The sequence below is a fragment of the Anarhichas minor genome, unplaced genomic scaffold (genome assembly GCF_050575085.1).
Source record: "Anarhichas minor isolate MPS153535 unplaced genomic scaffold, ASM5057508v1 ptg000087l, whole genome shotgun sequence".
NCBI lineage: Eukaryota > Metazoa > Chordata > Actinopteri > Perciformes > Anarhichadidae > Anarhichas > Anarhichas minor.
This window is the reverse complement of record NW_027466533.1, coordinates 4,360,422-4,504,600: the sequence shown is the minus strand read 5'-3', so window position 1 is coordinate 4,504,600 and position 144,179 is coordinate 4,360,422. Positions and strand designations below refer to the sequence as shown.

The window sequence follows — 144,179 nt, the reverse complement described above, 5'->3', positions numbered from 1 at the left end:
GAACATGCATGTCACAGATGAGCAGAGTTCATGGTGTATTCAGAAACCTACATTTGGTTCCAGTTGGCATAACATTGTGTAATGGATGAAGGATTTCTTTCAAAGAGCAGCTCACAGAGAAGACAACCGACTCAGTTAATATCCACAGAATCTCCCACATGTTTGCACTGCTGCAATGGCACGGCTAACAAGCACCATGCCATCATTTTCTCTTAGTGTTAAGTGCCACTGCAGAAACCACAGTAATGGTATCATGCTACAGATCCCCTTCAAGTGGATGTGGTATGGAGGTACAACTGGAGCTCCACACGTGTATGTTCTCATTGTGTGACTTAACTTTTACCGTGAAAGGTAAACAGTTGCAGTTCTCCTATCACTTCCTGTAACTGTAACCTGATGTCATCTGAACTCACCTGTTACGTTTATAGTACTACCCAATGACCCATGACATCATCTTATCAACAAAACCTCAACTCTGTTTCTTTGCACTGAAGAACCACAGAGTTCTACTCCCAGCTTTGGTAGCTGTGGGGCTCAACGCCACTCAACAACATTCATGTCATTTTGTGTTACGTTTCCAAAATATGTACAAAGGATGTTATGGACACAATTTCTTTACAGTGTATATTTTACAGTATAGATTTGACAGTGTTTTGACTGACTCATATATTCAGCCGTATTCAGCCTGAGTGAGGCAGCTTGAGGCCGCAGCGGGGAGGGCGTGGCCGACAGGGACCCTGTTGGCTTGATGTTAGTTGTGCTTCACACAGACGCAATGTCTTGCATGCAAACTAACCGTCCTCTATAACTGGCGCTATTATCCTACACAGATCATATTGTACCTTGAATTGGCCTTAAACATGTCAAATGAGCTCAAACCTGAAGCTCCCGCTCCATGCTCTTTTGTTCTGTCCATGTGTGTTCATGCTCGCGGAACATACGGAGGCAGAACAAACACATTCTTTCAAAGTTCACACGAACACACACTTCATATTTTTCCCTTTAATTTAAACATTTATCTAGATAACATCTTGTGTGTTTTACTTTTATTATGTTAAATGTTTCTTTATCTGTATGTTGATCTGTGAAATGTTTTTGGTTGTACAAAGCAAAGCATCACAATCACAACATACCTGCCTGTTGTGAGCTATTGCTTAATTAGCCTTTTTAAGGCCCTTTAAACTGGTCAAGTGACAGCATGCAGGACTTTTGGCTTTCACACCGAACTCTAAAGCTCACTCATCCTCACATCATGAAAGGGCCTCAGTCCAGAGACAAAGCTGGGTTCTGCTCTGTCAGCCGTGATCATGTAATGGCCTCTCCGAGGACTCTCTGAAGGCCACAGGTGCCAGGGTCTCCGGTAGTTCACCCCCACACATGGTGCTTTGGTCTCTGGGACTCTGGGATACAGGATCAAAGGGCCTTGGCAGCTGTGGTTGAGGGACAGTGCGAGGGTGTGATGGAGCCAGCGGCTCCGCGCCGACATTATCCAGGTGGGGTCACGCACCAGTGCGCAAGGAGACAGGGACAAGCACACCTGCATGCTCTGGGTTCATCGTTTTGGTTTCTCTCCTGGAGACATGCAGAGGGGAAGAAGAAGTTGGACATACTTTCACATTTGAATATTATGATTACAAGCAATGACTTCGGTCAATTTGTATTGAACTGCAGAGATACGTACAGTCCATAAAAGTAGATGGGAACCACTGATGTGCAATTTAGTGTTGGTGATAGAGAATAAGCTTTTATTGTGGTTCAGGCAGAGTAACTTGGGTAAACTGGGACACATCACAAGTTGTAAATTGTGTAAAATATTCATCATCTAACACTCTGCTAACAGCACGCATTCTGTCCAAGTGGGTTCATCAGAAACAAGACAAAAAAGTTTGTGACTGGCTATTTCTGTCTATTATCTAACCTGCTAGCTCGTAAATGTTACTGGAATATGAATGGAAAGACTTAACAGAAAATATGTTAATGATTATGACTTTGCACAGATGCATCCTTGGCGATGGTGGTGATGTTGAGTTTACATGAGGCCACAGTCCTAATCCACTAGGTTATTTCAACTGGAAAGAGATGTCACTATTGTATGTCCATCACAGACAGCTTTTAACCAGGTAGTGGCCAGGTGGAGCAATGCGCAGGACGCCGGCCATTACGTAAAGGAAAAAGGAAAGGACATCTGGTAGCCAGACAAGTTCTGCACAGGCATTAAAACAATTTAGCCCAAGATCAGAAGCTATGTTTTTGCACGATTTCAGTTCATATCTTTTAGGCCTTAGCTTGCCACACTTATGCAAAGCTTATCCAGCCTGAACCTGAAGCTTAATGCAACAAAGCAGCCTAAACCTAAACCTGGTCTGTAACATGAAACTTTGTTGGGACATGTTGGCTTCCGGTGATGAAACTCTAAGCCTGTTTACAGAGTCCACAACACAGCATATTCCAAATCAGTGGTTCACAACCTGTGGGTCAGGACCACTTAAAGGTCACCGGACCCTTTTAATGACAAAAATCTATACTGAAATTGTTTTACTAAATAACTAACACTTTCAACTTTAAGTACTCCAAATGAGACGAATCTCAGAACAGCTTGAACCGCTCTAAGCCTAGATTATACTCCAAAAGGGATGCGTGCATGGACAGTTCTGGTAGCATAGTTCTGTTAGTTATACACATGCCCAGTGGATCACTATTGCAGTGCAGATGTCTCTACAGAGCCTAAGAGTACACTCTCTGATGGCAAATGTGGAAAGTATAACTTTGGCTTAATGCTGTAACCTGTAAAAAGTGGTCTCCAGTAGGAGCTTCATTTTAAGGGGAACACAAGTTCAAAGGTTTGGGAACCGCTGTTCTAGGTGATGCAACAAGCCAGTGTTAAAACAGGCTTATCGTTATTGGTAATGTTTTTACTACGTCAAATAGAAGGAACATTGGAGAACATATAAGAAGTGTTCAGTGAGGGACCACTGGACACACACATGTATGGTATACTGATAGGTTGCTCATTGTCCACCATGTTTGTTGTTGTTTGCTCTTAGTTACAAAATGTGCTACTGTCAGAATGAAGGACTGTATTTGCTCATGACATACAGATTCTTGTGCAGGACTTCTTGGCTTCACTAAGGTTTAGGTGAAAAAACAACATGTGTTATGTTAATTACGTAACATAAAATAAATCAACCTTGAGTTTTGGTTTCACACGAACAGCAGGCTCCTGGATGAAAGTCATGTGTTTTTTTGACCCAACCATCCAGCCAGACCTCCTTCCTAAGTGGACTTGGACTTTGTCACTCTGAATACTACATCCTCCTTTGCCCTAATATTGCTGTGAATGGTTAAACATTGGAGTTAGTTGAAAGCCGAATGCATCTGGTACAGAAGCGAAAGGGTGACTTGTGCGTCGGTATCAGACGCCGAGGGGCATTAGAAAGCATCTGTATTTGACAACATGGGAATGACGGGTTGGTATTTGAATAAAAAGTGAGTATAGAAAAAGATTGGTTGAATTGTATTTAATACCATCAACGAGGGCGTTTTTTTTTCTCTACTCAGATTTCAAAATATACAAAAAAATCCTGATATGAACTTTCCGTCTAAACACGGTCTTATACACATAAACACACATACATGGTCCTGAAATGATTAATGGACAAGACCCAACCTCCCATCCATCTTTCTCCCTCTCTCCCCCTCTCTCTGTCTCTCTATCTCTCTCTCTCCATGGCTCATCTGTGTCCTGTGGCCGACCTCTCCTCCCCTTGGCCCTGTCTTGAGACCCTGTGCTCATGTCTTTTCACAGTCTATAGACAGGAAGTCACAATGATCTATGTTTGTGTAAGTGTGTCTACGTTGTATGTGTGTGTGTTATAGAGTTTCACCATGAGGAGTTGTGTTCGGGAATAACTCTGAATTGCAGCCTCTTTCAAAAAGCCAGCATGACGGTAACTGGAGCATAGAAACCTAAAATGAGACATTTGTTGCTTGTGCTCAGCTGCACTTTTACTGTGGTGCACTCCTTGAAAAGTGACAGATTGAGTCATTACCAGCAACAGACAAGTTGTCTCTCCCGGTGGTTCGGCCGTTGTAAACATAATTCTAGGAATGACACATCGATATTTTTAATGCACCAAATAAGCTCCACTTTGAGATCTTATTTGATGATATTGCTTCAATGTGGCTGACAGTGAAGAAAGGGCTGTCACTCGTGTAAGGTGTAAGGTTCATTTGAACTCAAAGCCTTTTCTTAAACTACATTTTGTGACGTTCTGTTCAGTTGCTGCCTCACTTCACTAGCCGTGTTTCCATTCAATTTTTAAGCAAACTTTTGAAATGTCGTGAAAAAAAAGAAAGATGTGAATAAGCGCGTTTCCTTCAACTTGTTTGGAGCAAATAAACTCAGCTACAGCGAAGTTTTGTCAGAGGTTGGCGCTAAAGGCTACGCAAGGCTGTAATCCACCAGTAAACAGAGTGGAAGACGAAGCAAAGACGAGCACTCCCTCATTACGGGAATATCCAGGAAAACACCAACGGCAGAAAGGGCTGATCAGTCATGTGATTTGAATGTTCGCTTAATCAGAATTTGTTTTAATCTAGTATGGCTATTTGCTTGCGACTTTTCTTACGTGATACTTTAAAAATTACTTGAATGGAAACATGACTACTGACAAGCTAACGTTACTATACGGGAGTTACACTCTATCTACTTTTTTCACCTATGGCGTTGAATCCAAAATGCCTCCACACACTTCTTATCTCATGATTATTCATTAGGCACAGCTCCCCAGCGTTCTGCATTTTGCGTTAGCTAAGCGAATAAGTTGCGTGTATAAGACATCTGGTGGTTTATGCTGACACAGCATGTATTTTAGGAACACTCCTTGCTGGTGTATAGTTCCCGTTGGGATGTAGGTTTTGTATTTGTAACAGATTATTACAGTTAAAATATTTCCCATTTTCAACATTTTATTTTTGAGTAGAACAATGCAAGGATTGTGTGCCATACAGTCAGCGTGTCGTGTTGTAAAGGGTGGAGACAGGCTGCAGGTGCATGAAGTAAATAAATGCAGGAAATGAGGAGTGCTAACTGACTTAAATTACCCCCTTTTTTTTAACATAGAGACATCACTTCTTTCCTGCTTTAGAAAAACACATGTGTCAAAGTGTGGGTCATTCTGCTTCTACATTAAACATTATGAAAGACAAACACCATGAACAAAAACAGCTGTCTCAATGTCTCTTTAGCCTCTGGAGCCTGGGGCAGTAAGGAGTCAATAGTTACCTCATCTGTGGCTCAGAAATGTTATTATTGTCAAAGCCTGTTCGACCTGATTTCTACTGGTGCTTACCATCCATTTGTAATTCAGAATAATGTATTTTTTAATATCCTTGCGGGGAAGCATAAGGAGAAAAAGTACAACGGCAAATTAATTAAATCTGGAACATTCCAGATTTTAATCATGGACTTGAGAGGTAACAGAATGGAGGGAAAAGCTTAACAGTGATGTTCTGTCCGTGCCCACATGAATAGAATGAGAGAAATGCATGTGTTTCATTTACTGGAAAGCTCCTTCTTCCAGAGGTTCAAAGGAAAAGCTGAGGCATTTTAAATTAGACACGGGGCCTTGTACTTCTTGACTAGTTTTATCAGTAATTACATTACTCATCTCTAAATCACACTCTCATCATGCTTAATCAGGCAAAAATTGGACACATGCAAAAAAATAATTAAGGTGCCCTTTTCCATTAAAGAAATTAATTTATAAGTACAGGAGACATGTTCTACGTGTTTCTCTCCTCACTGGAGACACATGAGCGCCACTCATTTCTAGCAATTTTGGGCATTTTTCTTCCACTCAATCATTAAGAACTTACTTTTGTCACAATGTAAGAGGCTCTTTGGTGACCACGCACAAGTTCTGTCAAACTGTTAATCAACAAAAAAGGAAATGCAAAAGTTATTTTGTGCTGAAGTGTACACACTGAATTTGGAGATTTGAACGTACATACACTTTATCTCAATCATTGATTTTCTACATGCCCTTTCACAAGCTCCAGAGCAGAATTTTGTCTCAGGCCCGAGCCCTTAGTTTATCAATCAAATTCAGTATCCCCACCCTGACTTGTGCCAATGTGTCCATACTCTCAGGTTCTGCTCTCAACACTCTTGGAAGAACAGAACGGTGAGAAACTACAAAGTAAAACGGAAAGGTGAGTGATGAGAGTGCTTCAGAAAGTAGATATTTAATTGACTTTATCCAGTTTCTGACACTCCAAGGCCCTGGAGCTGTTGAGCTGTTAGGACTAAATGTGTCTATCCTCTCCTTGTGCTGCTGGTATCTAGCATTAAACTTCTTCTTTCTAACAAATTCCCTTTGAACATGGACGTCAAACCTCATTCTGCACATGTCCACAATACCGCCAACACCCCGAACTTTAACGATTGTCAGATGTCACTGTTTTATTTGAACTCTGGTAAGTGGACATTGATTATCTGTAAAGACTGTGGAGCTGAAATTGGTTTTCCTTTTGGGTCATTGGAAAATTACTATGAAATAATTATTTGTATTTGTTTGCGTGTGTGTGTGTGCGTGTGCGTGTTTATAAATATCTAAAGTCAATAACTTATTAAATATAATTTATAATTTGTTTTACTATTCTGTTAATATTAACTTCTTTATTGGATACTTATGATGATCATCATCAGCTTTACAATTTTGTAGAAAAGGTAAGAATTGATCAGGGCTGTCTTTTGAATCTCCATGTTTGAGAGCAGCAGGATTATGATTACCTGCTGTCTGGCACACTGATTTTGAATATGTGTGTAGGGCCTATGCTATAGATCATATCTCAGTACAGTATGAGTAATAATAATGTGAGCAGCAATACCTCAAGAGCAAATTGAAGTTGACCAGTCTTGTGTACTTACATATTCACAGGGGTTGCTGTCTTTGGCCCTGCCGCTGTAATAATTGCCCATTACTCACAAAGCAGCATTCTGGTGGCTGCTTTGAAACATGGAGAGTTGATGGTAACACCAGCAGAGATGTTGGTGACTGTGCCTCGCCTGCACTACATTTCTCATACCTATCATGTTAACCTGATTTTGCCATTTAATACAGGATATATTTGGGATTTGCACATTGTGTTGTCTTGCACTCTTGAGATTTGCATTCGTCCCACTTTGTATTACAACCAGTGTTCATTTCAACAGATTTAGTCTTAAGTCATTAGACAGAAATGCATATTAGTTACACATTTTAATCATTTTTCAACACGGTTTCAGTGAGTTTAACTTTGTGACTGTTGGGTTTAGATAAAGTGTGTTTACGATGCTCCACTACTTGAGCAGCTGATCTTGTACCCACCCGACCCGATCCCACCGGCCAACTAGCAAGAATATGCACAACCTGAACCAGACCCACAAACCACCGACTTCATGCATTATTTAGGACTGAGACGGACTCAGTGCCGCCACCGCAACATGCAGTGTGTGTGTGTGTGTGTGTGTGTGAGAGACAGAGAGAAAGTGATGGAGAGAGGGGGAAAATAATGTGGAAGGTGACGAAAATAAAGAGAGATTTTGTTTAAATTGTTAATTTTTAAACTACATTTTGGTCTCGTCTTTTTTTGTCAATGATTTTACATGCCTGTGCCGCCTCGTCATTGTCTTGGTTTAGTGATGGAAAGAATAGGTAGTTGATGAACATATTTGTAATAGTTTTAGTTGACAAAATGAAGGCTGATTAGAACTGCTGCACAGCCATTTTCATCGGGATGAATATAATGTTATTACTTATCACATTTATAACAACCGCTGCCAGCCGGTGGACTTCTGTTTTCTACTTCACTCCCTTCATGTATTCATGTTACACATATCGTAATGTCAGTTAGATGGTAATCAGCATGAGGAATAAGAAAAACTCATTTGGTAATAATAATCAAGCCCTAGAGTGATCGATTAAACCCGAGACATGACTAGAAGCGGTTTCCTCTGTAACAGGTATCAATCCCTAGGACTAGCATTCAGCAGGCGGTCTGTAAATACACCAGAGGACAAGAGTGCAACGCTGTTTCCATGGCAATGGGTAGAAAGCTAAAGTCAGCCTGTCGGAGCACACTTCCTGGGCAGAGCGACAATTACAGTGGCTGTCAGAGCATCAAGGGCTATTATAAAGCCTTCTCTGTAACCCTTGGGTATGGTTTTGTCTTCGTTTCACTGTAAGAAAAAGAAAAGTAGGACAGAAAAACGAAACAGTGTTTCAATTATCAGCTTTTTGTCCATCTAATTGTCTTTCTTTTTTACAAGCAGCATTAATATCTTTCATCTCAGGAACACAGCCTCAATACGAGGGGTTTCATCATCTTCTCTTTGTTTTGCTTTTAATTAGCAGACCTTTATCCTCACACACTGAGGTTGGAAGAGCACAGTAGTCTATTAATTCAACCCTGACATTAATTCTTCCACTCGCCTCTGCCCTCAAAGCCCCCGAATCCCTCATTATTCACCTCTCACTTTGAGCAGCAGCGGGTACAGCATTGCTCCAAAGCTAGCAGAGGAGGAGGAGGGGGGGGGGGGGGGGGGTATTGACATGTCTAGAAATCTATGAGCCTGGTTTATTCACATACATTTATCTTGGCTGTCAAAGGAATTTCAACTTCCTTCCTCATTTTTTTTTTTTATGAACTGAGACTGTATTTTCAGATGTAAACTTACATTTCATCTGATTGTCTGGAGGCCCCACACAGATTCTAATAACCGATGTGGGAGCGAGTCCAGCGAGAGCAGGCCACCACAAAAGAACCATTTGACTAGTCACTGCTGGGCCCCAGGACGACAGGTAATTTCACAGAGTATTGCCAGATAAACGGCTGTTGTTTTAGCGGGGCACATTATCAAGTGCTGCAGTCTTCTCCCTCGGTAAATTACACCTTCTTATCGCTCCGTATCTGCGTTCCTCTGAGTGGGGGGATTTTGGGGCTCTGATGGGAGCATGCATAAGCTACCTTTCCTGCCTTAAGGCGATCATCTCTCTCAACTTTGTGTGCGTGATAAGGCTCAACTGGAATCACATGTAGTCATTCATTTTTGTTATCAAATATGATGTGCTTTTTTCGATGAAATATTAAAGGTTAATATTTACATTTGATTCCAGACGATTTATTACAACTGCATTTGCATGAATCACAGTCCCTGTAACATCCTACATCAGGGGTCACTAATAGGAGGGCCGCGGTCAATAGATAATTGAGAATGATTTTACTTTGACAGATAAACTTCCCAACTCGAGTGAGATTTACACACACAGGAGAGACGGGGTGAGAGGCCGAGTAGTCGTAGAACTAGCATTACGTGAGTCAGAGAAGTTATTTCACATGACGTGACTCTAAAAAGAGGAATGTGGTCAGCGAGACCAGAGAGACCAGAGTCTTTTCCCAAGAATGGACAGACTATTATACTTCCATTCTTCCCACAGACAGTTCATATGTTCAGAGACCGTGGCGACAAGTGGTTTTAATAACCACAGATAAGTTCCATGTACACAAATTTCTCTTTTTAGAAGATGAGAATATAATATCGTGTCTTTTTTGGTTGACATCACTTCACACCTGAATGAACTAAATGTAAAGCTGCAGGACAAATACAGCCATAAAGTGTTTTCTTGTTTGACTTTCTATTGTTGTAGTTCTGCTACTTGAGCTTCCTATTTCTGATTCTAACTGATTCACTTCTTCATTGAATTAAAACCAGTATTTGCCTGATTATTGAGGGTATATTGTGAACCTTTATATACTGTGATATAGATTTTACATTGAGCAACTTGATATTTTCATTGGCCTTCTTACAAAACCTCCAGCTGGTAAAGTCTTGATGTTGATAGCCCGGTGACACATGGTGGTCTTACTCTCCTGTAGCCACAGAGTGTCATTGATAGAAGCCGTGTAAAAGCATGCAGTCTGCCACACATTCTCTGTCACCTGTGCTGTTCCCATTTGTCGATGCCTGCAGCCTCCTGTCAACATCACCATTACGATGAAACTCAGTTTGGTGCTGGGGAAACGAGTGACGAGTGAAAGAACCAGAGGCGGCCGGGGAGGAGATCCCGAGCCACATTCTGAATCAGACCCCCATCCTCTGGGAACTAACTTCTTGTGGACTCAGCTCGGCACCTCCAGAGGCCCCGGACCCCGGCGCTGACAGATATCCAGGTGGTTGACCGTGAGGGAGGAAGGGCCCATTAGCAGATGGACCACGGACCCTGAAGCCGACAGGGTTAGTGGGAGACGCAGCGCAGCTGAAGGGGGCGACGGGGGCTGTCACCATCACCATGACGGCCCAGAATGGACCCCTATCCCCATGCTAATTACTATGAAACCATTTTCCATTTACTGTGTCTGTGTCAAGTTGCATTTCACTATATATTTGAATGAAGTTTAATTTGGAGACATGAATAGGGCTCAACATATAGATGCCGGCTCTTGCTTTATGTGGCTTTCACAGGGTCTCTTTTGTTGAATGCTCCCTGTTTCTGTGTGAAACCATAGAGGGTCACACAATGCTATGCTACATATAGCTACAGGCAGTCCTGCTATACTCATTCCTTGACAATATTCTCTTCTTTCTAACAGCTTTATGCATGAAAATAAACAAAACATTATCTCCAAAAAAATATAAATACATTGGCATAAACTTGTTTAAAGTAACTTAATCTCACATAAATAGCAGAAACACCAAAAGTAAGTAAAGTAAAGAAGGGAAAGAATCCCTGAACAACAAGAGGAAGTAAAGCTAGTGAAGTGCAACTGTCTATAAAAAATGCTAACTTCCTTTGAAAATAACATTTTGTATAGAAAGTGTACAAATTCAACATGAAACATGTTTACTAACATGAATTAGCAACAGAATATGAGACAAAAGAAAACGTGGAAATATTGCACCGGATATGTTCTTATATACCCTTCAAAATAAAAGTCCCCACTATGTCCACATTTGATCTTACATTGATTTATACTGTTCATAACTTTTTCTAGAAACAGAAAACACAGCTAGACCAGCACACAAGTTCCTCAATGTCACAACAAGTACTTTGTGAATGCAATTTAGAGCAGAGTCAGCTATGACGTCACGTTTTACTGTCCTCCACATTGCTTTTGCATGTAGTGACTGAATCTTTTCAAGATTGTAATGATTTTGCGATTACATTTACATACAAGACCACACACAGCTGGAGCACAACAGCATTTCTCTTTTTACTGACTCGTTAGTGTTGTTTAGCAGTAACAGGTCACAGAGTCTCGACTGAAGGTAAACATGTTTGACAGCAGCACCTCCCATCAGTAACATGATACCAGCAACACAGAGGGTCTCCAAAGCCCCTAAATCTCTCTGTGGATGACGTCTTTTCACACCTGCGGGCCATGAGCAGCAACACCATGGCAGCAATCCATCCACTCGTCCCCCTGGCCAGGGTGACGATCTAAGGGGTCGGGGGAAGCCATCACTCAGCTCAGGTCAGGTCTCCTGGGACGGGACAACTTGAGCTGCTTGGTTCTTCCCCCAAAGGATGTTGGGCTCCTCCAGTTCAGCTGATGATTTAAGCACCTGCCGCTATACTGTGGGGAGATAAGAGCTCGTTTTAAACAGCCAATCACAAGGATGCTATGATACAGACCTGTGTCAGGCAGCGTTTGCTAACCACTCTGTGTGTACTATAAGCGGCTCGGTGAAGATTTGCTGCCTGATAGAAACACAATGTCCATGGTTCAATTCCAGCCAGGGACCATAGTTTGTTACCCAAAGACCCACAGCCCTCCTTCTCTCTCCCCACACTTCCTGTCTGTCTTCACTGTCAAATAATAATAATGAACTATTACTTCCATATGGCTGTGTCAATGGTACACTTTAACCTTTCTTTCTAGTCATGTGTCTAGTAATATTGTCATTGCTATTGGTTGTGTATGACTCTGCATTACAGTCGAGTTGAAAGGCTGCAACAGAAATCAGAGACCAGAAGAGTTAAAAAGTAATAAATAGGCATATTTATTTAATGTGTCATGTATGGATGTGTGAAATGTCTGCGGTGAACAAAACCAAAACAGCAGTCGTCTCATTTCAACCTCTCGGTTTTATGCATCCGCCGACCATTCAAGTGTCTGTCCACAATGTCATCGCTTCAGCATCATGTTAGACATTTGTGTGAAATTGTCATAATTAGCATATGAATTCTTGAATTGTGGCCAAACGTGTTTTGTGTGGTCACAGTGTCCTTTGCCAACCAAATCCAGTTCATCCTTGACTCCAATGGACGTTTGTGCCAAATTCAAAGACATTCCCTTGAGGCGTCTCTGAGATATGGTGGTCATGAGGATGAGACAGACAGGCAGACAGACGTAATGCCCGAGGCCGTGGCGGAGGCATACAAACTCATAAATTACTTCCTGAAAGGAAATTTTTGCGAAAGTATGCTTCATCTTACTGTGTCTGAAAACAAGATATGCCATAGACCATTTGGAAACCAAAACGTCAACTTATAAGCCCTAGAGGTCGGTGCTTTTCATTCACTGTTGCACAGCTACAAAGTAGAAAACCCTGGATACGCTGATGAAGACTTTGTTTTATAAAAAAAAACAATAGATTCATGGTTCATCCAGACAAATATTCTGATGCACTCTGATACAAGTGTATTCTCTTGGCTCAAATAGTTCTGGTAAAACACACACATTCATATCCGAGCTAAGCCCTGCATCTCATTCCCAAAGCGGTTTAGAGGATTCAATTTAAATAGCCAGGATTTTCATCTGACTGTTTGTGGGAACAAAAAGCTGGTGTTAAGGTGCAGGGCATTTTTAAGATAAAAATCTTCCCTCACAAATTACCCCCCCAGGCCGGTTGCCATGGCAATAAGATTAAGTTATATTCTTTTAGCATCAACATGAAAAGAAAACAAACAGTAAAAAGAACCCTCATCAGATATGGCTCCCCAGACTTGGCTGTTTTTCATTATCACCCAAGTGCTCAACAAAAGCTTAAAGAATCCAAAGGTCCCCCTATTGCATAAAAAGGACGTACAAAAGACCTGCCAAACAACGAAGTACAGATACAGAACAAAACTGCACTTCATTTTGCCTCTAATTACACTAATGGAAGTCCCTTTGTAGGCCTCAGTGCTTCCAAACCGTGGAGCTAAAAGAGGATAGGCACTCTGCTAAAGGCCCCATTGTGCGGGGTAAGACCCAGGCTTAGACAGAGAGGGAGACGGGACCAGCTGTAATTAGTTTAGCTCCCTCTCTGCTTCACAACTTGCCAGGAGAGGGCATTTGCCCAATGAAAGGTGTCTCCACAGGACTCTCCGTCTAAAATAAGGGTGGATCATCTACTATGGAAGGGGTAAGGGATCCCTAACCTCCGATCTGACATGCTGTGACTAAATTGGACAAGGGGGAGTCGCACAATATAGACGGTCAGATGAGTGAAGGGACCTAATTATGAAGCAGTAAGGGAGGATTGTGAGGTATCCACTCGGCCGCTGAGACCAGAAATAAAGGTCACAAATCCATCAAAGAGAAACCTGGCTGTACTCACAACTACTGCATGGAAAAATAATTATATAATAATGAGCACAGCGGAACGGATAAATGGGATTACCCACATTAAGGCAAGTCAGTGTCACAGGCATTCTCAATCAAGAATGGTACACAAAATCACCTTTAAGTACTTCAATGTGATTTCCGCAGCCACGTGACACACATTGCATTATTCCAAGAGGGAAATCTCGCTCATCTGGCGCTTAAATAGGCTCACACAAACCATAAACATATCTGTGATTACTGTTACAATATACAATGCTGACTGCCGTCCATACGGAATGGAACAGAGTGCGTATCGTGGGAAATATAAGAAATCCTGCCACAGTTTTCCTGTGTTTGTCTTAACCCTGCCTACCAGTTGTTTTCCATTTAGGTTTTTTTTTTCTCTCCTGCTGTGGATGTTGTCTTTGGGTGGTGGGTTGTTCACACCTCAGTGAGCAGCCTCAATAGTACCCAACCCAAAGTCGGCCATTTTTCCCAGCCTTTTGCCCTGATTGAATGGATGCCCTCTCCCCTCATTTACCCTCTCCGAAAGAAAAGGGGCTAAATAATCTCCCCTTGCTTTAATCAGGGGAGCTCAGGAGGATTGTACAGAATCAGGGGGTTTGTGCCTTTGTGCTGGCCTTGACCGTCTTGGCATTTTCTGGCAAGGTCCACCACCCGGGGCCTTTTTAATTTGTTCTCTATTGACTCTGTGTTAATTGGGTTGCGGTGAGATGCATCCAGATTTCAACCCTGAGTTCAGTCATCTTAAACCTTCATTGTGTTTTCCACACATCTCACAAAGGATACACAGCATGCCGCAATGCAAGGAGAGGGGAGGAGTGGGAGAGCGGAAGGAGGCGAGATATTGGAAGAAAAGGATTCAGGATTTGAACTGTATGTTTGAGAAAGGGTGAGATTTCTCAGCTTTTAATCAACACTGTCTTGCTGTTGGTGGTATGTGACTTGATCTCAAAGGTTAGCAGGACAACAAGTAACTTCTATCTATCTATCTGACCTCTGACATTCCCATTTTATCTGTCTTTCATCTGTATGTATGCATAATTGTCCTGATAAGGACAAATGTAAAGAAAGCTGTTGCCAAAATACACACTGATGCATTCTAATAGGAATACCATCCAATTGGCCAGACCACATCTGGAGGTCGTCTAGATCGCATTGTGATTGGATCTCAAGCTGGCAATCAAAAAACTACAGACAACCTGTTCCTCCTTAACAAAGGGAAGAAAAGTTCATCGAGCAGCATTCCTTTGGGAGACTATCAAGCGGCCACTTGGACGTGAAAGATGAGGATCACGTGACTGAGGGGGAAGCCAAGCAAGCAGTATTGTAAGGGACATCTCCATTGGCTCGAATTCATTCATTTTGTATCATAGTGGCCCAAAAATTCGACAGTCTCACGGCAGTTGGTGAGGTAGTCACGGAATGCATCTACTGGTTCTGTGTACATGGACACACATTTTCAAAAGCGGTGAATAAATCAAAGGCACTTTAAAAAATAATATATCTAATCATTGTAAATTGGCACAGGGCTTCAAAACAGTTTTAAATCCTGCTCTTTGGTCTTTGCTTATTTACCATCATTTTTAGTAACGTCATCAAACAAAAGCATTTTTGATGTGCTTGTGAACACAAACAATGAAATTACATATGGCGGTCTGGCAGGGATGGTGAACGTAGTGTTAAAAGACTCAACAGACTTGAAGAAACTCAGTAGCCTAGCATCATCAATGCTACAAACAACGCTTAATGCAACAATTTAACAGAAACAAAGAGAACATGTTATGTTGTGTGCACAGAAATGTGCAGTCCTTTAAAATAATGTGGCCCCCACTTTTTAAAATGTAACATCAGGACAAAGATATAATGTATGTTATTAAGTAACGTTAGCCTAGTTAGCAAGGCTAAGTAGCCTATGGATTGTTTTGGCTGTCTCGACTGTCACGTGATCTAACAATCATCAATAAAGAGTAACAGTGGACATGGCTGCCTAATGCTGTCTTTGTCTCTGTAGGTGGTGGTGTAAGGTTAGGGGGGGTCGGGGTGTGGGGGCTGACTGATACAAAGGAAGCGTCCGGTAAGAGTAAAAGTGTGTAATCATTTGTTACATCCCTGTAGACCAACTAGCCAGACGTGAAGAAGTCAACAGCGAAAAGAATCACGAAATCCCAGCAATTCCAGAATGCACTCCGAGGAATCTCATTAAGGAGCTCCACAGGTCGATGGCGCAGACTCACTCTGCTGTTTTTCTTACAGAGCAGTCCATGGAGGATTTAACTGGATAATGGTATTGGTTTCTCATCAGCGCGGGAGCAGGAAGACCACAGTGAGCTGTGAGGACGGCTTCCCTCTCCCTCTGCCCTGTTCGCCGCTTCTTGACTGAGTAATTATTCCTTAAGCCCACCTACCCAGGCAACAAAAATAGAATTGATTCCCCATTATGTGAAGCATCGCTCCTGCTGGGGAGGTCCTGTCAGGGTGACTAGGCAGCAAGCAGACATGTCTAACCCGGGAGCCTGCGACTGGCTGTGAGCTGCCGCGTGGCGCTATCGATGTGATCCTGTGCTTCATTTCCTGAAACAAAGCAGACGCACTGTTGTTTCACCTTTCTGCCCCCGAAGAGTCGCTCAACCACGGTCAGAAAAGGCAGAGAGAGAGGGGCCAGCCCACACACCCACACACTGCTGTGTTTATTGACCTGAAAGAGTGTGAGTTTTTAAAAAGGTCTCTGCACTGATACAATGTCCGAATTATGTTTGACTGTGGTGGGGCTGATTGGAAATCATTCAGTCTGATGTCATAGGTTAAAGATGATACCAAGTTGTTCTTTCTTGAGGTGATATTGAAATGTGAGAGCAGTGCATGAGTGTCTAAACCACATGGTATTAAACTTGTTGTTTTCCAAGCACAGGTAGGTAAGCTTCTGCTATACATACATTTATTCATGTATTTTAACAGATATATGTGGATATTTCTTTATTCTACCATTGGCTGTTATAACCATCTGACACCACACCATTTTGTGCCAAGTCCTACGTATATCCACTGTGACCTCACAACCCTGTCAACCCATGCCGGTGTGGTTCTGCTTGGTCACATGGTCAACTGGTGCCAAACCAAAACCACATCTTGTGCTAAACAAATGTGCCCGTGGTAGCAACTAGAGTGAAAACTCTGTTTTTAAAAGTCTCACTGTTCTCAGCTCTCAAAGACAAGACGTGGACATGTTTGGTGCCATCATGTCATTTCGAATATTTTAGGGAGGTTTGGTACGAGCACAAACAGCTACAGTGAGCCGTTAACAGGCTCAACCAGCAGACCTGCAACCAACATGCCATCAACGCAAATGCCTTTTACCTGGCTGTGGTGTCCTGTGGGAGAGCATTAGCCAGCCCGGCTTTAAGGCGAGACACTACAGGCAAATAAATAGTTTTTTCAATGCACTGGTCAATTTTGAGATTTTGGGCTATTTTGTCCTCATTTAGACTTGTGGAAAAAAACATCCAAAATACAAACTTAGGTGTTTATTTTACTACGTTGTCTATTTGCGTCATTAGATTTCTCCTAAATTCAACAAAAATGACCATGAGATAATGCCTCACATCCATATTTAAACATAACATTTAGCATCACATTAGCCTGTAGTGTCTTCAAAATTACTCAGGGGTTTGTTCATATATCATTCAAAGCCAGATCTATGCAACATTTTATTGCTAAAAACATGGAGAAAATGGATTTTTATAGTTGTTGACATTATTTTCATGGAGTAACACAAAGAGATATCCAAAAGTCCCTCCGTAAAAATATTTGACTCTTACGTGTCAACGAAAGAAGAAACTGGCTTTCAGATTTAAATTCTGAAAATGTATGTAAATTAGTGCATGCCTCATTTGCATATTTAAACGTAACTTTTCAAATAATCAACTACAAAAAGTAATTGTCTTTATGTAAGAAATCAACTGGGGGAGTTTAATGGTGATAGATATTCGTTATGTTTTCACCCTATTCACTGGGTGATCACAGTTGGTCAAGGTTCAGCATTGACACGTGCAAAGTTATCCAGCATGTGATTGGCTGCCGAGCAACCAATCAGGATTGGGACTGCAGGTAAAGGGCTTGTCACTGTTGAAAAAGGGAAAAGAAATACATGGATGGAAGACGTGTTACAGTTCTTTGTCTTTTTTGGGGATTGTTTATCATTACATTACAGTCATTTAGCAGACGCTTTTATCCAAAGCGACTTACAATTCAGATTCTATCACACCGTAGGCACAGCTACGGGAGCAATTTGGGGTTAAGTGTCTTGCTCAAGGACACATCTAGATGCGACTAGCGGAGCCGGAGCCTCTGATTGAAGGACGGCCCTGCTCTCCACTGAGCCACGGTCCCCCTATCACCGGCCTAGCCCAGATAATGGAAAGTATTGAGAAGAATATGGGACTCTCCACCAGTCAGTCTTGTGGATGAGATGCTAAATGCATCTCACTCAGCCCCTCTACATCTAACTGGATGATTTCTCCATTTGTACAACAATGACTTTGTCACCTTGAAGACCAAAGGATTTGCAAATGAGGGAAAAACATAAAACAAAGACTATGAAGTGCAAACTAATGTTTGTGCATTTCTTTTTGTGAGTCCTGTCAGCTCAGTTTGTGTCTCACAAGCTCTTTTATCAGCGTGAATGCCCGCATTCAAATTCTGAAGTTTCAGCAAGTGTATTGATGTGGGTTTCAAAATGACATATATAGCAGAATGTCAAACTTTAACTTTTATTTGATTCACTAGATTTGGTGTGGTGTTTATATGGCATAAGTTGTATTGCCCCTTTGTAAGCCCATGGCCTTTGCTGCTGCTGTGAATCACTGCACAATCGCCACGCACAAATGCTGATATCCAAATGTCATAGGCTGCAGTCAGTTGATAGCAAAAAGTATTATCATTGCACATTAGGAATGCAACATGTGTAGGCCAAAGAAGGTCATAAGAACTTGAAAAACTCTGTTGTTTACCAAAAAACTTCTTGCCGTCCCCCCTCGGGGCACTGAGAGTGAGCACTTGTGAAGGTTTCTAATCAATAACTCCCTGTCTCTGCAGCATCACATTATCCAGCTGATAGAAAAGCTGAAGGCTTGGCTTTTATTTCAGAGAAAGACTTTTTGTTTTGTTTTGAAGCATTTGTGTTTGGTTTATGATAATGGAGACAGCATTCACCAGCATGCCTCTTCTCAACACCTTCCTATTTCAGACCCCGTTAGCCATGATGCTCTGAGGTTTATCACTAAAAGCACTGCCGGTGCCCGTCATTGTGTTCTGTATGGTGGACTTGGCTGGCTCTTTAGACTCGCTCTTAGATACACAGAGTTTCACCCCGCTCTCCCTCACCAATAGAAACAAGCTCCTGAAAATCACCAACATATCTTCTGAAATAATTGACCTCCCCACTCCAACCCGCAAGCTCTCGCAGAGCACCGACCACAGCACACAACCCCTGCCTCCCCGTCTACCCATGCTTCACCTTCCTCTCCTCTAGCCGCAGATAGACAACTACTCAGCAGAAAAATAAAGCACTCTGGGAGGAGTGTTGTGCCCTCAGCCATTACTGCCCTAAACAGCTTACATTACATTACAGTACAGTCATTTAGCAGACGCTTTTATCCAAAGCGACTTACAATACAGATTCTATCACATTTCTACACCGTAGGCAGAGCTACGGGAACAATTTTGACACATCGACAAGCAGAGCCGGAGGCGGGGATCGGACCGCCGATCCTCTGATTGAAGGACGGCCCTGCTCTCCATCCACTTAGCCACAGTCGCCCCCAGACCTGCGACGTGTTGCTTTGTTTTTACCTTGTTTCTGAGTGTCACTTGTTCACAGTGTTTGATTGTGTGTAGACCGTGAAAGAAAAATTCCTCTGTAGAGGACAAAAAAAAACAAATCTGAATTCGTAATAATCTTTTAAATAATTGTTTTTTAAATTTGTATTTACAGATTTATTAATAGGCTGATATTCAAACCAAACTAGACTATATTTCATCATGTATTGGGTAAAACCAAACAGTTCTGTGTAAACTCAGACATTCCCCCCCCCTTCCTGAGATGAAATGGTCCAATAGGCACCACCTGTAAGAAGAATCAATACATTTTTGGTTTTGGTCCTCTCATGGGATGACAACAAGAAAAATATGGAGCTGAATCCCCCTCCATTCTTTATAGTAAATGATACCAACTACTGGGCAAACTGGGAGACACATACTGTATATCTGGTAAACTACAAATGGCTTCCTCCAGTACATGTCTGTGTTGTCAAGCCGCCTTAATCACTGGAACATTTGTAACATCAAAGTTTTGCCACAATTTCAGTCAGTCAGTCAAATCCGGCCTCGCTCTCTCGTTGCTGATTGCTGTGGGATGGACTCAGTGTTCCCTTTGCTAAACTCTGCTTTCATCCTATTTTGCAGTCACACTGTCCTCCTAAGCAGGTGCCAATCACAGCAGGCTGACTCGCCCAGGGCCCCAAGCGGCCGGAACTCATTAGAAAAAGCTGGGCATGTTTTGGTGCCGGCACAGCCCGTATTCACCCAGAACCCAATGTGAGACATTCCTTGGGGCGGGAAGAGGTTAATCAGCAGGGCAAAAACAATGAGCTCAAGTCCTGCAGGTAGGGAAGGGGGAGGAGGAGGAGGAGGGCAGATGATACTCGCTGTCCGAGGGTGTACGAAGGACGGCATGGTGGGTCGACTGTGAAATGAGGAAATGCATCAGGAAATGCACAAGGACAGGGAGGATGCTACACAGCAGATTTCTGTTATGCGTGCTGAGTCCCAGCATATCAAGTCAAAGACATGGAGGAGGTTAATATTTAACATGTGTTACAAGTGAAAGCAGTGGTGTAAGGTTGTTACGACCGGCCCCAGTGCACGCTATTTAGTAGCACACACACAAACACACACACACACACACACACACACACACCTTGTCACATGATAAAATAGAGACTTGAAACTGGACAACATCAACATACATACAACAAACATTTTACCCAGAAATCCTCATTGCATATCTACAGTATATATGAAAACAAATTGGGAAAGGAATTTTTCCTTTAATTTATTATTTTTTGTAGCTTATTTATGATTATAGTTTATGTAGAAAAAGGATATAATGTTGTTACAGATTGCTACTGACTGTCACCCCTCCCCCAAAATAAGAAAAGCAAACCATGACAAAGAGGGGTTTTGTCTTTTTAAGGGTTTTGTACACTTATATTTATTGAGTTTTGTTTCTCAAAATAAGTGTACATCCGAGTCAGCAATCTGACTCACCTTCAAGGACTACTTCCCTCTACAGCCCCCTACCCAGACCAATGGGGCCCACTGCAACCACATTGGCTAAACTACCTGTGCCTCAGTGTTTTAGTATGAAGGCCCAGTTCTACGCTGGCCATAGCTCGTTTTGTGTTCCTAGGCTATCATTGGACAAGGGAATTCAGTGAAGCAAGCTCTTGAATGTTTGGCTGCTGAGTTGCAGCTGCATTGAGCAGAAATGCACAAATGAAGCCACCTTTGCGAGTATAGAAATCAATATGCCCTCTAAAAAAAAATTGTACAAACGAAATTGACTGGAAACCCAAGGAAATTGAGGCAACATGTTTTAGTTACGCTTTGTTTTCTTGTTCCCTTTTAGATCGTTTTTACCTCACCCCGTTTCTAACGGGAAGCTCCATCCATGTAACGTGGGAGCAGATCTAAAATATGATGGATTGTGGCTAGCTTGCACAGTTGGATTATGCACACCACGGCCCATTTTAACCGCTAATGGTGCGGCCTAGTGTCGGTGCGAGGCCAGTCCTGCTGTAAGACTCAGCGGTTAGCTTTTTATGAGACACTCGGTGGACAAGCCCTTGGCCCCCGGCCCATGCCAGGCTCACATTTTCCTGGCACTGCCACACACACACACACACACGCACACGGCCCATGGGACACAAATACAGACTGGCAAACATAGCAATGAAGAGGAATGAGTCTGGGACTAATCTACACATTTTCCTGGATGACTCTGGGGAAGATAATTAAAAGAGATAACGTTAGCTGAGGAAATTAGAGATAAATTGAATGTCAGTAAATATCTTGCTCCCACTCTCCCCTCAAGAATCTCAAAAATCCTGTTGATAGCACCCTTCTCTACGTCTCTGTCGTCGTGCCGCAGCTACTGGACACACTCATTAGCATATCTGGGAATTTTCCCTTGTTAACATGCACCAGTCTTATTCGTTTGTGCCTCGGTTATCAGCCGGCACCATATGCTGTGTAGGTGGTAGCGAAGAGTCTAGACAGATCCTTTGGCACCTGTATCTACTGGTGCCTTGAGACGCTCCTCTTAGTTTGACTGCTTCACGACATGAGTTCATTCATCCACTCTATGTTTGATAACCCTCCCCTCTGGACCTGTCGTATGTGTGTGTGTGTGTGTGTGCGTCTGAAAAGGCCAATGATGCAAATTCTCCTCTACAGGCATTTGGCAAAAGTGTGCACTACATTCACTTGTGTTCAGGGTTCCTTTTATCTCATCTCTTTTGAGGCTGAATGCGTTCTAGTCCACCGCTCCACCTGTACAACTATATCTCTGCTGCTCTGTGGTTGCAAGTGAATTTGACATAGGGACACGGTTACACTCTATTTCTCTGACTGTATGTCCTTCTGGCTCAACTTCTCTGTTCTGTATTTCTACAGTACAATGCAGATAGAGACAGAGATATTTACCCCAACCCCCGTAGTTACTGATGCCTGTTGAGCTTCCCACTCCACTGCGCAGTTTTCAAAGATACCAGTGACAGATTTACAATTTGTGATCATTTCTGAGACAATGGGTCCTTAACGTCAGACAGAACTAGACTAAAGCAGGCGTCGCTTCTTTTTTGAAAATGCGAAGCCTGAAATGACTTTGAGATGTTATCAGCTGTGGATAGCTAGCTAACTATCGCTCAGTGTTTTTAATGTTTCCTAAATATGCAGTTAATGGCTACATATGACTATGCAGAAAAGACTGAGGCTAAAGCTAACAGGTCCCAGGAAAATAACTCAGCAGCTGATGATCCATTTAGAAAACATTGGAATAAAGGAGCAGTGTTGTGTTCCAGCTGAGATCAATTAGCCCAAGTCCTTTAGTGAAGTAAGATCAGAGAAAAAGTCTGTTTTTCTTTCTAACATAATACCCCATCCATCCATCCATCCATTTTCCACCGCTTATCCGGGGTCGGGTCGCGGTGGCAGCAGGCCAAGCAGGCCGACCCAGACCTCCCTCTCACCGGCAACATGTTCCAGCTCATTCTGGGGGATCCCGAGGCGTTCCCAGGCCAGCTGGGAGATGTAATCTCTCCAGCGTGTTCTGGGTCTTCCCCGGGGTCTCTTCCCAGTTGGACGTGCCTGGAAAACCTCCAGTGGGAGGCGTCCAGGAGGCATCCTAATTAGATGCCCGAACCACCTCAGCTGACTCCTTTCGACGCGAAGGAGTAGCGGCTCGACTCCAAGCTCCCTCCTGATGACCGAGAACCATGGCCTCAGATTTGGAGGTGCTAACTCTCATCCCCGCCGCTTCACACTCGGCTGCAAACCGCCCCAGTGAATGCTGGAGGTCATGATCCGAGGAGGCTAACAGGACCACATCATCTGCAAACAGCAGAGAGGCGATCCCGAGACCCCCGAAACTGACGTTCTCCGCCCTCAGGCTGCGCCTAGATATCCTGTCCATGAAAATCACGAACAGGACCGGTGACAAAGGGCAGCCCTGGCGGAGGCCAACACCCACCGGGAACGTGTCTGACTTATTGCCGAGAATGCGGACACAGCTCCTACTGCAGTCGTACAGAGACCGGATCGCCCGTTGTAACGGGTCCGGCACCCCATACTCCCGCAGCACCCCCCACAAGACCCCCGAGGGACCCGGTCAAAAGCCTTCTCCAAGTCCACAAAGCACATGTAGACTGGTTGGGCAAACTCCCAGAGCCCCTCCAGTAGTCTTGCGAGGGTAAAGAGCTGGTCCACTGTTCCACGGCCGGGACAGAATCCGCACTGCTCCTCTTGAATCTGAGGTTCGACAAGCGGTCGGAGCCTCCTTTCCAGCACCCTGGCATAAGCCTTCCCCGGGAGGCTGAGTAGTGTGATACCCCGGTAATTCGAGCACTCTCCGGTCCCCCTTTTTGAAGATGGGAACCACCACCCCGGTCTGCCATTCCATGGGCACTGATCCCGACCCCCATGCGACATTGAAGAGGCATGTCAGCCAGGACGACCTCTGCCAGGGATATGGGTGAGCCTCCCCTAGGTCCTCAGGCGCTGCCTCCTCTGCAGAGGTCCCCTCATGTTAAATACAGTTTAGAAATAGAGTAAATGTCAGACAACCAACACAAAAGCTGCATCATTTATTACACATGTATTTTGGGCCATGCTAGTGGCATGACCCAAGAGACGACAATGTCCGTCTGTCAGTTGGTCAGTTGATCCACCGCGTTGGTCCAGGTTGAAATATCTCAAAAACTACAGGATGGACTCATGTCCGCTAGAGGATGTACCCTAAAGACTCTGGTGATCCCTTTCTCTAGCGCCACCATGTGGTTTTTAATTGGTGAAATGTTTCAACAGCTATTGGATGGATTTCCATTATATACACACATTCATGTTTTTATTGTATATACTAAGTTAGTATCTCTATAAAACCCACTGTTAAACCTTTTCTTTCACTGAGCATTTTATGGTTTTGGATAGTCAATAAGACAGAACCTCCAAAGTCTTTGGATGCAAAGAATCAGAACTTCAGTGCCGTGCACACTGCTTTGGACTGTTGAGCTATCCAAAGCATGGCCTGCTGTGCGTAGTTACAGTAACTTAGAGAACGGTCAGTTAGCAAATGTCAGTTATGTCGTCATTTCCCCTTCTTGTATTTATAGGATGATTTAGTGGAATAGTTTGGTCCAAAAGTTCTGTCACTGATCCTAATGTCAGTTGGCTCACCGTTCCATTATAACGCCCTCATAAATCTTTGAATTTAACACAGACATCATTTCATAGTTCATAAATATGTATCCAATGACAACTGGATTTCTCCAATTCATCCTGCCAAATGGTGGCCCTGCCCTGTGGGTTCCCACAGTGACCTCATTATGTTCCATATTTATTGATTTGGTTCCCTTTTACTGTGGTAAGTTTTCCTAAAAACCTCAATGGAGCTTTGACTAACATGTGGATCAATATTTACTGACTGAATGACGAAGCTAATCCTTTGAAAGCACGAGTCAAAGAAACAGCAGACAGAGCATGGACGCTTTGGAATACTTGTGGTTGGATCCATGATCCCGTTAATTTGTCAAAATGTTGTCCTACAGCTAGTACAAGACTTCTTTATTCAAAGCAGAGTTAATGTGATTTTCCTCAGTGATTACATGACCACCCTTCCCGGTCTGTAGGGGGGAGCAGTTGGAGCTCACCCACCAGCAGCAGAGAAGTTACCAACGTGACATCAGATCTCACCTGCAGGGGCAGATTTCAGATAGCGGGGACGGGTTGCACCGGACAGGCTGCTTGGACGCAGGCCAGCCACACAAGCTGTGAAAAGGTCCTGCGGCCTCCCTCACATTTCGCTAGCGTTAGATTTGTTCTAGCTCCTCTTTGCTTCCCCCGCCATCTGTGGTCTTAATGAAGCCGTCGAGAAGCTGTCATTCCCTCATGGGTGGCTGTGCCTCACAGCACGATGGCCAACATTTAGCCAACAGGGACTCAGCAAAGCCTTGAGCTGCGGCGTAAAGTATCAGAATTGCTGTGTAAATGACTCTCAGCGCACCAGACATCATCGCATTTCAGCAATTTTTTTACCTGCGTTGATACAAGACGGTTAAAATAAAGACCAAAGACGCATCTTCGCTCGTGCTCATTCTGGGGAGAATCAACTCACGAGGATGTATGAACTGAATGAGGAATGACGAATCTCAGCATGCCATGAAGCCTTGGACCAGAGTGAGATGGAAGTCGTGAGGAACAAAAGAGAAAGTCCTACTGTTGGTGGCGGAGGAGTCATGGCAACAGCAGACCGCTGGGAAGTTGCTGAATGACAGAAGGGATTTTGATTCTTGTTCAGATGGTGTCTCACATGGCTACGGCGGAACCGGAGGCTTTGTGGCGCTCTGTGTATCCACACCCTCCTGTTTATTCACTGCCAACGTCCAGTGTTTTACAGGCAGAGTGGTCCCTCCCTCTGTCTAAAGGTAATTCACCAAACACAATCCGGAGCTGGTGGGAAGGGGAGGGGATGGGATCTGGGTTCATCAGTCATACATTTAGTTCTTTGGAGTTCTTTTATAACAACCACAATGCTGCGGTTGTTTTAAAACAACACGCACTGCAATGTCATGAGCAAAATGAAACCAATCTTTCACTGAGCGTACAGGATTAGGGTGATTTTCCAGCAGAGTTGCAATCTTTATAAAATATAGAAGTGGTGTCTGAAAAAGATGTTGAAACATTTTACCACACTGGAAACCAACCTGTAGAAAACCTATCTGAACCAGATGTACATAAGGTGTAGGGGGTCCCCGACTAAGAAGGTACACAGTCCAATCTGATTGGTTGACTGATTTTTTTTTTCCTGCGCATAAATCTTTATCTGTTTTAGCTTCATGTATCTGCAGAAAAATAGAAGAGAGAAACTTTGTTGGTTGAGGTACATGTGACTATCGCTAACTGTCTCAGAATAATAATAATAGACAGCCCTGTTTGTTGTGTGTGTAGGTGTGTGTGTACGTGTGTGTTTGTGTGTAGGTGCTGCCCTAGTTTTGAAGCAAAGTGGGGATCGATGGACAGACGGACACGGTTTCTTAGCCTGCTTGCTTTTCATAGTAGCAGATAGAACTTTACCTCTATTGTATCAATCCAAAGAGAGAATGGAAAGGACAGAGAAGTGAAAGGACAGTCAGAGAGAGAGAGAGAGACAAGCCATAAACAGCTGATTTTAGAGAATCGTTTATGAATTCAAAATATATCTAGCGCTCTGATAGTGCAACATTCTTACGTGACTTTTATGATAAATAAATGTATTCTTTGATTTTGTAACAGCAGCCTCATGTTGTTATTTAACCTTTCTGATGCTTTCGCCATGCTGCTGCTCTAAAGTTATTTTCAATTTTTTAACAGTGGTATTAATGGCTGATATTTATTCTAAAGTAGGCTTTATATCAATAGTTATAGGGTCAAACCAGGCAGCAACCCCCAATTTTGAAAAGTGAAGCCAAAGTGGAAGTGTCTTAAACTTGCTTTCTTTCTAATGTCCATCAGGGGGCGACTCCTCTGATTCTATAGAAGTCTATGAGAAAATGACTATAAACCATAAAGCAGGGTTTGCTTTATGTCGAGTTCACTGTGACTGACAGGTCACTACTGCTACCAGAGCTGTATACATCGCTACATCACTCCTCATCAGTGCAAATATGGTCACTTCCTTTCATCGGGTGCAAAAAACAAGATGCAGACGGCCACAATGCCGAACTCAAGTCTTCAAAACTACAGTCCACTAACCAATAGGTGACGTCACAACGACTCCGTCTACTTCTGATCTGCAGTCTACGGGTAAAACCAAGCAATTATATATAAAATCAGACATTTAGCACCCCCATATAACCAGAAGATCCAATGTTTTAAAACCACATTTATCCGCCACTGCGACGGTTCTACTCTGGCAAATCTGGCGCCGTAGATCGAATCGTTGAATAGTTGACAATTCGGGGTCACCTCAAACAAGTTGTTTGTTTGTTTTTTTAAGAGCGACCCAATCCAAGAGAGGCCTCACGACAGACGGACCCGATCTGAAAAAACCCAAGATAATTAGATGCCATCTGAAAGTTTGAGTAACAGCCTGTATTGTATGTCTCTGCATGTTTTGGGTAAAAATAAACTTAACTCTTAATTTCCGTTCTTATTCAGTTTCATCTCTTGTGACCATAATTATGACACTAATGTCATAATCACCCGTAGGCTGTAGCTCTGCTATGAAGGGGAGTTTAGAAGGAATAGATTTAGATACAAGTTCAGAGTCTCTGAGGGGAGACTGTTAACCATGAGAAAGTGTTGCGGGTGTCACTCTTTTTTTTTCCACCGGAGCCTGTTGTCGGTGCCAAATGGGGGATGAGTATGCAGTCCCAAGAGCCAAAGGTTGTTCTGGACTATGAAGAGTGTGGCCATGCTGACGTTAGCCAGCGCCCCCCTTTTAAAGAGGAGAAGGGTAGCGACGGCCAAAAGAGGGAGCCGGCCAAAGCCGGCAGCACATCTCAGCGGCTGTGGGCCATTCTCATCTGCAGGCTGCTAAGCCTGGACAAACACCCACAACCGCAGAGGCTTGGAGCGCATCGCTGCTCAGTCCCTTTCATTTAACCGATCACTCTTTCATTTATCCAACTCCGGCCTCTCTCTTTCACTCAGACACATCTGTCTCTGTCAGTTTCTCCCTCCACCTTTTGGCTCCCGCTCTATCCGTCTTCTGCCTTCACGCTTTTTTTGGCTCCCCCACTTGTCGATCTGCTAAACCTGTTTAGTACTGCTAAAAGGGCAAACAAATGTGGCGCAATGAAATAACAAAGGGAACAAGAGTGTCGTGGGTGAAGATGAAACGGCTCTATTTATGAGTGCAGGACAAATAAACATGGCTCTGAAGGGTGAGCCTACGTCTGCCGCAGAGTAGTGACGGGACGGGGCCCCAGAAAGCAGCGCTTTTCTGTTTAATAAAGCTGGAGGAAAATCCATTTCCCTCCCATAGCTGAGGCCTTCATGAGCAAAGAACATTACGGTTGGCAATGTTTCTGCCTACTGTGCCTAAGGCGCTAATGTTTTTAAATCTGTATCCAGGGTAGACTTAGCTTAGACGTCATAATTTACACGTTAGCAGGTCGCAAAAATAACCTTCCACTGCCGGCCATTAAAGAAAATATCCATCCTCAAAGCCTTTACCGCTGTAAAGTAAATGTCCAGGTATCGTTTGACAGAATAGGTCTTTTCTTACACAAATAGCTGGCACACTGGAGGTTGATGTCGACAGTAATGTCAGGTTTTACCATTAGAATCAAAGGGCTTCTTTCTCGACAAGGCAGAGGCAGAGATACCACTTCCTCCCCTCTGTCAGTGTCTTCAATAGACCAGAATGCAATGCAGCCAGAAGAAATGCTGCTCCATTACGAGCTACGTCGCTGCTGCCCCCTCCTCCTTAGAGCACAGCCAGGCATCTCCTCTGAAGACTGTTGAAAGGCATAATAACCATATTTGTAATGTGGCATGCATTGTATTGTTGCTAAGGTTACCTATAAACACAGGATCAGAGCAGTGGTTATAGCATGTGTGAGCTGTCCTAAAGAAGTGGATGCAACAGGGAACGGCTCAAAGTGATTGGCAACGAGTCAGTGGATTATCATCTCTGCGTGGATGTGACCACCGGGTCGTCCCACATGTAGGTCATGTCACAACGACTGAGCCATCTCCATTGGCTCACGGACGCCATGATATGCAGTTGGAATCTAATATTAAAGGCATAAATTCTGTTTGTTTTAATGATTTTAAAATGGATTTATTTGGTCTCATTTATTGAATTTTTAACACGTGTATATTTTTTCAATAACGCATAAAATGAAGTTGTGACTCATGAAACGTATATCTCTTCTAAATGACTGGTTTACATATTCAAGATAACATAATGAGATGTGGAAATGGAAAAAAAATTGTCAGAAACTTTCGTTCACACACAAATTCGCTCTTCTTACATTTTCTAGATAAGGCCTGCTGTGAATTGTGAATTGCGATGTTTTCTCATTTCTAAAGAATACTGCACTATGACCTTCATAAGTAAACAAGACCATCAGCGAGAAGATTGTCTGTTTCTATATACTTATTCTTAATGCTCATCATTGCTGCCATCAAATCAGATTCTGGTGAAATCTGACGAAATCATGCAGGTTCACCAGAAACTCCTGAAGCTCAGACTCCAGCGGTCCTCCACACTGAGGACAGACCCAGATCCGGTTTTGCCGCAGACTTCAGTCGGAGCTCCGGCAGGCTGTGGAGATCATATTGTTGGGTCCGTTAGAAGGAAGGGAGGCCCAGGAGAACCGGAACCAGGACTCAGCGGAGCAGACTGTCAAAACCTGCTGGAGTCAAATCAGAGGTTCTCTCAAGGGAATCTGGTGCTTGCAAACTTTACTACTTTGGTCCAAAGGGAGTGCCAAAATCAACACAAAATCAAATCCTCGTAGTAGCTTTGGACATAGATAAAACACATTAATTGGCCTATTCTTCCACGTCGCCCTGCTTCCAGTGTTTATGCTAAGTTAGGTTTAACATGTAATGACATGAGATTGGTATCAATCTTCTCTGTTAATTTCAGAAGCATAGCAAATTATTCCATCACTATAATGTTCAATCCTGATTATCTTACACTCCCATCCTCTACCTTTCATTCCACCTTTATTCTCTTCTGTGTCATCGCCGCCTGTAGCTCGGTATACCAGCACAGATCTCAGGAGATAATGCACACAGCCACAGGACGGATTTATTCCAACATGGCTGGTAGGTGTACAGGGCCAAAAGGATCCTCATCACCTCCCAGAGCACCGCTGTCCTCTGGAGCGATGAGGACAAAGAAGGGGAACGAGGAGGCCCCGGTGGCACGCTGAGAGGGAGCAGATCTTTCCCACCAGCTCTTTCTCCCTCATTATACACCTCCCTCACTTTGTCTCGTCACCTCCTCCGTCGCTTTCTTCCCCTCTCTCTCTCTCTCTCTCTCTCTCTCTCTCTCTCTCACACACACACACAAACACACACACATAGAGATCAGTCATCCGTACAGGTTCCAACACCCACTCAGGGGGGTTGTGGATGGGTTCTTGCCTGACACTGAAGAGAGCTCTCACTATTACAATGTTATTTTTGGAGCACCTTTGTCTGGTCGTCATTAGAGTATCTGCTTGTAATACTTTCCACTGTAGCATCACAGGATATATATAAAGTAAATATATATATAGAAAGTTCTGTACAAGAAGGTTGCCATCCTTATTACAACGTTAAATTGTTCACATGAGTTTCACTGAGTAGAAGTCATTAACAGTCTTCCACCAATCATCAACAATAAACTTAACTAATTCCGAGACGAAGGAACAAGTACCAGCCAATCAGAGGGAGAGCAGCACGGATCTTCAAGGAATGCGGGTGGGGGGGAATAATCAACCAAACTACTGTAAATAGCGTAGTAACGGCTGTGAAGGAGGTCATTTGACTTGCAGATGAGCGGGCACTTCAACATTTTCAGAAAACTCTCTTGCACGTGTTTCACTAGGTTGCCATTGTTAAGCTGCCCCTGAGCTGAAAACAACGCCACTACAGCTGACATGTTACATGACAAGCAGACTTATAGAACTACTACTACTGGCTCTGGTCTTTGCAATTAACAAAGCCCGGAGTCATGTTCTGCAATGATATCTGGGATCAGTGTTGTATTGTGGTGCAGTTGATATGATGAAGAGAAGCACAAAAGAGATTTCCAAAGTCAGAATTTAAAGCACAATCTTCTTATAACAGAACAAACTTGTTTACGTTAACGTGATCTGTACTCCCCCCCTGTATTTATGTTGATTTTACAGCATAATAGCTAAAATGACATTTGTATTTGTATGAGTGAAAGTATTTATTAAACAAAGACTGTCTGCAGCTTTGTTGATTCTTTCATAAAACCTTGTAACAGAAATGAGCCAGTGAAGCACCTGCAACATCCAAGTTGGAATTCTAATACTATATTTTGGTGAAAGCATTAATTTTCAAAGCAGTAGCTCTGCTGACAAATCTGAGGAATCCCTCTTCAGGAAATAGGTCAACATTAATCCCAGATCTTTACAACCATTTTTGGCAGACAACCACAAATTGAGGTCAGAAAATTCATGTGGCTGCCACATTTGAAATACATGAACAATGTTGTTTAACCCTGTCCTGTAGTGGTGCTAGTGTATATTTTCTGTACGGGACACGACAGGCAAAAACATTGTTTTTCATGCACTGGTCAAAATACACATTTAGGTGTTTACTTTACTACTTTGTCTATTTGCATCTGTATTTTCCTAAATTCACCTAAAAGTTACCATTAGATAATTCCTCATTTGCATATTTTAACAACATTTCAGAGAACTTGTAATACAAAAAGTAATTATCTTAATGTAAGTAATCAGCTGAGGAGGTTTCATGGAGATACCTGTTCGTTCTTTTCTTTCACCCTGTTCATCTGTAGTGTTTTCAGCCTGAATTTTCTCAAAATAATTTCACACTCTGAGTCATAAATCTCCACTTGAGTAGTTCTTACATACACAGCAAACTTTCCAGTTTCATTCCTATATTTACAGTATATTCTGAAGGTTTGTTCATAAATCATTCACAGCCTGATTTATACAACATTTTGTCACTAAAAACATAAAATCGTTTTTTTATGTTTGACAGTGTCGTCTGATGACACAAAATTCCCTCTTTAAAAACCTTTGACTGTAATATGTCGACATCATGAAACAACACTTTTGAACCTGGTTCATCCAATGTTCAGATTTATGTTCTGGAAATGTATGAAAATGAGTACATATTGACTGAGATAATATCTCATTTGCAAATTGAAATGGCGCGGCATTAGCTCAGTCAAGGTTTAATTTCACTGTGTACAATTCTACATTAAACATCACATTTCGGAAACTTTTAATACAAAAGAAAAATGCTCATAATGTAAGTAATCAATTGTGGACGTTTCATGGCGATATGTGTTAGTTAATGTTTGACCATATTAACACGGGGTTTCTTTCACTTCTCAGGTCAAAGACCGAGCTGCTTTTGCTGCAACAGCTTCACACAATGGGTCGCTTTAGCATCGGCTTGAATGCAACTGATAAACTGTTGATTTCTGTTTTATTCTTTTCATTTGAAAATAATGCTAAGCAATTTTTAAAATCAAGTATGCGTGGTGAAGGTTTATTTTTTCCCCAAGTCCCACTTGTCTCTTGACCCAAATGTTGGAAACGCGTACAAACCTCAGCCTGCCTCGGGCTCTGTAATTCAAACTTCAAATTTCAAAAGTGAACAGGAAAAACATAGCTGAGAAGACATGGCTGGAGATACATAATAAAGAAATTGTAATAATAAAAACTGGGATGAGCCCGAGTAATAAGCATCGGGTGTACCTCCCATGTCTGGCATCTCCGGGGAACTCTTGCAGAGCAACAGATGGTAAACTCTGAGTGACTCGGCCGCGGCTCGTTCATGCATGGTCCTCTACTGTCACCTGCTGGTCACATGCAGCGGGGAGGATTCCACTTGGACATCCAAATAATAGACAAAGAATTACCTTATTTGCCATCGTGTGAAAGGCTAAATGAAAACTACCATTGTGAAGCATCCGTCTCACCCTCCAACAGGTTCAGGAAAGGCTTCATGAATCAATCCAGCTCAATAAGTGAAGTTCAGACTTCCATTGTGAGCGCTGATGAAGAGATCTCCACACAGACTCTAATGATAAACACATGTGAATCTTCCCACTATCTGGGCCAATTATAGACAGCAGACACTACACAATCTATCATAGCCCCCCCCCCCCCCCCCCGATACAAAAGGAGTAGGAATAGTTACACGGAATGTGAAGAGGTGAGAGCAGATGGATTATGAACTATAAATGTACAACAAATGAACCGAGCAGGAGGCTCAGGACTGCCAGACCCGCTCTATCAATCAGCGCTCTAACAAGACAGTGGGCAGCATGCTGACGTCTCAAAGAGAAAGACTCGCAGGCGGTAAAAACTCCATCCGCTCGGCCTCTCTGTGGGCTTGTTTGTGTGTGGCTTTGTGAGGTTATCACCTCATCGTGTGTTTTATGTTCTCCGTCTCAGATCTCTCTTTCTTTTAGCGATGGTGGTTGTTGCAGGTTGATACTCCTTTGTTCAGAGATAAATGTCTTCATAGCTCTTGAACTGGTTTCCGTGAAAATTTGGTCCAGGGTTGTTTGGTGGTCCCATGTCTTCTCCTCTAGCGTCACCATCAGGTGTCAAAATGTCATCCGTTGCTTTAGTTGATGACAAAAAATACCTGCAAAACTAAATCTGGTCATCCACATTAGCCTGTTTAGGAAACCTTAGCGTGCTAAAATGCTACAGCAGCGGTAGACAACCACAGGCATGAGGTAGCAATGGCACACGAGCGATAATGTTGAAGTGCCCTCTCATCTAAAGACTGCTTTTTCTTTTTAAATGTTGCCTTTATGGATGGAATAAAATTACAGATCCGTTGGAGATTAAAATTTTGATGTGGTGTCATCATTAAAATAATGTTAACCTTATTAATGTTGATACGGCACAAGGATTATTAAGAATGATTAAAAATGGCACTTGATAGTTTTTGACCCCTGGTCTAAAGTAAGCTAATAACAGAATGCTACATTGTCACTGTGAACATGTTAGCATGTTTCTTCTTTTTCTCTTTACATTTAGCATACAGCCTCACACATCTATCCTCAGTCAGACGGAATGTAGTTATTGCATATCGCAGGTGGGAGTGATGTGTGTTCACCTCTACTGCAGCAATTGTTTGTGATGTCCTCATTGGTGAGACAGACACCTTTTAAAAAGTCTTTGCGCACGCAGAGTTTTATGTTCAAGTGTGTTCAAGACCAACAAAATCAATGGAAAGACACGAATGGACCTAAACTGGCTCTGGCCGGCACGAACTGAGGCAAAAACATGACCCGATGAGGAGGGAGGGAAAACAATTCCCTCTCGTCCAGCTTTATGAGTCCACTTCATAAATCCACAGACACAAGAGCAAAGAGTGAAGGAAACGTTTTTTAGACCAGTTGGCTGAGCTGTCTTGGAAAAACTACACAGTGGTGTTCCGAGGCAGCAGCCCCGTCTCCTTAAAATTGCGTTCCCATACAGTTTGTTGTCTGGGAAGGTCATTTTGCAGGACACAGGGTTGTAGCTACAGCTAACGTCTGTAATGTCGGTGGGATGGTTGTTTGGTGTGAATACACAATTCACTTCAGAAACAGTCGGGAGGCTTTCCTCTCGTTCTGTGTCTACCTTCCCTCACCTCTCCCTCTCTGATCACACCTCTCCTCGCTCTGTTTCCCTCTATGTCTAAATACAGACGATGTGTCCTCATTGTCCCCATCGTCCAGCCGGGGCCCCCACCTGCCATCGGCACCACACAGACGGAGCTCAGGGGCCCAAGGGGGGAGTGGGGGGGGTCTGGGTGAAGCGTCACAAGCAGCCGTGTCCAATAAACACATTGTGAGTGCAGGCTGTGCTGTCAGAGTCCAGCGAGTCACAATGAGCCGACAGCGTGAACGCCGGCCGCAGTGAAGCCACGGGAGAACGGTGCCCCGCCGTCAGGGCCCCGAGACTTTCTATAGGGCCAGAGGGAACAGAGGGACGGAGACAGAGGGGCAGGGGGAGGAAGGGTGAAGGGCGATTTGGAGGACAGTGCACCCCCCTCCTCACCCTACTGTCCTCTCAAAGAGTCACAGAGGTGTGGAAGAGTGAACAATGAGCCTGTTAGTCCGAGCCCACACAGTCAGACACAGAAACCTTCTCCGCTACAGATACTAAATAGCAGAATAGCTAGTCTGTAAGAGCTGCTCAACAGTGTCTGTATGCATTGGTCAGAGCAAATGAAATACAAACACATGCTACATAAATCCTATATGTATCTTTTAGAAATTCATCTAGATTTTCTGCACTTAAAACGCAAACAGAGAGAACAGAGAGGACAGAGAGGACAGAGAGGACAGAGAGGACAGAAGCAGTGTGTCACTTCCGTTAGCTGCATTCATTTTACATGAAGAACTTTAACAAGATGTTTTTTTTGCTCTGGACTTTCTGTAGTGTTAACACAGTGCTGCTAACAAGTGTAGATGTTAGAGACATATGTTAACTTAACCAAATAAATACAATGCTATTCCTGTCAGACACTGAAACACGTATGACTTTAAATTGAGGTGTTACACGATCTAAAACCGCCTCCTGAAAACATGAACCTTTCTTGTGTTTTCAGCGTCGGGTTTAATTACCGTTATTTATACAAAGATGAAGAAAATCATTTCCCGGTGTTGTTAACTCCTTCCTGCTCAGGCTGAGGAGATAACGGGACAGAATAAAACGTCCAACGTTAAATGACTCTAATGGTTCAGTCATTAGTACAAAAGATAAACATGTGTGTATCTGGTTGTATAAGCCTGTATACATATAACTACAACTCCCAAGGTGCAGCTTGACCAGAAACATCCATCACAGAGCTAAACATTCTGTTAAGTGTGCAACTAACAGCGGGTGTGATACAGTGTTAAGAAATGATTAAACACTCTGCAGCCTAAATTAATTCAGTTTCTGAGTGTGGGTCAGTTGCAGCTCTGATTCACATCTCTGACCGGTCCCTTCCACGTAGCAACAGCAGCTGAGGCTCATGGGAATTATAGTATTTAGACTTGTCTGCCATGGCAAAGTGAGAGGACGTTGAAATAATTCAAACTGGCGGTCAGAATATGAACTCTTGTGATTGATACATTATCAGTGTCATTGAAGACGTCATTGAAAGGAAAACACAACCAGCTACATACAAAAACTGCACATTAGGCAACTGATGTTTCATGACAGCATTAAAGGACAGACTCACATGTTTCACTCGGCTGATTCTCTTCTCTAGAGGCCAAGAGGAAATCCCTTCCTCGTGTTCATAATGTCAATGAAGGAGACGGGGGACATTCTTTGTTTGTTCAAGTTCAGCTGAAGCTAAAGTGAGTTAGTTGAGTTAATCAAGTGAAGTGGGCATTTTCCATAAGTCACAGGAAATGGACATGTATAGATCGACTTGAAAATATGTGAGCCTGTCCTTTGAATTGGATCCTACGCTAAGCTAATGTTAATTCTTCTTCATCTTTGTACGAACTGAAGGTGAAATTGAAGTGGAACTTTCCACTCTCTGTCTGGCTCTCTTTGTTAAAAGTAAACCGATTTGCTTTTCTGTCAGAAAAGAAAACGATGTACCTCAATTCAAGTATCAAGGTCAGTGCAAAAAACCTGTTCTTTGGCCATAGATTGAGCTCACCTAATGCAGACACATGCGCTGAAGCGTATGCAGCCCTGCATGGACAGGCACTCTCGTGCACGCCTCCACACATGCACTCCCCTTCCTTCTCAGCTTCCTCCTCGCTCAGCTTTTATGAGGAGAGCAGTGTGAAACGGACACAGCCATTATCTGTCCTGTCCTGCCCCTCCCCTTCCCGCCCCCTGCCCATCTCTCACACAACAGGGACAGGGTCTCCTTCAGAATGAAAGGACTGCAGCCGCTTTGTTAAAGATCCTCGTTTAAGGTCACTGGTCGGGTTGTGAAGGCATGCAAATACCAGCATGAGTTCAGAGCGGAACTGGTCTCGGAGCAGTGGTTAGGCATGCTGTTCTGGGAGTTTTTGTGAATAGGACTCTCAGGCCTTGTCCACAGTACGCGGGCATTTTTGTAAACATAGCTATGCGTTTGGCCTTTCGTCAACATCCGAATGATGTTTAAGTCACAGAAAACAGAGCTTTTGTAAACCTGTGGCCAGGGTGATGATTTTCACAAACTCAGTTTCAGTGTTGATGTGTAGACATCGAAAGTTTTTGGTTTGCAAAATCATTAATGAGGCCACATGTCGAGCAACGGCGGCATGCATACATCTATGAACGGCGGACGTTCTCAAATAACCTGCGAACAGGACTTTTTAGTTGTTACTACACATAAATGTAGTTACTCTTCCATTAGACTGGGGAACGGGGTCAGAATGTGCTACAGAGGTTGCAACGTCGCTGGTACGTGTTTTTAAGTGTCCCAACCTGCCCACCGGCCTTGACCAACATGATCTCACAGAAACCTCTTACGCAACACAATTACGTGTCGGCACCACACCACGGCATCACATCGATGCAATTAATTTGTGTGTCCACCACGAAAAGGATCATAATTGACTTTTCATTGTTCCTGTGATGCCAATACGTTTTAACACATTACAAGTCAACCGACGTATTCATGTATCTCTGTCACACCAGGTTGCTTTGACAGAGCTTCAGTTGTGTTTTTTGCATTTTCATATTGATGGAGATTTTGTGTGAGCAGGTTCTTTTTTTAGGTACGAAGAGGGTAAAAGTGTGTTTACAAAAATACTGTGTACGTGTGGACCAGACCGTAGAATCTATACATTTTCTTGCCGTTCCGCAATTATTTTGTCTTCACCGTTCTTATTTGTATATTCTTTATAATAAGATCCCTTGCACTTTTTGTCTCCATTAACCATAACACTCCTCCCTCCATTCACTTTGTAGTCATGGCTGACAATGACCTCCCATTGGTGAAAGAGACATTATTTTTAGTTATGTGTAAATGGTGTCTCAGCTTTCATTATTTTTATGTTCTGCTATTGTCTGGGGTCAACTATGTATCTTCCTTAGACAATTGCAGCCGAGTGGAAACCTTCCCGCCTGCGGTCGTGTCACCTCCCAAGGCTCCAGTGTTATAACTCAGAGAGCCTCTGCAGAGGGCCTTGCTTTGCTGCATCACCTTCATTAACCACCGTGCTGGAAGCTTCTCTGTCATCCCTGGTTCAATGACTCGCCTCTCAACACCGGCTTAGCTTCCCCCAAGTTTATTTTTCCACTTATCTGTTGCGAGGACGGAGGGAGGCCGAGACAGAAGGAGAGAAAGGGGAGATACTCGGAGGGAGGGCCGCGTTTTTTAATCTGTTATTCCCTTGTATTGGCACGGGCGTCTCCAGTGTGGGGATTAAGAATCCAGACAGTGATGGAGCTCGGTGTTGACCTCGAGGGCGGCTGAGGACTGGAGGAGGAGAGAGGAGAAACAAAATAAATCATCTCCGTGGAATGAAAGAGAGAAAGACGGCAGACACAGAAAGGCGGTGGAGGATTGTGTGTGTGTGTGTGTGTGTGTGTGTGTGTGTGTGTGTGTGTGTGTGTGTGTGTGTGTGTGTGTGTGTGTGTGTGTGTGTGACGGACGAAGAGAAACGATAGAGAGCAGAGAATGAGGCGAAGAACCGATACAGAGAAGAGAAAGTGAGGTGCTGGCAGCGGTAATGGTCTCGTTGAGGGCGGGAGCAGTCTAAATCCTGAATCATGACCCTAGAAATCTAAAGGTTACCTCACAGAGTTGCACAATACCGCTCCGTGCCCGTACCGCCGTGCTTTCACACCTCATTTCCACATGGATGAATTCATCAGATGGATAAACAAATTCAAGAGCCAATGCCATATTTTTCAGCATGCAGTTTTCCTATTTATTATTACATTTGTTTTACAGCAGCAGAGTACAGAGCTACAGTGTTGCTTCTGAGGGAATGGTGTCCTGTAGTTTTTAATTGGTCTCGGGTGCATTTTCATATGACCCAGTAAGAGGAAGATCATGTGTGCGCTTGTTGTTTCAGATGTTATTTATTGTTGGAGCGTGTAAACATCAGTTAGACTCTGTTTCCCCTCGAGCTGTGACACAGTGGAGCTTCGAAATGAACTGAAAGAAGCTGATTTTCTAAAATGGGCCAGGAATCTAAACAATTAGGACAGCAATCATTAAAGAAAAGAAGTTGTAGCATTTATGACTCTGTCTCACCCTGAAGTGCCCGTTTTAAGAATAGCTAAACGCTTTTGCCCCCCAAGTTCTAATGAGATCAGACAACATGTTGTATGAACTACTTCTTTTTAAGCGTATAACCTGACAGGTAATGTTGGTATTTTGCTCCAGCAACAAACCTACATGTAACTACTTTTTGCATCTTTTTCTTCATTTTTCTCACTGTCTCAATGAGTCTTTTTGATAAGCGTTTAAAAACAGACTTACACAAGTCTCCAGGGTATGAGTCCTGTGTTTGACCTGATCATCCGCCCTAACCTCCTCCCCACACAGGTTTTTGATTAAGTATTTGTGAAACATCAAAAACAAATGTAACATTGCATTTTTAAGAGGACAGGCTGCAGTAACATGTGCTGCTGTGATTGTTTGTTTATTCTGTACTAACACAAGGTAAACACTTTTTCTTTTCTGCTCCATTGCCTGTTGAGATGTATGAGGTGCTGGCTCCTCTGTGATCCTCCTGCCACCTAAGGATGCCTGAGTCAAACTTTCTCTGCATAGATGCACATAAACATGTATACATGTATCTTTGCAGCACTATAATTTCACCCTGAACAGACATCTACATGTCTTCCCCGATTGGAACACTGCTACTGAATCAATAGCAATCGGAAGAAAAAGAGAGATCGCTTCGAACACCAAATACTCCAAATTCTTGATCTGTGTTGGTCCCCTCATTGTGTATCTGTAGACCTCACAGCATCATCCCGGAGCCTCTGCACTCTGACATCTTCAGTGTTTTGTTTCCCTGCATTTCCTTCCTGGGGCTTTATTTGTGAGGATTGTTTCCTGGCTCAAGGTCACTCCTCCTCATTCAACCCCCTCTCGTCTGCGTATCGATGCCAGTAGAGCCGTGGCTCTTGGCCGCTAAAGCTGAATCGATATCCCTGAGCGCTCGGCGCTTGTGCTCTAATATCCTCCAAACACCACCTGCCAAAATATTTATGCTGTATTCATGGGAGATGCTTAGAGAGAGACACGGAAGAACAAGGAAAGACACAGCCGGCGGCCTGGTAGGATCTTAAGTAGAACATCGGGCAGCTCTCGTGATGTATGGTTTAATTAATGCAATTCTTATTAAAAGTTGCAGAGTCAGTACAACTCAGTTTTTTTTCAGTCTCAGCTCCAGTTTGGTGAGGAGGCTGAATATTATTGATGTGCTGGGCAATTCACCTCATTTGGAACAGGGCCGTTTTTCTTTTTTCACAAGCGGCCATTCTTCTGATTGTTCTGTTTACTTAACAGAGACAGAGAGAGTAATGAGAGTGGGAAAGCTGGAGGGAGCAAGCTCGGGCGTGATTAAATGATACATTTTCTAGAAACAGAGTTGTCCATTTGTCCACCCACTGACCACTGAGGATGTCTGAGCCTGACGGCTTGCAGCCTGGGCCAGATGGGCAGACGGAACAAATACAGCCCCGTGTTAATCTCCAGTTGTCTATCTGCCCTGTGTGTGTTTGTATGAGGCGCATTGATGGTTTCACCTCTTGACTCGATAAACTCCTCTGTACTTCATCCCCCTGGACAAACAAAAGCTTTGGTATTTGGCTTTTGGTATTCTGGCAGCGCACGCCCCATTGTGTCCCTGTCACGGCGCGGCGGGAGGTATCGGAGGCTGAGCGGGAGGGGCTGGGGGGGGGGGGGGGGCGCCTGGGCCAGGCCTCGGTGGTTAACATGTAAATGAACGGTTTAATGGGTCTGAAAAGGTCACCTGGGTCAAGCTCTGTGATGATTCAGTGTCAGATTAGAGCGCCATCAGTGTGTGTGGGTGTTTGTGGGTGGCTGCTCAGCGTTGCAGCTGGACTTGTTCCTCACGATACATTGTCAAAAACACCACAAAGACTCTTAGGGGGCTGCTGCATGGTGCCTTAAAGCCCTGCAAACGTTGTCTGTCGTTCATCAATCAAGCTCAATGAGAGAACTGCAACAGACAGAGAGGAAAAAAACCAACAAGGGATTGGACAGAAACAGACAGCGAATGAGGAGCCAAAAAACAAATGATGATGGTGATGATGATGATGATGATGATGATGATGATGATGATGGCGAGAGGCTGGCTTGATAGTGTGGGGGGGGCAGGTTGTTTGAGGACAATCAATTGTGTATGATATCTTTCTTTTTATTTTATTGATATGCACCCTGGGGAGGTAAAGGCCACCACGGCCCGCGCCATAGACGTCTACTTGGTGGACAATTGATCGGTCTGGCATTTGATCCTCTGGCTCACGGTGAAGGATGGGGCGATGGAGTCATGAGAGCACCCATGGCCTCCCTCCCCTCTGTTCCCTGTCCGTCCCTCTTATCCCCCGCCCTCCTCCCTGCTCCTTCTATCATTTATCTGTCCCTTCTGCTGCTGTACATCCCTCACTGTCTTGTTTCCCACTCAAGTGCCTCCTAAAAAAGACCGGCTGAGGCGTAGGCTCTTAAAGGTTTCGTCCACGGATTCTCTGGTGCTAAAAGCCTTATAAATGGCTGACGGCTAAAAACGTCCACCTATTAAGCGCCCCATCATCTCGTCTTCATCTCCCTGTGCAATAATGAAGTGTTTAAGTAATGCAGCCGCCAGCCTTTAATGTGCTGAGTAATCCAAGGAGCACAGAACTACTCCTCCTTTTATTCTTATTTCAGTTGAAGCTATTTAATTAACCGCCGAACACATGCGTAACACTCATTTAACGATGCACAAGCCACACGCAATACAGGAGACGGGAAAGACGGACAGAGACAGAGGGAATAAATCAGTTACATATTAAATGTTCTACTTTAATAAGGCACTCAATTCATATGGTATTCTCTTAAATGAGTGATGAATGAAAAGAGGCGCGGGCATTACCACACAGCACATGAGAATATAAGAGACCCCACCGCAGAAGGACAGGGAGAATATGAGAGCTGTAATTGGATACCGTGTGAATTAATTTGTTCGGTGAACTTCCTATGAATCACATCAGGTCATAAAAGCCAGATGGAGCTGAGGGAGGATTGGCACAAGGTGTTGAAGGCAGATATTTAACCAGCATGCGGTGCAGAGCGGTGCTTTCACAGGTCTGCACTGCCACCATGTGGAAAGAAAAGGGATGCCAAGCTGTGGGCGAGCCTTGAGTGGATCACTGTCATTCATTTTGAAGTGCTGATAGCTAAAAGTGAGAGAACCCCAAAGTGTGCCAAATATTCTATACCTCTCAAATAAAAATTGCTTTTCAAACCATCAATCAAAGCTGGATAAATATTAGAAGTGATCTCTTGTCCCCGTAGGGAGGAATGTGGAGAGCAACTACTGCGAGGAGGAGACTAACCACTTTGTGCTCATGAACCTGTGAAACCTGACCACCTTCCTGACTATTGATGAAAGTCCATTTCCTACTGGGAGACTCAGTGCGAAAGAATGCAGAGTGGGAGAGAAGCCTGGAGTCACTCTTATCACTGCCACCTCCTCCAACCAAATTTATGAAGACGTTTCTTTGGCGTGTTCTACGTGAACGTCAGTATTATAATCCTCAATAATCCCCACCAAGAGGGTGATGGAGGATGTATGTGACAGCTAGAACTGTACCTTCCCCCGTGGACGGGAGACGTTTTCCCCCCAAGAGCAGGAATGTTGCCATGTGTTTCACCGGCCATACATCAATGTGAAGAATGTCGCTGGATCTAAAAGAGGATTCACGCTCATTAATTACGTCCCGATCGCCAATGCAATATTAGAATAGCACAGGGATAGAGATGTAATTGCAAAACCCTTGTTTTAGGGTGTCATTTCATCGTCTGTTACTCTCAAGGTCTCACACTTTTGATTTATCTCCCAAGAAAACCGGATGTTGAGATGTAACAAAGAGTGCCAACATTTTTAAAATAATGGTTTCCATCTTATTTCTGTAGTTGTCTCAAATTTGACTGCAAAAATGATATAAATGAAAACATGATTTTAGTAGCAAACATCCAAAAAGTATTTTGTTTCTCTTTTAAATGTGTATATTTTTCATTTAAGCGGAGGCAGAGGAGAGATTATATGAACCAGTAACATAATTATTAGCTGGAATCATTGTGCATACCCACTTGTCTGCAACATAATTAAGTAGGCACAACAGTAGTTTCCAAGCAGTAAGAGCAGGAAGTGAAAGTACTGCTACTGCTGCTGTTTATAAAAAGACCAACAAATACAGTATATACAAATAAATAAAATATATAAAGTATTATAAAATACTTTTTATGTTTCTGTCCAGTTTTTACTTTGTGTATATTATAAAGAAATGTATTTTTCTTTTATTTCAGTTGTTTTTTAAAATTAAGTATCCGAATAGTTTATCAAATAAAACAACAAGAACAACGGAACTTTTAATTTTCATTGTTTTAGTCGGACTTATTTGAGCGCTGCACGCAACATGGAGGACAGTGAAAACAATTCTTAACAGTCAGTGTAGCAGTTACAGCCAAACCAGGGTTTATTAATTCATTTTTAAGCAATGAACATATTGGAAGTTCGGTAAGTCGTGAAATGAACCCGCATTTGGACGTTTTATAACATAACGTAATGTTAATGCTGTGCTAGCTTGCTAGCACTAGCTACCAGTCTTCTTCAGCTGGTGAGGGACAACATCCGGTTGACAGCAAATGTCACACATTTATGAGCAACGTATTCGGTAGGCACCGAGCAGGCTAACGTTACTTCGTTTATAAATGGGTGGTGTTTTTTTATGAAGGAACTTAAAGTCTGCGTTGTATTTTTAAAACGTATAATTTAACATTCGCTCGTGAGTATGTCTCGTGTCCTTTTACATTTGTGATGTCCTCGTGATATCAGCAGATGTGTGGTCAGAAAGTGACCCAAAGCTAGTTCACACTTGTATTGAAGTATCGACAGGCCTTTGGCTTGTGGAGTACCCATGCAAACTTTACATTCTGACAATAATGAAATCAACTTCTAGCTGAGAAGGGCTGACAGCAGATCATCAACTCAAATTAAAGCTGAAACATTTGTTAGATGAGGCTGCACTTCCATGACAGTTTTGAGTGATAATCACACTGTCCTTTTCCCAGCTGCAGGCTGCTCTGAGAACTGCAGAGGAAGATGTTTTGTCTCCGGCTGTCCCCGTGGCTTCAGCCTGGGACACAGCTTTGCTCCGTCTCCTGGCAGAGTGTCCATAAACTCGCCTCGCTTCAGAAAGCTACAGCGCTTTCCCAAAAGAAAGTGCAAAGCTTACTTTACCCCTTTAGTGCACTGGAGGTTTACCTGGACAGGTAGTGTGTTTTAATATATAGTATATATATATATAATATAATTCAAGAGGGCACATGTCTTTGTAGATGTATTCTTTCAGAGCCTGAAGTGGATTTTTTTGTTCAGGTCCGTGGACAGGACACAGTTCCAGCTCTTTCATCCCAGTTTGGAGGACATGGTTAAAGCAGAGAAGCTCTTCTACTCGTCTCCGTCTCATAAGATTGATTACCACATCTCTGCAGAGAGGATGGACCATGTACCTGCACTGAAACCGCCTGAGGTTAGCGGGCAGCCCCAGTCACACTGTTATTAATAACTGTGCTGCCAAAATGTCATGACTAAGGCTGTCTTGGCTCTGCGTTAATAACATGCTGATCCCTTCGTTCATTTGGATGAGGTCAGTGTGACGGTGCAGCAGAGCTGCCAACGCAGACAGCTGAACCGCACGGTCGTCTGGGTAAAGACAAGTTGAATCTTGCTCAATTCTTGCTGTGAAGTAATCTGTCAAGATGCTGCTTTGACCAAGCACATGCATGCAAGCGCACGTTCCCGGTAGATTTCTTTGTAACATGAACACGTATTCCTGCTGTTTACCTCGCGCACGAGAGTAATTGCTGCTGTGATCATTTCCCAGAGTTGTAAAATCCTCCCTCCATAGTTTGCTGATAATCTTTCAAACTCATGGATTTGACCAATCACTGGTAACCTGTAGCAACACGCCCCCGTCAACCCATGTGCTATTTCTAATGCAGGGCTGCTTTTGGGTCTGATTACCTGCTGAGGGGCTGCTGGTATTAACAGGTAGCTAGAGATGGCACACATTGGTGTACGGTACAATTTACACCATATCTGATCCTATGGCGGCGGACGTGGTCATACTGGGGCCGACAATGGAACACAGTGAAGACCGTGCCTCAGCTCTCACACATGTTCCCTTTCATTTTATACCGTTTGCTGTAAATACATTTCCAAAAGAACGCTTCTGGGCATTTTCAAATCAGATTGTACAGCAACGCTGTGAAGGAAATGGAATTGATGACCTCTGTAAAGATCATAAGTGGAGTTGTTCATTTTTAAAGTGGCCGCTTGTTCCGTCGTGAGCAGAACTCCTTGTGGGTGTTGTGTCACAGTCAGATTGACCTCAGAAATACAGATTCATCTTTACTGACCTTATGTCGCTAATGCACCAAAGTCTCCATCCTTAAAGCTGCTAAATTTGAAATTCAGAGCATATTTAATGCCTCCACACGACTGTCAACACGGAAGAGCCCATGAATCCATTCAAGTCATTTAACCGACCCAGGCCTGCCTCCGACTCACCGTGAACTTGTTTGTTCAACTTCTAAGCCCGTGGTTGTTCACCCTTCCTCGACCCAACACACCCACGACTCAGCCCTTGAAAGATGTAGCCCAATGTCTCTTTACCCTTCTGCAGCCTCATACATAATCAAGCAGGAGTTGACACTTGATAATAAATGAGCAGATTTATAACCTTCTGGACAGAGGTGATGACCGGAGGGCTCAGACTTGAACATGGTGTTGACGGGACAGCGCGGTCTCTTTGGCATGCCGAGTTAGTCACCGCTCTGTCAGAGGATGATGTATGTGAGGCTCACTGGCAGCGTGAGCCTCCATCCATCTGTCGAGTGTGTGAGAGATGGATGAGCCGGAGTCGTGTCCTGTGGGACTTGGTACTGCAGCAGCAAAGTGGTAGCAGCCAATCGTAGCGGCCCGTAACACTCGGAGCAGGTGTGCTGGCTGAAGTGTTCACTGAATGAGGAAAACCTGAAGTAAAATACTCGAGCACAAACTCTACCAGACTGTTACATCTCTACCATTATGAACACAGCAGCAGTGACTGTTACAGGATTAAGGAACTTGTGTTTATTCTCAGGTCTGCTTCATCGGCAGAAGCAACGTGGGCAAGTCGTCTCTCATCAAAGCTCTGTTCTCCCTGACTCCGGAGCTAGAGGTCCGAGTCTCCAAAACTCCAGTGAGTAGTCCCAGCCCACACACAGCATGCGTGTTTCAGCTCAGGGTCCAGCATGTGTAGTTCATGTGAGGTAACATTGTGTAGAGTTAGATTGGTGCTGGTCTGCTTTTTATTTTGAAGTTAAACCCGTTTTAACACATGGACAGAACCTCATCACCTGATAATGGGTCCTTAGCATCACAAACTGCCTCGTATTAATGATCTGAACACATTGTAGGGCGTGTTTATTGTTTATTTAGTTTTATTTAAATGCTCAATCACAAGAGACAACATACTTCTGATTGTTTACATCCTTTCTACAGTTTTACAATATCTTTCTTTATTAATATAAGAGAAGAAGTAAATTTCTGATATTTGTATCTACTCTCTAACTATTCTCATTTAACTATTGTTAATCATAATATTGCATTACGTTCTATATGTAAATGAAATAAGCAAAGTGAGATAAAGAGATACAGAGTTGTCTGTCTCTCTGTGCCCGTCCTCCTCAGGGTCACACAAAGAAGATGAACTTCTTCAGAGTGGGCAAAGCTTTCACCATCGTCGACATGCCAGGCTACGGACACAGAGCACCCACAGACTTTGTGGACATGGTGGAGCCGTATCTGCACACCAGGAAGAAGTAAGACATGTACTCCAGTCCAGTCCTGTTGGTATACTAGAGTCACAGGTTTGAGCACAAACGGAGACAATAAGTAGCCCTCACACACACACACACACACACATGGTCGATGTCTGGAGGGCCAAAGTAAGACCCTCACAGACCATCTGTCTCCAAATAAGTACGAGTAGCGTCCCATACATGAACGAGTATCTAGGTGTGGGAAAGTAATGCTCATGATTTGCTCTTTATTGACTGTAGTTTCACATTCTTTGGTTGAAATATTTTGGATTTAACTATTTACAAAGGAAAGGATGCAGAATTACAAATAATGAGTTCTACCAAAACACTAGAAACACTGTACTCAGGAGGTATCAACACTACTCAACAACGTGCTGCCGGGCCGACACGTTATAGAACGTTATAGAACGTTGAGTTTGTTCGTCACAAAAGGAAAATATTCAGGTATGATTATTATTCACGCTGTTTATAAGAACGTCTCTTAACCTTCAGAAAGAAGAAAGCACGAGGCAGAATGTTCAGAGACATGTTCTGCAGAAGCACCTTAACAAAGACGTTGGTGTCCTCTTTTTAGTGAGCCGTGTACACACAACCAAGATTCATTTACACCGCTGACTTTCAAATTCTAAATCAATTGAATTCTTTTTTTCTACGTGTATTCATTCAGTTTGAACGCAGTGTTTCTGCACAGTTGCAGATAAAGATTAGGCGAATGATGAGCGCCAAATTTGACACAATCATATCATCTGCTCTTGTGTTTACACACACACACACACACACACACACACACACACACACACACGGAGCAGAGCAGAGGACACAGGTGAAGTGAAGATAACGTTGTCGGTACCAGATACCAACAGACTCTGTCGTGAATAATATTCCACTGTTTGTAGAGTTAGATTCCAGTGGTGGCTGCGTAGGTTTCTTTCCAACTCGTGTGATCCAAACATTTCCAATAACTCCAGAGCGTCACGTCCTAAAGTCCTAAAGAGAAAACCTCTGGTGGTCCAAAACAAGACTGACTTATTTCATCTAGAGAAGCACGTTTGTCATATTGAGGATTTCTTTGGGTGATGACATACACAGTAAAATATAACTACAGACCTCAGTAGAATCTATCAACGTTAACATAAACCATATTCCCTACCACCCGTACACACAGAGTCCAGACAAAGCCTTCGACATCAGCGTGGCTTCTCAGAGTGTGTGTGTGTGTGTGTGTGTGTGTGTCTGCGCTCTGCCTCCTCGGGTACGAGTGAATCAGGTTCTTAGAACTGGGACCTAATAGAAAGCCAATATTAACATTTCTAGTACCAATGCAATGAGATTGACCTCTTGTGTTGATAATAATAATGTCCTCTACTGTTTGGCCTCTACTGCTATATTTACTGCATTTCTCCACTCTAGTGGTGAGAAACTGAGCGATAGTGTTTGTGGATGACAGCAGTCAGCCTCTCAGGAGAAATGATTTGTATGCCGATATATCCTGCATGCGTATGACTCTGACAAAGTCATATTTGTTATATTAGACCATGCCACAGATAGTTTCCTTCTGGGTTGGTACTACCAGTGGGTGGTGACCTGGTCCACCAGGTGGTACTGTGTAATCATTCAGAATGTGTTTGTGATGATGAAGCAAACACTTAGACGGATGATCTGAGTCTTAATGAATGCTATTCATCCATGGCGGCCTAGGAAGTTTGCTGTGACTTCCGCTTTGTTGTGCACCTGGAGATCTGTTAGTTCAACGTTTGTGTTGTTATTTCTCTGAATGGGGGAAACTCATCAGTCACATCCATTAACCTGCTCTTTGCTACATGTATCTTCTGTCAGTCTGGTTAGGACGTTCCTGCTGGTCGACGGCAGTGTCGGTCTTCAGAAGGCTGACATGATCGCCCTGGAGATGTGTGAGGAGATGAGACGCCCATACGTGGTAGGACACACACTGTCTTCTTAAGAAATACTAACACAGTCTGGTGTGTGTTTGCATGTTGCGATACGCAAATCAGAATCTCTTCCACCCCCGTTGTGAGTGAGGACACGCAGTACCTGCCTGAATAAACCTAAAGAAACCTGCATCCGCTGTGCCACTGTGACTATAGCTTACGTTAGCCACCTGTGTGTTCACTGTGACACTCACCGGGCTGTACGGTCCTTGTACACTGTGATCGTTTGTTTATCCGATTAAATCCAAAGTGTCAGAAACGACAAAGCGACCTGCACCTTTGTCTTGTCCTCTCCGCCGCCAGTAGAGCGGTCAGCATTCTGCAGCTCTGGAAGTCAGCAGCTCAGATTCCTGCCGCACAAACCAAAGAGCTGGGAGTCACAGCGGGCCCCTGTGTGCCGGGGCCCTGGCTCAACTGGAGCTAACTGAAGAGCAGCCTCCCAACGGAGGGTGCTCGTTCTTTTCTCGTTTCTGCCGCGTTGGATTTAATCCAATTAACAAACCATCAAAACACACACAGACCATGGATGTAATATTGACACGCCTGGAGACAGCTCTACGTCTTCATCTCACTACGCCTCTCGAGGTACGAGTGGTATTACAAGACTGGATGGACCGGGGCTAGCTGGTTAGCATGCTCATCTCAGTAGATACACTGTTCACATTGTGTTGATAATGTCTCGGGACCAGATCGTACGTCTTGCGCCTTTAAATCTTGAGGAACAGCAGATTGCATGTTGTTCATGATGGAAATGTTCACCAGTATTTGGTGAAGCTGGTGAGCGTTGACGCTAACCAGCTTCTCCCCCTCCTCTTCACATTTTACTCATTCTTCTTTCAAATCTTCATCATTAAGTCCACAGTGAGTTAATGCTGAACGCTCTCGCTCAGCTATTTAAGAACTGCTGTTCCCTCTGAAATGCCACCGCTGAGGCCTTCTAATGAAGCACTCTGCAGTCAATTATTCATGCTCTCCGGTTATTAAACACTTTGACCATTAGTAAGGCTGTGACAGTACCACTTTTAACAAAGACGAACTCTCACTGCTGAAAGGCAAAGGAAGCATGAAGGAATGGCCTGAAAGAGTCACCTTCATACCTGAAACACACTTTGAAGACAGTTGCACTCAGTAGAGTATTCATCTACATTTTGCAGACTAGTCCAAAGACAGGTTTGTAATCCCACAGACTCTCCTCTCACCTTTGGGAAGCAAGACACAAGAACTTCTTGGGTCTTGGGGAGCATCAGTGTTTGTGGATGGGCCAACTTTAACCTACACTGTACATGTACTGCCACTAGATCATATGCATCAGCTCAGATGAAAACGTATATCAGGAATGCTACTGGACCGACGACAGGAACAACTCCTGTAAGTTGTTGATCAGTTGTGGCCTCTACCAGCCGGTGGAGAGGAGTCAGTCAGCAGTCAGTGACGGTATGAAAGAGTCAATCGAATGTTTTTCACCGCAATTACCACGTTAGCTCCTTGAACATACATGAGCACAGGGAATATAAGACTGATGGATCCGGTAGTTTGCTTGATTAACCGTGGACAGACGGACGGATGCACACATACTCAGCGAACACATAATCTCCCAGGTTTGCGCCTGGTGGAGATACAAGTTTTTTCGTTTTCGTTGTGATGATATGGGATGAGATGCAGTAAAGCATGAACAGCGGCTCAGTCGGTTGTAATGTAGTGACTGTAGTGGATGACTGCTTAGAATTTAGTGAACCAATGAAATCTGTGCATTCAGCATTCAGTCATCTTCTACCAGAAGGGTTCAGAGCTCCTACACTGAAACCTGTGGGAATAGAAATGGGGAGTTTACATCCCTGAAAACACAGACTCCACCGTGGAGTAATCTCAGCTGTGGAGTGGTTGATCCATCAATCACAATGCTCCCTGTTGTAACTTTGAATGATTTGCTGACACGTCTAGTCTCTCTCCATTGTTCTTATTTTCCATGCCGGTAGAGTTGTAATGTGCCAAACATTTTGTTGTGCAGTTGGTGGTGACTAAGATCGACAAATGTGGGTACGGAACACTGCTGACAAACCTGATGGATCTTCAGGAGGTGGTCAAAACACAAACCACGAGCTGCTTCCCCCAGCCTCTCCTGGTCAGGTGAGTGTCACGCTCTCTTTGACTGCTTAAAGAGCAAGGCTGATCATATCTCATGTGTCTTAGCATTAACAAAGCTCATCAAACATCAACCATGAGTTAATCCTACAAACATTGATCCTTCATCATAAAACATTTACAAAGTAGATTTCTTTGAAGTCTTTCCATCCAGAATTGTTGATTCCTAGCTTCCAGTCTTCTTCTTCGTTGGTGCATTGCAGCATCTCTTTGTGTGCTACTGCCTCCTAGTTTAGTGGAATAGTGTGAAGCGTTGGCTGGACTGTGCATTGCTTCACTGCTCATGCACGAGAAGAATGAAAAACTCAGAGGAAAAAAAGGTCCATCGTGCTACTTGGGATCTAAATTATTCAATTAATGAAAATATCGAAATCGCAATATGGCCTTCTGCAATCTTCACATCTTAGGAGGAGCAATATTTATTCTATGTGTCTCAAAATACTATTTCAGATGAAGTATCGCGGTGCTGCAAGGACGTCCTGACCGACCCATCTCTTTCTACAGACTTTCACACTGTTTTCACCAGAATCATATTGATGTGTTTATTAGTGAAAATGAGAATAATAATCTAAAAATCAATGGTTTTCATGTAGATCTTTTTTTCAAAGGTGTTACGCCCTTATTAAAACTCAACACTTCTGCTGACTTTGGGGGAATTTCACAGTTATAACAAAATGCAAAGAATGTGTTGGATGTAGTTGAACGTGCACTTTGCAACTTGAAAATCTGCTTTTCTCTTTGCATGAAAACAATAAGGACGAGAACTACAGCGCCCTCCACAATCATTGGCACCCTGAGTGAATATGAGCAAAACTGTCTTTGCTGTTTATCCTCTTGGTCTTTCACTCAAAATATTCACAAAAATCTTCATTGAAGTAAAATTATTGAAAGAAAAAAAAAAAAGTTAAATAAATATTTTTCTCCAAAACATGTGTGCCACAATTCTTGGCACCCCTAGAAAATGTCACGATTAAAATCTAACTGAAGTATAATTCCAGTCATATTTTACATTTTTAAGTTCACCTGTTTGATTAGGAACTCTTAAGTGGTCAACCATGACTTCCTGTTTCACTGGGGTATACATATGAGGTGACACAGGCCAAATTCCCTTAGTCATTCATCACTGAGGGAAAGACCCGAGAACACAGTGACGATGTGCGACGAAAAGTTGTTGAGCTGCACAAATCAGGAAAAGGATATAAGAAAATCTCTAAACAGTTGAAAATACCCATTTCCACTACCAGGGCAATAATTAAGAAGTATAAAGCGACGGGAGATGTTAAGAATCAGCTGGAAGAGGACGTGTGTGTACATTGATCCCACGCACCGTGAGGAGGATGGTTCGACTGGCAAAAGAATCTCCAAGGATCACAGCTGGAGAACTGCAGAGGTTAGTTGAGTCTTGGGGTCAGAAAGTCTCCAAAACGACCATCAGACGCCACCTACATCACCACAAGTTGTTTGGGAGGGTTGCCAGAAAAAAGCCTCTGCTGTCAATCAACAACAAACTAAAGCGCCTACAGTTTGCCAAACGTCACTTGGACTTTCAATGGGACCGGGTTATATGGTCAGATGAGACCAAAATAGAGCTTTTTGGCAACAAACATCAAAGGTGGGTTTGGCGTAGACAGAAGATAGCCATACAGAGAAGCACCTCATACCTACTGTGAAGTGTGGTGGTGGATCTTTGATGTTGTGGGGCTGTTTTTCTTCCAAAGGCCCTGGACATCTTGTTAGGATACATGGTATCATGGACTCCATAAAATACCAGCAGATATTGAATGAAAACCTAACAGCCTCTGCCAGACTTCCAGCAGGACAATGATCCGAAGCACACCTCAAAATCGACACAAAAATGGTTCACCGACCACAGAATAAAGGTTTTGCCATGGCCATCACAGTCCCCCGACCTAAACCCATAGAAGATCTGTGGGATGAGCTGAAGACGAGAGTCCACAAGCATCAACCTTGGAATCTGAAGGATCTGGAGAGATTCTGCATGGAGGAATGGTCTCAGATCCAGTGCCATGTGTTCACCAACCTCATCACGCATTATAGGAGAAGACTCAGAGCTGTTATCTTGGCAAAGGGAGGCTGCACAAAATATTAAATGAAGGGGTGCCAATAATTGTGGCACATATATTTTTCAGAAAACTATTTGTTTCATGATAAGAATTGAATGTTTCTTTCAATTATGTTACTTCAGTTAAAGGTTAGATTTCTGTGAATATTTTGAATGAAAGATCATGAGGATAAACAACAAAGACATTTTTTCGCATCTCGTTTTGCTCATTTTTGCTAAACGGGGCCAATAACTCTGGAGGGAACTGTGCATGTCACAAAAGAATCACTTTGCACTTTGGACGCAGAGATCAATCTCGACTTGATCAACAGCACAAGTGTTGAGCGTAATAACTGAGCATTGTTATTGCTGTTTTACATGTCTGTCTCTGTCTCTCTTTGTAACAGCTCCCTCCAGTTCTGGGGGATCTACCTCCTGAGGTGCTTCATTGCTCATGTAACCGGGAGCATCAAGCTAACGGACACCTCTCAGAGCTGAGCTCAGCCTGGCTGGATCCACGCACACCCACAATGCAACTGCTTCAGAGGCTTTTATTTTCTAATAAAATGTCAAACACTCCTTTGTTGGTCTGGCTGGTTGTCCTTTTACTGTTTAATATTACGGATTAGATTTCTCTTTCCAGATGAACCACACCGTTCCAGTTCATCTCAAAGGTGTTGGATGGAGCTCTGTGCAGACCAGTCAACCTCCACACCCAACTGGGAAAAGCTTTTCTTTATGAAGCTTTGTGCACGGGACCGTTGTCCTGTTGGGTCAGGAGCAGGTGTCCCCCACAGTGCAAGAAGCACAGCACCGTCTATATCAGCATTGCAGGTTTTAGCATTAAGATTTCACTTCACAGGAATTAAAGGACGAAGTCCCAATTATGAAAAACAAACTAAAGAGACGACTCAACAGAAGCATGTGGACCGGAAGAATGACAGACGTTTGGACCTGAATTTACCAAAAGTCAGCGGTTGATAATGTCTTAGTTGCATATTTAAATATTTCAGAAAACCTGTAGTTCAAAAAATAGTTATTATAATAATTTAAATAATAATATAAATGATTCATAATGCATATCTTTACAGGCTGTTTTTCTAAAAATGACTTCTTCCCGTACTTTGAGACACTAGTCTCCAGTTCATAGCTCTTCATACCGGCTCATTCCTATCGATAGTCTGAAGATCTCACAGAGGGGTTTGTTCATCTATAATCCACAGCCTGGTTTATAGAACATGTTACTCCAGTAAACATGGCAGAACATTGGTCTGGCTGTTGACAGTATTTTCTGATTCATGCAGTCATAGAAATATAATTATATCCAAAATTCCCTGTTTGAAGAAACATCAAGTCTAATATGTTAACAAATGAAACAAGAATTTCAAAATGAAGTCATACATGATAAGTCATTTGAATACGTGTCCTAGTGCCGTGTGGAATTATTACCATGACTGCAAGATTACTGTACATGTCGTTCTACATTTTAAAGACAAAACATTTCATTAACGGAGAAAACACCGTTAGTTGCAGCCCTATAATAAATAATTACTGTATGTCTTATATTGTATTTATCTTCATGTAAAGGTTCATATATCTTCCCAGAAGTTATTTTTCATTTTTTCCTCCTACAAATGTCCAGCAGCAGTGCGACCGGTGCACTTACCCCTGCAGTGCAGAACCTGTTCAGGTTCAGGGGAAGATCTTGGTTTGGGTTAAAATAAGTACATTTGTTACATAAAGTGAGTGTTTGTAAGGAGCTTAGCATGTGATGTTAGGTAAGTACGAGAGTTACGCAACTACAGGTTCAAATAAGGTGAAAGTCCTGTGTTTCTTTGACACATCCATCCTCTGACCTCCCTCCTCTATAGACTTTGTCGCTTTGTGTGCTACGCCATCTGACTCCCTTAGAGGCAGCAGCGCCTCTAGTCCTGGCTCACCATTACAAGCGTTTTATACCACTTAAAGTGAAGCCTGATCTATTTGACAGTAGAAATGACAAAATAATGTCTGTTAAAGTCTACGTCCTTAAGCTTTTCAATTTTAAACAACCTCTTTTGAACTGGCCTCTTTCATTATTTATCCTCTTTCATCAAAAGCTGTTAAATAAACCGTGTTCTAATTCTGTACATTCATTGTTGGTGTGCAGATAATAGTGATACAAACTATTCACACCCATTGAACCTCTTCCCTGCTTATTCTTCTACATTAGAGTTAGAGGATGCTTTTTTGACACAAACATAAAACATAGAATTCTTAATGTTAAATAAATCATGCATTATGTTACGACTCACCAAAATGATCACACATTTTTTTAGAAGTCACAGAAATGTGTTGTTTTAAATTAAGAAAGAAAGAAAGTTGTGGACAGTTGTCTTTTACTTTGAAAATAAAAAGCAAAAGTTTCAAAATAGCTTGAAACTCAAAATGGACATTTTCCAGAATTCTGCTGAGCCGCAAACTGTTACACTCTGGGTTTGAGTTGCTCAAGTTGGTTTAACTAACGAGGTATAAACGAGATGGGAAACATAAGTCTGCAAAGAACAATGCAAGAAGACTACATACCAGATCAGCAGATATGCAGTCATAAACTTTTTATAGAAGCTGGTTGACAAGAGGTCAGGGTCACACGCTGGAATTCTCATTGTAGTGAGTCAGTGGGACAGTTTCCCACTTCCTTATTTACTGCAGAGCAGGTACCTGAACCTATCAGATTAGATTGTTATCTGCAATCAGATCACCTAAGATAATGGCCTTGACGTGACACAAACCTTCGCACACTCATTCACACTCCAACAGCAGAAAGATACTTAAAATTTACTGCATCCTGCATGAAGAACAAGTCAGATGTAGAGAAAACGATAAAAGCTGATGGGACAGATAAAGATAAAGATAAAGACATGATAAGACTCCCTCTGAAGGGCTACCATAAGTCTTTCACTGATCTTTACTCATACTCATTTAGACATACAGAAAGAATAATACCCTACACACCCCTTTATTGTTCATGAGATGTGGACAAGAATGTGAATCATAAAGAGGAAACCATGGATGGATTACTGAACACGTCTACCGGGCATAGGCTCAGGGGCCCAGGGTGACAGGGGCCCCCTGGCCTTCACCTATAAAATGTCACTCAAAGAGACACATACCAACCAGGAAGAGACTCACAAGGAACAGAAAGAAAGATAAAACGAAAACAAAGAGACACAAAACAACCTCAAAGAGACACTAAGTGTCTAGAAAGAGACACAAAGAGACACAAAACAACCTCAAAGAGACACTAAGTGTCTAGAAAGACACAAAGAGACACAAAACAACCTCAAAGAGACACTAAATGTCTAGAAAGAGACACAAAGAGACACAAAACAACCTCAAAGGGATTTTTTATGTCTTAGAAAAAAAAGTCTGGAGAAGTTATGTGTGCTTAATGTCAGACACCAGATACACACTGAATTCATGAATCAACACAATGCATTATTGCATCAGTGGTGTCCTAACCCTTTCCTGCTGTGTAACCTTCTGAAGGATGAGAAGTATGTCTTTCTACCAAAGCCTTGAGATGTAAGTGAGAAAAAGAAATTCTTCCATTTTCTAATTCTGAACTAACTGGTTTTCTCTGTTGTGTTTGTGACATTTGAACGGTTGAAAAAAAAATATCTTTAAAAATTGTAATCAGTGAAACAAATGGGGAAAAAGTTCTGCCAGGTGAAAAAAAGGATTTGCTTAAGAATTACTAAGTTACTTTTTTCCATCTGTTTAAACTGGTGAAAAATAAGTTTTGGTGTTTCTTTTTCTTTGTCAAGACATTTTTTTAAGTGTTGTTAACCTGTTTTGGCCACAAGAGGCTGAATTGCACCACTTCCCCATGTTGCAAACTTAAATGCAAATTACACTTTGCCCAAAATGCCAATGTCTTAACACATAAAAGACACAATGTTGGTGGACAAACAATGTCAATGATTGATACATTGCAGCAAATACTTTAAAACGGTTAATAGTTTAACGTTTTTGACAGTCAAACTGTATGCTGCCTCACTTTAGTGGCAATCGAACGTTACTGGAAAGCAGGTGCATTTTACAAAGTCAGCATATAGCCTCAGCTTCATGCATGACTTTTGACTTTTGATGTCAAATCCAAAACGCTTCAAATTTGGATTAAAAAGTGATATCCCAAAAAGATTGAACAATATATGAACAGACTGGATATTTTAAAAATGCAGGTTAGCCATGTTTAAATCATTTGTTAACCAAAAGACAACCTCTGCCCAAAAAGGCCCCAACCATAGACCACATTGGCCTAATGAGTGCCAAATTACATGCAGCAGTAACAGTACCACAAATACCAGTTTCAACATCCAGAACAAAGTCCTGTAAGTGTGAAGTTAAAGGACAACTTTACTTTTAACTTTACGGTTAAGCATTGCCCCCCCCAGACGGAGGCAGACACAGACTCCTCAGTAGGACTCTGGGACGGTCAGAGCAACACAATTAATAACAGAATAACAGTTTATTTCATGTCCTGCCGCAAACATGTGCTCGCAAATTTGAGTAGTTAATGGGAACTGTCGTGCACCTTTTGACTTCATAGGCAAACGTAAGTACTTTAAAGCCACAGGGAATGAGCGTCAGCCGTAGAACACGGTGATGTGTATTTTAGCACACTTCAACTTTTTTATTATTTGCACACTTGGCATTTGCAACATGTTGACGTAAAGTGCCTATCAAATATATTTTGCTCCTTCTTGGATCTTTTTATGTTTTATTGCTTTACAATCTTGAATCAGGGTGAATATAACAATTAACATGAATATAGCAGCAAACAACTATTGTATGGATATAGTGGAGTAATGTCTCTCTCTCTCTCTCTCTCTCTCTCTCTCTCTCTCTCTCTAAGCAAATAAGCAACGGCTGGTAAATCACATGGGCAACAGTTGCTATTAAGTGTCTTCCATCTCAGCCATTGAACTCAGTCGATGCCTCTCACGCAGACATATTTACAGCTGTGCACTGATTGACCTTCCTGTATGAGAGATATCTCTGGGGCAATGCACTATTGTTCTATAACCATGTTGCAAACGTTTTGAAATGCTCCTTATACTTACATTTTGTCAGGAAAATGATGGCCTTAATATTGTGTTACAGTACACATTGTCATTTATTTTGTGTTCCATATTTAACTTGGATTTAGATCAATTGAGTATTTTTTTCTATTAACATGTAAGACTCTTTTCTATTAAACAATGTCATAGCACCTTTATTACATCCCCTGTGTGATTTAATGTTTGATAAGTATTAAATAAATGGTTAGAGTTAGGCCAAGAGGGGTTATTTTTATGGGCACTGTGCAAAGAATACCTTGTACCTACAGGGTGTGCCTGTCTTTGAGGACTGCAAGCATCCTCCCTCCTTACTGTCTTTGTAGGATGATGATGCTGCATAGCAAAGCTGCCCAATAAAGTTTAAAGAGACCAAAGGGCAGGGAGAGTTGGAACCATGCCGCAATGAGATTTCATATTACAGAATGATTCTCTTTTTATATGCATGTGCTTCTGAACAACGACCCCATAAAAACATTAACTATTGGTTAATTTTTTATTTTTTTTCAGGTGATTTTCCCTCCCAATTGCATCTGGCTGCAGCAGGGCAGGCATAAAGAGCCGTGAGCTGGATGGTTCTTGTCACTGTCGCCTCCATCTTCTTGGATATCGGAGGAGGAGAAACTTGAGTCAGTCTCGTGGAATCTAAGAATTACCAGCTCTCATCCTGTATTCTCTTTTCTTTTTTGAGCCACTGTTTTCTCTTCTTCTCCTATTACATTGTCCACAATGTCGATATTCATGGCGGCGACTGCGGTTCCCTCTGGCTGCGACCCTCTTTCCACCGTGTGTTCGGGCACAAACTGCCTTGTTCCTCCCAGTAACTTCAATGAGATGCTGGGCTTGGTGTTGAGCATAGTGCTCACCATAATGCTCGCCATGGTCATGTTCTCCATGGGCTGCACTGTGGATGCCAAAAAGCTGTGGGGGCACATCAGAAGACCCTGGGGCATTAGCATTGGTTTCCTCTGCCAGTTCGGCATCATGCCTTTCACAGCCTTCGCCTTGTCACTGGCCTTCAATGTGCTCCCTGTGCAGGCTGTCGTCATCATCATCATGGGCTGCTGTCCTGGAGGCTCTGGCTCCAACATTATCTGCTACTGGCTGGATGGAGACATGGACCTAAGGTAAGAAACCAGCTGGGCAAACTGACTGGTTGGCAGGCTCATTGGATGATGATAGTTAACAGTGTGTGGTTTGGATGACTGGACGCTGTCAAGCTATTTGAAAAATCTGTCCACCTGACGCACAAGATAGTTTTCTTATGAATGGACTGGTAAAAAGTCTGGTGGGAAAAATGATTCTTGATCTGTTTAAAAGGAATACTTTCCAGCACACCAGTGTAACTATGTTTCTAGAGTAGGGAGGCCTTTCTCCCACTATGTGGCAGCAAAAAGTAGAGTTTTTACTGATCACAAGTTGAAATATTTCCATTATTATTAGGGTTGTAACAAAATATAGATACATATGCGCATATGAGATACTGTATTGATTCTTAAAAATACTGTATTGATTATTAATGAATAGTTCGCTTGGAAAGATTAGTAGAGAAGGCAGAGTTCACATAAAAAAGGATTGACTCCGATTTTTTGCATATGGTGTTGTGTTCTTCATACCATTTTTCCTAAAATTGGATTTAAAAATCCAATCCAAAATCACCATTTACCGCCTTAATTACAGTTTCTCAATATATTTAATCGTAACCCCTGTATCTGTATCCTATTCTTTTTTAAATTAGAATTCACAGTGTTAACCTCTGCTACCGTGCACTGGGCTACACAGTGCAGTACAAAGTGACGCCAAGGGGTCTGACAAAGTGCCCGTATGTGTTGGAATGAGAAAATGTTGCCTACACCGTGTACTAACTATTGTATATTTCTGACTTTATAAATGGATTAGTGATAGGATAACATTTAGGTCCCAGGGCCCCCTGTATTGTCCTGTCAAGGTAGCGTACTGTGTACAATATGGGTTTAAGACTGGGCCCAAATTAATCCCCATGAGCAAATCCCCAAAGTGGAATATTAGGTTAATAAGAAGGCTGTTACAGCAACAGTTGCATATTTCATTGAAAAATAGTGTGTTATTAAAGAAGCGTGTTTGACAAACATACTGTTGATATTCTCTCTCCTCAGTATCAGCATGACCGCTTGTTCCTCTATCCTGGCCTTGGGGATGATGCCTCTATGCCTGCTCATTTACACCTCCACCTGGACTTCTACCAGCACCATCCAGATCCCATATGACAGTATTGGTAAGTATGCAACTTATGCTTGATTACATTATTATATTATTATTATTATTATATATTGTATTATATGATTATATAAACATACATAGATAAATTGTAGACATGGTTTATTTTAGGGACCTTCTGTTTTATTATAGTCGTGTACTAACCAAAGCCCTTCACAGGTTTATTGTAACCCTATATTTATTTGATGATATGGATTCTGTGTATACTCAGGTATCACTCTGGTGGCCCTTATTGTCCCAATTGGTCTGGGAATATATGTCAAACGCAGGTGGCCCAAGTTGGCAAAAAAGATCCTCAAGGTAGGATTCTATGTGCATGTTTTAAGTGAGTGACATATGAATATCACTCCAATATGTTTTTTTATCATGGTATTTGTTGTGAGAAATACATACATGGCTTTATTCAAATACAATCCCTTGACTGTCTGTGTTTTTGCTGTGCACAGATAGGATCCTTTCTCGGCTTTGGTCTTATTCTCATCATAGCTGTGGTTGGAGGTGTTCTCTACCAGTCCTCCTGGACCATTGCCCCCTCCCTATGGATTATTGGAACCATCTACCCCTTTATTGGTTTCGGCCTGGGGTTCCTCTTGGCCCGCTTCACGGGTCAACCCTGGAACAGGTAGGGTGACAGCATAGCACATGTATAGCATAGCTTAATTCAGCTTAATTCAGTTTCATTTATAAATCATATAACATCAACATCAACAAACATATTGATGATGAATTTAATTAATGAACTGACTTATCATTCCCTGCTTTGTTCAGATGTCGAACCATAGCATTGGAGACGGGTTTCCAGAACTCCCAGCTGTGCAGCACCATTGTCCAGCTGTCCTTCAGCCCTGCCGAGTTGGACGTCATGTTTTCGTTCCCCCTCATCTACAGCATCTTCCAGCTGGTGATGGCAGTCCTATCTGTGGGAGGTGAGCGTTAAGCAGGCAGATACGGACTCAGCAATCTCGGAACCCAACGGCTATCTGTCAGATGAGCCTCTGGGGACAAGGTTCCATACTTCTGGAGTTCTGATGTAGGCAGCAGATATCTGGGCCAACACTTCCTTTTCCGTGCCCTGCTCATTGGATTAGCAGTTGGATTAGCAAATTGAGTTTGAGTTTGAAGATGTCTTGTACGACCAGTTGTTTTAAGAGTAGCCACTTTACAAGGGCTGCTTAGTGGTAGAGCAGGGCCGTCCTTCCATCTGAGGACCAGCAGTTCGATCTCTGGCTCCGCTAGTCCATGTGGATGTGTCCTTGGGCAAGGCACTTAAACACAAATTGCTCCCAAATTGGTGAATGAATGATTAGTTAGTCCTGATGAGCAGGTGGCACCTTGCGTGGTAGTCCCTGCCATCAGTGTGTGAATGGGTGAATGATGACATGCAGTGTAAAAGCACTTTGAGTGGTCGGAAAACTAGAAAAGTGCTGTACAAGTATTAACCATTTACAAGCTAATTGTAAACCAATATAAAATGAAATCATCATCAGAGGATAGCTGGTGGGTTCCCAGATTACATTTAAACAAATTCCAATCCATTCCTTTCAATTTAAGCCTGCTCAAACGTGATTGGTTAATGATACTCGGACTACAAATGGAAACCAGAACGCTTCCGATATTAAAATCTCATTCCGTTGCCTACAAACCGACAGTGAATATAATATTAAAAAGTACATTTTCTTTAGTGTATAATCACCTTAAAACAAGAACCATTGTGTTTTCTTTAGGTAAGAATGAGCCGTTTATATCTACATGGGGTCCAAGGGTCTCAATGACTATGCTGATGAGATGTCTGTCTGCTTTTCTGAATCAAAAATACATTTCATGAATAAGTTTCATATCAACCTCGTAATACACCTGCATAAACGCGTAGTTAACGTTGTGAAACAATTGCTAAGGTTTAGGCAACAAAACTACTTGGTTAAGGTTAGAAAAAGATCATTTTTTGTGTTCAAATAATAAAGTAAGAAGGTAACCTAACAACCGTGCAAAACGCGCTCTCAGTGGACATTCATACTTCTTATACTCATTATTTTACCATGCAACTTTCAACAACGGTAGATCTGGCAATAACTGTTATAATGAGAACAGGACAAGCCCTAGATGACAGACAAATTGTCCAGAGAAAAGGCTTATTCGTTGAAGTCCAGTTCATTTTTTGAAGTGCTTTTTTAAAAGTATGTCAAAATGACTGATCACATTTCTGAATCCATGTTTTCTTTCCTTTACAGCCTACCAGGTATATAAAAAAAGGTGTGGCCATGGCTCAGCTGATGCAGACACTGAGGCTCCGTCCCTGGAAGCTGGTGACGGTGAATCAGGAACAAAGAAGGGACACGCTGTGGGGAACAGCGCCTTTGAGTTTGATGACAATGGCATCAGCGAAGAGAAGGGCAAGGACGTCAGAAAGATCACCCAGCTGTGAGCTTACAGACCTGAAAATCACAGACTTTGGACTTTCAGTATGAACATCCAGCACCCCAGCATTACTCAAGACAGCAGCCATGAGTTAACAGTGTGAACACACACTGCACTCTGTCGGCTGGAGGCGTGCACTACAGGTCCTGTTCTGATCTACTTTAAAAACCTTTGACAAGAGCAGGGTTGCCCAAATGTCCTCCCTAGTATTGCAAACAATTAGACAACTAACACAAAGCTTTATATAAAGTTGAAGGCCCTCCTTTCCCTTAATATATTCATATATAATTTGAACCAACTTTCACTCTGTGTGTTCTGTCAGAAAGCCTGTTGGGCCCATGTACCTTGATCAACGCATTTACTGACGTCTTCTATACATGTAATTCAGACTAAATATGGAATGCTGTTTATGTGGATTACCACATGTCCATATGCAGATATTTACTGTAGTTTGCGCTGGATGGTGGAATATACAACTGAATACAAATGTATCGTGTTGTTGTGACATTCAACATTTATCTGATGAGACACAGTTGTGTCAAATGAGGAGAAATGTGTGCACTGTTGAGAGCCAATGTTTCACTGGGGTCAAACCATCTCACAGAGCTTAATGCTCTTACATTTTTAATATTCTTTATTATCCTTATTCTCATTCTGATGTAGCAGGTGAAATCAGTGGTTTCTACAGACTTGGGCCCTGATGCAACCTAGTGTCATGTGTTCTCTGCTCTTTCAGTTCCTCCCAGTTCTTCTACACCTCTTTTATGGGGCACAGCTGATTTGGGGAATTTTTGAAGTATGTAAGCCTGTGGTTTTACATATCTATTTATGAAACATATTCACATCTAATTTATTTGTCCTCTGTATTGTGCAAATGTGAAAAAAATCAGAATTTCCTGGATTAAAGTATTTTACGAAAACGTCTTTTCTTTCCTGTTATGTTTAAGAACTCTGCCTTCTGAAATGACGTGTTTATCCAAAAACTTACATTTTTGTTAATTTTGTTGTAATAATTAATGTTTTGATGTGAATATGACTACTAGTATTGAACTCAATAAACATATTACAGTTTTTCTCACTTCGGCAAATTTTTTGAAACATCACAAAATGCATGTCTGCAAAAGGTAGAAACTCACCTTAAATCATTCCATTCATGATTCAAAGCCTAGTTATGTGTCAGTAAATGGCATCAAAATGACATTTTGTCTTGTCATCATGTGAGCCAAAATGATTTTTTCAACATGGCAGGCAACCAACCCTAAACATGTTTTCAGGGTTCCCACTCTTTTCAAGAAATCCTGTTTCAAGACCTCACCAGGACATCTTCCAGTTGGACGATGCAGGACAGCCAGCTTGCTCACAGTCATGGACAGACATGGCAATGTTTGTGGATGACACCATTTGTTTTCGTTCAGGAGATCATTTAAAAGTTTCAGCAGAAACCGTTACTTAAAGATAGTTTTATAAAAATGTGTTATCCTAAATTTGAACAAACTGCGGTAGCTCAGTAGCTCAGTAGCTCTTTGCCGTACTTAACACCATGTCATAGATATTATGGAACATGACTGACAGATTTTGATAATTGTATGGCTAATTTAGCTTGTGATGGCTCAGACGATGAAAGAATGTTTGGAAGTTGTGACAGTTTCACTCAGAATCAACTCATCAGTTTTGATCAGAGAGCAAGTGGTTTTTGTACAAACTGGAGACAACTGTACTCTTGTACAACAAACTGTTCAGGGTTTTGAAAAAATAAAATCTTGAGAAGAAGTGAACTGTAATATTTATAACTTGGCTTTTCTATTGCACCTGTTCATTTGATGTAGAAGTGATAGTTAGGAGGTTATACCATTGTTAAAAACATATATGAGAATATTCAATATCCAATGACGCTGACCCGTATGCCTTTCTGAACTGCTTCATGGAGATTTTATTCTTGTACCGTAATAATGTGGTAAAATGTTAACATTTATAGGCCACATGGTCCCAGTACAAGGTGAGAAACATATTGCTTTTCAACCATAAAATAATCACATTTCTTACAGTTGTCCAAAGTCCAAGCTGTGACAGCAAAAGCAGTCCACAGTCACAAAACTAGCACAATAGCCGTGCTGTCATGTGACAATGAACGTGTCCAGCTGTCCCTGACATAACTGTAACCTCTGTGATTCAGTGATGAGCCACAGATCTCCTCCACAGTGCGCACAACCAACACCCTTCCGTTCACCAACTGGCTCCTCCTCCTGATGAGTGCACTGGAGCTGCCTTCACTTACTGATGGAAATACTGGGATTTCTCACGCTCCCTCGTAACCGTGATTGAAAAAAAGCATGTATCTCCAGATTTTCATACTACTATGAATAAAGTAAACATTGTAAGCATGTATTTTATTGATTTAAGGAACTGGTGAAAAGATTTTTGTCTCATTATGAACACAGGACATGTTTTTTCTGAACAGTGTCTCTTAACGTCCCTGTACCCCCACCACGGTGCACCCCCACCCACCATGGTGTACCCCCACCCACCACGGTGCACCCCCACAGGTGTTTTTGCCTAATGAGACACCTCGCTGCGACTAGTGCTGCCTTCAAATGGGGTCCTGTTTCAGAAGAGTCCATATGAACGACATCCACATATTGAACAGTGACTGTGTTCACCTGGTGCCTGCCATGCTGACTCTGCATTGAAGCGGCCATGGTTTCATGATCATTTTCTTTCCTTGAAGTGACAACAACACACACTTCTTTTTGAAGTATCTGCAATATATCATATTGGGTTAAAACAATAACTGAGATAGCCTACTTTAGTAGATTGGATATCTTTTTTTATTTCTATGTTTTTTTCGTGTTTTAAAAATGTATGTTTTCAATGATCTTGAAGTTTAAACAGTTGATAATTAAGAGTAGCGTAGCTGTCAGGCTCAATTGTGAATTATAAAAATAAATCGTTGTGGCAGTAGCACGATACTGTATATTTTATATTAATCAGGTTATAAATTGAGCTATTATATTCTATGTGAATAACACCTCCAGTTATGTGTGTCTTCGTTAACCTCAGCAACAAGCAGCTGATTAGCTTTACAAGCTACAGAGGAAGCACATCGGCTAATCCTGGCACATTAACAATAAGTGACTGCATTTGTAACATCCCTGAAATAAATGTAAATAATTAAACTCGGTAAGATAAATTATTTTTATTAATTTTTTTACCAGTGCTGAGTCTCAAACGAATGAGCCTTAAAACCCTTAAAGTTGCCATGTGTTAGCAAACATATAAATAACCTCAATAACTGGCACATTCCTCAGGAGATAAGGTGCCAAGAATATATCTTGCGCACATTAGTAATTGTTACCACTTATTAATACTTCTTACAATCGAAATTACTTCATTATCTAACTTCGTACTTACTTGCTTAGTCCCATTGCTAATAATACAAGCGCATTAGTCTCACTTATGCATCAGAGACATCAGACATCAGACTCCAGAGTCTTATCTCATTGTCATCCTGTCTGTGAATGTCATTGTAAGTATTTCTATTTGGAAAACACTTTAAAATATGGTTAATTTTGTATCTTTCCAGTATTGCAATGTTATGTCCCACCAAGCACCTCAATAGAGCTCCTCACTGGAGTCCATGTTCACTTCCTGTGAGCTGACGCAACTCACATTGACTGCAAAAGGAATGAAAGACGGCTTCAATTTATTCCCATATATTTGTCCTCAAAACATGGAGGCCTTAAATTAGTTTCACTTTGCAGCTACAAGTTGAAAAAACAATTGTCATATTTTCACAAACAAATGCTCCTTTTCCGGTCCGTAATTTATAAACATCAGAGATTACATTTTAACAGAAACTGTTTCCTACTGAATACGACAATCTGCTGCATACCTTCTAAATATTTGACTTTAGATAAAGGTAAGGAATTTATCCATCCAAATGTTTCTACAAACATGTAAGATGGAGATTGATGTGAACTGCTCATTTTGTCAGCTGGCTCCAGACCCCAGTAAATCAATATTATATGATTAATTTGAATTTATTATTATTATAGTCGCAGTTTACGAGGAGACCCTGAATGCAGCAAAAGACCGTTCACAGAGAGACAACAAGCAGACCGTGAGAAGCAGTCAGGACCTCGTAAGTAACTAATTATTCATTACAGCAAGTTTCTTCATACATGAAATGCCCGTCACGCTATTTCATGAGGATAAAAACAATTAGTCACTGACACATAGACTGTCCTGTCTTATCTGCATCGAATAACGTTACTGTCGGCAAGGAAGCTCTAAAAAAGTTCATCTCCTTGTTTCCTCTTCTTCAACTGTTACCGTTATTACCGCTTTGACCTGTCAGAAAGGGCCACTGACAGAAGTGACCACTATCACGTAGTAACTTACATAACGTTACATTTGATCGAGCAAACGCGTGATGTGTTTGGTGTTCCTCTGTGGAAACTGAGCCGCAATTTAACGGCTCACATTCCTCCTCACGTGATTGGTACGCCGCCGACTAACAGCGAAGTAACAGTCCTAACGCAAGATGTCGAAACGGAACCGTTCAACTCAAGTAAGCTAACGTGATCAAGTTAACTGTGAGTTAAGTTAACGTTCGCGTAAATGTTTCTGAGAGGAAAGCTCCTCGTGCTTAAAGGGCCACATTAGGTGTAAACGTGCTGTAATATCTCAGCAAACACGAACATCCTTGTGATATTTTAGAAATAAGAACATTAAAGTATGACCATATCATTTAGAGTAAGTAGACGCATGTTTGTTTGTACGCTAGCTGACGCTAGCTAGCTACTTCCCCTGGTGTGGTAACGTTAACGTTAGTTCAGTTGAGATGAACCGCCTCGTCTTCATGCTGCAACATGACTTCTCAGCGGCTCGTCTGGAGTTATTGCCTCAGACTCGCACGATGACACATCCCGCTGCAGTCACTGACACCCCGACCGGTCCTCATCATTCACAGCAGCCACACGCAGGCAGGGAGTGTCGGTGCAGCATCGCTGCAGACTGTGCGGTGGAGTGAGTACCACAGACAGATGAAACAGCCCAAAGGCTTGTGGTGAAGAAGTGAATAGCGTCATGCTAGTAGCCAAATAAAAGTGCAAAGTAATAAAAGATAGCAAAGCTTTACTTCTAAATGAACCCAGCCTCTCTTCCCAAGCATCCCAATCAAACTGTACGGTGATGAGTGCTGCTATCTAAAGTATTCAGTGCTGATCAGTTCCTTTATGAAAGTCACTGACAGATATGTGAGGTATCAGGGCACACAACCGCTTCTTCAACATTAGGATTGTTGTACAATGATGTTTATTCAATACAGTTGATCGCCAGGTTTTACATGAAATATATCATAAATACACAGAGTGTTGACACTTTATCCACTTCATGCGCAGAAAGAGCAGAAATGACCTACAATATAATTATAAACGTAATATATTTCAATAAAACAACAAACTACGTCCCTCCTCCGTGACTGAGCTCGATGTATATTTGATATTCTGGACGTATTCAATCCTTTCTTCTCTTGCCAGTATTTATTTTAAGTGGAACATTAAACCAAATAGCTGTACAGAAAAGTGATTTTGTTTGTCTTCCTGACCACATGGCTGTGTACATAGTCACAATCAGGTGTTTAACCAAGGCAGTGGTGGGCGTGTCATGTCAGAGAGGAGAACTTCACAGCAGCTCAAGGCTCCGTGTCGCTGCAGCAGCTCACTCCCTCGCTCACAGATCCTGTAGAGTGGAAAATCACAAAGAGATAAAATATTCAATCTTCATGAATATTGTAAAAGGCTGTTGAGGTGAGTCGTGGGTTTTGTCAATGAATGTTTCCATTTCTTCCTCAGACAGACGAGTCGATCCTCGTAAATCACTTGTTGCTTTTTCTTTTTTAAGGTCAAATGCAACAACACAGAGCAACTTCCTGGACAGCAATGTATCCCTGAGTTTAGTTACAGTTGGGTTGTTCAGTGCTTTAGTCGTTCATCATCAACATTTAGATGGTTTCAGTTTGTCCTTGTGGAACAATGTAGTACATACTGTATTATTCTAGATCAATATCATTTTAAAGATCAAGAAAATAATCCAAATTATAATAATCATGCCATGTGTGCATGTGGCGTTATGTACCCTGTGCTCTGTCAGTGCCATGGGTCAAATAACATATCCACAGCCTTTAATGGTTCATATTTTTCAAAGAAATAAACGTATCTCCATAAGATTTAATGAAACAGAACCCCAAAATGTAATTACTTTATTTCTGTGTAGTTTAGTTTGTTATTAAAAGCTGCAGTGCAAAACATAAAGTCACCTTGTCGGAGCCCAAATGTGTATTCAGCCTGTGTTGTTCAGGGATCGGCACACGGCTGTGCTTCTACATCATTTACTTGTTGACTTGTACGGCAGGACGTCCTGCTTTAGTTGTTCCCGTACAGAAATAGTTTGTCAGTCTTTCAGTTTATTAAACAGCATAAAAGGCATCAGGACACGTCACAGTCAAGAGCCTAGTCATCCTTTGTGGGGCTGATCTGATACCGGTGCATTGAAAACTATTCTATTCGACAGCTGTATATAATACTACTTACCCTGTGTGCATGTGACATGATTGCTATCATTGTTGTCTGGCCTGGCTCAGGTTAAATGCCTCGTAAAACACGAGCACATACAGAGGACGAGCGCTGCAGGACTTTCTTTGTTATCTAGTTGGACAGATTTTCTGGAGCTGATGATAGATGATAGCTGACGAGTGAGCCGTCTCGCTTCTTTCTTATCTCTGGTGAGAGTTACACATGTGCGGTAGCGATGGGGCAGGATCTAGAGATTGGGTGATAATAATAATAATAATACATTTTATTTGTATAGCGCTTTAAAAGGTACGCAAAGCTGCTTTACAGGAGGTCTAAAGGTATGAAGGGGCTAGGCTGTGGAGGGCTTTGTGATGAGTCAACTGGATTCTTTGTGTATGGGGAGCCAGTGGAGGTTCTGAAGGACTGGGGTGATGTGATCTCTGGTGGAGTGGGAGAGCAGACGGGCAGCTGAGTTCTGGATGTATTGTAGTCTGTTGATGGTTTTGGATGATGAGCCGTACAGGATGCTGTTACAGTAGTGCAGTCGAGAGGTGATGAAAGTGACACGTGTTGTTGTTGTTCCTGTGTAATGTAAATGAGCTGATAAATGATATGATAGCGTGATATCGCTATCGGTGCACAGACTCGTGTACTCGCTGATACCGGATCTAGCATTTTGGGCTTTAAATACTGCTATCGTATCGGAAGAACTCTAGTTTTTAGTGCCGCAAAAGCTCCCGACAGGCCGTGGTACGTTGTGAAGCAGAGAGACGACAACACTCGTATCTGTGATATGATCACAACGTGTCACAGACTGAAGGAAGTAGTCGTCATAGCAGTGGTTTGTGGGTATTATGTCACAGATATGAACCAAGCGGCAACCTCCCATTCTGAAAAGTGAAGCCAATGCAGAAGTACCTTAAAGCTGCATTCTCTCTAGTGTCCACCAGGGGGCGACTCCTCTGGTTGTATAGAAGTCTATGAGAAAATGACTCTACTTCTCTCTTGATTTATTACCTCAGTAAACATTGTAAACATGAGTTTATGGTCTCAATCTCTAGTTTCAAGTCTTCTTCAATACAGCATGATGTTCATTTAGTACATTCTGGTCCATTTAGAGTCACACAGACCATAAAGCAGGGTATGCTTTAGGGCGGGGCTACACGGTGATTGACAGGTCTCTGCGTCTCTATGTCACTCCTCCGCAGTCCAAATATGGTCACTTCCGCTCACTGGTGGCAAAAAAACAAGATGGCGACGGCCATAATCCAAGATTGTGACGGCCAAAATGCCGAACTCAAGACCGCAGTCCACAAACCAATGTTTCTGTTTCACACAGTCTCTGCTGTGAACCAATCAGATTGCTTGATTTTAGCTACCCGTTTTATAAAATCAATAATTAAATGTAACTTCTCTTCAAGACCATTGTATCCTTAACTAATTATGTCAAATTATTATTTATATTTAATGTAGCTGAGGTTAGTCCCAGTGTTGATCTGGGGACCAACTTAAATATATAAATTTAGATATGAATGCTAAATAAAAGATGATGGAAAACATTCTGCTAATTTACTTGGTGACCCTAACAAAACCCCCTGCGACCCACCTGGGGGGCTAATCTAACTGACTGCCACAAGTGTTGTCAGTAAATTCCATCACCTAAGTGGTCTAATAAAACAAAGAAGAATCCACCTGACTATAGTTAGAGGGAGCCAAGTGCACAAGAAACGACTCGAGAGCTTGTCCCAGAGCCTCTAGTGTAGCAGCAGCCATGTGCTCTGTGAGACCGAGTCCCAGCTGAACACTCACAGGAGCCGAGCTCCCTACAACCATAACAACCATAACAACCAGCTAACCTGCTCACACACAATGGCTCGTCGTGCCATATTCAGAAGTTCTCCTGGAAGTTCACCAAAGTTCAACTCCACGTGATGCCAAGATTCATGCTGACCTGCTGCGCGTTCATGTATCGTAACATCAACTCACCTGGCACCAAAAGCCAACGTGCTTCTGGTAACACAGCGCCACTTGGATTTATAACTGATATAATTACTTCGGTTCCTGTTCTATTTTCTCAGCATAATGGTGCTTCATAGAGAGCTGAACTGTACCCATGAGTTTAGTTTACTGACAGATGAACAGGTCAAGCTAATGGTGGCCCATTGGGAAGCTACTTTAACGCTCTGTTGTGCACTATTTGAATTCAAACAGGTGGTTACAGTTGGGATACTGAATTTTCTTACACATTCCAATGAATAATCCCATAAGACTCATACACTACATGATGGAAGTAAAACACCTAGTTGTGAAAGTGCTGTGGTACATTTCATACAATAGTATCATTGCTAAACACTTAAATGTGGCTTCTTTTAGAAAATGGTCCAGGGCCAGCTATGAGTCAAAGCAGTCCCTGCCTGTGGACCCGGCTCCCCCAGAGCAGCCGGTCCCCGGGTGACCGCTACAAGCACGCCTGCTGCAGCCACGATGGGAGCGTCTACATCCTGGGAGGAAGAGACAGCGGCGGTCTGAGGGACTTCTGGAGGTACAGCGTGGGTAAGGGCCACATACACAGCTGCTGTTCCCTTTATAGTGCTTTACTCTATAGCCACACAGAAAGAACACAACAATGTCATACAAATCATTTTAGGTGGAAACTAATCTAATTGTGTGCAATGTTTTAGTTTGTAACGATTGGACAGAGTTGAACTGCACCAGTGAAGCTGCACCAGAAGAACTAGAGGAACATGCTATGGTGGCTCATGAGGTACAAACTCTTTTTAACTGTAAATGGCGTCAAAGGAATAAAATGATCATATTTAGCTTCTATCTCTGCTTATGTGAACGATGTGTGTAACGACAGTGATGGTTGCAGGGCTTCCTGTACGTGTTTGGAGGAATGCTGGACTCTGCCTACACAAGGCGGAGATGTCCCCTCTGGGTGTTTGACGTTGGTGAGTCTCTCTGTGTTTCACTACATGCGTGATGCAACTTACGTTTGCAATCGCCTGCAAATACGAAACGTGTTGCTGCATGTCGATCGCCGTCCCACGCCTCCGAGCCCCAGAGAACATATTCAGCACTAACACTTCATCAGTGTTGGGGAGACTTTTGCATTTTTCTGGAAATAAACATTTTTTGTTTGAACAAAGAGGTTAAAATCAACTGTAACAACAGAACTATTCATATTACGCTGACAAATACTAATCATGTAAAAAAGAGTATTAGTGAGTTAAAATGCCCTATTTACACAACTGTGTGTGTGTGTGTGTGTGTGTGAGCGTGTGTATTTGTATCATTTGTTTTTATAGTTTTCATGTATCTGCATGTCTTGTACTTGCACTCATCTGTTTGTGCAGTTAGTATTCCCACTGTGTGTATGTGTTTGTGTTAAAATAACACGATGTCCTGCTCACCACCACATTATACATCTTAAATCCCCATAAGTGCTGCATGTCCAGCTGTAAGAAGACAATGTATGAACCATATTTCACTTTGGTGCAGAACATTTCCACAACATAAATCTAAACATTGGATAAAGCCAGGTTCAACATTTTGGATTTTCAGTATTTGAGATGGAGATTTTGGATTTTGGATCTCTTTTTATCACTCCATAAATCAGAAAATACTGTCACCACCCATATCAAATAGTAATAAAGTAATACAATGTATTGTATGAATGATATAGGAACAAACCCCTCAGAGTCTGAGATATAACTCATTTAGAGAAAACAACCTTTAAAGATATAGATTATAAAATACAGACACTACATGCAAATATGGTAAAATATATGACTTTCCCAGATAATAACTTACATTAATTAAAGTTTAAATATATAAATGAGGCATTATCTAATGGCAACTTTTGGTAAATTTAGGGGAAATCTATGTTTTCACCTTAAGTTGAAAAGCTGACATGGGGAGTGTATATTCATAGATTGTGTTGTATGTTGACGGGGCAGAGGTCACATCTCTTCTGCTTGTTGGACGGCCTTTCCACCAAACCTTGATCATTTTTGTTCGCACCAAATATAATTGTGTATATAAGACATACAAACCTGGTAAGGTGAGGTGTCCATACATCTCAATCGACTGTGCGACATTAACTGACCATCATTACGTAATACATAATTCATTTGTAGCTTGTTTTTGAACCTGAGCTCTACTTTATTTTTCCTTCGTTGTGTTTGTTTCAGCAAAGCTGAAGTGGGTGCACTGCCAGGGGAAGCCGAGCCCTCAGGTACACAGACTGTGACCGTGATTACAAGTAGCAGCACAATACGAAGACAGGTGTTTCAGTCTGCGTTCTGACTGACAATTAAATACATAACAAAGTAAAAGAAGTGCATGTGTTGCACTTGTAGACAGATATTAGAGAATGTACTGAAGGTAGTTGGTGAACAACAGCAACACGCCTGCTGTCGGGTACAGAAGGTCTCTGCTGGTCTGCTCACAGAACGTCTGAATGTTCTCATCACACATGATAACATGATCAGAAAGAAAGGCATCGAACTGTTGAACAAAGATCCAGAGTCATTTCATGTTTATCTACACAAAGGTCACAGACATGTTTGTATGAACTTCAAATGTTCAGTGCATTACTTAGAAATATCACCAGCATCAATTGTACAAAGATATAATCATTACAAGTTTGGAGGCAATTCAAGTGGCAAGTCAGGGATTTCTTAGCTCAGGTTGTCTTGAAGGCAGCAGGATGTGTTCAGGTGTACCCTGTGCACACCGACAGACCCAAACAGCCCCGAGAACCACATCAGATCTAAAGAAGAGAAATATAGAAACATTAAGTCAGAATGAATTATGAAGAGTAAAGGTGAGCGTAGTGTTGCTAGTGAGTATAGAACCCTGGGGTTTCTTAGTAAATAGATAACTCTCATAGTATATTTGTGTGTTCATGTGTTCAGACCCAAATGCCAACCAACAGAAAAGCCCACAGTGCTGTGGTGGTGGGCTCTGCCCTGCTGCTGTACGGAGGCTTCGTAGACATGAAAGGATCCTCGCAGGACTTCTGGAGTTTGGACTTCGGTGAGTTTAAAGTTGCTTTTATTCCCATTTTTAAAAAAAGCAACTACTGAGTTCACAAATGGGTTGTGCAGCGTTTAAACACAAGAGTGTAAAAGTTCTTAAAGGGTGGAAAGCTACCAGGTCAGTGCTCCTCTGCTACTGGTTTTTAAATGAGGTACCCTATTTTCCGCACTATAAAGCGCACCGGATTATAAGGCGCACCTTCAATGAATGGCCTATTTTAGAACTGTTTTTATATATAGGGCGCACCGGATTATAAGGCGCATAGAATAGAATAGCGTCGTAAGCGTGTCTCTTGAAAGGTGCCATTTTGGGGTCTTTATACACACAAGTGGTGTTGGACTAGGAGTAAGCACAGTACCGGTGTTTACCGCGGTGCGGCTTTGTAGTTTACCAGTCGTACTGAAACATTTTGACAGAGCGCCGTGTACAACCAGTATGGATCAACCAATTAACCAATTGATCCATATATAAGGCGCTCCGGATTACAAGGCGCACTGTCGTTTTTTGAGAAAATTAAAGGCTTTTAAGTGCGCCTTATAGTGCGGAAAATACGGTAATATGCAGATATTTAGTGCAAAACCATCAGCGCTGAGAGCCACGCGCAATGACATCAGTAGTGTCTCTGAAGCACACAGAGGTGTCATGCCCCATCTCATCTTGGCAGCATTGAATGAGATTGTTTCTTTTGTCCTCCGCTTCGAATCACGCCATCTTTGACAGACCGGGACATTCTGTCCCAAACACGGGTTCCCTCTGTCACAGTCAAATTCCCTGCCGGAGGTTTTGAGGTCTCTGAACCTCATCGGTCAGGATCCGTAGCTCGCCGAATGAATATGTAATTTTTCTTTTTCTCTCTCCATTGCTCTGCCTACTGTGTTCTTGGCACAAACATTTGTACTTTGTCACCCTTGCCCTGCATCAGACGCAGGGCAAGGGTCTGTTGCACACACTGTACAAATAATAACGAGTGGAGGGCCTCTTTAATCGTCAAAGCATTTCTGAAGAGAACACCCCTGGGCTGTGTGTTCAGTATCGTGACAGCATCATGTTGGGACTAACCCTATGACCAGTATGTGCATTCATTGTAGATCCCTGTGTGTGTTTCTATGCATGACAGATACCATGGCTTGGTCCCTGCTGAGTGGTTCTCAGCAGGGCTCATTAGGCCCAGGCCCCAGACACAGCCACTCAGCTGTGGCCAACCAGAGCTGCATGTACCTGTTTGGGGGCTTGAAAGGCTTGCGGGAGCAGAAGGACTTCTGGAAGTGGAATTCCAGCAGCCACACGTGGAGCTCCCTCAAAAACAAGTGAGACTTTCCTCTGTCAGTTTGTCTTGTCGGGTCCACAGCTGACGGCGCTACTCGATGTTAAGCGACATGCGTCGACTCGCCGGCGCCAACAGCTGTTTGATATTTACTCCTGAGATTGACCCACCCGGGCCTCCGTAGCTTCTCAACGTGATGCTGCATTGCACTTAAAGAGCTGTAATGCTCTCCTGTAATTACATTATCGTTCCTTGTAATGCAGTAGTATAAAGTATCACTGATTTACAGTAATCACATCCAAATTACTAGCCGGCTAATACTTACTGTTACTGTTCAGACCCTTATATAGTCTAACATGGAGGCACTATGTTTATTGTTATGTACCAATCACCAAGCCAAATTCCTTGTATGTGCAAATGTACTCGGCAATAAACCCATTCTGATATCATGAGACGACCTTTTATATTTGTATTATTATGAGTGACATGGTTACATCCAGGTCAGAAACGTCACATGCAGGTTCAGGCAAAGACCACATCTCACTTGATCCTGTTGTAGTACTGAGGAGGCTGAACAGCCGGGGAACACGAGGAGAGGACATGTAGTGGTAGTAGTAGTAGTAGTATGGATATAGTAGAAGAGAGAGCCAACAGATAGAGTTAGGTATGGGATCACTTTCCTTTGCTTTCCATTCAAAAAGAATATCGCTAACACTTCATCAGAAGGAAACAAATCATAAACTCAACTAATGGATGAATTAATGCAGGATGTGTCAAGAAAGCAAACGAAGGAGAGACACTGCAGGTCCTTCCTTGCTGCCGCTGTCAGACTGCACAACCAACAGCGCTCCTAATAGACCACACAAACCGTATGAAACACGGAAAACGACTCATTCATTCATGTGCAATATCAATATCAATGTACGTATGTGCAAAAACAAACTATATTTTTAGCTTTTTTTGCGATTTACTGATTTATTATACCTTTACTCTTTGACTATTTATTGCACTTGTTTTGTTTTTATTCATTTGTTTTTTCTACTGATGTCTCTTGTTGCACTGTCCACTTTGTCCCCACTGTGGGACTAATACAGGATTATTTTATCTCTTATCTTATGTCACTACAGTGAAAGAATGTTCATTCACTGTTATTTTGTACGTTTAATGATATGCAACCAAACAGCTGGATTCCAGTCACATAGAAGTTCATTTGCTCGGCCTCTCTTCTTAAAGCACAGCTGCACCTCCTCTCTTAAAGCACAGCTGCACCTCCTCTCTTAAAGCACAGCTGCACCTCCTCTCTTAAAGCACAGCTGCACCTCCTCTCTTAAAGCACAGCTTCACCTCCTCTCTTAAAGCACAGCTTCACCTCCTCTCTTAAAGCACAGCTTCACCTCCTCTCTTAAAGCACAGCTGCACCTCCTCTCTTAAAGCACAGCTGCACCTCCTCTCATAGAAATGTGAGGCTGTTGTTTTCACAGTATTTGTTGTACGTGTTTAGTGTAATCTGAGGATTTCTACCCCAGCACTGTCTCAGCTGGAGGTTGCACACATAGAAAGACAGAAGAGCAGCGCACACACATACATTGTTAGTGTTCCTTCCTGCTGACACGACCTCTGCTTGTTTTCCTCAGGTCCGGTCCCTCCAGGCTCATGGGACACTCAGCTGTGGCCTACAAGGACAGTATGCTTATTTTTGGTGGAGGCGAGAGCCAGAACTCTCCAAAGAACTGCCTATGGAGGTACAACTTCACCACGCAGAGCTGGGGGAAGGTTGCCACACTCCCGGGCTCCAACCCCCCAGACAAGATCCACCACTGCTGTGCTGGGCTGGGTCCCAGCTACAAGTCCAACACCAGCAGCCCCTGCTCCAGCTCAGGACTCCAACCGGGGCTGCTGGGAGGGAAGCTGAGGCCCTTCAAGAACAAGTGCTTCCCTGACCCACTCACGTTTTTAGGCTCAGATGGAGCTATAGAGCTGGAGACGTTCAGCGCAGACAGGTGCTACGAAAGCAAAACACTCGCACTGTCCTCCAGTCTGGACAGCAGCACAGAGGACTTGATGGGGACAGACGCACAGCGGATTGGAAACTGTTTGACCTTTGAGAACAAGGCTTTCAGGACCCAGTGGAGCCCCACAGAGGACAACCTGCTGGACGAGGAGGCCGAAGACGTCGCCCAGCATCTGCCCGATCTGCTGCTGGTGCTGGGGGGAAGACCCTGCAGCGGACACAGTCCTATTTCCATCTGGCAAATGACTCTGACTGACCCCTAACAGCCCGACAAACCTTACATACATCTTCTCTCTGAGAGAAATATAAGAGGGAAAAACATCAGTGTTAGATTATCACTTTGAGTGTTTACTGACATTCTGTTATTACATACTACTATTTTTATAATACTGTTACTTTTGTTGTGAATTGTAATGTTGTGAATGTATAAATTTCCTTTTTGCAATACTCAAATAAATTATCAGGAAATGTCATTAAGAAAAGCTATTCAATTATTACACTTGTTATGAACAATGATCTCAATAGTCGTGTGATTGTGAACAAGATACACACATGAAGATCAAACAGGAAACACCAGGATCATGCACCACATATTCTCTTACATCAACTGTTCTGCTGTCACAGTTTGGTGCAATGTGTGAGACACATTGCACAATAGCTTTCATTTAAACTGCCATCATGTAGCTGATAATAAAACCTGAACTACACACGGCGGTCGTTCTGTCTAACCTACGAGTGAATGAGACACGTGAAAAGCCCGCTAGCAGCTAGTCAACTTATAGAAGATCTCTTTCTTCAGATGTGCCTCTGAATAGAAATCAGACTTCTTTGAATTGGGAAAATGAAAGTGAGCACAGATCATGCTGTGATTTAATTCAAGCCTTCACTTTTTCATGAAAAATGGTGAATCGGCATTGATGCAATGCAAAAATGATTCTTACTTCAGACTAATAATCGGTGAGATTTTCATTTAAACAAATGTCTGTTGAGTTGCCCGGTGAGCTAACACAATGGTGACTGAGCCTATGGCCACTGATTTGCAGTGTTGTGGACTACTTGTGTTAGTTTTCAGGAACACATCTAAACATTTACTTTATTTCTATCTGAAAATGTTTGGATGAAAATGCACCTGCAATTACCTCTTATCGCCAAAGGTGGAGCCAAAGAGAAAGAAACGGAGACCACGTAGTGTTTCTTTTATCTTGTTCTTGAGTCAGTCCTACACACACCATCCTGCTGCCACAAATGCTCACTAGAGCACCAATCGTGTATGAATCTACAGCTGAAATGAGTGACTTCAGGTTAATTGATGGTTATAAGTTGCCCGTCGGTGTGAATGTGAGCGTGAGTGGTCCACCTGTCCAGGGTTAAAGCCTGCCTTCGCCCAATGTCAGCTGGGATTGGCTCCGAACACAAGACTTATTTCTGGCTGCATCGTTTCACCAGATGGAAATACTCTGAATGTCATTTCAGAGTATTTCTCTGAATATGAGTATTTCTCTGAATGTCATTTCAGACACGTTTCCCGCATATTCAGAACAACATGTTTGGGATCTTTGGAAAACTTTGAATTTGAAATAAACGTCTGTGGATCTAAACACTTCTTGGCTGCAAAGGTTGCCAGACCTGTGCTTGTTAAGGGGGATGAAGTCCCCTTACATATGTGCAGAGGAAAAATAACAATAAGTTAGGAATAAGTCATGTCTAAATAAAGTGTAAAGCCCACTGGAACACATCTAAAGGTTGTTTTTGTTTCTATCTGATGACATTAATGTAAACCTCATCGGAGTACATGTGAGTCTACCTGTAGCAAAGTAAACTAATCAGGCGGCTCTAATCCATCACTGCTGCTGCGCCTCATTTGGTTTGGCCTATTGACCTACATCACTGCTCCCACTCTCCACACAGACCTGCTCCTGAAAACTAACACACGTCCTCCTACTGGGACCTTGGAAAGTAAATGAATCAACACATGATAAGGTCCTACATACATCATATGAACATCGTGTACCACAGTCACATCATGTGTTCTCTCTGTCCCGTGTTAGGCTATATTCTATTTATAATGCAAGAGTCATGGATATAATGAATCGGATTGGCTGTTACTATGAGGTCTGTAGCAGAGATTACCCACCTCTGTGACCCCTTTCAGTTTCTTTTAGTGACCCCTCATCACAGACTGCTATTAGTGTTGACATGAGCTGTGAGCAGTTCAACACAAGAGTGATTTTAGAATGGCTTTAATAGGCTGAAGAGATAGAAAACATTCAGTATTTTACAGGTAAATAGAGACATCAGTTAAAGTTATAACGTCTTCTCTTAGTCAGGGACGATCGTGTTTTATCAGTTGCAGCAGTAGATTCAATAAGCTACAAGCAAAGACTCTTCACTTGTGCCTGAATTACATTTGTGAGTAGCATCAAGTACTGTTGTCTATTATTATTATTATTACTACTACAATGGCCTGTATCTATCTGCTACCTGTTTGTTACATAATATCAATTATACAATATATATACAATATATATTTGAATGTGCAAGGACAAGCCTGCACCTTTCTGTTCTGCCTATAGGGTAACACTTTCTGTGGCATCCATAATGCATTGTAATCACTGATACAATGCGTTATAATCACTGTTATGATGCATTATATTCACTAAAATAATGCTTTATAATCACTGTTTTCAATCAATATAATCAATGTTTTAATACTTTATAATCACAGAAATAATGTTTTAAAATCACAGTTATAAAGCAGTATAATCACTACTATAATGCATTGTAATGTGACTATGAGTTATTCTAAGAGGTTTTTGTTTGCTTCAAGTTAAGTAAATATAAAACATTTGTGTGTCGATTTAATGATTTTTTTACTTTTCCTAAAGCACCCAAATGACCACTCAGAGCAACTTAAAATCACATTTGAATACATTGAACCAGTGATTATAATGCATCACAACTATGGGAATCACAATATACTATCTATCCATCCATCCATCTATCTAACCATCTAACCATCTATCTATCTATCTATCTATCTAACCATCCATCCACCTACCTACCTACCTACCCATCCATCCATCCATCCATCTATCCATCCATCTATATTTTTGCAGTGTGTAATGAGGTGTTTATATCGGTAGATGGCGCTCTTTATTTGTTAATCAGCACAATAACCGGTCATAAACTCGTTAGACTAATTTTCCAACTTGTATATATTCTTTCATCCACATTTTTTTCATTTATAATTCATTTTTATAACATTGTATTCATACACTTTATTTGACCACTTTTCTTAACATTTTGAACATGTTTCCTAACCTGGATGCATGGCTGATTCAAAGAGCTTTAATATTTGTCTAGATCCCGTTTTATATTGCAATACAAATAGATTGTTCAGATCAGTCTGTAAACTGTGACCTAACTTCAATCCCAGTCTCCACAGGCTGGACTGCACTACCCAAACTGAACCTGTGCTCCCAAGACTGTGATCTCAAAGTCGGATGGCCACATTGTGTTTCAGTCTGTCTATCAAATAACGCAAAGTCTTTTAATTAAGGGGGAAACATTATGCAACCTCTCCGGGGCCGGCGAGCTACCATAATAAAACCTTGCTCCATCAGCAGAGTCGTGGCTCTGGAGACGTAGTAGACGAATAATCCCTTGCCTGGCGTCCAGTTGGTGGAAATCCCCACGTGGTTTCAACTCCTGTATAAAAACTTTGGGTGCGCTGAGCCCCTGTTGTCGTGATTGCAAAGGGAGAAAGGGTCTCAGTGAGCAGCATCTTGCAAGGACGCACACGGAGCTGGCCATCCACAGCCGCGCGTAACAAAAGACAGAGGACTCGCCGAGCGCTGTTATTCTCTGCGGGACTGCGGCCGTAGAAGTGGAGTTGCTGCGCGTTGTTTGAATGGGAACGAGCGGACTGCGCGCCTTTGGACACTGAGGGGGTTTATCATTTAGACTTGTAAGCGAGGCGCTGCGCTTTGTTTTGGTAGATCACGCTCAGTCTGAAGAGAACGTGGTGCGAGAGAAGCGCGTCAACGATCCAGACTTCTGAGTGCGCCTGTCAATCAGAGAGATGAACTTTTTATTTAGCGCAGAGAAAAGACGCATCGCTGGATAACAACCTGAATGCAGAATGACTCGAGGCAATTAGCCTCACCATTTCAGCCGCTTCTTGTGTGTTTGGGAATACAAAAGATTTCATTGGCTTCTGTGGATATCTTGTGGCGTCTCACTTTTGGAGGAGAAGTGGATGTTCCCTCCGGAACTTTCAAATTTGTAAATTAAAATTATCGTTTAAGTGTGTGTGTGTCTGTGTGTGTTTGACACATTCGCCATCTCTTCCGTAGTGTTTGGACTGCGATCTTAAGTTTTCTAAAAATGAGCATCTACAGTGTGGCTTTGTCCTGTTTAGTGGCGTGCGTTCTCTCCGTGCGCTGCAGCTCGGTTCCCGGCGAGGAGACTCAGAGCTCGCCCCAGGAGTCGTGCGCGTCCTGCGGCAGGGCGCCGGATCAGTCGGAGCGGGTGAACATAGACTTTCTGGAGGCGGTGAAGAGGCACATACTGAACCGGCTCCAGATGAGGGACAGACCCAACATCACCCACCCCATCCCGAAGGCTTCGATGGTGACGGCGCTCAGGAGGCTGCACGCCGGGAAAGTGCGCGAGGACGGCCGGGTGGAGATCCCCAGCTTTGACGGACAGGCTGCGTACAACAACGAGGTGCAAGCCGAGAACTCTGAGATCATCTGCTTCGCCGAATCAGGTAATAATCAATAATTAATTGCACGCTTCCAAAGCGACCCCTCGATGAACCCCAGTCACCTTTTGACTTCATGTAACAGGGAGCCCAGGGGAGCAGGTGTTAATAATGTAGAATCGCTCTCATCCGCAGATGAAATTTCATTCTGTTAAGATTATCTCGTTGATATGACTAAACAGCAGAGATGGAGGAGATGGACACATCGGCAGTTTTCAAATAAAAGCCATAAACTAATTGGATCCGGTGCGCTCATCATTTCATCTTATCACATCGCAATTCACTCCTGCCTGCAGCCAATGGCTGCTGTTAAATCCTCCTGTTTCTAGCCCGATGCAATTTCAAAAAAAAGAAATGAAACCAAAGAAAGAGTCCTTAAATTACCCCGATGTGTTGTCTAGGGGATAAAAAGAACCTCTGAATCCAATTTCATCACTAAAGCTGTGCTCACACTCAATACTCCAATGTATAAAGCCCTCTTTTAAATACGGACAAAGTCCCTCAATTGGCCATTTATCCCTTCCTCTAAGAATGTGTATCTAACTAATTCTCTCTCTCTCTCTCCTCTCTCTCTCTCTCTCTCTCTCTCTCTCTCTCTCTCTCTCTCTCACTCACACACCTAAAATCATCTGCGCTTGACAGAATCCAATAATTGTCAGTTAGCGCTGTGAGAACTGCGTCTTTGACACAAACTGCTTGTTCAACAAAAAAAAAACATACAATTAAAGACACCAACATGGGATATCTTAAACACACACACACACACACACACACACACACACACACACACACACACACACACACACACACACACACACACACACACACACACACACACACCATCCTGTGTTTTCCCATTGGCCCTGCCGGTACAATTAGCCTGAATGGGCTGCTATAGGTCCTGCCTTCCAATGGGAATGATCTGAGCACCCTCATGACAAGGGAACAAAAGCCAGGCAATTATTAGAAGAACACTCTGTGTTCCTGCTGAACCCAACATGTCAACGTTGAGCAGGGGGGGGGGGGGGGGGGGGGGGGGGGAGCAAGGAAAACAAACAAAACTGCTCAGAATAATGCATGAGACATTTGAGTTTGTGGGGTTGGTGGGTGGAGGGGGTATGGTGTTGGTGATGGTAAAGGAGGGTCTGTGTGTGTGTGCCCATAATGCAGTGTTGCAAAGACTGCTTTTGTCGTTCTAAAGGTTTGCTGGCCTCCTTTGCTTGTTCTTCTTCTTCTTCTTCTGTTTTTTTTCTTTCTAGTTCTATTCTTCCTCACACCTTTGAGCCTTTGTGTGGCATTGTACCATGGAGCTGGCTTGGGTCCCTTGCTCCCTAGACCCCGTCTGCCTCCTGGCCAGCTGGCTCACGCCCCCCTACCCCCCCTCAGATCGGATGCTGCCAGCCGGGGGGCATGGCTCAGAGGCAAGGTCTCCAGAGAGCCAGAATTGTTGTTGTCACAGTTTAGGACAAGGCGGTTGTAAATATGTTTAGCCAGCAGCAGCGAGTAGATGTGGATAGGTGTTTATGTATGTGTGGAGCAGTAAGGTCAGCTCTGCCCCCCCCCCCCCCAGCACAGGGTTGACTGCATGGTTGTCGGCCAGGGAGCCAGCATCTTATCTCCACTCGCGGTGGCACAGAGGAAAGAGGTCTGCCAAGCGGCCCCGGGCAGGTGCCAATCTCCTTTCTCTCCTGACATGGTCCCGTGGGTCCTCGCTGAGGGATTTGGTGTCTCGTATCCACGGGAGCGGAGCGCAGGGTTCACAGGCAGGGAAAGAGGGGGGGGGTGAGAGAGAGAGAGGGGTCGAAGGAGAAGTTTAGATCGGGGCTTCTTGATTGCTCACTATAGCCCTTCGGACCCAGTGAACTTGCAACGAGTGGTCCAAGACACGGAATTAAGACTTCATTATAGGAGGTCATTAACTCCAGCCTGGTTCCTCCTGAGGATCAGGTTGGCGGGTTTACTTCAGGACTCAACTCTTTCATGAGGAGCTGTCAGTCACGGCCCTCCTGGACCTGTTCCAGACATTTTCCACATTCAGCCACAAGTGTGTGTTTCAGTCCTCAATGGGCCTGGCTGCCTCTCTATAGCTTGTGGTCCTCTAAATGATTTATGCAACGATATTAAAAATGCCCCTGTAGTAAAGCTTCAACAACAACAAAAGAGCTTAAAGCTTCATGCTCTCCATCTCCCTCCCTCACCTCATCACCCTATGTGGAATTCCTAGAGTGCTGAGGCTCGGGCCTGAGGGACGGCCTCTCATGTCAGACCCACCAATGCTCTGTGCCGCGCCCTTGTCCTTCCACGGCGTGTGGTCTTGTCGACAGCAGCTTTGAGCAATGAGCTCTGGGGCGGCCTGCCTGCCTCCTCAGTCTCTTCCCTGACTTGGTGGCGCAGGTGGGGACAGGCTGAAGCAGCTCACGAGCCCACCCAGGTGTCCTGCGTGCTGATTTTTACTAGTCACTTCTGCGGGGGTCAGGCGAGACGTGTCGGGGCCAGCTCCAGATTTGTTTGCAACACTGGATGACAAGAATAATTCATTCCTTCAAAGGACCTCAGTGGAAATAAGCCATGCGGTATTACGGTATATGCTCAGAACACTGAGGATAACATTAACTTTAATTATGACACCATATCAAAATATAATTCTCCATTGGATCTATAATACTACCCAATCATAGGCAGAGTAGGGTGGGGGGAAATCAATCAATCAAACTACTGTAAATAACAGACCTTGCAACGGCTGGGAAGGAGGTCATTTGGCATGTAGATGAGAAGGCACTTCAACATTTCCAGAAAACTCTTTTGTACACTTATTGCCAGTGTGCCTAATGCTGTGTTCAGTCTACGAGTGACAAAAGAAACAAAACGGCCAAGCAGGGGCAGCTACATTGCCGTAGTTATGTTGTAGCACTGGGAACTGGCTTTTGTTTAGATGGAAAGGAACAGGGTGAAACAAACCCACAGGATTGGTCGTCGAATCGTTCCGTCACAGATGTGGAAGACCAGGAAACACGGAGCAGGCTGGGCCTTTTCGGCAGGTGGGGGGGGGGGGGGGCTTAAAGAGACGTGCGCTAAAACCGAGCATTTCAGAGGGAGGATGAATACAGGTATATTCAGAAAGAGTGTTCTTCAACGTTAAAGCGTTACATGCTCCAGTAAAAAACCCAAATACCATGGAACTGAAAATGACCTGCTTTTCTTTGTCTGATGTGATAGTTATGGTGTATTGGTCAGACAGAAAAGCAATTTGATGATCCTTGCTTTTAGGACATTGTGATGGGTATTTGACACTATATTATGACATTTATTCAACAGATTAATCAGGATAAACATATGGCAGATTGGTCGAGAATGACATTAAATGTTAACAACTATAAGAGCATCCCTCGTGTCACTGACACATTAGAAAATATCAAACCTGTCAACCCTAAGTTAAGCTCTGCACGTGATTTGGGGATCCTAGCCTGAAGGCTAATGTGGATATCTGGAAAGGGCACCGATCACTTTTTAAACAAACTGCATCAAGTCGACTGGAAGACAGTTTTATTGCTGTCTGTTTGTCATGCTGTCACTACGCTCTCGTCACTGAACGACTCCCCCCTTTTGGCTAAACTCGGAGCTGTCGAGGCAAGTAAGATCGCACCGTGCTAAATGAGGTGAGGTTAGTTACTTGTAGCCCTGAGGAGCCTCTACTGCAGCAGCTGATTCTTCTATATCGCTCACTTCAGGTGGATTACAATATGTTCACACTGTGCACTTGATTCTTTACCCACAGGCTTTGGTATTGAGAAGGCTGATGGTTGATGTATTGCTTACCAGGGGGTTGTGTGTGTGTGTGTTTGAATGGTTAAATGTGTGTGTGTGTGTGTGTGTGTGTGTGTGTGTGTGCTTGAGCTCCCAGCTGACATGCTACAGAGTGGGGAGCTGGTCTGAACAGGTCCCTGTGTGAATGTAAAGCCGTGGTTTACAGGAGGAAGAGGCGTGAGGCGCCTTAAAGAGGCGGGGGGCGTCTTTGGTGGCCACCTGTTGACACTAACACACACTAATCAGTCGGCAAACAAAGTCATTTAGCTGCTTTCAAAGGCACTGCTCTGCTGGAGCACATTGTACCAAATCTCCTGAAATAGAAACCTTTCAAGTTACCTCAGTGGTAATTTGGAAGACATCATTAGGCTTAGAGAAAGAAAAAAAAAAGAGAGAGGAAAAAAAGCAGTGCCAGGGAGAGCCATCGCCACCTTCAGACTCCCTGGATCTCTTCATTGTGCTGCTGTAGAAAGTGGCCAGTGTCATGTAAATGGCTTTTATTTTTGCCTCATCATGCTTTTACCCTGGAAAGCCACGCGTTTCAATGGCGGGCTGCAGCGCGGCTGTCTCCCAGTGCCTCACAGCAGGCTTTGTGCTGTCACTCTCAGGGTGCTCGCACTGGAAGGAGGGGGTCGGGGTGGGGTTCGAGGGGTGTGTGTGTGTGTGTGTGGGGGGGGGGGGGGGGGGGGCACTAACAGCAAACTCAATGAACCCCCCGGGGTTCTTGGCCGTGTTTGCCACCCTCCCACCTCTTCCCACTTGCATCCTTCCTCCTTTCCTTCGTCTTCCTCGTCTCTGTTCTTCTCCCGGTCCCTTCTCTCTCTCTCTCTCTCTCTCTCTCCCCCCCCCCCCCCCCCCTCTCTCACTCTCTCTCTTTTTGGCCCTGTCACTTACAAAGCTGGACCTGAGGCCAACTGGGCCTGATCCCAGAACTGGCATGGTCACAGCTGGCCTATCAGTGGCTGCCACAGAGGTCACCTGACACAGTGATTGAGGGTGAACAGAGAAAACAAGGGGAGAACAGCCCTTAAAAGATGGAGCTGTGCCCTGTTCAGGAGGGCTTTCTGCTTTCTACGTGGGCACATGTGTGTGTATGTGTTTATACAGTATGTGTGGATAAACAGTTAGCCCTTTCCCTTGAAAGAACATAAATGTATTTGACAAAAACAAAGAGAAGCGAATTGTCCACTTCCTGGAACTTTCCCCTCGCTTTTAGTCACATTTCATGGCTCAGTTGTCATCATGTGACCTCAGTATAGAATTTCGGTAATTTGATGCCAGAGATCATCCTCGCCCGCCAAAAGAACGCCTGTGATCATGTGACCATTCTAAGGTCATGTTATAACTGAATGAAGAATAATTTTTTGTCAATGAAGTGATTGTAATGTAGCATTATTTTAATCTCTATTATAAAAAACATTTTGAAACATCTATTCAAGTGATCAACCAATGTGTCATGCTTTTCTACTTCTACATTCAATTGTTAATACTGTGTGGCAGGGAGAATAAAGCATTCCTGTTTTTACTGTCTCCAACAGACGATCACACATCCTCCAAAACTGGTCTGTTCTTCCCCGTCTCCAACGAGGGCAACCAGAACCTGTACGTGTCCCAGGCTAACCTCTGGCTCTACTTCCGTGTCCTGCCAGCCGGTCCTGAGAAGGGCCTTCGGAGGAAGGTGACAGTCAAGATCCATTACCAGGAGGCTGGGGCAGCTGGTGGTGCGGAGGGAGGCCCAGGAGGCGGTGGTGGAGGAGGTGGAAAAGGCCGCTGGGCTTTGGTGGAGAAGCGGGTGGATCTGAAACGCAGCGGCTGGCATACTTTCCCCCTCTCGGAGGCGGTGCGGGCTGTGTTTGTGAAAGGCAGCCGGCGCCAGGACCTGGAGGTCCACTGCGAGGGCTGCGAGGCAGCCGGCGTAGTTCCAGTGCTGGTGGACCCCGGCGAGCCGTCCCACCGGCCCTTCCTGGTGGTGCGCGTGCGACAGGTGGACGGAAAGCACCGCATTCGCAAGCGGGGTCTTGAGTGCGATGGCACCAGCGGGGGCCTTTGCTGTCGGCAGCAGTTTTACATTGACTTCCGCCTCATCGGCTGGAACGACTGGATCATTGCGCCGGCTGGTTACTACGGCAACTACTGCGAGGGCAGCTGTCCGGCCTACATGGCGGGTGTGCCGGGCTCGGCTTCATCCTTCCACACTGCAGTGGTGAACCAGTACCGCATGAGAGGGATGAGCCCTGGCTCGGTCAACTCCTGCTGCATCCCCACCAAGCTCAGTACTATGTCCATGCTCTACTTTGACGATGAATACAACATCGTAAAGAGGGACGTGCCCAACATGATCGTGGAGGAGTGCGGCTGTGCCTGAGTTCACCGCGACCCTTCGTCATCTCTGAACTTGGAGCAGTCAGAAAGGCCTTTTGTACAAACAGGACGTTGTTGTACGGTACACATATACAATATATCTATACCTACTGTGTATGCAAGCAGCACGCACACTGGTGCATCTGGTACGTCTAGCAAATGCAAGTACCAATTCCCGTGTCCCTGTGTACGTGCGTGTGTTTGCACGTGTTCGTGCGAGTGTGTGTATTTATCAGACTGAGTGACAAGCTTGCTGCCCGAGTTGAGTCCGTCAGGTGACAACTGGTCAGTGATGGGACGAGAAGGGAACGATTATCACCAAATGATACTTTGCTCTAGTTTGCCATTTCTAGTCAAAAAATAATGGCTCATCATCTCCTCTTGAATGAAGATAACAAGCGCTTAAGGAAAGTGACAGGATTGGCCGATGACATCATTGGATTCACCCCAACGCTCCCGACCCCGCTCCGCCAACCCTCTTAAGTACTTTGAACACATCACAGACTTTTGTTTTTTTAGAAAGCACTGACAATTCATCAGCTTATACAATTTAGAACACCAGCACTTCCCTACTATGCCAACAGACACAGTCTGACTGTCCCCTCTGGTGGAATTAGACTGGCAGCGCTTAATGCCTTGCCAGATTATACCCTCCACAGAAAGTCCTCCACAGAGTTGCTGTAGTCCTTCTTGCTGTTGACTACTGGCCTCAACCTCAACTGCCTGCCTGTCAAGACAGACGCAGGCCCTGCTACCATGACAACCAGGTGAAGATCAATCTCATAAGTGCACTTCACTTGTGCAAACGACAAAAGAGAGAACTGCTTCCTCCTGCCCCCTAAGGCTCAGTAGACGTGGGCCTGCTGGACGCGGAGACTCTAGTTTTGGCCCAGTGGGTCGCCACGGTGCAGTGCAGCACTTGCAGAAACTGAAATGCACACCCTGAATAGCACTTGTATAAAGAAATGCCTTCCAAGGGGTACTGAGTGTCCTGTCCTATTGCTAAATAAGTGCCACATGAGCTATGCAATGTATAGTAACCTATACCCATACTCAACACGCTCTATTAGACTGAATTCTCTTTCCACCTGTCTCTCTTCTCTCTCCCTCTCTCTCTCTCTCTCTCTCTTCTGTCCTCCACTCTTTATCAATACTTGAAATGTAATCTTTCGCTTCCTTTCCAAAGCGAATGATTGTTGTGACGTTTGCACTGAAAAGTTGCGGGATTAGTGAAACAAAAACTGCCATTGAAAAGTTATTTTTATAGAAGTAAATTGAATTTTGTTTCAAATGTATTTTACCTAATTAATGGAACCAAAGAGGCCAAGATTTTTAGCTATTGTACTAAGATGGCAACGCCATTGAGTTACTGTGTACAGTACTGTTTTTGATCATTCGCAATAGGCCTACCACTGTATCAGGGTACGATAAATGATTTCATTCCTTAGCTCTATTTTCATCTCTGTTTTGTACAATAAGCAACACTTTTTCATCTTTAATTCTATTTTTTTTTTCAGTTTTCTATTTAATAAGAAAGTTATTTTTAGTTCCTGTCTAAGATTCATTTAGTCAAATAAATGTCATCTGTACAGTTTATGTCAAATAAAAAATGTTTTCTTAAATATTTTGTAACTTTAAATTCAAGACTTTTTTTCCTCCTGGGTTGGGCCGAAGTCTGTATGTTTGTTTTGATCTGATGGAAGGTGGGTTGATACCTCAATAAACAAAAAGGTGAGGCTCAGTCCATACCGGTTGAAACATCTCTGTCGGGACTGAGTGTCTCTCATGAGCTGCAACAGTAATTACTAAGTGTGATTAACAGCTTCGATGGCATCCATAGCGGTTGCCAGCATACATTCACATACCTGCTTGATTTCTTCTTGGCTCCAGATATAATTGTGCATCGGTATCTGTGCACATGTGTGCGTATTGGGCAACTTGCGGCATTCCTGTGCCACGCTTTTCTGCAGCCGAGCAGTCTGTTACGTCACAGCGCCCCCCCACCCCACCCTCTGCAACACAACACGATGTTTCTGTTTCTCAAGGTAGGTTTACAGTTGCCACATTGACAGGAGCTGGGTGTCAACACTTTGTACAACAGCACGAGGCATGCCCAACCCAGTGTCTGCCTGTGCCAACACCTATCAACGCCTCCAACTCTACGAGGCTCCATCAAAAAACACATCACGTGTCTCTGTCTAAAATCAGCCAGGTAATCGCTCTAAACGCATCTATTAGGACGTGCCACGGAGCGCAATGAGTTGTGTTTGCCCGCGGGGGGAAATAGCATGTAAGGGAGGGGATCAGTGTCAATAGCTGTACCCGTACCTGGATGGACGAGTCAGCAGCAGCAGCAAGTCTGTCTAAGACAACAAAACAGAAAAAATCAATATTGCGGTGCATGTGATTGACAAGAAGATAAATGATCTGTCAAAGCGACTGAGGTTTGTTTTTTAACCCCCTCGGTGGAGCCTGCACCTCTCCCAGACAAATTGGAGTCTGTGCTGGGAGCAGGGAGAGAGATGTGTAGCTGTCTTGTCATGCTTCCTAATGCACGCCAAAATCTCCACCGCTGGAATGTTAATGACGCTGCAGGCCGTTAAGCATGCTGCAGAGCCACACACTCGCATCCATCTCCATTTGTTTTATCAATATCACTGGAGCGTTGGTACGGATCCATCGCTTGGCGTGATGTCGTGCGGACTTGTATACGTGCTCTCTCGTGTGTGCTCTTTCCCAAAGTCACACTCGCACATAAACAGGACACTAAGCACTAACATGTAAGCGCATACACACACACAAAACACACACACACCTCCACAACCCCATTATCAGCTTAAACAAATACTGCCCCTCTGCCCTCCCTCATCTAATACCGCCACAGGTGGAGGTCGTGACAGCTGCCAGGTTGACGGGGTCAACTGGTTTATCACCGCAACAGCATTCATTCTTCCACATCAGCTCCCTCCGCGTTCCCTAATGAATTTATGACTATTCATCGCCTGGGACCAGGCATTCCTCTGCTTCACCTCGCTTGTGTTTGAGCAGTGTTTTCCCCAATTTTTCTTTTGTTCTGGAGAACCACTTTTTTATAAATGATAAACCGATCCACAATAGAGCTTGTCTAGAAATTGTGAGACGAGCGAATTTGTACATAAAAGAATGTCCCTTTTCATTTTTACCACCATTTCCACATCTCCTTATATAATCTTGTAGGTAAACCAGCCATTTAGAAGAGATATATGTTTGGTAAATCACAACTTTATGAGAAAAAATATACACATGTTAAATACTTAGAAAATGAGACAAACTAGATGTGTTTAGGCAGAGTTAACAGGATCTCATTGTTTTCATTTCCTCTCATCAGTTAACAAACAGAATGTTTCAGTGTTATAAGTAGGCTACAAGTATCATTACGATACGAACATTCAGGCCTCTTATGTGGCTCAAACATGTACTGCAGGTGTAAATGTTAAATAAAAAACTACAGAAGAAATTCTGCTAATATATTTGGCGACCCTAATAAAATCTCCCTCGACCCACCCGTAGGCCCCGACCCAGTGTTTGGGAATGACAGGTCTGGAGAACTGCACTGCACGCGTTGATGATGATTCCTCCCTCACGTATCCTTCACTAAAGGAAGTCGAAAGATATATTTTCCATTTTCTTTACTGTATCCAACTCCATTAAATATTTGTTGTTTTTGTCCCTTTGCTATATTCACTGAGCTAACACAACAGGATTTATATTACTGCCGATTAAAGCCTGACCCTTTGTTTCAGTTTCCAGAGAGCATGTAGAGGCACTCTTATTCTAAGGATTTATGGTGTGGGCCCCCTAAGACAGGAGGCTTATTCCACCCTTGTTTACTTCTCCCTCCAACCCAAAGTGACATTTTGACCTTTGGAGCAACGTGGACTGAGGTCCCTGCAAGCTCTCTCTCACGGCGGATTAATGGAGGAAAGAAGGCTTTGCAACTTGAAAGCATTTTTTTGAACACTAATGACCAAATAAACTTCATTAATCCAATCATTTTTAATTGCTGCGTTCAGTGTTGCTACATTTCTCTCTCTTTTTTTTCATTTAAAAAGACAGGAAGATCAGAAAAACAAATGTTGGATTTCATCAGCTACACAACGTCTGTAATCAGTACCATGATAGTGGTGTACCAGTGGCTTTATTATTGACTTTGCATATAGTAATCCTGGTCAGTAGGGAAACAGTGGACATGCTTTACAAATCATTATTACTGGCAGTTGACAGACACATTCAAGTTGATTGACACCAGACTGGACTGACTCCAGCACTGAGAACATTCCATTAACACTGCCTCTTAATGCTGTTCCCAGATCAGTAATTCTATTTTCTGTCTCCTGAATGTTGTAGCTGAGGAGGTGATGGGGTCAACATGCCACAGTGCATGGTGTGTGTGCGTGTGTATTTTTGTTAGTCCACAATGTCATAATGTCATGGTTGTTCCTCCTAGTTTTTGGCAAAACAACTGAAGCCTTGTCACTAAACTCAGTCCCCCCCAAACTATGTCTCCCCATCGGCCCCTAAACCTTCCCACCTCCTCACCCCACCTTTCCACCACCCTGACCTCCTGGCCCCCAAAGTACTGAAGGCACACTCAGGGGCCACAAAGCCCTCATTTGTGTTGTCTACGGTGGCTGGAGCTGGAATTAGGATCCCCTCCACTCAGTGAGTGGAGCAATGTAATGCTGGAAATGGAAGGCAACATTGAAGGTGTTGTCATGGTTGGAGATTCAGGGTGCAAGCTCACCATCAGTTTGTTCTTTTCTCCACACAGAATTTACTTATTGGACACAGTTTTACGGCAATCAAAACACCATCCGTCTGTCCATCCATTCATCCATCCATCCATCCATCCATCCTTCTATTCATTCGTCCATCCATCCATCATTCATCCATCTATCCATTTGTCCATCCATCCATTCATCATTCATCCTTCTATCCATTCGTCCATCCATCCATCAATCTATCCATTCGTACATCCATCCATCCATCATTCATCCTTCTATCCATTCGTCCATCCATCCATCCATCCATCCATCCATCAATCAATCTATCCATTCGTCCATCCATCCATCCATCATTCATCCTTCTATCCATTCGTCCATCCATCCATCCATCATTCATCCTTCTATCCATTCATCAATCTATCCATTCGTCCATCCATCCATCCATCATCCATCCTTCTATCCATTCGTCCATCCATCCATCCATCATTCATCCTTCTATTCATTCGTCCATCCATCCATCATTCATCCTTCTATCCATTCGTCCATCCATCCATCCATCATTCATCCTTCTATCCATTCGTCCATCCATCCATCCATCAATCTATCCATTCATCCATCCATCCATCCATCATTCATCCATCTATCCATTCGTCCATCCATCCATCCATCATTCATCCATCTATCCATTCGTCCATCCATCCATCCATCATTCATCCATCTATCCATTCGTCCATCCATCCATCCATCATCCATCAATCTATCCATTCGTCCATCCATCCATCCATCATTCATCCATCTATCCATTCATCCATCCATCCATCCATCATTCATCCATCTATCCATTCGTCCATCCATCCATCCATCCATCATTCATCCTTCTATCCATTCGTCCATCCATCCATCCATCAATCTATCCATTCGTCCATCCATCCATCCATCATTCATCCTTCTATCCATTCGTCCATCCATCCATCCATCATTCATCCTTCTATCCATTCGTCCATCCATCCATCATTCATCCTTCTATCCATTCGTCCATCCATCCATCCATCAATCTATCCATTCGTCCATCCATCCATCCATCAATCTATCCATTCGTCCATCCATCCATCCATCATTCATCCTTCTATCCATTCGTCCATCCATCCATCCATCATTCATCCTTCTATCCATTCGTCCATCCATCCATCCATCATTCATCCTTCTATTCATTTGTCCATCCATCCATCATTCATCCATCTATCCATCCATCCATCCATCATTCATCCTTCTATTCATTCGTCCATCCATCATTCATCCATCTATCCATCCATCCATCCATCCATCATTCATCCTTCTATCCATTTGTCCATCCATCCATCCATCATTCATCCTTCTATCCATTCGTCCATCCATCCATCCATCATTCATCCTTCTATCCATTCGTCCATCCATCCATCCATCATTCATCCTTCTATTCATTCGTCCATCCATCCATCATTCATCCATCTATCCATCCATCATTCATCCTTCTATTCATTCGTCCATCCATCATTCATCCATCTATCCATCCATCCATCCATCCATCATTCATCCTTCTATCCATTTGTCCATCCATCCATCCATCATTCATCCTTCTATCCATTCGTCCATCCATCCATCCATCATTCATCCTTCTATCCATTCGTCCATCCATCCATCCAGGGAGCTTAGCCTTTCAGCCCAGCTCCCTCTTCACTACAATGTTCTGGTACAATCACATCGCTGTTGACACCTCACCGATCCGCCTGTACATCTCATGCTCCATTTTACCCTCACTCGTAAAAAAGACCCTGAGATACATCAACTCCCTTGCTTGGGTCATTAACTATATTATACTTCTCAATAATGTAATCAAACCATTATCATATTGATTGCATTCTTTGGAGTGATTTATGTGTCTTCTGATCTGAAACAGACCCGTGGGAAGACTTCCTAAACCTAACACAAAAGAGAGCAGATCTAAAATGGACCTGAGGACAGTCAAGTCCGTCCGAATAGACTCAAGACAGGGTTGTTGCTAATGCAGCAATGAAGTATTCAGATCCCCCACTTAAGTAATAATGCCAATACATTAATGTAGAAATACTCCATTACAAATGAAGGTTCTGCATTCAAAAGAAGCATGATCAGCAAATGTTACGTCAAGTGTCAAAAGTAAAAGTATTTATTCTGTGGATAGATTTTAAGATTGTTCATACTAACGTTTTATGTGGAGGCAGCACGTTTCTGTTGTAGCTGCTTAAAGTGGAGCTAGTTTTGTATAATTATACACCGTTGACTGTGTGTTGTAACAAACGTATTCGTGGGCAGTGCATACAGAAATGACAGCTAATCTTTTTTCACTTAACTAAGCCAAAGGAAACACAAAAACAATTCGGTGCCAAAGTGGCAGAGGTACGTTTAGCAGAGCAATGTGTTACTATGCTGATACAACAGCCCACTGCTACTAAACTGCTTAGGATGGGTTTGAAGGGCAGGTTTTACCTGTGATGCATGCAATGAAAGTACCTAATTATTCACATCTGAATAGTGATCTAAGTTTTAGATAACTGTGGAGCTGATGCTATGCTACCTTCTAAAACTGCAGCGAACACATCAGCAAACAGCCATGCAGGTACTGCAACTCTGGCACTGATATGTGAAACAAAATACTGAACAACGTTGGCAACAAGCCGAACTGGATTGAAGGCATCTTGTTATTGTATACTGTTACATACTAGTATTTTCTTATGACCGCAATCTGAAAGCTAATCATTAGCTGTCGGATACATGTAGTGCAGTACAAGTTCAAATATACGTGTACAAGTATACATAAACATACAATGTAGATACTCCAGAAAAAAAGTACAAGTGCCTCAAAATTGTGCTTTACTGGCTAAAATACTGTAGGTTTAGCTGCTGTCCCAGTCCACAGCAGTACATTCCTTTGCTAGCATGCTGGTGCTCTGTTTCTCCAAACTCCATCTACTGTAATACACTGACCATGGAGAAGTAGCTCCAAACATCCAAACAATCCCTTTATGTCCAGTACTTAAGTAAAAGTATCTACTTTTCATTACTGAACTAATAGTTATTTTAATAAAATGTAACAAAATAGTTGAACATGCTAATTGAGAAGTTCCAATAGCCAAAAGATTCAAAATTTAAATTTATACAAGCAGAGAAAGCACCAACTCCTCTCATTTGAGATGCTGGAGCCAGAGAATTTATGGCATTTTCATTTGATAAACTGATCAATCAAGTAAATGACTCATGCTTCCAATGAAATAATAACTCTTTCCTGTACATCTTCACGCTGGTTCGCCGTGGTTATTCAATGAGGGCCGAGCGGGAACGTCTTCATGCTCCGAACATGCTCTGTGTGAACGAGCCATGTGGCTCTATAATCAGTGCCCCCACCAGTCTACCCACACCCCCACCTCTTCTCCACATTATTCATGCCTTCGGACATCTTGCCCCCCCGACTTGTTGACCAGATATATTTAGCTCACTGATGGTATTTCGGACTGATGAGGGAATTTTTTTTTTTTTTTTTTAAACCTTTAAAAGGGAAAGGAATCCTGGTGACTAATATCCCGTACGTGCTGTTGAGAGTCAAACATAGAACCAGTATGTAAACAGTCTGGCTTTTGTTTCCGAGGAACATAGTTCCTGTTCCAAGTTACATATGCGATAGTCTGCTAACTGATAGGCTGGCAGCGTGTGTGAATGAACCTACTCACACACTCAGACGAACACCGATACCTTTGTGACAAACACAAGGGACAAGGAAGAAAATATTTATCCCCAATGTGTGTATGTGTGTGTGTGCACCTTTGTATGTGCGTGTGCTTTGCATGACTGCTTTGTGTGTGTGTGTATGTGTATGTGTGTGTGTGTGTTAGAGGGGAAATTCCAACCAGGGGGATATAAGGTGTGGCTAAGGATCATCTCTGACCACTTTAAAGCGGGGCCATCATCAGCGTTCCTGTATGACTCTCGGCCCCAGCTGCATTTCCCTCTGAGGGCTCATTATTCTGGCAGGTGCCCTATTGTCCCGTCTTTGCAGGCCCTTTCAAGAGCATACCAAAAACACAACACCAAAAATATGCAGGGAGGAGGAGGGGAGCCAGGAGCAGGAGGAGGAGGGGGGGGGGGGGATGTGCTGGTGGTGGCCTGAGTCAAAGTGAAGAAGACCCAGAAAAACAGCGAGCATCAAAAGAAGAGAAGAACCTTTGTTCGGAGAGACGGTATATCTGAAGAGGAAGAATAGGAGCCGGTTAGATGTTTGGTGGTTAGAGTGCTGGGATGTGGCCTCATATAAATGAGACAAATTCAGACACATTGATGTGAGGGACGACAATGAAAACACGATGGGACGAGCCATCATCGGTTATTTCCCCCAGTTGCCCTCAACGTGACTTTTTTTCTTCTCTTTCCGGTTAATTGCGGATGAATTTCACCTTGTAGTGTGAGAGGGTTGTGGTTGCAGGAATGACTATGTTGTCAGGGCACTAACATCCTCTGCTGTGTGAGAGACTGTGCGTGTCTGTATGCATGACCTCATGGGAAAGTCCTTTTGGTCTGGAATAAATACAACAAAGGAGCTGTTGACAGATGTTTCAATAATAGAAGAACAACTGGTGCTGTTGTGTTTTAATCTGGCAATGCTGGTTTGTGAGTCTTACTTACGCCTAACAAACCAGCATCTTGAAAACATATACACAAAGTGTGTGTTTGTATGTATGTGTGTGTGTGTGTGTGTGTGTGCGTGTGTGTGTGTGTGTGTGCGTGTGTGTATGTCACATAAGGGAGCTCATTCTGGAATACGTGCCAGAGGACATGAACCCAATTTGGTTTCATCAAAATAGGGCCACTGTTCAAATCAAATTTCTTCTAGCTAAAATGTTTTGAGAAAAATAATTATGTTGTAAAAGAAAGTTAGTACAAACAGTAGTATTGTATGAAAAAAAGCTATAAGAAAAAAAATGTGACTTTACGGAAAAAAAGTAATAATCATTTTTTTAAAAGTCATGATGTCAAAAATAAACTCGTACACTCGAATAAATAATGCTTACATTTTGAATTATGTCACAATTTTCTGAAAAAATATGGTGTATGCAATGTTCAGCACATTGCAACTTATGAAAATGCTGCGAAAGTGAGAAGACACAACCAAATACAGAAATATAGATAAATGTATATCAGAAAGAAAAGTTGGATTTGTTTTTCAAAAACAACATTTTAATGTGTAAAAGAACGTGCCAATGATGTACGAATAAAGGTGTGATTTTGAGGGAAGAAAGTTGCAATATTTTAAGAAAAGAAGTTGGTAAGTATTGTAATTTAGCAATAAGAAACATTAAGAAGCAAGTCATGATGTTCAACAATGTTATTAAAATAAGTTTTATATGTTTTCTGTACAATTGCAGCTTTTATTTTAAAATAAAAATCATTCCCAAATTATGATGTAGTTATTTTCCAAATATTGCAAGAATTTCCCAAAACAATGTGATTTTTTCTCAGATAATCTTTTTGCATAATACTATAACAATGTTTTCTCAAATTACCTATTTCTCATGATATTCAGACTTTTTTTTGTTTTTTGTTTTATTATGAGTTGTTCTTCATATATTCTATTGATATTTTATTCTCAAAACCTCCGATTTTCCTTCATTTTATGGTGGCCCTGCTATAGTGCATTCAGCACAATCTAAAATGAATTGAAGTTTAAGGGTACTGATTGAGTTCAAGATCTACAGTCTGTGAAAAAAATATGAAAGTGTGCGCTCGAAAGTTCTGTATGCTAAACAAACATGTTTGCGTGTGTGTGTGTGTGTGTGTGTGTGTCACCTATCTAGGCAACACTGAAAGACTTCAGGTTTAAACAGCCTCCCTGACGGAGCGAAGGAAAACAATGCTCCACTCTTCTGAACACATGCCTGGCGCCAGCTGCCAGCGGAGATAACACCCAGAGGTGAGGAAGAAACAAAAACAAAAACAACACATTTCTCATATCTCCCAGTGATAAACATTACCAGAGGAACGTTTTCTTTTTGCCCGCTATCAGATGGGGCAAGTTCACATAGCTTCACAGGCACAGCGCATTAGAGGGAGAGTTTGATATATTGACATTCCTGTTGATTTAGCTGTCTTGTGTGCGAGCCACTGTGGAGGCCACAAAGTCAAAAACATCAGAGGCAAAGGGACTTGGATGGCTTGGTGTGTGGGGTCCTCTCTGGGCGTGGACGCTTAGCTTTAGCTCGTGCATATCGCTTGGATCAAAATTAATTTTGCGGCGCCTTGGCTCAAGATCAGGGTGAGTGAGTGTGCCACACACAGTCTTTGATTGTCTGATGGCTCAGATGATGCAGAGGAGGAGATACCATCTGAAGTTACCCACCCTCTAAAGTATTTTTTTCCCTTGCACTTCTTTTTTTTCATCTCAAATTACAGCGGTGGAATAGGATCACTGGCCGTGCTGTACCTCTGTGGTGAGCCCAGAGTACACACAACAAAGGCATCTGTTGTACCAGGTAGTCATTGTGCACAATTTAGCGTCTCCTAAATACTTTTATTGTTGACTTTTTCAGGTGCATTCTGAACATTCCTTGTGGCCGTGCCAGGGAGCAGCACAGGTTACTGTTGAAAACGAAAAAAAAGATTATTGCTTTTGAGGATATAACAAGACGAGACAAGGGCTCCGAAAGAAGCCACCTCTGTCTACTTAACGTGTCTCTCAGCCTGCAACACATTTTCCCAAACAATTCTGCTGCTCATTTGAGCTTCGAGGAGAACTACGTGTGAAATCACTTAGCAAATTGACACACTCTATGCTGGAACAAGATCAGGCATGGCCTTTAATTACACGTAAACCCAGCCAACCTCATAACGTGATATTATGAGTCATGGTGTTTTCTCCTACCACAGCAGACAATCACAATGACGACGAACCAGGGGCCTGGGCCCTAAAATAGGTACCACCTCCGGGGTGTGTTATTTTATTCCATTTCTTTTTTTTCGACACCACAACAGCCGCTTGTAGGCATGAAGACTGAGGTAATGCCCTGTGAGAGATTCCTGATGCCTTACCTCATGCCTGTCTGACTGAGAAACGCCTCAGTTATCTCAGCCACTTCCTTCTCTTGACCACATGCATATCAGCTGAGGTAAGGATGAGTGGCCTGGTCCTGGAGCAGCAAGCCGGCTGTAGTGACCTGATTAGATTGGGCCTCTAGTGTCAGGTGGCACAAGGGGTAAAGTGGATCACATGTACAGTCAGCATTCTATTTTAATAAGAATATACTCTCTTGGTCCTTATCTCATAGACCTTATATAAGGAGTGGTTAGCAGTGCAATCATATCTCTATTTGGGTTTTTCTGTGTGTGAAGAACAGATGGATTGCATTTGGCTAATATCTCTTGTCTGTGACCCTTCGGTTGGACAGTATGTATCTCCTCCTCAACTCTTCATGATTTGTTCATCTCAAGGTTAAAATCACCAGAGTAGACTTTCGTCTTGAGTGTTGACTCAGGTGGGGCTCACACCTAAAGGTCTGGTTCCTGAATCGCACCAATATAACTGTGATACACTGTTTAAATTTTTAAATTGGTAAGCAAAACTCTAACGGTCCAGAAATTGTAAATAAAAGTCATGTGGCTTCAATTATTGGTCATATAGTTGGCTCCCCATACGACTCAAGTTGCCTCCACCCATGTGATTTGCTTTCCAGCTCTGTGACGCAGTGTGTGGCAAGAAGCAAAGTTGTCATATTTTACTCATGTTGCGGCTGGCGACTTACTTGGCTAGTTTGATTAGTCCACCATGCTTTCATGCTACACTTGTTACAGAAAATGAGCCAGACAGCAGGCTGGCTGGCTCGCAGCAGCGCTGGGTCTAAATGGTCCGGCTATCACTCCTCGACACTAGGAGACACCCTGCCCACCATTCTCCTACCTGCGAACTAGTCTCCCAACGGCGGGGAATGAGGCGGAGGACAGCGGTGCGCTACCTAGCTAATTATTGTCTTTTTCAAATTCAGCAGTAGCAAATGTACAAATAGTCACCAAAATAGGAAAAGCAAACCTTTTGAACCCATGGAATGACATGTAAATGGAACGCTTCCTGTAACTGGTTTGAATGGTGTTCACACCAAAAATGACCCACTCCAGAGTTCCCTTGACAGTGGTCCGAGACCACCCTTTCAAGGCGGACCAGAAAGTGGTTGTTTGGCCAGCACCAGAGTTCAAGTCTGGCGTTCACACCAACCCAAACAAACCCGTTTGTTTAGTCCAGTTTGGTGCAACTGGACTAAACAAGGCCATTGTAAACACACCCTTAGAAATCAAGGGCCAAGTGCTCCATCTTATGACAGATCACCTCCTTCATTTTCTACTTTTATTTTATGCCTTTCATCTCCACTTTTTGTATTCCTGGTCTTCCCTCCTTATGTCCTACAGGGTCCCTTCCTGTCGTTTCCTCTCTTCTGTTTTCAGGGTGTTTCATTCGAGCCAGTGGGACAGGCAGGATTATCGACAATGAGCAATAGGGTTCTCGCCGGGACAGACCCAGATGCTTTGCATGCTTTCCCAACACCAGAGGGATCAGTGGTAACTGTAGCTCTATCTGGGTAGCCTTCATTGAGAATCTCTTGCAATAACAGGGAAGGGTTGTGTTTAAGTCTAGCCAAGCGGTTGTAAAGCCATGCGGATTTAACAGAAAATCCACACAAGGGGTATCTTTTAACATATTAAGCACCAGCAGTAAGTTTACACCCTTGCAAATCACCTGTTTGTGGACCTGTTAGGAATGTGCTGTCTTGGTACAGAGGGTTTCCTATCAGTCCCAGCAGAATACCGGCGACCCATCCACTGTTAAGTGTGGCTTGCACATGAACTGATTGCTTCATCTTATTGTCAATCAAAATATCAATAGCCCTATTAGTGTATTATTATGGCAACTTAATTGACATGTGAGCATCAAAGTTTGGGTGTGCCCTATTCTAACTAATGGGAAATGAGGCTTTAAAGAGTTCACTCAATAGCTGTTTGTGCTATTTATTGGTTATGATGCTTTATTGAACTATCCACATTCTAGGTGTTGACCCTTAACCCCATGAACCCCATTTATTTATCTAAGTAAAAGTTACTTGAAGTAATCTTTGTTGTTTCACTTCTGCATGTTTTCCTTTTTTATATATTGGTTATTAGGCAATAGTTGGTTTCAGTTTCATCAACAACCTAAACAATTACACTAACTAGTTGTGTAACTGTGTGTCATATTTGACAGTACTCTAATAACAGGCTTTTAATATTATTTATTTTCATGTGAACCTAAAATCTGCATTTATGTTTAATCCATTATAAATCTTGAATATATCCACATTTGAAGCTAATAAGAGACTTTGAGAGGCTAATAGATGAAGTGGCCGGGGACTGAAGGGGTTAATTTTTCAGCAAGAACACTTCGGGCCACATTTTATTAAGAAAGTCTCCTGTCTGTCTCACCAAGTCTCAAATCAAATACGGCAAGTCCAGGTCATGTCCCAAGTCATCCGGGTTTGAAGCCATCCAAGTCAAGTCTCAGGTCAACTACCTCATAAGATATAGTACTTGAGGGCCAGACCAAGTTAAGCCCCAAGTCACTAATAGTCAAGTCACCCAAGTCACCAACCCACGTCAACACCCAATTTATTAGAGTCTTACATTCTAGTAGTAGACCAGGTCTTAGGTACAATTTGAAGACTTTGGGGCACATCCAAGTCAATTCAAGTCAGAAGTACTACTCGATTGGATTCAACTTCCAAGTCAAATCTCACATCCTTTAAGTCATAAGTCGCTCAAGTAAAGTTCAAGTCATCTAAAAAGTCATCCAGGTCAAGTCTCAGGTCATCTGAGTCACAAGTTATCCAAGTTAAGTCACAAGTAATGAGAGACAAGTTCCAGTCAAGTCTCAAGTCTGTTGCTTCAAATCTCGTGTCATTTGAACTTAAAATCATCCAAGTCACGTCGGGTACTAGATCTTTGAGGGCATTGGCCAATTTTGAGTCCCAAGAGGTAATCAGGAAATTGCAAGTCAATATCCAAGTAATTCAGGTCTCTAAAGGCTGATCATGAAAATGACATGATATTTGGGCATTTCCCTGTCAAAGCTGAGTTAATTATGTTTTTTATGCATCTACGGCAAAGTACTGTCAATGCATAGGCCAAATAATTATATATTGTCGCTGTCGGGCAGAAACCTTGTATGTCCAAAACTGTTGCTTTTCAGGAAATGCAAAAAAAAACCAATAAAAGTCCAAGACGTGGGAAGTGGAGAGGTCCAGGCAAGGGGAGCTGTAAGGCTCACGATCAAGAACCACCTTCATCCTGGGCGTTTCCAAAGTGACCTACAGCCGGTGGTCGAGGTGCCTCATAGAAGAAATATGCTTAGCAACAGCCAGTCAGCCCCACGAGGGGATCCTCCCACATCAAGCAACTGTCTCTGGCCCGCCGAGTTGAATCCCCCGCGCAGACTGCTGTCGAGAAGCTTAACAATATTTCCGGTTACTTTGGAAACTATGAGGAACACTGCCTCAGACAAAATCTGAAGAAATTGCCTCGTCCCTGTTTACTTTCAGCTCTGTTGTGAACGTCACTTCATTCAAGAAGCAGACGGGTGGAGACATGAGGTTTTGTAGACCTGTTTGAGGATTCAATGGAGTTACGAGATTTCGTCACAATCTCTTTTTAATACTTTTGATTGGATATATATATATATATATATATATATATATATATATATATAACCCATAGACAAAGGTAAAGGGTGACCAAAAGCGTTGATTTATTAAAGAAATAAAAATCATTAAATATGGAGTTACAAGATTGTGACCTCACTGCGCGATATTCAAGGCCTGTAGGTCATTGTCTTGTTGATTTTCTACTGTTCCTAGATTTTGCCAGGTCGAATTCACAAGTGACAAGCAAAGTTAATAATAATAATGCAGGCTGACAGAGAGAGGCTGAGGTTGTCTTCAATGGAATGTAAAAGTGATTTCCTTATTTGGATGATTGTCTCAAACACACTGTGACTCAGATTATTCAAAGAAGACAGCCAGTTGTAATCCCAAGGCTAGACAATCTAGAATGTGTATATATATATATATATATATATATATAAATGTGCAGGTGCTCCACCTCATCGCTGGGAGCAGCTGGATGGGGCAAGGTCTCAGACATTTGTCTGTGTGTGTGGGTGTGTGTGTGCAGCCAGTGTATGAGGTTGCAATGTGGAATCTACCTACTTACTTGAGCAGAAAAGTAAGCAGAGACGAAAGGGAGGGGTTTGAAACAATTAAACCCATGCTGACAACTCACAGACAGTCATTTCATAACTCATAGATGAGGGAGGTCGGCTGGAACTCCCGACGGCAAGGCCACATGGGAAGCAGCCCTTATAAGGTTATACTATGAGACACACAGGACTGACACACGCCTGGCACGAGACACAGGTGTGCCCTGTTTGACATTGGGCGGATGTTCTGAACCCAGACAGCTGTGGCTTAATCACACCTGTAGGAAGCACGGGTAACAACTTCATCAATGGTTTTTCATCGGAGTGACTGTGTATTGTCTCTACATGCAAGTTGATTTCACGCACTGTAATAACCCACTGATGTAATTTTCCGTGAATGGTGGAAAACTTTGGGTGGTCAGAATGGGCACATCTGTTGCCATTGTGACCAAACCACCTACTTAAATTCCTGTTCTGGTAAAATAATTTTCCTTACCCAACAGATAAATGATGAATCGATAAGCAGGGAGGGTGTTCAGTTAAAGGGACAATCCTTAACTGGAGGACCAGGATTCATGCTACTTTGTCAGCCACACATGAGCCTTCCATTAGTGTCCTTGACCAAGGCAGCAATGCATACCTTCTTCTTGGGGCTGTTGGGTAGACATCCCAATGCTTCAACCTCTGGGAGGACAGGATAGAGGAAAATGTTTGGATCACTTTGGATCAAAAAAGACTAGTATTATTAAGAGCTGCATGGGCCAACCCATCTGTTGAAAGTGATTGGAAACCACAAAGAGATAATCTTGAAACCAGCTTTAAACATGGTAAACTCTTGTAGGGAACAGAATCAAGTAAATATTTGAGGTATTATTGGTGTTGGAACCAGCTGAGTCATTTTCTGCCATTAGGGTAAATCCACAGTTTCAGTTTATTTTAGTGGGAATAAAAACCTTTATGATTGTACACCTCTGTGAGATTTATGCTGACAATACATTTACATAAAGATGTACCGGGTATTAAGACAAGTAAACACCTAAGAACATTTTTATGGGGTTTATTGTTGACATAAGTCATTTTAGGTACGGCTATGGCTATAACGTGTTGACAAACAATCCAATTTTCACATCCGGCAAATACGTAGTAACATAAGAATTAATTTGGGTCAGGTTTTTGCACAACTAGCAAATGTAAGTATAATATTCACTCTCTTTTTAGCTCTGTTTTGGTCTCTACCAACAGCTCCACCATGTTCACCATGCTATATGCTTTGTGTGTATGCCGTTTGGAGCTGGTCAGGTAGTGTGGTGAAGAAAGGTGCAATGATTGATGCCTGTCCGGACTTTGATGTCCTGACCTCGTCACATAGTAACTGATAAATTGACCCATAAATTGATCTTCTAGCCTCGGACCCTTCCCTCTAAAAGCCAGAATTCAGCAACACCTTAAGAAAAAGGAGGAAAAGCAGAGCGGTAAACCAACATGAAAGAGAAATTGATCTGCTGTAAACCAAAACATAAGGGAAAAATCTATCCCTACACACTCTCAGCATGTGTCTTTACGCATGGCTTCTAATGACACAGCATGCAATTCACGAGTGGCGTTCCATTTCGTAGGAATAATTACACCCCTTAGCTTTTGTTCAGGGGACCACTCAAACCGAGGCTGGCTCGCAAACAAGGGGAAGGGTTAACCGGGCAAAGCCTAACTTCTGTGTTTGTATGCACTTGGAATGCATGTAAGCAGCAGGGCTTGTTTGTGCCTTCGCAGTGGGGTGCACTAAAAGGCCTGCGAGTTTTCGAGGGGTAGCATTATGTTTCCTCGGGAGCTGTGTTTTCTTAGCCGTGCATGCATCAGCCAGAGAGGTCAGCAATCAGCCCTGGGAATAAGCGTGTGTGTGTACCAGCCACCTGAAGATTATCTTGACATTTTTGTTGCTGCAGGGAGAGGACAGGCCTCCCACCTGATTCATACTGCTCAACACAGATGTAGCAACCAGGTAGGGGAGGAGGTGAAAAATGGGAGGGAGAGATGGTACGAGGCATGAAAGGAACAGAGAGGTGGAGGGTGGCGGCGCTCTGGAGCTAGCCGCTACATGTCGCAGCATGTCCATCATGGGTACATTACAGACAACCTCTGCCATTTAGAGGTGGAGGGCCCCTGTGCAGCCAGCTAATCCGCTGGTATGAGTGACTTTGTCAGTCATGGAGGCAAGCATAGGCAGACTGTACGGCGCATTATCAGTAAGGGGCTTACACAAACCCGTGGTGGTGGGAATGGGAATGTCGTTGTGAGGCTGACAATGACCCCCTTCTCTGATCCCCCTCCAGCTTGTTTTAACGTGTGCTTTTAAAACTTCCTGTAAGCCACTCGCTAAAGCAGGCACTTAAGAGACCTTTTAGATAAGGTTGTCAAGGTCCGCTCCTCAGAAAAGCTCACTGCCACATCTTATAAAAAGTGAGCAGAGAGAGTAACATGTCCTGACACCCGTGGCTTTAAAGCAGCTTGTGGAGAATGTGGTGAATGCCAAGTTTGCGTTGTGTCCTTAAAGACTGTGTGCTTTAGGTTTCCTGGCCAGAAGCTTTCTCGAAGTTTCTGGGCTTAAGATTGCCAAGCACGATGTCTGGGCCTGAATCCTGTTGTCCTTCCAGACTGGAAAGTCAGACTGGATGTGATATACAATGCATACTATAATATATGAAAAACTTTTTTTTGACATAAACTGATTTGTGTAGAGTCCTTTTCAAAGTGTACCAAAGCAGACAATGGTGACACAATGTTTCACACCTCTGAATTGTTACTTACATCGCTGATGTTTTTAGCAATTCCTGTAATCAAGTGAAACAAAATAGCAATTCAGTCCCTGGACAGAAGAACCCTTGATTTTAAATTTCAAAACTCCAAAACGTAAAGATTTGTCCCAGCAGTTATCACTTCCATCGGGCTAATGTATGGCAGTTCTCCTTCTTTGAACTGGAGCTTTTGGATTCTCACAATAAAGCAAAATTGAGCTCAAACATACAAATCCATGTGACCCGAGCAGGACCGGCTACCGCAGAGAAAGTGAAACAATTAAAGGTGTCTCCTGTAATCTGTGCCGTGGCTGGTCTCATTAAAAGAAGCCAGCCGGTGAAAGTCAACGGACCGGGACAGGGACGTGTTGAGGCTGGGCTCCTGCTGACACAAACCAGCTTTAGCCTCTGACCAAGATGCCATGTCGATTTTGTTTTTATCTGCATGAAAAATCCTACATACAATATGGTCCTGATAGGTACGGGTTCAAGTTGTCCCCTTACTGCATGACCAAACAGTATGAGCAGTGGTTGGGAAAGGCCCTTGGAAGTCCATCGGAATTGAACTTTTACCTGTACTGATGATGATGCTTTTTGCCATTAGTCAATGGAATTCTTAACCTACATCTGTATGAGTTTATCATCACACTTGCCACCACTACAGTCTCCAGAGAGTGTTGAAGTGCCCTTGAGCAAGACACTGAACCCCCAGCCGCTCTTGATGAGCAGGTTGGCACCTTTTTATGGCAGCCTCTGCCATCAGTGTGTGTGAATGGGTGAATGTTGGCATGAGCTGTAAAGCGCTTTGAGTGGTCAGTAGACGATAAAAGTGCCGTATGAATGCAGTCCATTTACCATAGTTAAGTTTGCTCAACTTGATTATGGCTAAATCTGCACTAATAAATATTCTTTTTTAACAATGAATCAAATTACTTTGATAAGGTGTTCCTCGTGGTAACCCTTACTCCGCGATCATTTTTTGAGCTTATTGTTTTGGTTTCTCAACTGTTTGTGAAAAGTAGTTCTGATAAACCCACCAATGCTTCCTGCCCCTTTACAATTTAGCGACAAGCTGGTGGCTGAAGAGTGTTGGGGGGAGATCAAAACAAAAGCAAAAAGTATATCGATTAACGCTGCTTTATGGTTCGGAAACGGTTATTGTCATGGTTCAAAGAAGGCAAGGGAAATATTGGGTTCTTTAAAAAACATTTGTGGTCACACTTAATAAACCAAATTGACAGTTGTGAGGAAACGGCAACCTTTCATGACAAGCTTACACTTTGCTGACCATCAGACTAACCTTCAACAAGAGGTTTTGCAGCATTACAACATCAAGACTTTTCATCCTTTGCCTCTTCATGCCCTCCAACTGTTGAAATAAACATAGGCCATTCCACCAAACAGATGACCGATTCTGTCCCTTTTAACACTTTCCATTCAATATGGATTTGTCTCGGATATCTCCCCTTCTACTTGATGCTGTCTCAAACTGCACTTCTTTGGACCTCGTCATGAAATTAAATTGTACTCAAGTAATATTGCTGTGAGTACGACGTTGTATAATACAGTCAAACACAGCAATCATGGCTTAGTTATATAATATACCCCGTCCTTGAAATGTGAGCTTAGCGTACGGGCCCTTACGGCTGCAGGACACTAGAAAGTTTCCTGGCAGCTTGTGTATGTGTGTGTTTGTGTGTGGTCATCTGGACATAGAGAACAGCTCTATTGTCTCCATTCAAAGGTGAGGGGGACGGGGACCTGAAAAGCACCTCTCATCCAAACCCTTCCTTCTAATGGCTACACTTGACATGCAGGGGACAATTCCCTAGGCAAAGAGTGAAAAGGTGCTGGCCAGCTGAGCGGGACTCTCAGCAAAAAGGAAGGAGAGACAGAGAGAGAGAGAGGGCTGAGAGGGGAAGGGTGAAAGAAAGAGGGATATATGGAGAAGTTGGAGTAGGTTTCAGATTAAGATTCATACGAATAACTTGGGAGGAATTTTGTATGTTTTGGCGCTACATTATTCCTGTGAACAAACTCACCTTGAACAAACAGTGGTGTTTGTTTAAAAAAAGTGTGAGTTGGGGAGGTGAGTGGGGCCATTAGGAGGGCCTGGGATCTCTTAAAGCATATCCTCTAGAGCCCGGGGCATGCTAGGAGAGGAATACCAAGCTCCGGGAACAATGAGGAGAGGGCCGAGTCACGCCTGCCCACCAGCCTTTCACCGCACTGGCCACTCAAAGGGCAACTACCAACACTGCACTGCAGTCTGCTGCTCGCTGTCTCTCTATTTTTCTCGCTCCCCAACAATTCAAGCTGCGATTCGCAACTTTTGTCACATTGAAAAAAAAAGGTATTAATTTATATTTTTTTTATATTTACGCCCCTATTTAGATGAGTGGTATTACTTTCCATTCTCCTATTCTCCGTTTATTGAAATCTTTCTCCAGTTTACTCTTTCCGACCTCCCTTCCTCCTTTTCCTTTATTCCAAACCAAAGACACCATCTCTTTGAATTTCATCAATCCCATGCTGCTTGGAACGATAAGAGACGCCGCAGACGAGCTCTCTGCACTGCTTCCCAGTACAAAGGGCTCATATTTACAGACAACCCTCTTTATCTCAGCTATGGGCTTGTTTTTTTTTTCATTTGTGGTTAACTCCTCAAAGCCTCCGTCAAGATCCAAGGCTTGTACAGCTTGTACTTAATGAGTGTAATTTCCAACATTAAAAGCTTATGGGTTGCCACTGCAATAATAAAAAGCGTGCTTTGTCAGTCAAGCCTTTTGATCTTGACACTTTTAAAAACCAGTTCCCTAGGATGTTGACAATGAAGCCAATTGACAGGCCTGTTTGTAGGCCGCGGAGAAAAGAAGATTATTGCTCTTTGTAGACATGACCCCATTCGTCTTTTCGAGAGGTTTGAGCCGTCTTAGAGGAATTTGGCGATGTAAAGTTCTACCCATGTTTCAGATGAAAAGGAACAGGCTTTTAAGAGGGAGTAAAGCCACACAAAACAACATGGTTTCTTTGCTGTGATGTGATAAAATGTGTGTCTCTTTACACAAGAATCAAAGTGGAAATAAAGCACAAATGTCATATACATTTCACAAGCACTGATGAAGATCTAAAAGAAAGAAGATTCTTAACCCTTTTGATCTGCATTCTCAAGATTTACGAGTTGACAAATTGTACAATTGGAATTGTTTTTTAACACAGAGTCAACACATCTCCTCTGGCACGGCACGAGAAGACGAGTGGCATTTGTGAAGCCTTTAGCATGGAATTTCTGGACTCAGCAGCTGTCATTTTGCTCATTGACATTATGCATGCTCGATATTTGCCATGCTGTTTTTTCCCCTCTCCATGGGGGTAATTTGGGGCACAATAAAGCACTCTAGAGGGTAACAGAGCTCTCTTTGTGGCACAGGCCCCTGGGGGCCGCTAATCTCTGCCAAGGAAAACAATGGCTCTCTGCAGCACCAGGGCCCGCTCCCGTCAGTAATGCATCAGGTTCAAACACACGCATACACACACATACACAGCTGACATGGCTGCCGCCCATCCTTGTCCCGACAACCACAAGCAGCGAGCACCTGGCTCCCAATCGGACACTTTGGCAGATAATCAAGACTTTGTTAACAAAAAACAGCAACAGATATGATATATCTATATATATATAAAATACATATATATAATATATTTACCCCAACTACCTACTACCATGTGCAAACAGAGGGTGTGTCCCTGTCACATCACATTAATCATCATGCTTGTTACCCAGCCAATCCTATTGTTGATACATCAGCCTGCAATTTATAAATCATGGAGATATCAAGCAATGCTGAAAACATAAGTAGTTGCTGCATTGTTTTCTGAATTGGGACCTAAATTATTATTTGTTTGTAGAGCAAATCAACAGCAGGCTATAGCAGCTGAGTCATGACAGAGACAAACCTGTGACCTGAGTTATCATTTCCTACACTCGGGTTCCTCCAAGCTTTAATTTATTCATGCTAAATGGACAGGACTTATATAGTTCTTCTCTACCTTAGTGGACAAAGTGCTTTACATTTAGCCTCTAGTTTATCATTCACACAAACACACACGCACACACTCAAGGACACATGGACAGCATGGAGCCTGGGACCTAACTGATAACCCTGTGCACAGGATCTTACAGCAATATGTGAAATCACCACGACCGCTGTTAAAATGATATGCCGCACCACAGAAAAAAATTTAAGTTTGGGCAAGAAAACTACGTTGTTAGTTTAAACAATTTTACGTTACATTTAGGCAACAAAACGACGTAAACATTGTAACTCTAGATTGTTTATCCAACAAAAACTTCATCGTTATGTTAAGTTTAGGCAGCAAAACTACTTGGTTAGGAAAGAAAAGATCATGGTTTGGGTTAAAAGAAATACGTAACTTCTTACGTCGCCTACATGAGATAAAAAAGATCAGTTCCAGTTGAAAGATCTGCGTTCCTTTTTTTGTGGACCTTGATCAAAAAGTGTGTCTGTGGAACTTGGGAATTTGTGTGTCCAACACAAAAAGCATCCAATGACCATCCATTGGCATTGTTTACGTCACGTGTCAAACTCAAGGCCCGCACGCCGAATCTGGCCCGCCACCTCATTGTATGTGGTCCGCGAAGGCATATTTCCAGCAGCAAAAAAATATATATTTTTTAAAAGTCTAACTTTTAATTGTTTTTTTTTCTACTGAAATGGGCTTCCATATATACGGCATATAATTGTCTTAAATGATTGTGCGTCGCGTTTGCATCGGGTCGTGGCAGCGGAGGGGTACTAGAGGTGCTTGTCATGGGGGGGTTGAGTGGTTTTGGGACTACGGTGTTCATTGGTGGTGGCACTTTGTGTTGGATTTGGGGAGACCGCTTGTGGCATTGGTTGTGTTGAGCTATTTGGGTTGTCCTTGTTTGGGTTGTTTATTTTGGGAGCGGCTGGGAGTTTGTCGATTTTGCGGATGGACCTGATTTGCGGTGGAGGTTGAAGCATTTTGAGTGCACTGTATATCTGTGTATGTATGTGTATGTATATATGCAGTATGTATGTATATATGGATATATGTGTATATGTATATGTAAATATATATATATATTTCAATTTTATTTTTAATTTTATCGATTATTTTATTTCATTCATTTCTTAGTTTATTTTTAACGTATCCAACGGTCTCACTGAGCTTTCTGTTGTTACTATTGCCTTGTTTTTGCTGCTTTGACTGTCAAAGCACTTTGTAAACTCTGTTTTTAAAGGTGCTATATAAATAAAGTTATCATTATTGTTATAGTTAAGAGCGAGTGTTAAGCCATCAAATATGACAGAGCAAGACAAGGATCCACTAATTAGTGGAATCGTATTGGTTTGCAAACCTGTAAGCAGGTCAGCCCAGAGTAGTTTTAAGTAGTGAGTAAAAACAGCACCTTGATGACGTGTGACTTCAGGTTATAGCCGCATAGTGTTTAAGTCTCTTTTTTCTTCAAGTGTGTTTCCTATTTACCTCTATTTACAACTGATATTTGATAGTGATATTCGTGATACACGAAAGTAAAGGATAAGATGTGGGAACATTACTGTACATCATGTAGGTTGTAAATAAACCAATGGTTTTGCCAGATTAACTAATTAAATTTTCATAGCCCTTCACTAGTTTTCTGAGCACTCAAAGCGCTGTACACGACAAGTCAACATTCAGACACACAGAGGCTGCCATACAAGGTGCCACCTGCCCATCAAGATCGAAACTAAAATGTCACAAACTCAAACACCAATGGCACCGCCCTCAAGAGCAAGTTGGGGTTCAGTATCATGCCCAAGGATATTTCAACATGCGAACAGGAGAAGCCGGGGATCGAACCACCGATCTTCAAATAGATGACGGCCTGCTCAATCTCTGAGCCACAGTATGTGCGCATACAACAAGTCAAACTAGACAATCGGTTTATAAACTTCACTTAACTACGGAAGTGTCATTACTGAAGTTGACTTTTTTGTTTCACATGAGGAACAAACTGGTCTCCTGGCCAAAAGATCGCTGTTTGTTGGATCCATCCACCTCCATTCTGCCCGCCCTGTGTGTGATTTTAAGGTATTTATACATTCGGAATGACTTCGTAGGATAGCTACTAATTACGGTGCATTATTCTTTGTAGGTAGCCTGACACACGACATGTACTGGCCCAAAAATCCTTTTCCCATACACGATATAAAGCAAGGAATCTCTGTCTGCTTATATCCTCATATGTCCTTTGCACGTCCTAAGAACTGTTCAGCCAATCTTCTTTAGACTTGCGGGTGTATTGCTTGGGACCCAAAGACGTGAAGTGTCGAAGTTGGTGCAATGAATCAACTTTGAATAAACAAGTGATAGCGCTCTCTGCAGCAATGGGGGTGGGGCTTCAGGGCTCTGTGGACTGAGTTGCGCATGTCGTCCATAGCGGGCCTTTAAAGGCCGTGGCTCATTGACTGCACTTCACTGTTGCTGCTGGATGTTGGATTTACTAATGTTACAACCAAACTTCCCTAGAGTGATCGAGAGATTAACATTTCTCCTGGATTCCATTCCCTACGTAATTGGCTCGCTCTGGACGGGCAAGCATTCTGAACCAAATGGCGGCGCCCGCCCCCGTTAAAGCTGCAAGCATACTGGGAACCAAGCAATCAATTGGCAGTTCTTAAATAGCACGTGCTCCAAACAGCCATTTCTGAGTTTCAATGAAATGAATGGTGTTTTTACTTTAATTGCATGGCAAACTGCGACGACAGTTTGAGTAACAAATCTGAATATGTGACTGCTTGGTTGCTTGCTGACTACAATCTGACTTCTGACTTCATTTAGCAATGTTGCTGTGCTCCCAGATATTTTCACAACGGTCATTTTCACCTGGTATAGCAAGAAAGGCACAGGTGAATAACATTAATGACGGCTCAGTTCCATTAGGTGTCCCAGTGCGCTTTTCCAGCGAGTCAGCACGCACAATACCAGGACCTCCCCTAAGTGGAATGCTGCCATCATTATGTTGTTCAATACACCCGTACTTTTCCTATGAGATGTCAAATGTTCTCTGTGAAAAAAAATGATTTACTTGTTTTTCTGTCATCAACAGGGATGATGGTTAAAACCAAGGAAATATGACCCAATTAGTAATCATCTAAAACTATCCTTTAACAAAACCATATTTCTTGCTGCTTGTGTATTGCATATATAAACATGCATTAGGGAACATGAGGCATGACTCAAAACCTATTTAAAAACCTCTGAGGTACAATAATGACAGGTTGAAAAATATAACTATCCATTGGAGTCATTTTACCAGCCAATGATGACAATGTAATGAGTTGAATTACAACAGGAACCAAAGCCTGTAATCTACATGTCCTCTTTGCATCCATGCTATATCTGTTCTTTATTGGTTAACCACATGTCCTACAATGGCCAAACCACATGTGAGGGATTGTATTAATAAGAACGGGTCATCAATCAAGCGCGAGCTCTCAACTTCGTGTTTGCTGAGGTTTCCCTGCCTTCAAATGAGAGGCGGGATCACTGCATCAGAGCTTTCTCTGTCAAGCCCAGGGGCAGATGAGCAGCCAACTGTGACATTCTACGCCACACACGACAACTAATATTTAGACTCGTTTTTCGACTCATTTCTTAACTGTCAGAAATACATTTTGTTGAAATCCAAGCTGATAGAAATGACAAGACATATGGAATCCCAAAGAGAATCTACAGAGAGGACGGCTGTGAAAGGTAGAGGAAGTGAGGCAGTTGCAAATGAAGGGAGAGAAATAAAAACATTTGTGTTAAAGCCTTATTCGCCCCCCCCAAAAAAAACCTCATACCAGTATAATCTCCATCCCTTGCTATTCTGATCCAAACGCAGAGCCCTCAAGTGTAGTGCCAATGTTTGTGTATGGAGGACCCAGTTCGGGGGCAAGATAATAACCTACCCTCACTACCCACATCCAACACACACTTTAGACCCTCGTATGTGTTGTCAACGAACATTCAATGGAAGGGATTAAATCCCTCTTTCATCCCCTTCTTACGGGTTTTGTGTAGATTCCACGGGTCGTCAGATCCAGCTGGGAGTCTTCACTTTGCCCACAACGCCTCCCTGTGTTGTGACACAGGGAAGGCAAAGTACAGCCTGAGAAATCAAAACGTCCAGCTACTTTGAAGATCAGTGGCTATTATTCCTCAAGTACCCTCATTGTTCTACGCTTGAATTAGTGCACCTGAATCCACTAATCAATGGATGTTAGTTCTGTGTGCACATGAATGGCATGTGAGGGCCGTTAAGTGATGTTTGAGTGTTTCACGAGGAATGGCTACCAGTGCTTCAGTGGACCCGGTGTTTTGCTGCCAATAGGATGTCAATTCTAAATTCTAAAGAGTCTCCCGACATCTTCACTGCAGAAACAGACCTGAAACCACTAGTGTCGACAAAAGGCTTGGGGAGTTCAAATAAGCCAGTGTGAGCAATGCTAACAGCCATCAGTCACCATTCCGACCACTTCCAATAGCTTGATAGGAGAGTGTGTCAGCATGTGACTGATAACTGGATAAATAATATTACCTGTCCTTGAGATTTATGTTTTGCTTTTACGAGAAAAAAGGCTTCAGGTGAGCACTTTCTAATCCTTGAATCTTGGGGGACATACTTTCTGCTGCTCAGTTTACATCTTTCATGTTTGAACATAACCCAGCTGATTCTCAAATGTATGATCCCCAGTGGCTAGCAGCTACAAGATAAAACATGTGAATAAGACAACTTTAGAGTTACCAGGAAAATGTATTCCTCTTCTGACAGAGGCAAGCTGCCTCCCTGCACCTTTGCCCAAATGTTATGCTAACAAGTTCTGCACCAGTCTCTTCCAAATCTCTATAAAGACATATGTGCATATGGTTATGTTCAGACGGCAGGAAAATCAAATTTGTTTCTCAAGTCAGATCTTTAAGACAGACTAGCCGCACTGTTATTTGGAAGATCGGTTTTGTGTCCGGATGGTGAGATAGATCACCAACCTATCTGTATGGGTTACTATGGTAAGGACGGAGAAATCAATAACTAGAGATACGCGGCTTTCCAACGCAAAAGCATGAGAAATAGAGGTCCATCATTTGGCCCTCCAAACATGTTGGCTGTGTTATTTATGTTGGTTCAGGATAATCTTACCGGGGATGGGGGAGACAGGTGGTGGAGAAATGACCTGTGTTGAGGTCATGTTGAGTCTGGGCTCAGCCTTTCAGGGCCGGAGACGAGTCTAACAGGCATCGCAACATTTTTCTTGACAGAAAAATTAGTGTTTTAAGGTTGTAATGCCGCTTGACGAGGAGTACAGGGAAGGGTCACTTACTATGCTTAAGTTTTGATTCGAGACTCAGGATGTGAAAGGGCTTCATGTAGACAGTTGTGGCGATGTATGTCCGGTAAAATCTAAGCTAGCCTAACCACTTCTACTCTAGTGTAACATTAACATTCTGTGTTCGGTGTAATATTAACAGTTAATGTAATGGTGTAAAACTAAAGTCTAACTGCTGACCTTTCTGATCGAATATCGTTTTGATATTTTATGGCTTTGAAATTACATGAGTATGTTACATGAGAAGGTCTGAAAAAAAACAAGACAAATATGAACCAAAAAACTACATTATATAATGCTCATCTTAATCATGCGTAAAACCAAATATTGTCCCAGAAATCATTATTTATCTCCTCTTACCCATTTATATTAACAAGGAACACAGAACGTGAGTAAAAGAAGTGACAGAACAACAGTGATCGACACATACGTTTCTAGCACTATCGCTAGCTTTGGCTAGTGCACAAACATGTTATGGGATAAAATGTCTGGATCTTACCTTCGTAATAGTGAATGTATATTTTGAGGCCCTTCTCCTTTTTAGTTGGTAACATACGGCTTATTGCTTGAATAATGGGACTAACGTCATAGCTGTCTGCTGGCGTTACGAGCGCCTGAAGTGAACTGGCTGGCTGACTTGAAATGAGACAGTGAGAGTGCACGTAGCCTATTGTGGGTGGTATAAAAGTCACATGCTTTGCTAACCCAACCACTGTAACTTTTTTTTGCAATGTCATGATCTGCCTTTGCTCTCATCATTGTTGCTGGGTTTTTTTCTGGTGAAGACCATTTTAATTTCTCCACGAATTATCAGTCTCCAACTTCTAACTGTTAACTCTACTCCTTAAGAAAATCATGTCCGATGTGGTAGTGAATTTCTGCTGGCGAAGGCATCATTGGATGTTCAGAAGAGCAAATGTAAAAGAACTATACACAGTGTTTTGTTTGTTGGACAGCACATGGCTCAAGTCTGCGCAGGAAACCAGCTCCCATACGTTGCTCCGCACATCCCCATTAAGTGCAGTAAATCATCCACCTTCATGCTGATATATGGCTGAAATCAAATCAGCATGGGGGGGGGGGGTGACACATCTCCCTGAGCTGTTGATGAATGTTGTGACAGCTGTCCCCTTGACGCAACAGGCCGAGGTTTCAGCAGCCCTCTGACAGTGGGCAGCGGCCAGTAAAGGCTTTACGGGGATCAGCAGGCAGGAGGACCTTGTGGTCTCGCTGAGTAATGGAGAGTTACAAATCTGTTCCACGGGGATCTGATGAGGAAGGGAGGCAGACAGACGTGGACGGGGGGAAGAATAGAGGAATGACGTGCACGGATCCAAGACACAAGAGATTCGGTCGCACACCTGCACGGGGGTTGGATTGTGGTCAAGTGAGGGGGCTGCAATTTTGTGATGCCTGCTGACGGGACGATGAATAAACTCCCCAGCTACGGGGAGACACACTCTGTCCACGGCTGGTCCCAGTGGGAGGTCTCAAGTGGTGGCATAAGTGATAAACTGTGTCATGCTATTATACAATGATACAGGGAGTTATGAGGTGTCAGCAGCGCAGCGTGAGAAAGGTCAGACAAGCCAGCCTAAGTTCCTGGTATTTCTGATCACTCTACCGTCACATCTACTGTAAAACACACTCTTTGGTGAGGAAACACTTTATATTTCCATTTTCATATTATTTTAATTTTGCTGATTCAACTCGATGCAAGCAACAGCTACAGATGTTTTGCATAGAGGTTTGATGTGCATATGAGGTAGCGTGTGCATGTTGAATACTATATGTAGCATGGATGCGCTAACCCTAACCCATTATTTTCTCTGAGTCTATTGACATTTCCATTCATACAGGAAAGTCACTGTAGCAAATATTATAGGACATTTCAGCAGCAAAACCCCAAATTGCAGTCATAAACAGAACTAAACGTTTAGCTTCTGAAATAGTGAATGAAGTATGCGTATATGCAGAGAATGTAATTCATATTTCCCTCATTAATGATGTATTATTTCACCCACATGCAGCCCATTTGCTATTAATCAGAATGTTAATTTCTACAATTTGACCCCCGAATCCAGGGATTAGCTGAAGTGCCTGCAGATGTAACTGCAATCTGTGCATCTTTACTTTTTTGGTCTAGGTTAGGGTTGCAAGAAAAACACATGTAATAACATTTAACCCCAAACTTAACTGACTGTCGTATACACTGTACATTTGTAAACCCCCAGGATGGTCCCAGTGGATCCAGGGCTTCACCCCCTGGTCAGAGAGACTGTAGATCAGCTAGCCTGGCTCTGTCCAAAGTAAAAACATATGCTCACTAACAACCCTGAAGCTCATTTATACAATGCAGCTTTATGTTGTGTATCTCGTCTCTTTAATCCTACATTCCTGTTTATGCCACAAACAAGATCAATTAAAGTCATTGAGCTTTAGAGGGGCTAGTAGACCTATTTGTTCACAATGGCAGCCGAGCTGTTTCCCCCTAACTACGGCCTGCAATTACAATTCATACACTAGCGTGAGATTGACATAGATCGTTTCAGCTCATCGCAACAAAAGCTTATTTATTATTTGTTTATTTAGGGTTTGAGTCCGTCACATATTTGGAAGATTATTCCAGGAAAACAATGTGTCATTGTCTTGTCTGGAGGAAACACACACACACACACATATACACACACACACACACACACACACACACACACACACACACACACACACACACACACACACACACACACACACACACACACACACACACACACACACACACACACACACACACAGGTATCTATAAAATCAGACCAGCAAAGTAAAACACTGGCTGCTCAAATCTAAATATTTTGTATTTTAGAATAATCACTGTGATATGGGAAAAGGATCATTTGTTCAAGTTTGAAGTTGCTGTGCTCTCATCAGGTTAGTAAGTGTAAGCACATCATACAAATACAATAAAACATCATACCTCTAGTTTTTATCAAAATCAGAGTAATGTTGTCGGAGCTATCACAATGGACAATAATAGATCAACTGACAACCACTACTGACCCTCCCCCACCTGACGTCATTGTGTCTCAGGCAAAAAAGGGGGGGGGGGGGGGGCTTAAAGATGATTAGTCAAAGAGTGCCAGTTTAATCAATAAAATGTGAATGTGACATTTGTGTGTGTGTGTGTGTGTGTGTGTGTGTTTCCTCCAGCCAGCCAGATCGTTTTGTAACGTCCTGGATTAATCCTCCTAAACATGACTGACTCAAACACGAAATGAACAAATCATGAACGAGCTTGCTCCTAAAAAAACCACACAGACTCATTGTTCATTTAAAATAATGACAAACATTTTCTTCACATCAAAAGTAGAGGCTGAATCATGTTTTCCAGCCTGGTGATGACGTGGCGTAAATAATCTTGTGTTTAGGATCATAGACCGTTTCCCCCCCTGAAGGAAACCTGAGACACAATCATCTCTTCCCTAAATACAGCTGCCTTGATTATGCCGGACAAAACGCGCACTGTGAGCTCTGTTCTACTTAAAATAAACAGCCAAACAGATATAAGAATGGATTGTTTATTCATTTTTTGTGGGATGATGTAGCACAGCGAGAACTGTATGGCGCGCTCCCTGAAAGGGTAATCTCACAAAATAACATTTAGGGATCAGCTGTAATTTGAGGTTGTGCCCGGCACACAGCAGCGTCTGTCATCAGAGGCTTGTCTAGCACTGGCCTGAGAGCAGCTTCTCATGAGCTACACTGTCATTAGACCATGATAGCATGTCTATTGTTAAATACTCCCGAACTGACCATGATGCTTTAATACGGGATGAAGACTTTTTTCCCTGTTAGTTTAGATGTTGATTTACAGTCTATTTTCATATCTCACCTGCACGAATGTAATGCTCATCTTCTTTCTGGATCTTTCAATTTTTGACTGATTGAACATTAAAAGGGCTAGCACTACATATGTTTCAGATCTGTGAAACTGAAACTTGACAAAGCAGAAACAAACATTTGCCTCACTTTTCAATAAAAATGAACTGTTCAAATAATTTCCAAAATTCAAATAACCTGCTGCTTTTAAGAAAACTTGATGATATTTAAGATGGGAAAACATGAAATTCAATAGTCATAGTGCTAATACATCAAGATAAGAGAATGCATCGTCATCCATCGATATACAGTGCAGTACGGGACATTGAGGAAAATCCCAAAATAATGAACATACAATATATTGGTTATCTATATATTGTTTTGCCATGGCAAGAGGAGGTACTTGCTTCTGATTTGTTTACAGGATTTAAACTAGTTTGATGTTTATATACTGTCTGTTGTTTAGGACTGGTATTTTTTTCAAGAAATTACAAATAAATGACCAAAATGTGAAATGTGATAAACGTAGTAAATTGAAACAAAACAAAAATGCAAAAGTACTTGGCTAGGTTGAGTAAAAATATCATGGTTTGGACTGTTACAATAATTACTTTTGTTATGGACCTAAATTAAAATAAGTCACTGATGACTTTTGGTCCAACAAAGGACACGAGCAGTGTTCTCCTGGGTGAAAGTCCTGCTTTTGTTTGGTCCATTCATCCACCCTGACAGCTCCCTACTCAGACTTCAGCGGATTATAATTGGAATGATTCGAAACATATTTGTGACACGTGAGAAACAAAAAGCAAACTGGGGGAAAACACACTTCCCTCTAAACATAATGTTGAGTAAGTGTGTTAGTGTGTTATATCAGATTCTACAGGAGAAACACAAAAAAGATAAAATATTGTGTTCAGTACATGGAAACAGCGGCTACCATTTTGATCAAACTTTGCACTTACGCCTTGCCCCTTTGGCTCCAAACCCAAGTGTTAGCATGTTCTACCCAAGTGTTAGCATGCTATACCTATGCTAGCATGCTCTACCCAAGTGTTAGCATGCTCTACCCAAGTGTTAGCATGCTCTACCCAAGTGTTAGCATGCTCTACCCAAGTGTTAGCATGCTCTACCTATGCTAGCATGCTCTACCCAAGTGTTAGCATGCTCTACCCATGCTAGCATGCTCTACCCAAGTGTTAGCATGTTCTACCCAAGTGTTAGCATGCTCTACCTATGCTAGCATGCTCTACCCAAGTGTTAGCATGCTCTACCCATGCTAGCATGCTCTACCCAAGTGTTAGCATGCTGTACCCATGCTAGCATGCTGTGTTTAGTTCCAGAAAGGCCTAAGCTCACTCGTACCCTCTTGCCGTAGACCAAAACCTACTTTGACAGTTTACTTTTCCCCTTCAGTTTTCTTCTAATTGCAATCTATGGGTCATCATTTCAGTTGTGTACTCTTGGTGGGGGAAATATCTCACAGAGATTTCATGTCATAATAATGTGTAAAAGCCATTGTGAGCACGAACTGAACCAGAACTAAAATGCAACAGTCAGGACCAAATGAGCTAAACTACAGGTGTGAACGTCACAGCTGATTTACGTCTGGCTCAGATATTTACGAGAACATAGTAGTACTAAAAAGTCTGTAAAGATGAGGGCAGCCGCTACATTGTGTCATGGTACAAATCTGTTCTGGGACCGGAACACAAATCGTTTCTGTCCTAGTTAGTTCAGGTCCATTGTTTGAGCGAAGCCAATTTAATGTGAGAACGCACGTGTGTGACACTTTGTGAGAAATCTCTGAAAAAAACCCCACAATACTTTGTCCAACAACGTCGAATAAGAGAACAGAAACATTCATGTACAATATCAGTACAAACACATAATACTGTGTTGAATGTATAGATGAGTGTGTACACTGTTCCATGCGGCTGAAGCACAGAGCGGGAGGTGCTCTCTACTTGTTCTCACTCTCTGTGCCAGCCCTAAAGCTATGTAAACAGCCATTACACAATTACAATCTCCAACCCAAACACCAGGGCCTGTGATCTAAACAGAGAAATCAACTGGAACACACTCATGCAACACTTTGCTTTTCTCTCGCGGGTGACGTGATGTGTCGACCAGCAATAGGAATTGTTTTCCAATATAATGTCAATATTGTAGCTAGATTAGCGTGTTCATACATTAGTAACGTTACCGTGGGAAAACAACAGCTCGTGTGACATCCACTTCCCATGAGAAGTGTCCAGCCAGTCTTACACAAGGCAGTAAAGTTCAAAGTTCAGGGATGACTTCAACTATGGATCGTATTTGAGATCTTTATCTGTAGATCACAGATGACACGTACATCACCTGCAGTATCATTTTCCCAAATGCTTTCTTTATAAATTGTTTTGGTATCAAGTTTATCGCAACACAAAAATTCCGTTAAATTCTGCTTCCATCATCACATGATTAACAATGGAGCTGGCACAAAGACAAAGCAGACTATTCTTCTCCTCGCTCTTAGAACGATCACAACTTGTTTAAACATCTTTACAGTTCAATTATGATCATACAGAGACAGGACGCAAAAGCTAAAGCTCGTCACATTCCTGGACCCAATTATGTCCTGTGGTGGAGCTTGTTTGTTTGCTGTAAATATATTTGATTTGAATTTGACTCAGCTTCCTTTGTGCGCAGTGAAATTTGAGCTTAATCCTTGCCATCATCAGAAGATTGCGTGCTTCGGCCGTTTCCTCTGCTCTAGCATCAGATTTGCAAAGGGACGAATGGAGGCAGCGGAAACGAGGAGTTAAACAAACTTTGAATTTACAGTTTGATGGCAGTTTCCTGTTTGTTTAGAATTTAAAATGATTTTATTTAAGTTGTCTGTAATGAATAGGAGAATAATGTGTCGGATATTATGTTGTACTTCACTGGAATTCAGTGGTAACTGACAACAAAACAAAAGTTAACTGTCGACTTAAGATTCTTTTTTTTATTGTGTTATAGACTATACAGTAGGTAAATGTCTTTTATTTTACTATATTCATCCCTTTAAGGGGGAAATTTGTCTCATCCCTGAATATAGGGAGCAGTGGGCTGCCAATGACAGCCTGGGGTTCAGTGTATTGCTCAGGTACACTGTGACACGTCCCAGTCGAGGATCGAACGGTTGACCTTCCGGTTCCCAGACAACCCTCTTAACACAGTGAGCCACAGTCACTGTCACACGGAGGTAAGGAAACATGAGAACACCAGGACACACATGAGAACTCTGTCAAGCTACATATTAGACAAAGTGAACATCTTTTCTTCTACATAGTTGTCCTCAGTCTCATCTGCTTAACTTGGTCATGGAGGCATCAACATTTAATTGAGATGTTAAATTAACAGTGAAAACTCATCATAGCTTAATTTAACACCAGTATTCATAATTACACTTCATGTTTACTTCTCCTGATCTTTACCTCCTATAACAAGGTCCATAGGGGCATCTCAATACATAAACATGTTATATTATATTATATATATATATAGATATATACTGTATATATTATACTGAATTCCCTGTGAGGGTGAAAAAATATGATGTCCTGACGTGTTTATCAAAGCGTTATTTACTGCTTTTTTTCGTGTTGGAATAAATGTTAAATATTTAACTGCAAAGTAGTAATGCGTGTTTGATAACTTAATTTTTTTGCATTAAATCAGTGCTGAAATTGAATGGATGGCCCTACCTAGAACATGTTCCACCAGCCGCCACTGCCTGCTGGTGAACATAGTGGAGCATTTAGCAGCTAAACAGCCAGATATTCCACCCCAGGAGTTGGTGGAGACCAAAAAGAGAGCTAAGAGAGAGTAATTATTGGACTTCCACTAATCAGTTTGACACAAACAAGACTCCAAATGAATGAGTAATTGCTGGATGTGTAAATAAGTAACTATTTGATAACTGTTGCTTCAATTTCTTTTGCTGCAGCAAATCCATTCCTAATCCAGCCTAGACCAGCCCAACACCAGACCTATTTGCATGACCGCTCCTGCTATGATTATAAAAATCTGCTTCTTAATTATTTTTTTACTTGTATGTATTGGAAGCTTGTAGATATACATTGTTCACAATTTGTGTGTATAGTTCGATCAGTGCTTGTGGAAAGATATAACTTTTATTCTGGCTTCATTTATTGGCAAAATGTGATTCAGTCAATATTATAAAGGTCATTATTTAATGGGATTATTGTTGATGCACTTTGTTGCAGAAGGTTTTTCTATGACGTGAGCACACACCTCTTGAGGGTTATCAGGAGGATCCAAGTGCCCCTGAATCAAAATCACTCAAGAAGACACAAGTCAGTTTCTAACAGAGCCCTGATGGAAGAGACAGGTTTGATCCAGCTAACGCATAATACAGTAGCTAATTAGCAAAGGGGAGGTTAACACTATTAATCCTGTACTGTGCAGTAATCATGTAGATATCAGGGTTACAGTTCATTTCATTAAGATGTGGTGGTGTGTTTGTAGTTTTTAAAAATATAATTCAGACCCAGATTTGACCCTATAGGAGTAGTGTAGGGCTGTATTCTATCTGCACTGCATTCTCTCTTTCTCCCGTGTGCATGAGGGCGCAAGTTCTCTGTCTCTCTCCTGAACCTCTCACTTGAATACAGTGTCATAGTTGCTCCAGCTGCTTTGAAAAATAAGTATTGTTCAACTTTGCTTTCTGTGCTGTGAAACAAAAACAAATTGCTTTACAGCATTGGTAGTAGTTGTAAGAAATATCAAAGTGATTTAAATGGTCATTGTTCAGCAATTACAGTTTTATGTTATTATATACAATAACTTTCTCTCAGCATCCCCAACTTTAGCTGCTCTGCTCGACTCACTTTTTGGTACTTGGTTCTTTTTATAGACTGTATATAAGAAGTGGATGTAGTTCGACTCTTTGGTCGTCGCCATCTTGGATTCACGGCCGTAGCCACTCTGGCTTTTTGCAACCAGTAAACGGAAGTGACCATATTTGGACTGAGGAGGAGTGACATAGAGACGGCGTATATGGCTATGGTAGCGTTAGCGACCTAGCAATCACCGTGTAGCCCCGCCTTAAAGCATCCCCTGCTTTATGGTCTGTTTGACTCTAAATGGACCATAATTTACTAAATGAACATCATGCTGTATTGAAGAAGACTTGAAACTAGTGATTGAGACCATAAACTCATGTTTACAATGTTTACTGAGGTAATAAATCAAGAGAGAAGTAGAGTCATTTTCTCATAGACTTCTTTACAACCAGAGGAGTCGCCCCCTCATGGCCGGTAGAGAGAATGCAGGTTTAACACACTTCCGCATTGGCTTCACTCTTCAGAATTGGACGTTGCTTGCTGGTCCTTTTCTCTATTTGTTTTCCACTGCAGATAGTACCAACTTAGTGCAGGCAAGATTCTCAGCTTGCCGGTTTGTGCTGGATGCTCTGTCTTGCACTTGTGATGATTCTCTCTGACCAATCAGTGGGCTGCAGTGTGACTCCACCTTCTAGTATCTGCTCAGCTCGCTTGGGACCTCGACTGAGGTGGTACCAATAAAAGCACCAGGTATCATCCGTACCTTTTGCTAATGGAAATGTCAAACTAACCATTCTAATGTGTAACAAACTGGACTGGACTGCTGGAAACAGCTTTTGACTGCCTTTTAGCAATATTGGTGGTTTGTGATTATTCTACACTAATACTTCTTTACCATTTTATAAATATCATAGCATGACATGCCAATACTTTGAAAATACACTGGCAGTAAATACTTTCAGCCAACTGCTGGCTGGTGCTAAAGCATGATGGCTGTTTTGAATTTCTAAGAACTCAACACTCCCTAAGTGCAAATAATGCTAATCTTTCAGTACTGTTATAAGCACAGTGGGGTATTATTTTGCTGCAAAAGAGAAGCAGTGGCGAGGGACTCAGAGCAGACATTCAGCCTGAGGGATTCCCTCATTTGGCAGGAGCAGCGCTGCCTGGGAGAGTGTCCACAGGGAGACATAAACCACACTGAGGAGAACAAAGGTCACGACTCAGAGACCAAGGTCTAAGCCCCGCACACTATTCAGCCATGGTCATCGTCTTGCTCACTCATTGGCACCCACTGATCCCAACAAGCTCTCAGCTACAAGGTCGAAAAGCTGGAAATTGCACTCCGTTCCGTCGTTGCTGTTCCTGCCTCCCAGCATAGTTTAAAAAAACAAAACGGCAAACGTAGGCCTCACCTTTCACATGTCACTGCCTGGTCCCTAAGTGGTGAACAATGCCAAATGTATGCCAAATGTTCCTCCTTAATGGTGGGTAATTTATAGACACTGGCAGGAGCAAATTTGGACTTGTGGCCAGAGGTGTTGATTACCCTTTTTATCTGGCCGTTTGTTTGCGAGCATGATCAAAGCCGTCACCCGTTAGCGATCATGTGCTTTCCCCCCCCCTCCCTGCCCCCTTCTAAAACTTTGGCACACAGCCACGCATCGGTCTACTTTTCTTTGTTTTATTACTTCAAAAGGTTGCGCCTCACCCCATTCATCACAGAACACTGCTCCCATCAAAGCTGTAACAGAGTCAAATTGTTGAGGCATTTGGGCATCTAACAAAGCACGGTGAGCATCTCCAAACCTGATGTAATTCAAGGAGGGATAATTCAACGCTCTCGGAGTCGTCTTTGATCTGTCATCTGTACCTTATCTGTACTTTATCACGCTATGTTACACTTTTGATATTTCATCTCATCCAGCCCATTTCAACATATCACCACAAATTAGCATTGTGTTGTGGAATATCCCCAGATGATCCCTTTGATTTTCATTCCGTCTGCTTTTAAAAGATCATGAAGCAGTGTACCCTGTCCTTGAGTGTTTCTTTCAAGCGCCTCTGTGGGTGGATGGGTTTGAGCTTATTTATCTTTCTGTTCTGCCTCTCTTTGTGTAAATGTTGCCTGTGAAGGAAAGGCCCATGAGGCAGAGGAAGCCACACCGGCTCTCTCTGAGGCACCCTGCCCCTATCTTGAAGCCTAATCCGATGAGCTCACACTCAGCATGTTCCTCTCGTGAGTTCTGCATGATTTGCGCTGCCCCCAGTGATAAAGGATGGATGGGGTGCTGCTGTCCTTATGGAGAGGCGGGTGGCGTGGGTGGGGAGGGGGGCAGGAGGGTGTTACAAGGAGGTGGGAGGGAATGGGTGGAGAGTCGGGGCATGGTTGTGGGGAAAGGGGCGGAGAGGGGACATACTAATGCCTCTGTGTGCATGTGTGGGGGAGTCTCATCATCCACCACCTCTCCCGCCCTCGGACACTGACCTCTTTGTAGGATTCATATTAAAAGCTCCGGCCCTGTGAGGATGACCCCCCGAGACTAATCGTGTGACCTCCAGCGCATTAAAGTGACCGTTAGTGGACAGGGCAAGGACAGTCTGTCATTTTGGACTCCCAGTGGAAGGACGGTGGTGTGTGCGTGTGGTCAATGTTTCTATGCGAGCGAGTGCAAGGTGGGGTGCGGGGTCTGTTTGTCATGGAAGTGGGGTATTGCGTGCTGCTTAGGGGCCCACGGCAGGACGATGTGGTCGAAGCCTGATGTTAGTGAAGGGGAAGAGTTTGTTGGTCTTGGAAAACAGTAGGGCAGGAATTTGGATTTGTCCACCAAGTCGTTATTGTTTTTGCTCTTTTGCAGGTTTCACACAAACCTTTGTGATAAATACAATAAAAGAAACTGTTCTACAAACTTAAAAGAGAACTATGGTTGCACTTTAATGTCTTAACTCAGTTCATCAAAACATCTATTTTTAAGAACTTCCTACAGATTCATCCATTTATTTTTAAGCATGCAAGATCAGCCAGGGGAAAATAAAAACTCAGTATCTGGAGAAGCATACATTCTTGGTTGCTTACAGGCTTTTCTAAAATTGCTCAGACCTGAGGAAATCCTTTATAGCTTCCGAAGTCTGTAACCAGCTGGCCATTTGGTCGGTAATGTTCAATGACAGCTCAAAGCACCGACTTGTTGTCTCTGGGACCTGTGGACATCTTCTGAAGCTCTTGGAGGCCACTTTATGTGGTGATAAAAAAAAGGGCCCAATAAAGCCTGCTCACCAGCGGCAGATCCTCCTAGAGTAGCAGTCCTTGTTAATCACAGCAAACAGTTGGAGATCCTTTCAAAGGGGATTAGATCAGGGTCAGGAGCATTTGGACCTTAATTACCCTTGACATAATGTTTGACCATTCTGTTTCCACCGGGGAGGGCAACCCTTATTAAGGAGACATGGGCCTATGGGTCACCAGGGTTACCCAGGTCAACAGTGTAAGCACAGCACACCCCAACCCCCCAGCCAACTTCTTTCACATTTCGTGTCCAACTACGGATCTCTGAGCCTGACTCCAACAACAGCGATGTGCCGTGAGCCCAGAGAAGGAATCTGGTCAGTTGAGGAGCTGATTGGTTTGGGTGGGGATGTTGGTTGTTTTCATACATTGAACACCATCAGCTGGGACAGGCTTTGGACAGCAGGGCTGAGCCGTCACGTGCAAACACATGATTTGTGGACAAATGCAACCAAAGGGGTAGTGGTCACTGGTTCTAATCCTCAGACTAGCAGGATACAGCTGCACTTGAAAGCAATGCAAAATTGTTTAATTTCCTTGAATCCAAGGACCCAAGCTTTCATGTCACTTCAATGTACTGAAAAAAAAAGTGTTTCTCAGTTTGTGTTGCCCCAATTAGAGAATTACCTTCTTATGTCACACATTTGCCTCTCATTTTATGTAATACAGCAGATTTAATGTACGGATAGTGTTAAGTGCATCTGCTAATAATGCGATGTGAGACAAATGTATCCAGGGACCTCTCAAATTCCATTTTTCTGTCACCTAGCATTATCATCCATGTAGCATTTATTAGGACCAGTGAGATATCAGTGCAATAAGAGTCAGTGGACATTTACTGTTACTGTTTGTGTTTAACATCAACATTTAATGGTCAGAAAATATTTACTTATGATATTCTTTAAAAGGAAGTGGTAGAACTGATCAAAACTGATGAGCACCTCTATAGAATCGGCACGAACAAAAACCAAGACATCAGGTTTTGTCCACATGGTAGTGAGGATTCTTTGTCTTACCTAATTCAAGTAGTTTTGTTAGCTAAACCTAACCAATCATTTCACAATGTTAACCATGTGGCATTTTGCAATTCTACAAGGGTGATACAAGGCTGATATGGAACGTTTTTATGGAACGTAGTTTTGGTTCAGAAACGTCAACATTTAACGTACCCCTTGGTTTGCATTATTTCTAGCGACTGTGTAGTGTGTTGACTGCACAGCATTTAGGCACAGGACAGAATGAGAGGGGGAGAGTGTGGGATGCAATCAACAGATGGGAATGAAGTTGACCGGTGGAAAACGTTGGCCCCTTCCACACCCAAAAAAACATAATTTTGGCAAACTTCTTAAAGAGCCCCTGTTCTGATACTCGTATGTCTCTCCTAGCTAACCCCTCAGAAGTCTGTGAAATAATACTATGTCTAATCCCCAATGACGCAAAAGACAAGCTCTCAGTCTATTGTCTCCAGATACACTTACAACAGCATTGAGCTAATACAAATGCAAGCTTGTATTTCTCAGGGTGTGACTTTACATCATGTACACACAGGCAGATGCAGCCAAAATGTGAAGCAGATAATATACAACAAGAGGATACACGGCATGCAGTCAAAACATCCAATCTCTGGGCGGCTACAAACTGTATACATTCTGTCAAGGCCGTCTACAGAACAGACCACATCCTCATGTAAACACACAATGCTGTGCTGTGTATCATAGGATTTGTTTTTAGCTATTCTGTTGCAGTTTTTGGAAAAATGAAATGTCCCTGGTCCTCTGAAATGTAAGACAAGTCTTTGCCTGCTGCCGTTTTACTTTTCTGCTACATTGAAGTACGATGAATATGTAGAATACAAATGGTTTAAAACATGTTTAAACGTTGCTTTGTTGAATTATTCCTAATCAAAACCCATCTTCTCTGTAGCTATCTACACTGTAAGCCACCTGCATGCTAAACCCTGAAGTCATAACTTAGCCTCACATGAATAGAGGATATAAAACTCTGCACTTAAGATGTCTTGCTGTTTGCCACCCAAGGTAGAGTGTCTTCAATGATCTTATGGGCCCAAATGGCATTTGCACATGCTCAATAATTTACCCAGAGTAAACAATCTTTTGTTCAGCGTCGAGGAGAGCACAATGTCTCCCATCACCACATGCACACAAGTCAAAGTCCCCATCACCACGTAACGTTGTCCTCCTGTCAACGTCCACTCATGTGTCAAACCTAAAGTGTGTGACAACCGTGTATCTCCGAAAGCAAAACAAAAACAACCCCCCACCTTAGTTGACATGAGTGGGAGCACATAATTGGAGGCGTTACTGTAGCTGTAGGGGAGGATTGAGAAAGGATTATGGAAAGGTAGGGAGGGCTGGAAGGAGGAGAATGCAGGGAGGGGGTAATCTGTAATTAGGTCGTAATTGCATCTTAAATGCTTCAAATTGCCATAATGCTATGATCCATGACTGACAGAGGACATGGAGCAGCTTTGTAAGATAATGTTTCCACATAAACATGACATCGAAAAACATGACGCATCATTTGACAGCTGCTCTACAATCAATTACAGAACTACATGGCCTGCTGTTCATTTCTTTGGTATTAACGTATATACCTTTTTATTTTCATTTCAATTACTACAAAGTTTCAACATAGTCAAAAAACAAAACTACTACTGGGTAATACTAGCAATGAAGAAAGGTATAAATACTAAGATCTTAATACAGAGACATTGTTAAACAGGGCGAAAGGGGAAACAAGCCTGACACACACTGGATTTTCAAAAGTAGTAAAAAGCAGAATCTCAAGCAAACAAAAAAAATGTTTGGCAATTCTGTACTGCAATTTCTTTTTACTCAGCTGACGTATACACTGACGCGAAATATCTGCAATGAGGTAATTCAGATTTTTCAATACGGGAGATAGCTGTTTGTCTTCCGTTCACCACCACGAGTCAAGTTTTCTTTTCTTTTTGTTTCCAACTACACACCGTGATCCGTTTGCATCTACACACACAGGCTGGTCTCATACAGCATTCGTAGCTATACCTACAAAAAATGATGCAGCGCAAAATGATTTTGTATGTTATCCACGTTATCATGAACAAGAGGGTATATTATACCACCTTGGTGTAAGCCCACACAGGGTGGTAGGGGAAGTGGAGGGGTCCAACTAACGATCTTTCAAACTTTCAGCCAGGAGGCCGCTGTTCATTCCACCAGAGGAAACGAGAAGTCAACGTTGATACGCAAAACTCGCTTACTTCAGTAACAGCACTTCCGTGGTTATTTTAACCCAAATGAAGATCTTTCCCTAAACCGAACTAAGTAGTTTTGTTGCCTAAACCTAACTGAGTTGTTTCCTGTGAAGAAGGAAGTTTATTTTAAAAAGACGGCATGCATGTAATGAGTGGAAATTGACACGTGTTGCTGACTTTCGTAGGAAAACGCTTACAAAATGAAGAGAAACTTTTCGTGAGATATAATACAAACCATTGTATAAGGGTACGTTGACACATGATGCATTCATAGCTTTGAGAGTTGGGCATCTGCGTTTCTCAGAGCCCAACACAAATGCTGTAGTTTCACATAAAATGGAATTGAAGCTTGAAGTAAATCATGGGTGAAAATGTGTCTAATATAGACAGAAGTCCTAGGGTAGCAGACTGATCCACCAGACCTCCTCCCTATTGAGTTTTGTCATGTTACCTTCACCTTTGCTCTGGACAGACAGAAGTCATAATTCACAGGACTGCCAGAGGTCCTTGTCAGTTGAACATAAACATAGCTAATACTTCAGCATTTGACACATGATTGATGCTGTCGTTTTTCTTGACAACAGTCTCCATGTTCTGACCATAAGCTAGGCCTTTGTGTGGCCTTTAAATCTATACATGAACAAATCCTCCCTTCAGAGAGTCATTTTCCCGCAGAGACTGGTTTTCAAAAGATCACCATGACCTGATTTATGATAATGATTCTTGTGCACAAATGACTTTGTAACCCTACACTGTATTCACAACAAGCTAATTTATTGCTAGTGCTAAATTTTACCTTGGGTGACACAATATATGTCCAGTCTGGCTCAATTCTCAGCACGAGTCAGTCTCAATATGTATAAATGAGAGCTGTAACGTACAGCAGACAGCGCATGTCAGTGTGAAAGATGTGGTTTTGAGAAGCTAGAACGGTGGGTTGAAGCCGGACTGACCCTTGAGAAATGTGTCAGGGAATCAAAATGAATAAACGTTTGTTTTAACCCAGCAATAAAGGACGGGGAAACACTTGTAACTTTTATCACGCCGCCACGGGGGACATGGACAACATACAAGGCATTCATCAGAGTCTCCGGAGCAGTTGCAGAAAAACATTTTCCCCTGGTGAAAATGACAAATGTGCTACATGTGTACAGTGAGCTGCTGTTTTAGAAGCTGCTTTACGGCCTCCCCTGAGTTTAGCATGAGACATGGTGGCTGTGACGCACAATGAAATAATGAACAGATACTGGGGCTGCATTCACACTGAAGCCTTTTTTTTGAGTGGAGCTTTGACACTTGTCCTCATAAATCTATCACTGGATCTGTTAAGTGATCCTAAAACGGGCGTGGGGAAGGGGGGTTGTTTGTTTTTCAGTGTGCTTTACAGTAGTTGGTGATGCTAGAAAGTGGCAATTTGACAGCAAGGTAAATTCAGGACTTTATGGACTCAGGTCCACATGGTTTTATTGCATCAGTGGAAATAAACACGCTAATGTTTCCAGTGCCACATTCCTTACAGGTTCACAATGGAACAGACCACATTAGAAATATTAATCTGTGTATTAATGATTCCTAATGGGTTTTGGGCAGAGAGGCAAGCACAAAATCACGTTTTGTCATCCTTTCCTTGAACGTTTCTGGGCCAAGAAAAAAAGTAAGGAAGAATGGTCACATTGTCTGCCTGCTTGGCACCGGCATCAACTAAATATTTGTTGGGGAAAATCCCTCTTATGGTAAAATTCAACATTGAAAAGCTAATCTAAGGTAGGTGTACTGGATACTATACAAGCCGTACTTTGTAACTAACAAAGGCCTCAGCATAATGAAACTGCAAGATCCCATCATCCCATTATCCTGCTATTGTACTGTACAGAACTAATATACAATACCTGACATACTTTCATCTTGTCTTTATTTAAATGCGTGTCATAGAGCAATAATGGCTCTTTCATGCATGCACACGGAAGAATACACATGTCCAAACTTCTTCAATGTATCTAAGTGAATACTGCATATTTATTTTGATGTTGCAATATATTCAGATTATTCAACTGCTGTCACTTTTAATCATTCTGGGTACCTTTGTACATTTTTTTAGAAATCGGTCAAAACCGTACTGCAATATTAGTATGCTTATTAATAGACATTGTCCTCAAATACATTGGTCAATTTAAATATGTCTCCATAGCAGTGAAACCAAACAGAATTTGTATTGCTCTCACAATGAAAAAACACCCAAACAGAAATGTTACCGGGACACGGCTCTTTGTTTGGGTTTCCAAACTTCATCCACAATCTGTCTTGATTGCAGTTATGATTGGCTGTTATTTTAAGTCTACAAAGGCAGGATGGGAGGGACGTGGATCGGTAACTTTCACTCAGGAGACTGCTGTTCATGTCTCGAATGAAAAACCAAAAGTAAAAGTCGACTTTACGCTGGTTCATAATGTTGTTATATATGTTGACAGTCCCTGCTGAGAGTGAATATGAGTAGAGCTGCTGGGCCTGATAATATCCCTGGTCGTGCACTAAGAACATGTGCGAACCAGCTAACTGATGTCATCACTGAACATTTTCGACATATCACCCCCACAGGACAGTGTTCCCACCTGCTTCAATCCAGTCCGCAACATCTACCGCAATGTGGAACTGACCCCCATTCTGATGAAGTGCTTTGAGAAACTGCTTCTCCAGCACATCAAAAACAACTTCCCAGCCAGCCTGGACCCTCAACCAGTTTGCATACAGAGCCAACAGATCCACAGAGGATGCCGTCTCCAGTGCTCTCCACTCAGCCCTCACTCATCTGGAAAATAACAACACCTACATCAAAATGTTGTTTGTTGATTTCAGCTCAGCCTTCAACACAATCTCCCCCATGAAACTGATTGGTAAATGTAGCACTCTGGGCTTGAGTACCTCACTCTGCAACTGGTTATTAGACTTCCTCACAAACAGACCCCAGGTAGTCGTAGCGTTGAACACCAGAGCCCCCCAGGGCTGTGTGCTCAGCCCCCTCCTGTTACCCCAGTTTGCGGATGACACTGCGTCATCGTTCGGATTACACACAGTGGTGAGACTTCATGTAGAGAGGAAAGCAACAATGTTGCAGAGTGGTGATCAGAGAACATCCTGCTGCTCAACATCAGTAAAACAAAGGAGCTGATTGTTGATTTTAGGGGGGGGGAAGGAGGCAAAGACACACACGCCTGTCTAGCCCTATCAATGGAGCCGAGGTGGATCAAGTAAACATTTTTAAGTTCCTGGGAATCAGCATCACAAACAAGCTGGCATGGTCCTCACACATCTCCATCCTGGTGAGGAAAGCTCATAAAAGGCTTTCTTAAGAAAACTTAAAAAGGCTATATTCCTGTGCCAAGTTGTCGACCTTTTACAGAGGTGCAATAGAGAGCATCCTCACTGGAAACGTTACAAACTGGTGTGGGATGTGCACCGCCCAAGACAGGAGGGCTCTACAGCGGGTGATTAAAACTGCCCGGAACATCACTGGTACCCATCTACTGTGCATCAGTGATAATGGTAACAAGAGGTGCCTGCGAAGAGGACAAAGAATATTAAAAAGTAAAATCCACCCAGCCACAACCTGTTCACTGTGCTGCTGTCTTGCAAGAGATACAGAAGTATCAGCTGCCGTACCTTGATAGCAGCTTCTTACTTCAGGCTGTGAGATTCTTTAATTCATTCTCCACCCTCCACATATAATTAGTTTTTCTACAAACTGCATTTAGTTTAAACCCTGTTGTACAATGACAATAAATAACCTTGTAACCTTGTAATAGAGAACGATTTCAAAGTGTCTGTTGATAGAGTACTACTTTAGTCTGCACCGTTTCAAATACTGCACCATCCTGCTCTTTGCAACTGACAACCCCAGGAGAGCCCACTCAGGTCCTGACATCCAACACAATCTCCAACATGTCACATCAGGCAAAGTGAACCATGAGACAAAAGGCCATGGAGGAATTTAGAATCGGAAAGTGAGCAGGAAAGAGGGAGCGATTGAGAGAAAGCCCTATTTTTCTCTGTATGATTTTCATAAAGGCAAGCGCTCTGATTGCCTGCGTCAAAGTGACAGGGTCTTTTATGAGCACTTGGCGGGTCCCCGCCCTGGTTTGTGTAACCAGGCAGTGATAGCAGTGCCCATTGTTGGGCTACAGGGAAGGGGAGCGGCCCTGTGCTATTGAGTGAGGAGGGGCCCGGCCCCACATGCCCGCCCTGTGCAGTGTGTTGACTGAATAGGCAGCTAAGGTGTCCATGCCCCCCAGTTCCCTTCAGTGTGGGAAAGCTGGTGCAGAAAGCACCTGCAGCATCTCGACAGCGGCTGACACAGGATCGCGTGCTAGTTCGGGGTGCACAGGGCACTGCGAGGTGACGCTCCGTGCTGACGGGTACAGTAGGAGTGTTGCACTCCCATGCCGTGTTAACATCTCCTGTCAGAGATCAAACGGATCAAGTTCACATGCACCGTAACGTACAGTCCATGCCGCATTGTGCATGCTCACGCTGTGCACACATGGAGTATAAAGCACATGCAATACGATGCTCCGTGCAGTACAATAAGTACACAATTGCCACACATTACTTACACAATCACATCAGCTCACATTTGAACAGCAAATAATGCAACAAGCCTCTGATGGTTTGGGAGGCTATCACACACACACATATCAGATAAGATGATACCTGTTTCAAAAGCTCTTGGGAACAATATGAACTACATTTGTATTCCTGTTGTATATTTTTTCTAATGTATCTTGTTGTAATACAGTTTCCTGTTTTCTATATTTGAACTGAACTTGCAATAAATTTAAGTATTGAAAACCGATTTGCAATAAAGCCTTTTCCTCATACGTGTATGATGATACAATATAATGTAAAAGATATTTATATATTTTTTTTAAATACCTGTACTTAAAATACTTCTTCATATTGTTCGACTGAATGTTGTACTCTGAAAACCTCAATAAAAATAGTAAAAAGAAAATTAGAAAAAGGCCAGTTTCAGCATACATTATTATTACTCTTACCAATATTTGTAAATAATGTAGTAACCAGGGTCAACATATTAACACTCTTTAATATTGACTTTGGTGCATCAATCAGTCTCTCGTTTATTGCCTGGCATGTTCCATGTTATGTGTCTGTGTTGCAACGCTGCCATTCCTGCCTGGAACACAAATATAGGACCCCACATGGGATCAAGACGGCAAAACAGACAACATTCCTGAGGCAAGTTTTAACAAAAAATGCTCTGCTGCTTTATATACTGTAAGTAGCACATGGATGGGAAACGTGCAATATAGTGTGCCGGCAAAGTAAACAAGGTTAAGTATTTCAGCTTGAGGTTTGTAGCACTGAAGGGTATACAGGCAGTTCTTTAACGCGGGTAAGAGACTGCTCTTCTTACGGATTTTGATTTTCAATTGGGGAAGAAAGTTGCCTTTGTTTTCTTTTTTTCTAATCTTCCTTGCAAGCAGCATCTATCTTTTTTTTCCTCACATTCCCAATATTTTAGTTGACATTGTCAAATATCTGTGTTGTTCCGGTAAAATGAATGGTATCTGTAAGTCAAACATGCTGAAACGACTGCTGATTAGCACTGATTGGTCGCTGCTGTTTCCCGGGACCGATAAGTGAGTGGCATGACAAGCAGCTTGAACTTACTTGAATTTGGTGGGGGGCGGGGGGAGCTCAACTGGGTTCACCACAGTGTGGCTGTTGTTCCAGCGCCCAAGGATTACAATTAACCAGCCACTCCTGTTGGGGCTTAATGACCGAACACTGCAAAAGCCAGCAGCAGGGACACTTCCTGAACAGTGCCGGGTTAGCCCTAATTGGTTCTGGCACAGCAATCCTTACTGCTTATCTCATAGCCAGCTGAGAAAAATCACCAGTGAAGTGTAAATCAAAACATGTTGATTGCATGAAATTCAGATTGAGCAACATTCCTGATAAAAAAGGCTTTTCTTTATGCTCAGTCACAGCTCCTTGATATTGTATTGTGCTGTTCTTCTTAAAGTCAAACTGTTAGAATTATAGTGTGATTACACATGTGAGATGCAAGATTATATTACAGTCTTCCTGGACAGGGAATACTTCTATATATGTCAGGTTTTGGAAATAAATAAATAGGAGGGAATCATGGAATCTCCTACTTTTGTATAATAGGTCCCAGCCAACGCATGTCCAAGCTCAGAGTCACTGGAGCAGGGGGGGGGGGGTTTGGATGGGAGGTCCAGGGGATTTGGGTTAACCATCTGTTGACCAAAGCTTTTGGGAAAGAGCACTAATATGGATTTAGGATATTATTCTCTCTGCAGGTGGGATGGTCAAAACCCCTGTGGATTTCTCTGCGAGGAGGGGGCGAGCCTTAGGAATAGCAAAAAAAAGATTTCAAAAGAGGGACAAGGCAAAATAGACGGAACAAAGATGCTGCACTATTAAGCTTTTCCCTAATCTCCACGACTCCATCGCAGTAGAGTCAGGTATGAGGGTTCAACAATGGGACGGAGCAGAAAAGGGAAAAACTCATCAGAAGATCAATACAATTTTTCACTGCAAATATCCACAAGTATTTGAGGTGGCATTTCCTTCCTCCAACATTCCTAGCACAGTTAGAACAGCACCAATAAGAGCGGGAGGACCTGGGTGGCTCTCCACATGAACTCAGATACCATGCAGGGTGGACTTAGGGTAAACCCAGACACTGACCTTGTGGAGAGAAAGAGGGACTCTGGAAGTAAGAGCACACTTTGGCTCTCTAGCCGCCAGGGTTTATTCCAACAGCAGCCGTCTTTACTGGGCTTAACAGTGATTTGGCCCCTTTTGCTTACTTGTTTGTTTATCAGGATTGTACAAGAGAGCCTTAAGCTGCCAGGTGCTTTCACTGTATCACTGGGGGAAGATGCACAGCTGCTTGAGTCTGCATCAAGACATTAAGAGGACTATACCCTCTGTGGCAACAAGCAGGTCGGATGGCTGTAACAACTTTTTAATAAAATTGTAATCTGTTTAAACCCCCAGACTAGAGTAAACTGACTTCCCCGTGACTGTCAAAACATCGGTTCAATCTGGAACTTGCAGTATAAATGCAAAAACAAAACATTCAAGGTATTTGCCAAAAGGACTTTCCAGGAATTTTACAAACCTGCGAAGCCTCTAGAGAATAATACATTTCTCATGAAGCAGATTTTCAGTCTTTCAGGCCACATGATGCCCAACAAAAGCAACTGGACTTTGTATGTAGTTAGGTGAGGGCTTAGACAGACAGTCAAAACATCTTCAAGGATATAGCAAGCCCTGTTGCCTTTTATTATTGTGAAATAGATGTTGAGTAACTGAATGTATATTGACCACTACAGCTATTTTGTCCCATCAAAGCAGCACCTAAAGCACTGAATTTATCTGAATTCAAAATGGAGACAACGGAGACAACGTTCCATACCAAATGGGTGATGTCCCTAGAAAGAGGTTGTGACAATGGGAAGCTCTTTCTCAGCTCCCAGTCAGTAAATTACAGTTTCCCTCTAACCCAGCTCTGATACCCCCCCCCCCCTACGTGCTCTGCATTTTTCCTCGCTATACTACATCACTACGTCACAAAAAACGTCCTCATTCAACTTACTTGTGTTTTGCAAAACAATTTCTTTTCAGGCGACCGGGCTGGTGCATTGATTTATTTGACTGTGTGTGTCGTGATGGCATGTGGTGAGAGACATCAGTGCTACAGACAGACTATGGCAAAATGTCAAGATTTCAATTGCTGCCTTAGGCCTTACTATTTCTGTCAGCTTAAGTTCAGCAGTATGTACACCACACGTACACAAAATACCTTGTGTACCTAGTGTTGCTAGGTGGAAGCATGATCTATTTGGAAGTGTGGTCTGTAGTCAAGCAGCAGCAGTTTTGAAATATTTTTCCGACCAGAATGTGGGGCCTCTGGGCTGAGTTCTCTCATTTTCATCACATCACATCACATCACATTGTGTGTGACAAAATAGGCTCTCCTCACTGTGTTTTGCTGTCCTCTTTTTTTTCACAAACTGTACATTTTGGCTGTTTACTCCCAGAGAACTCTAAGCCAGGAAACTCTACCAGATAGAGCTGTGTGGGTGTAACCACAACTCAGGGGCTAGCTGACGTGTGTGAACAAGTCCTGTTAGAGAACAGCAAGATCCCAGGTGATGTCCTCATGGATAAACACATGACTCACTCTCGCCCATGTGATATGCGTCCATGTGACATTGCACAAATAATAATTAAAACAACGAGTAAATAATTCACTGCATCAGTGCAAATGCCATGAGTCACCACATGACAAAACAATCAAGCAAAAAATAACCACAATACAACATCCTGCTAAACACAAACACAGAACATATGTATCAGCCTAACAACCTAAATACAAAACTAAAATATTGAATAGATAACAAACGAAAAAAAGAATAAATAAAGGACATTTTTAAAAAGAGATTATACTTCTTCTTATATACAAATATTGTATGAAAAACATTGATTGTCTCTCAGGGTGATTACAAAGATCAATTATTTTAAATTCTACACTTTTTTACACAATTTTCTTTTAAATTAAATACAAACTCCATATTTCAAAGTAGCTTACCTTTTGGTAAATGGCCTCATCTGCTCTTTGAATGGCTTGTTATAGATCCATTACCACAAACACTTTCACAGGTTTAGAGTATTATTCATGATATTATCTGTAATATTATGTATCCAGTAATAATGCTCAGGAACCTGAAGATGCGAATACATTGTTGCTTTGTTCTAAATGTTCACTAACTCTGGTGGGATCCATGTTACTTATCCAGTCACTTCATGCTAGCCTCCTCAGATTAAAAAACGCCTGTAAATTGGAATTATGTTGGTGTAGCATGGCAGGGACGTTGGCCGTTAAAGTCATAGACTTAAACTATGGATCATTTATACGGAAATTTATAACTTGAACCTCCTGATGCAATCAAATAACACCATTTACAGTGTGACGTTATTCAGTACAGTGGTAGTCCAGGTGTTTTATTTATGGCTCAGAGCAGGGTAACCTCATCACAGGTGCTGCTCTGAGCTGAATCGGCAACATGATGTCACTCTGTTCTATGAGAACATGTGGCCGTAGCTGAACACAGCTGCAAAATCACTCACTGAGTCCAATTCAAGGCTGGCAATCAAACATCAGTTTCAAGTATGGTAATTCAAATTGTGTTTCAATGTATTGCAATATTTTCAATTGTTGTAAGACGGTAGTGGTTCAAGTTCTTATCACTGCATGAAAGCTTCTACAATTGCTGTTGGCAGTGGGGAAATAGTTGTATAAAAGCTTTTCTGTTTGGACTGCATTCCTCCAAGGCAGCTTCAATTAATGCCATGGAAGATTGGTACTGGGACTATGTGACTTTGGCTTTACAGTGGCCCCAAGAGTCTATTTTATTATAATGGAAATGTAATTCCACTTAATTTTCTTGAGTCAGTTATCATCGTATGGTGATCGGACTGACGGTCGGATCAGTCAGAAAGCGAAGCAAATTTGAGATCTGGCATGAGGGCTGTAGGTGGCACAAACTGGGTCTACGCAAGTTTAACATGTTTAGACTCGAGCAAAACATTTACACATATCCTGGGGAGCTATGAATCTATTTCATTAAAAGAAAAGAAAAAGGCAATATCTATATCTGTCTAAAGTGTGCTAACATTAGCTACAATGAGCTACTGGTCATACCAGACCATGTTAGATTGTAGCAGAAAACCCCCAAATATATTTAACAGAGCTTATTGAATTGTGATGCTTTTGTATTCAACTTTTTATTGGTAAGATGAAGAACATATTATTTCTTCATTAACAAATGATATAGTCTAATATATATCATTATATCATCATTATATTATATGACTTAAATACATTAAGTGCAGTTCAAATCAGATGCATTATTATTATTATTGACTATGAAGTCTCAGTGGAACGTGGTGGCAAGTACGTAGGTTGGACTTGTAGCTGGAGAGGTGCCAGTTTGCCTCCTCCAAGGTGCTCTTGAGCAAGGCACCGGACCCCCAAACTCCTCCCTTGGTGCTGTATATAAGCTGCCCACTGCTCCTAATGGTAGGACGGGTTAAATGCAGAGGCAAAATTTCACTGTGTGCTGTATTGTACATGTCACAATAAAAAAGTGCATTTATCTTGATAATTAAGAGAGAACAAAAATGAAATCAGTCAATTAGTCACCAACATAGTGCCTGCAATCTTCAGTTCAACATGTCATTGTTGTTGTGTTGCAATGACAAGCTGTTCCTCAGTCCAGGTTGTAAAACCCTTCTTGAGTTTCCTCCCAACGTGCTCCTCATTAATCCGAAGGAGAAAAATCTAACCAGATTCCAGTTAGTTCACCCGCATGCCTGCAAACAATTAAACAATCAAAAAGAACCATTCATGGAGGAAGCTAGCCTATTATTTTGAATTACAGTTTGAGAGATTGCATTTCCTTGACTTGTTCTATTGAGAGCACCATGCTTGGTACTTGTGTCCCATGTGTCCCTGATCAACACGCCTCTCTTGGTTAATCAAGCTCACATTCTACTGCGACGTGTTCTTCCTTCCTTTGGAAATCTGCTAATTTGCCAAAGTTCCAAATGAATCATATCTAGAGGTTATCTCATCCTGTTAAGCTGCAAAATCTTTTCAAATCGAAGTTGTTCAATCATAAACGGTTCTGATTAAACCGCTTGCTGGGAAATATTTTTTCTTTTCTTTCAGCATATGAGCAGAGATGTGAAGTTTACTGGAACGCAGCAGGATATCCCAACAGCATCAGGAAGGACATCCGTGAAACTAATCAACCCAAAACCACAGAGCCCCTTAAGTGGCCGGATTCACATATCCTTACGCATGGGATCACCCCAGCCAGATCCTGTATCTAATAGGGGCAAAGTCCACTAATCAGGCTTTAAGTCGTCTTTATTGACCATGAATTAATTCCAAAGACCCCCCACAAATAACTTGACTGAGATGGACATTTAATGGCTTAATGCTGGAACAATTAATCAGTCTAAGAGCTTTCTTTCTCCAGTTCTGAATATAACCCAAATTGGAAAACTGTTTACATTTTTTAATTTCTATATATTTAGCCACACTGTTCAGCACTATGGTTCAAGGGATGGCGATAGTGGTCCATCAGTTGGTCTGTCCACCACGTCGTTCCAGACTAAATTATCTACAACTATTACAAATTGGAATACTGACTTTGGAGATCCCCTGAATCTTGTCCAAAGCTTGCAAAAATATCCAATAGATGGATTGGTACCAAATTTGGTCGGGACATTCATGGTTTCCAGATGATGATTCCTATTCAGTGCTGATCCCCTGACTTTTCCTTTAGCGCCATCATGACGTTGAGTTGTGGGTTTGAGGGAGATGTCTTGACAGCTATGGATTGCCATGAAATTTGTTATACACTTTCGTGTTCCTCTCAGGATGAATTACATGAACAATATTTTTCCAGTAATTTGGTTTATGACCAAATACCTACCTAATGGCGTTACCATCAGCCTCAGCTGTACTTTGTTAGCATGCTAACAAACCAAACTAAGATGGTCAACATGGTAAACATCATACCTAATAGCATTGTCATTGTGAGCATGTTGGCATTGCACTGAAAGCACTGTTGCCTAAGTAAAGCCTTGTTTTGTAATCTGTTTATATGCAACATGTGTTGCTCTCAGATGATAACGTAATACAGCGGGTTATCATCCCTATTCCTGCTTCAACGTGTCAAAAAGGTGCCACAATCAAAATAGACATT

The 144,179-nt window shown here is 42.6% G+C and overlaps 4 protein-coding genes across 9 annotated transcripts; all 4 read left to right on the top strand.

The window, feature by feature from the left end:
- Positions 1-43,655: 43,655 nt before the first annotated feature.
- On the top strand, positions 43,656-53,862 carry gtpbp8 (GTP binding protein 8). Of its 6 annotated transcripts, none has more exons than XM_076081900.1 (8): positions 43,656-43,780; positions 44,335-44,535; positions 44,642-44,795; positions 46,410-46,508; positions 47,000-47,130; positions 48,967-49,066; positions 51,088-51,206; positions 53,691-53,862. In XM_076081900.1, the coding sequence occupies exons 2-8, from the start codon at positions 44,366-44,368 to the stop codon at positions 53,779-53,781; spliced, it is 864 nt and encodes a 287-aa protein (XP_075938015.1). In that variant the 5' UTR covers positions 43,656-43,780; positions 44,335-44,365; the 3' UTR covers positions 53,782-53,862. The 6 variants fall into 6 exon arrangements, with proteins under 6 accessions (XP_075938015.1, XP_075938019.1, XP_075938017.1 ...); XM_076081904.1 differs by lacking the exon at positions 53,691-53,862 and adding an exon at positions 51,672-52,124; XM_076081902.1 differs by having other exon boundaries at positions 43,664-43,780; positions 44,341-44,535.
- A 4,841-nt stretch (positions 53,863-58,703) lies between these two features.
- Positions 58,704-63,060, top strand: slc10a2 (solute carrier family 10 member 2). The gene is made up of 6 exons (XM_076081973.1): positions 58,704-59,509; positions 60,518-60,636; positions 60,850-60,938; positions 61,085-61,260; positions 61,407-61,564; positions 62,867-63,060. The coding sequence occupies exons 1-6, from the start codon at positions 59,112-59,114 to the stop codon at positions 63,058-63,060; spliced, it is 1,134 nt and encodes a 377-aa protein (XP_075938088.1). The 5' UTR covers positions 58,704-59,111.
- Positions 63,061-67,121: 4,061 nt separating this feature from the next.
- Positions 67,122-78,650, top strand: klhdc3l (kelch domain containing 3-like). Its single transcript, XM_076081906.1, has 8 exons — positions 67,122-67,191; positions 71,999-72,178; positions 72,307-72,389; positions 72,498-72,576; positions 73,819-73,862; positions 74,545-74,665; positions 75,786-75,975; positions 77,567-78,650. Exons 2-8 carry the CDS (start codon positions 72,019-72,021, stop codon positions 78,204-78,206), a joined length of 1,317 nt encoding a protein of 438 aa, XP_075938021.1. The 5' UTR covers positions 67,122-67,191; positions 71,999-72,018; the 3' UTR covers positions 78,207-78,650.
- A 3,679-nt stretch (positions 78,651-82,329) lies between these two features.
- LOC142938612 (inhibin beta B chain-like) lies at positions 82,330-88,877 on the top strand. The gene is made up of 3 exons (XM_076081907.1): positions 82,330-82,714; positions 88,051-88,230; positions 88,279-88,877. Exons 1-3 carry the CDS (start codon positions 82,330-82,332, stop codon positions 88,875-88,877), a joined length of 1,164 nt encoding a protein of 387 aa, XP_075938022.1.
- The last annotated feature ends 55,302 nt before the right edge of the window (positions 88,878-144,179 follow it).

Excerpts from the sequence above, each read along its gene's own strand:
- gtpbp8 (XM_076081900.1), top strand. The coding sequence starts at position 44,366 with ATGTTTTGTCTCCGGCTGTCCCCGTGGCTTCAGCCTGGGACACAGCTT. Across the intron at positions 44,796-46,409 it reads CTGCACTGAAACCGCCTGAG|GTCTGCTTCATCGGCAGAAG; the intron begins GTTAGCGGGCAG and ends GTTTATTCTCAG. Across the intron at positions 49,067-51,087 it reads AGATGAGACGCCCATACGTG|TTGGTGGTGACTAAGATCGA; the intron begins GTAGGACACACA and ends TTTGTTGTGCAG.
- slc10a2 (XM_076081973.1), top strand. The coding sequence starts at position 59,112 with ATGTCGATATTCATGGCGGCGACTGCGGTTCCCTCTGGCTGCGACCCT. Across the intron at positions 60,939-61,084 it reads TGGCAAAAAAGATCCTCAAG|ATAGGATCCTTTCTCGGCTT; the intron begins GTAGGATTCTAT and ends TGCTGTGCACAG. Across the intron at positions 61,565-62,866 it reads GGCAGTCCTATCTGTGGGAG|CCTACCAGGTATATAAAAAA; the intron begins GTGAGCGTTAAG and ends TTTCCTTTACAG.
- klhdc3l (XM_076081906.1), top strand. The coding sequence starts at position 72,019 with ATGAGTCAAAGCAGTCCCTGCCTGTGGACCCGGCTCCCCCAGAGCAGC. Across the intron at positions 72,577-73,818 it reads CCTCTGGGTGTTTGACGTTG|CAAAGCTGAAGTGGGTGCAC; the intron begins GTGAGTCTCTCT and ends TGTTTGTTTCAG. Across the intron at positions 73,863-74,544 it reads AGGGGAAGCCGAGCCCTCAG|ACCCAAATGCCAACCAACAG; the intron begins GTACACAGACTG and ends TCATGTGTTCAG.
- LOC142938612 (XM_076081907.1), top strand. The coding sequence starts at position 82,330 with ATGAGCATCTACAGTGTGGCTTTGTCCTGTTTAGTGGCGTGCGTTCTC. Across the intron at positions 82,715-88,050 it reads CATCTGCTTCGCCGAATCAG|ACGATCACACATCCTCCAAA; the intron begins GTAATAATCAAT and ends TGTCTCCAACAG. Across the intron at positions 88,231-88,278 it reads CCAGGAGGCTGGGGCAGCTG|GCCGCTGGGCTTTGGTGGAG; the intron begins GTGGTGCGGAGG and ends GAGGTGGAAAAG.